This window comes from Juglans microcarpa x Juglans regia, chromosome 7D (assembly GCF_004785595.1).
Source record: "Juglans microcarpa x Juglans regia isolate MS1-56 chromosome 7D, Jm3101_v1.0, whole genome shotgun sequence".
Classification (NCBI taxonomy): Eukaryota; Viridiplantae; Streptophyta; class Magnoliopsida; order Fagales; family Juglandaceae; genus Juglans; species Juglans microcarpa x Juglans regia.
The window spans coordinates 26228531-26372709 of NC_054606.1; the positions used below are offsets into that span (position 1 = coordinate 26228531).

The window sequence follows — 144179 nt, forward strand, 5'->3', positions numbered from 1 at the left end:
ATAGAGGGCAGTTAAATTCCAAAATGTTCAAATCGAAAATGTTGATGAATGTGCTTCACCGATGGCAAATCGGGGCTGAGGATGGGTGCATTAGGTTGCTAGGAGGTCGAGGAAGATGTGGTGAAAAGATGGTGGCCGGTGGTGGCGCGACGGCGGCACTAGAGCGAAGAGAAAGCTACGGCTTCAAACCGTGCATGGAGGCCCACAGCGGTGCGAGAGGAGCTGGAAATTGGGAGGTGAGGTCGCCGGACGGTGGGGAGAAGAATGGGAGGGGCGGTGATGGAGATGGGTGGCGCACGGCGACGCTAGGTGGACGGCTCACGGACAGGGAGAAAGAGAGGGAGAAGTCACGCGCGGGAGGAAGCAGGGAGAAATAAGGAGAAAAAAAAAAAGAGAAGAAAAAGAAAAAGAAGAAAAAGAAAAAGAGAAAAAGAAAAAGTGAGGAAAAGAAATGAGGTACAATCTCCACATCTTGGGTCACACAAAATGATACAACGAAAATTATTTCAAAACAATAAATTTAAATAAAACAATTTAAACACAAAGACTAAGTAAAATAAAATAATTAAATCCAACAACACAATAATTTTAAAACCCACAAACAACTAATTTAAATTAAAGAACAATTTAAATGAGAAACAATATTAAATATTAAGAAAGCACACCAAAATAAATTTCACAACTTAAAAATCATGAAATAAACCAACGAAAAATCCAATGAATTTTAAAACAAGAGAATCAATATTTAAATTAATTAAAATAATCATTTAGTTAAAATATACTAAAATACGGGGTATCACAGGTGACGTGGTCGAGGGGTCTCTCGTTAACACCTTCTCGTCAAAAGGTGATGTGGTCAAGAGATCTCCCACTAGCCTATTATTTAAAGGTTAAAACGGTCGAGGGATCTCCTATTAACACATTCTCGTCAAAAGGTGACGTGGTCGAGGGATCGCCCACTAGCCTAATACTTAAGGGTTAAAACGGGTGAGGGATCTCTTGTTAACAACTTATCGCCAAGAGGTGATGTGGTCGAGGGATCTCCAACTAGCCTATTACTTAAAGGTTAAAACGGTCGAGGGATCTCCCGCTACACTCACATCCAAGTGTCTCCTTCGGGAACGAGTCGACGGGCTCAGCAACTGCCTAAGATGGATCGAGGGGGTCGACGGGCACCCTGACCACTCAAGCGCGGGATACTACAAGCAAATTCTTACATCTACATCAAAACGGAGAAACACCAACAAAAAAAATCACAACATGGGGCAAAATCCACTGAGGCTGCTGAAAACCCAAAACGATCAACGGGCACAAAAATATATGCACTTTACTAACGATAAACATTCACATACAATCACTATGCAAATTTTCTTACAAACAAACTTCACAAAGGCCCATCCTTGAAGGCCCTTACTACAAATTTTACAATTTCATCTTGAGGACCACTTATGGAGATCTCCATTGCATAACAATGAAAAACTATGAACCAACTACCAGAATTTCTTTTTCTACAGGTTGCCTCCACCACAGTTGACTTGAAGATTCTCAAGGCCTTCCAAATAAACAAGTTACCTTAAGAATCAAGGGGATTAAATTGACTGGGTCAAACCCTCTAGAAATCTATCACTAAGGGAAGAGATAAAGTCAAGAGATCATGCAGAAAAGAGATAAGACAAAGAAGTTGGCTCAGACTCTTAAACGGAAAAGATATCACAAGTCAAGTTGGACTCTATCACTCCAAGGAAATAACCTCTATATAAGGAGCCACTCCCCCACAAATTTGGGATGCTCACTCCGTTCACTCTCCACCAATTCTTTAGAGGAACTCTCCTGAGACTAAATTCTTCCATTGTATTGAGCGACATGTGAGGCTACGAGACATTGTAAAATCATCATCTGATATAGTGGATTTTGCCCCCAACAACCCGTGGACGTAAGCTTTTATGCCGAACCACGTAAATTCTTGTGTCTCCCTTTATTTACTTTTATTTGCTTATTTATTATTTATTTCATGGATGAACGCGAAAAATACCGTATCGAAGCCCGAATCACCAACGTCGATAGGGGATGACTCGTTCTTCATTTCCGGTCTATTGATCAATTTTTGGCATTAACAATGGGCTTTTATTTACTTATTTGAATAGTAGATGCAGTGTCTAAAATAAACAAACACACTGATGTAAAGTGTCAATTTGGCCTAATACTCCATTCCAAATTTGAAGAATGATGCCAATATTGGTTCTAAATATTTTCTTACTATTGTTTGATGATCATTCTAGGTCTACCTGGGTTTATTTGATGAAATTAAAGTCTGAAGTTAGGACTACTCATTTCCTTATACAATCATTGACACACAATTCAGAACAAAAGTACAATATGTAAGAAGAGATAATGGCTTAGAATTTAAAATGAAAAATTTTTTCTCCTCAAGAGGAATCATTTATCAAGTCTCATGTGTAGAGACACCTCAACAAAATTCTATAGTTGAAAGAAAACATCAGCACTTACTAAATGTAGCAAGAGCATTAACATTTCAGTCAAATGTACCCTTAACTTTTTTGGGAGAATGTATCCTTACTGCCACTTATCTTATAAATCGTATTCCATCCTCAATCCTAAACAATAAATCTCCACATGAGATCTTTTACAACTCAATTCCATCATACAACCACTTCATGAGGAATTTTCGTTGTTTGGGTTATGCTTCCACTCTTACCCAAAACACAATAAAATTTTCTCCTAGAGCAAGAAAATGTATTTTTGTATAATATCCTTTTGGTACACAAGGATATAAACTTTTTGATATCAAATCTCATACATTTTTTGTTTCCAGAGATGTAATTTTTCTTGAATCTATTTTTCCTTTTCGTTCTCAGTCCATTTCTTCAAATCCTAACTTGCCAATATCTATGGAAAATCATGTTGTTTTTCCTAAATTCATTTCTGATTGTACTGAAAGCTTCACATATTCTAAACCTCTTCAATCTCAAACAAATTTTGTTGATCCAATTACTTCAGACACTATAAATATCTCGTCTGTACATGATGAAATTTATTTTCCACCTCTTAGAAGGTCAAATCGACAGCATAAGACACCTGGATACCTGCAAAGTTATCATTGTAAATTGACTGGTTCTAGCTCTCCTACATTTTTTTAAGATTCTGCTCTATATTCAGGTAACAAATATAACATTTCTGATGTACTATCTTACTCTAAATTGTCTCCATCACATTGAGCCTTTACTATAGCTATATCTTCTGATTTGGAACCTACCTTGTGGCGCCCCCGACCCCCAAGTACGAGAACAAGGGAATCGAGACACCCAGATGATGACAACAAGCCCACGCATCCCAACGATAGTGCCAAGTGTGTGCACATGCAACAGTGTACAATAAACAACGCAGCGGATAATTTAAGTAAGTCAACTAAGTACTAGAATTTTTAATACAAATTTATATAAGTAAAACGTTTAAAAAGAAATTATACAGTAATCCCAAAATAAAATATAATACAAGTCCAACATAAGAACGAGTGATCCTAGATCACTCTTCTAGCGAAGTCGAATCCTCAGGCTCACCCTCAACATCATCTGCATCGAAATCTGCGTTACCATAAATGGTACCGCAGGTAAGTATAAACCAAACAACCCTCGAGAATAAAAATGCATTAATGCCACCAATAATAATGCATGCATATGATGAAATATGCATTATGTCCAAAACATCATTTTTCCTGAAAATGAATATTTTCCACACACGCCAAAATCTCATTTTGGCCCAAAAATAATAAACCGTCATTTTTCCAGAAAATGACCCACACAAAATCATTTTATTCAACACACGCTATTTTCCTAGAAAACAACCCATTAATTCATTATTACCATATGCACCATGATCTCCCCTAGGGACCATCCGCACGTCCTGACTTCGTAGCGATGCCTAGTTCCGTGCCCAGCGCATACGTAGCCAAGCATCCCCTACGCAACGAGCAATGCCCAGTTTCGCGCCCAGCGCGTACGTGGCCAAGTAACCTCTAGCCCCTGCCAGAAGAGGGGCCACAAAGTCAGCACGAGACCATCCCGTTCGATCCCATTGTCTCCCAGCGACAACTCAGGGGACGTCACTCAATATATTCAGCTCCCAAGTGACCAGAGGAGCTCCACCGAGATAATGCCCCATCTCGGTTTGGGGTCGTTATACACACGCACCCAAAATCCATTCTCACATGAAAACTCAATTTTCATAAAATACACATGAACATGAATGCAATTACACGAAAACCCAGTTTTCATTTATAAACATGAACATGCGTGCAAATATGTCATGTACATGAAACAACACAATATCCAACAACCAACAAATCCCAATATACCCAATCACACAAACAACTCCATTCTCCAATCCATCCGACCCCCTTACTCCTCGGACTCAGTCCGGCATAACCAACCAGTTCACAGTAAAAATGAGTTAGTACAAAAATACATTTAAATCATGAAAGTTCTTTGAAAAATTACTTACAGTGCTATATTATAATTTCCGAAGGATCATGAAGGTGCAAAAGGTGGCGGCACAGCAATGTAACAGTGAGAGAATGCACAAGGCCGTGGGTCTCAAAAACCCACTTTTGAACAGGGACAAACCAAGACTCGAAATTGATAGGGTAGGGCTTAGGGATGTCGGTGAAGCAAATGGTGGTGGTCGTTGGCCGTGGGTGGCGGCACAAAGGGTGGTTGAAGACCAAAAAGCCCAAAATGGAAATGTTGATGGTGGAGCTTCACCGGTGACGGATCGAAGCTAAGGATGGGTGCATTGGGTTGCTATAAGGTCAAGGATGAAGTGGTGACGAAATGGTGGCCGGAGGTGGCGCGCGGCGGCGCACGAACACAATAGGTGCCGCGGCTTTGTGTCGTACGTGGGGACAAACGGCGGTGCGAGAGAGGCTGGGATTGAAGGGATGCTGTCGCCAGAGGGTGGGGAAGGTCGTGGGCTGAGTAGTGACGAACACGGGTGGCGCACGGTGGCAGTGGACAAAAAAAAACGCACGGGGAAGAGGGAGAAGGACGTCGCGCGCGGGAAGGAAAAGCAGGGGAAGAAAGGAAAGAAAGAGGAAAGAAAAAGAGAAAAAGAAAAGTGGGGAAAAGAAATGAGGTCCAATCCTCACATCTTGGGTCACAAAAAATAATCCAACGAAAATTATTTCAAAACAGAAAGTTAAATAAAATAATCTAAACGTAATGGTTAAATGAAAATAAAATAATTAAACCCAACAATAAACTAATTTAACATCAAGAGTAATTTAAATGAATAACAATAATTAATATTAAAAAACACACCAAATTAATTTTCACAAATTAATAATCATAAAAATAAACCCACTAAAAATCTGAAAAACTTAAAATAAGAGAACCAATATTTAAATTATTAAAAATATTCCTTCAATTAAAAATATACCAAAATACGGGGTGTTACATACCTTTTATCACCAAGTTGTTAAGCATTCTCATTGGCAAGATGTTATGTCTGCAAAATTATCTGCACTAGAATCTAATAACACTTGGGTTCTTACAACATTCCCTCAAAACAAAATTCTTATAGGTTGCAAGTGAGTCTATAAAATTAAACACAATGTTGATGGTTTTATTGAGGGACATAAGGCAAGACTTGTTGCCAAATGGTATACTCAAAAGGAAGGCTTAGATTTTTTTTTTTTAACTTTCTCACTTGTTGCAAAAATGGTTACAATCATATGTGTGTTGTCTCTTGCTGCCATTCATAATTGGCATTTTTTTTCATTTAGATGTCAATAATGTAATCTTATTAGGGGTGGGCAGCAGGGCCCCGCCCCCACTGCCTCGCCCCGCTTCCACTCCGCCCCCGTTCAACGAGGCGAAGCACCCCGTCCATCAGATTCGAGGGGCGGGTGGCCCCGCCCGTATCTGATCCCCAAAGCGGGGGCGGCATAGGGGTAACCCCCGCCCCACAAATCCCTCGCCCCACCCCGTATTATATATATATATATATATATAAGTATATATATATATATATAATAACCCATAACGAAACGACGCCATTTCATCAATGGCAAAATGGCATCGTTTTATTTTTGTTTAGAATCCCCCCTGGCGAGATTACCCTCCCACTCGATTCTCTCTCTCTCTCTCTCTCTCTTTCTCTCTCTCGCCATCATCGTAGCCGTCGTCGCAGCCTTCCTTGACTTCGTCTTCATCTCCGTCGCCAAAGGTAAGAAACCCTAAATCTACTACAATTTTTTGTGATATTTATTTTATGGAATGGAGATTGGAGGAAAGATGGGGTTTAATCAGAGATGGAAGATGGGATTTGTGAATTGTGTGCTGTGGAGACTTGATTGTGCATGTGGTTCACTGGTTTGAATGGTTGATGAACAATGTGTACAATGTGTTCGTGTGTGAATCTCTCCATGATTGGTTTATTTTTTTCATTTTTTTCGGAATGCCCTAAAATAATTTAGGGGTTTCAAGGGTTTCTATTCACCCTAAATTATTTTAGGGTTTTGGATTAGGGTTCCAATTACTATCAATACTAAATTTTGAGCTATTAAACTGATAGTAATAAACTAATCTTAGGTTAAAAAATATATATATTATACATTCCAATTACTATCAATACTTTCTTAGTTTTTTACCAAAATTATCAATTTACACTTTAAGCTATTAATTAAATTTTGAGGATTTTCATTAATGTGGGATAAGATTTGATCATTAATTGGGTATTTAATTTTTTTTACAACTTTTATAACCCATTTTAATTGGGTATTTAATTTTTTTTACAACTTTTATGGGTATTTCAATTTTTTTACAACTTTTATAACCCATTTTAATTTGGCAATTCATTTTTTTTACAACTTTTATAACTCATTTTAATTGGGTATTTCATTGTTTTTACAACTTTTATGTTTGATCATTGATGTTTGATCTTCCAACTTTCAATATATATGTTAATGCTTGGATGTTAATTGTTTGCTATGTTGCTATGTTTGCTTTAATTTCAAATTTATTGTTTGCTTGAGTTCATGAATATGCCAGCAGTTTCTAGTGCGAGCTCTCATTTTCATGCCCAGGGTACCCCTACCCCTACACCTACCCCTACCCCTGGCCCAACACTTACCCCTACGGCACCTTGCCTAGCCCCCAAGCCCAACAAGAAACCTGATTCTATAGTTTGGGCTCATTTGACCAAATTAGAGGGTGGTGACCCCAATAACCTCCAAACCAAGTGTAACCACTGTGGAAAAATCTATGGATGTCATTATAGTAAACATGGCACCTCACAATTAAAGGTGCACTTAGAAGAGCAATGTAAAAAGAGTCCAATATTAAGATCATTACAAGAGAAGAGCCAATCTAGGCTAGAAATTGGACTTCAAAAAATGGCGGATGGGACTAGTGGGGGTGCAACTTTGAGGGGGTATACTAAGTATGATCCCGATAAGTGTAGAAGACACCTAGCTCGTATGGTCATCATGGACGAGCTACATTTTCAAGTTGTTGATGGGAAAGAGTTCTGAGCGTTTGCTCTCTACTTGGAACCAAGGTTTAATATTCCTTCTCGCCACACGGTTGCAAATGATGTAAAAAAAATATTTTTGGTCTGAAAAAGAGAAGTTGAGGGGTGAATTGGCCGGTCAATTTGTTTGCCTTACCATTGATAATTGGACATCAGTTCAAAATTTTAATTATATGTCTTTAACTATGCATTTTGTTGATTGTAATTGGACATTGCATAAGAAAATTATAAAATTTTATCAAATCACCGATCATAAGGGTAAGACAATTGGGAATGCCTTAGAGGCCGCAATAAAGGAGTGAGGGTTGACCCGAGTTCTTACAATCACAGTTGATAATGCCTCGTCTAATGATGTCGCATTGGGAGACCTAAAGACCTATCTTAAAGAGGCAAATAAGACAATCTTGGGTGGTGAGTGTCTGCATGTGAGATATGTGGCACATATTCTGAATCTTATTGTTACTGATGGTTTGAGGGATCTTCATGACTCGATTGCTCGAGTCAGGACTGCTGTGAGATGGGAGAGATCTTCTCCTTCGAGGTTGGAGAAATTCAAGATTGCTTTAAGATCGGCAAGCCTAACATCCAAGAAGGGTCTTTGTACTGATATGCCTACACAATGGAACTCAACATTTTTTATGTTGGAGGCGGCCCAAGGATATAGGTTGGCATTTGCACTATTTGGTGATAAAGACATCCAATATGTTAAATATTTTGATGATCACGGGGGATTGAAGAAACCCATAGATGATGATTGGAAGATTGTATCTATTTTTGTAGAGTTTTTGAGGCTTTTTTATGATGTCACCACGACGATATCTGAAACTTTGTACCCTACATCCCATCAATTCTGTCAGCAAATATGTAAGATAAAAGAAGAATTAGATGACATGGTCGCGGGTGGTCACTATAGGCTGCGGGAGATGGCATTGGTTATGAGGTCAAAGTACGACAAGTATTGGGGAGATTTTACTAGGGCTAATATTTTGTTATATGTAGCTGTCGTCCTTGACCCGAGGTTTAAGGTGGATGGCATGGTATTTGGATTGGGCTTTGCGTACGGGCAAGCATGGGCGGAGCTTATTGCAGCAGGGGTTCGGGAAACCCTTAGTAGATTATTTGATGAGTTTACCGTCCTGCGGGGTGGTAATATTGAGGCACCTACACCTACCCCCACACCGGTTCAAGAAGTCGATAGTGGAAAAAGACGTAGATTGGACTGAGGTGAGAGGTTTGAGAAGACCCCCTTAATGCGGAGTTATGTAAAGGCTCAGTCAGAGGTAGACAAATACTTAGCAGCGGAGGTAATACCATTTTCACGAGACTTCGATATATTAAGTTGGTTGAAGGTGAATGTCGTGAAGTATCCCATCCTTGGAGAGATAGCCCGCAGTTTTTTGGCTATCCCTGTTAGCACCGTAGCCTCAGAGTCGGCCTTTAGCACTGGAGGGCGTGTATTGGATTCATTTCGGAGTTCATTAGCTCGTACCACTGTGGAGGCTTTGATTTGCACGCAGAATTGGATCAAAGGAACTCCAATTCATATTCCGAATGTTCTTGAGTATGAGGAGGCCGTCGTCGAGGAGGAGAGTGGCGATCAGCCTGGATCTGGTATTTATTTTAAGTTCATTTTCTAATTTCTTATTAATTTATTTATTTTCATTTAATTGATATTCATTAATTTCATTTCAAATTTTATTATTATAGTGATACATGAGACGGCGTCTACGGCTACTTCCGATGCAGTATGATTTTGTATTGGACCCACCATTGCCATGGTTTGCACAATTTGTCCTTTATTTGTTTTTTGTATTTATAATTTTATATCTTATTTTAGTATCTAATTATTTTGCCTGTATGTTTTTTAGCTTTTATATTCTCAATATACATATGCCTAATCCTAATGACCGATCTATGCTCATCTGCCTCATCTTCATCTCAAATTCCAATTGCCCAATCCCAATCTCATCTTGGTTAGTACTTTTAATATTTTGTATTTTAATTTTTTAAATTTTTGTTTCATTTTATAACTTTATAATTCTAATTTGTTTTATTTTTAACTTATTAATATTTCAGTCTTTCAAGTTTTATAACTTATTAACGTTTATGATCTTGATTTTTAGTCTCACAGCAGTCGACACAACTCACCACTCAATGAACTTACCGCCACAGCGCCATCCCAAATTGATCAAATTGAAAAGTTATGAGTTATAATTGTTAATTTACAATTAAGTGTAATGTTGCTACAATAGTTAATAGTACAATTATTAATATTTAATATTTTTAGAGGAGTTTGTAATATTGTAATAGTTTAAGTTTATTAGTTCTCTTAGACTCTTAATTTGTATAATTGTAAATTGTAATTTGTAATAGTTTAGTGTCTTAGTGATGATTATTACTTAATTAGTTAATAGTTGAAATTTAGTATATAGTTAATAGTTCTATCTATATTTATGTATATATTTTTTCAATTTTTAAATATATTTACTTTTTTAGTTAAATTTTGGGCCCAAAGTGGCCCAAAATGGATTATGGGCCCAAAGTGGCCCAAAAATAGATTATGTGTCATTTAGGGCCCAGAAAAATGAGCTGGGCCTAAGGCCCAGTAGGGACACGAGGGGGCAGACAGATGGGGGTCCACCCCCACACCCTGACGAAAGGACGGGGTACCCCGTTCCCACATGGGCAGGGTCAGAGTAAGGGAAAAATTTTGACACCCCCACCCATGCGAGGGCAGGGGGCGGGTAGCACCCATAATTCTTATATGGAAGAGGGCTCGTTTGAAGAGTGAGATGAGATGAGAATTTTGTGAATGGTAGTAAAATAGTTTGTGAATAGTAGTGAGAAGTTTGAGTTGAGTATTTTTTTAAGTTTTGAGAAAGGAAAGAGAAAAAGTTGAATAAAAAATATTATAAAGTTAAAATATTGTAAGAATATAGTCTTATAATATTATTTTTGTTCGGGATTTAAAAAAGTTGGAATTTTTTTATTATTATTTAAAAATTTGAAAAAATTGTAATGATTAATTTGAAAAAGTTTTAATGATTAGTTTGAAAATTTTGTATTTGAATTATATTTGAAAATAAGATGAGATGAGATAAAAAATTTATGTCTCATACCATGCCCCAAACTTGCCCGAAATTTACATGAAAACACCTCCTTGTTATCTTAGTAAGGGGGACACAAGACTATGCAAACTACAAAATTCTTGTATGGATTGAAACAAGCATCTAAGCAATGGAATTAGAAATTTACATATGTTTTGTTTGACATTGGTTTCTCACAATCTAAGGCAGACTACTTATTGTTCACTAAAAGGGAAGGCAACTCATTTGTGGCCTTATTGGTTTATATGGATGGTATTCTTCTTGCTATTAGTGACTTATCTTCTATTGATTTTGTAAAAGCATCCTTAAGTGCTTAATTTAAATTGAAAGACTTGGATCCTGCCAAGGTTTTTCTTGGGATGGAGATTGCACGTTCACAGAAAGGTATTTCTTTGTTTCAAAGAAAATATACTCTTGAGTTGATTTCAATCATGTTTTACTTGCTGCTAAGCCAATCCTTTTTTCTGTGGATACTCATTCCAAATTATCGAAAGATGAATGTGAGTTAGTTTCATATATTTCTGCTTATAGAAGATTAATTGGTAGATTACTTTATCTTTCTCATACTATATCAGATATCACATATCCAGTCCATCATCTAAGTCAATTTCTCCACAATCCTAATGTACCACATCTACAAGTTGCTTTAAGAATTCTTAGATATCTCAGCTTAGCACCTGGTCAGGGTTTGTTTTTCCCAGCTTCTTCTGATGTTCACATCAAGGCTTTTTTAGACTCGGATTGGGCTAGTTGCCCTAATACTCGTCGTTTAATCAGTGGCTATTATATTGTTATTGGTGAATCACTTGTTTCTTGAAAATCCACGAAACAACATACATTTTCTCGATCCTCTGTAAAAGCTGAATATAAGTCAATGGCCTATACAGCTTGTCAAATAACTTGGATTCGTGCCTTGCTTGTTGATCTTCATCAACTTCATCCTCAACCAGCACTTCTCTTTTGTGATAACCAAGTTGCACTTTTCATAGCAACTAATCTAGTTTATCATGAATGTACTAAACACATTGAGTTAAATTGTCATTTAGTGCGTGAAAAACTACAAGAAGGGTCCTTAACTACCTTAATTTACATGTTGCTACAGTTCACCAAGTTGCTAATTTGATGACCAGGCCTTTATGTTCTAAGCTTTTTCAGTCCTTGTTATCCAAAATGAATGTGCATAATATATAGACATCATCTTGAGAGGGACTATTACATATGTAATATATTTATATGTGATGTGTACAGGTGTTAGATGTATGATGTGTAATTTTCTCATTGGTTACCACCCTGTTTCTTTGCATATATAAACAGACTTTCTTGTAAAAGAATAATAAAGAATAAAAGTGAATTCTTCCTCTCCGAGCCAAGATCTTCTTACAACTTTTCTCTTCTCTGTTTTAATACATGATGCATGCAGTTTCCTCGGTTTGTCTATATATATTCATGGTTCAGATCATCGATAATTGTGGTTTCTAGAATTAATCTTGTAGGGGCTTATAAGAAATTAAGGGAGGGACCATGCATGCATACATCCAGCCATGAAAATTACATAGTTTAGGGGAAAAATGAAAAGAAAAAAATGGAGGAAAATTATCTGCCCCTGGTCTTGTGTTGCCTAAAATGATGTTCTAGAATCTCTATGCAATGCATGGTCTACTTTTATGCACAGATCATCCGAGTATTTTTCTTATTACTTCATCCAATATAACATGATCATGTCATATATATGTGTTACGCACGTACCTATCTCTCGGCCTAGCAAGTTGTGATTGAAGTTTATAAATTTTCATTGTGAAAGTTGTTGTTTTTGCCTAATATTGCTGCTCTTAATGAAAGTTCTTGGAAAATCATATCAAAGCTATTAAGTTTTTGAAGCTTGGAGAGAAGAATATCCTATGGTTCTCTTAAGAACCAAGGTTATGCTATGACTAATCCTTTGCTTTCGAAAGATTATTTAAGACGTGAGTACTAGATTTCATCGTGCATGAACAAAAAGCGTCTCCTCCACCCCCAGCCACTCACAGTACCTCTTGTATATATGCACCATATTGTAAAGTATACTTAGGATCATTCTAGTCGATCTCTATTTTATTTATTAACAAAAAAAAGTATATAGTAGTACTACTGATGTCATATTCAGTATTCATCATACTATTACAATCGAGTGCGAGGATGCATGTAAAAAAGACATGAATATTGATATTTAAAAAATCATCGTCAACGTCACGTACGTTATATATATATATATATGTGTGTGTGTGTGTGTCAGAGAAAAGACATAAGATCATTAGTTCATTTTACATAATTTTGTTTATGATAAGGGAATTGATCAACACCATAGTACTGGTTGATCAGGCTCTAACAAATTAAGAAATATCAGAAAAAATTAATTTCACGTTCAACTTTCACGTACGATTGAGCTCTATACGTACGGATCATTAACTTATTTTGCGAGTAATTGCATGCATGCATGACAACAATAACATAAATGATGTTGACAGGAAAAGGGCAAAAAACAGTGACAGTAATCTTGAACATGCATGCAAATTAAGGACAATACTTTCGTTTATTGCAGATCGATAGAGAGTAATATTATATGATTATCTATAAAAGAAACAGGTTTTTTTGATAGTGCACATGTGTATATATTATATAATATATATATACATGATCAAATCAGTGAATTTGATTGAGGACTCCAACGGAGGCCTCAGAGAAACCCCCAAGTGCAACTAGCTGGTCTGCCAGAGACTTGGGGAGATTGAACTTCATCAGTTCACGGCCACAATCATTGATAATGTTGACAGCAGTCCACATCTGTCTGCTAGAGCTCGCATAAAGTGCCTGCTGCCAGCTCTGAAGTGCTCTCTTGATTTGTTTATCCACAGACACCAGCTTGAAAAGGCAATGATTGCATGCGTTCTGTAACCCCGGCACCAGGTTTTTGGGATTAATCATAAGCGAACCTAAAGTGGATCGGAATATGTCAAACTCTGAGTAAGCACACCGAATGGATGTGCGTCCAAGGTATTTCACATTCTCCTGTGAGCTTTGTCTGTAAAATTCATAGCACGTTTTGCAATAGAAAGGCCTTGAAGTTTTGCCGCACACATCTTTTATTAGTGCTGCATCTCCACTCACAGACACAACCATACCCAGCAGGGAGACGCACAAAATTAGTACTGGAAATAAAACTTTCCACCTTGTGCAGGCCGCCATTCGCAAAATTAGATGGATGAATCTGGCCTGCTGCATGCAGGGAATTAAAAATAATATATTTAATATTGCAATTAATTAATTAGCTGTGTATTATATAATATTGTGCATGTATATTTGATCAATCAACGACCGGATCGAAAATCATATTGATCTTAAACATTAAGTAAACCTAGCTAGCTAGCTAGCTTTATACAGACATTTTTTTACCTGTATATATATATCGTTTTTTTAGTCCTATTAGTTTTCATTATTTCAGGACAATTAATTTTGACTTTGAATTTAATCACATACACAAGCTGATCATGGCCGAGAGACAAAATAATTAAAATCGTAATTAAACGTCGTACAGCATGCATGCAGATAACATGAGATCAGAGGAATATGCAGATCACTAGATAAAAATTAAAATAAAATATAATATCAGACTACTAGATCAAGATCGTTAAATATCAAGAAATTAATTAACATCGAATATTTTCCATGCAGTACTACTACGTACATGATATAATAATTAATGAATTAATTAATTAATAGCCTAGCTTTTAGATCGAATGAATGCATGGGTACTTGTTTCATTCTATCTTAGGTGACATGAAAAAAACATCTTTATCAAAGTACGTACTCGAAAAGAGAATTTTATCCAAGGAAGAAGAAAAACAAAAGTCTTATCACAAGAAAGAAAGAAAGAAAGAAAGAGCAAAGGAATGGAACGGTAAAGAGTCTAACCTGAATATTTGATCAACAACTTGAAGGAATTCCGAGCCAAAAGCGAGGCCGTCTAATACCATGCATGCATATATATATATAGGGGTTAATTCTTATCCTTGGGCTCATGGGAAATGTCTTTTTTTCCGTAAAAACAGACATACGAAATTTAAGTACTAGATTTCAGATCGAAATTTTAGAACATTGGAATCTGGCCAAATCATTTATTGTTGTCATTATTACTATAATTTAAATTTGTGCGCTCCGACAATAAATATTACGAGCATGCATGCAGCACAAAGACTCGTTCAACTCGAGCCTGAAATTCAGGAACCCCATATTCTTTATTAGTTGGATCTACTTTTTTTACAAAATATTTATATAAAATTTATCTATTTAAAACTTGTACCTAACATTACTCTATTTAATTAGTTGGCCTAAAACAAGCTGTTGACTTGACAAAAATATATCGGTTGAAGATCTCTTTTAATTAAACTCTTTTGACCTTTCTTCACTCATGTTTCAAATAGTAGAGTATTTTGAAGATTAAAAATAGTATTTTCAAAAGCAATAATAATAATAGCATTGCATTTTGGATACATAAAGAGTATTATATCGTCCACATTCCTGGGTAAAATAAATCACTTTCAGCCATACAGTTTTTGACCTCTCATTATTGCTGATGAAAATGATAAAAATAATAAAAGAAGAAATTGAAAAAAATAATAATAATAATAATAAAATCTAATAAGAAGCCGAAGGTGAGGTACGAGGAGACTCGATAGCAGACATTCCTTGTTAGAAAGGAAAGCAAATGCCATCAAACTTAAGGCTATTCACTTCAAGTGGTGATGTTCAAAGTTCAAACGGTACTAACGACTTCCTCCAACAAAAGTAGCACTACCAGGTTGGTGTATCTTATCTTTTTCTTTTTTTCTTTCCCTTTTTTTTTTTTTTTTTTTTTTTTTTTTTGCAAAAAAACATATTGCATTCATTAATAATAGACATTACAAACTTGACCTGAAACCTACATTACAAACCAACTACAACATTAATAGCTCCCCAGCACACAACCGTGACTGACATGGTCTAGTCCTAGCTACAAACCTCTACAGGCCTAAAGTCTGAGAGACAGCACAACTATATCCAAGACAGAATTAACCAAACCCAATACTCCGTCTAAGAAGGAGTAAAGGACAGCAAACCTCTGGTGTATCTTATCTAAATACCTATGGTGGGCTTTTATTTATTTATTTATTTGAATAATAGATGCAGTGTCTAAAATAAACAAACACACTGATGTAAAGTACCAATTTGGCCTAATACTCCATTCCAAAATTGAAGAACGATGCCCATAGAAAACAGAGGTACACATTATTGCATCAATGCCATTCCATCTCTCCTTCATATTATTATGCCTTTGCCCTGAGGAAAAATGTGGCAGAGAAAAACAACCTTCATTAGCGACACAAACAAAAGAATCGTGACCAAAATCATTTTCTTAAATCCACCCGATTTGCAAATGACCCATTTGCAAGCATATCACCCCTTATTCTTTTAATAAAAATATTTGGAAGGAAAAATAAATCCCGTTTTCACATGCAGTGGATGCATGACATCTATAGGATGCTAAACCATTAGTTACATCAATGAATGACCTTTAAAGGATGCAAAATAAAACCCGAGACAAACTTCAAATTTATCATATAAACATAACATATAAGCTTACCTTTCAAGGTAAGAGTCAGTCTCAGTATCAATAACTACAGCATCACCGGCAATGACGAATACTGGTACCTGGAAAGTAGAATAATTGATAAGACACAAAGTGCTTGTATTCCATGGTAGATGTACCGGAACCTCTTCCCTCCCCTAACACCCTATCAACTACTCACACACTTACCTACATACAAAATACATACATAAATACATTCATACATCTATATATGCCGCAATTTTCTCTGTACTGCTAGACATAGCTGTTGTTCATTACAATAATTGAACAAGATTAACAGTCAGGAACCACGTTTCTTCTTATAGGTAACTAGAGTAAACGCCTAATTTCAAAGAATGTAGGGACATACTAGCGTAGAATTTGTCAGTAACATAACCCTTAATAACATTTTTTAGGACCATATATCACGCCTCATCCTCATGAGGCCATTCATTCAACATCAGGCATACATGAAGGGCTGGTAGAGGAGGAACTAATCGTATTGTCAGCTTTACCAGATACGTATCTCATAAAAATTATCAATGGATGTAAAACGCATAAGTTTCACACTATGTACCCTTTGATGATATACATAGCCATATTTGGCATTAGCCTCTCTTACCTTAGGTACTTTTTTTCTCATTTTTAGTAGCAACTCTATACTAACTAATTATTTTTTTAAATTAGAGTACTTGTATGTTGAAACTGCAAGCATATTCTGTGTCCTATGCACGTATGACAATACGGGTGCTCATCAGCAACAAGCATTCTGTCATAACTGCTACTTAAGAAAATAAATAAATCAACTAACATTCTCATCAGTACTAAAATAGAATTCATCATATATTTTCTGAGAAGCCATGGATTTGCGATGATTGAACGTTGATGGCATGCATACAGATACTACATATTAAGAACAATTTCTACATTGACATTATAGACATTGACTCAAAAATCCAAACCACTGCACGTACAACTACATTTTTGCCATAAATCTTTGCTTACTTTCAACTTTCTCTTTTTGACTACAGTGGCCAATTTGACATCTAAACATATACATGGATAAATAACACATTTAAATCACCTCAACAGTCAGGCCAACACATTTATCTTACCTCAACAATCAGCCCATTGTCCAATACAACTTTTTTACCCCTGTGTACAAATAAAGTATTAGGACAAAAATCAATGGTTAAGAGGAAAATTGGACTAATAATCGAGAAGCTGAACTGCTTTGATTTAGCATACAAACTTAACATTTGCAATTTACCCTCATTGTCAATGGACAGATAGGGAAACAAGCATTCAATGATAGTCATACAAGTCTTGGACTAAAAATCTTTGGTGAACGATTAAACGTACCTAGGTGTGGCTGTAATGCCCATCAAAGGAGGTTGTGCTTCCTTTACAATACATGTCACATGTTTTGGAACTGATGCAGAAAAAGGTATACCATCATAAAGCCTTACTGTAACTCTCATATCACCTGTTCACAAATATCATATTTTAGTTGATAAGAGTTCATGGAAACCATTGCATTAATTGATGATCGAAGTGATGCCAAGAGCTTAGTTAGGGATGAGGGATGATAGGACTCAAAAGAAAACGAAACAAAATTAAAAACGAAAGGCATCTCCAAGAAATGCTGTTGAAACAGAAGATATGGTGAGGACAACTTAGATGTGTGGATTAGAAAGCCTCGTGTAATGGAAGATATCAGCTTCAAAACAAGTGGAAAATAGCATCAATATAAAAAGGAAGTGTCACTTTCATTTAAAGCAGCATTCATTACAAAATAGGAGCAATGTGTTTGCGAAACATAGATAAGGAACATAATCAATGCAGAACCAGAAGTTAGCTACACAGGTTTACACTACTATATAGCGTGAACAGTTCTTATGGATGGTTAAGAACCAGTGGTGAAAGAGTAATACAGCAAGTATTGGTCATGCAGTTAAAGACGCGGTGGTGGAATTGCTACAGACAATGGAATAGGAGTGGTAATTGGCAGGGAATTCAGAACTTGCTGGTTTTCAATAAAGCTTTATTGGATAAATGGTTGTGGAGATACCACAATGAAAGGGGAGTGTTGTGGAAAGTTATCATAGATCTAAAATCTGGTGGATTGTGGGGAGGATGGTGCTCGAATGAGGTGAGTGGACCATATGGGGAGGGGCTTTGGAAAAACATAAGAGGTTGGACCAACTTTCAGCGATATACACATTTTGCAGTTGGGGATGGTTCCAGAATTAAATTCTGGAATGACCTTTGGTGTGGAGACCAAATTCTTAAGAAAGCCTACCCAACTTTATACGACATTGTACAATGCAAGAGGCTACAGTACAGAACTCATGGATCTATCTAGTGGCTCTCCTCAATGGAATATCATTTTCATTAGAGCTACGCAAGACTGGGAAATTGACATATTCGCAGATTTCTTCCATCTTGTGTATAATTATAGAGTGAATGGAGGAGCTGATACGATGATGTAGTCACCGTCCAAGAAGGGAAGGTTTACCGTACGATCGTACTATAAGTCCCTAATGAAACATTCTATAAGAGCGTTCCCATGGAAGAACATTTGGAAGACTAAGGCCCCTCTAAAAGCTTCTTTTTTGTAGGGACAACTTCACTAGAGAAGATTTTCACCCTAGATAATCTAAGGAAACGCCGACTCATTGGGTTGGATTAGTGTTATATGTGCAAGAAACGTGGAGAATCTGTGGATCACCTATTATTGCATTGTGACGTGGCTATGAGTTTGTGGAATGATATCTTTGCTAGAACAGGGCTCCTTTGGGTGATGCCAAGAAGGGTTGTAGAATTTTTGGCCAGCTAGCAAGGCCCTCGGGGTAATTCTCAAATTGCAGCTATGTGGAAGATGATTCCAATCTGTCTGTGGTGGATGATATGGATGGAGAGGAATGGTTGCAGCTTTGAGGATCTTGAACGGACTGTCAAAGTTGGTCTGAATACCTCTTCCATTAGGTTTCTTTCATTATTTATAGAAAGGAGTTTACAACTTGCTAGATATTTCTTCTACCAATTTCTCTGTAACACGTTAAGACTATTTATAGTTAGCCAAATTCTCTGCTATACAATCTAAATATAGAAAGACCTAAATTATATACATAACATCTCCCCTCAAATTGATGCTGGTGGATCAAAAAGCATCAATTTGTCAACCAAGAACTGATGCCGGTGCCGAGAAAGAGCTTTAGTGAATATGTCTGCAGTTTGACGTTCAATGGAAATGTGAGGGAGAGTAATCACGTGTTTGTCAAATGATTCACGTATGGAATGGCAATCGACTTCAATATGTTTCGTACGCTCATGGAAGACATAATTAGCGGCGATCTGAATAGCACTGGTATTATCAGCATGAAGAGGAGTGGGATGCAGTTGAGGAAAACCAAGTTCACCTAATAACCCACGAAGCCATGTGATCTCAGAGCATGCGGAAGACATAGCACGATACTCAGACTCAGTAGAGGACTTGGAAACTCTATCTTGCTTCTTACTCTTCCAAGAAATGAGTGCATTGCCTAAGAACATGCACCAGTCGGTAACGGAGCGACGAGTATCCGCACATCCGGCCCAATCAGCATCACTATACCCCACCAACTATAAGGAAGATTCTTTACACAACCCGCGTGTAGAGGTGCCCTTCAGATATAGGAGAATGTGGCGGGCAGCGGCTAAATAAAAATGTCGGGGAGCCTACATAAATTGACTGACTTGCTGCACAGCAAAAGAAACGTCAAGACAAGTAATCGTCAAGTAGTTCAAACTCCCAACAAGCTGCCGATACAAGGATGGATCTGATAGAAGCTCTCCTTCTTCCTGACGAAGCTTAAGATTTACTTCTAAGGGAGAAAAAACAGAGTTACCCGATTGGAGACCACCCAATGAAATAACGTCCTGTGTGTATTTGTGCTGGTGTAACAACGTACCAGTTGGAGTAAGCTACACCTCAAGGCCAAGAAAGTACTGGAGGGGACCAAGATCTTTCATGTGAAAGGAGGCCTTGAGATGCTGTTGTAATTGCTTAATTAACTCAGTATCTGAGCCAGTAATCACAATGTCATCGACATATACGAGAAGCAATACGATTCCTGCAGAAGTCTTGCGAAGAAAAAGAGAGGAATCAAACTTACTTTGAGTAAAATGAAAAGCAAGCAGGTTAGAGCGAAATTTGTCAAACCATGCACGCGGAGCCTGTTTCAGTCCATACAAGGATCGGCGTAGCTGACAAACCTCTGAGGAAGGTGTAGTAAACATGCCGGGAGGTGGGGACATATAGATTTCTTCCTTCAAATCCTCATGTAGAAAAGCATTCTTCACATCCATCTGCTAGAGAGACCACCCTTGCGACGCAGCAAGTAACAAGATAATCCGCACAGTAGTCATTTTGGCAACAGGTGCAAATGTCTCTTCATAATCAATACCATACTCCTGTCGGTTCCCAATAACCACGAAACGGGCCTTATATCTGTCCAGTGAGCCATCAGCTCGAAACTTGACTGAGCACACCCATTTACAACCAATAGGTTTGACATCAGAGGGACAAATTACAAGGTCCCAAGTGTGATTGTCTTGAAGAGCTTGGATTTCCTCTTGCATAGCCTGCTGCCAACACGCTTGGGTGGATGCCTGGGTATAAGAGTGAGGAACAGAAATAGTGTCGAGAGTGGCACTAAGCAAGATGTGAGGAAAACCATACCTATCCGGTGGATGTGTAACACGGGTGGAGTGCCGAGGTATAGGAACCGCAGAATCAGATGATGGATCAGTGTTTGGAAAGGGCGTTGAAGAAGGGGGAAGACGTCGATGATACACCATACCTGGTTGAAAACGCTTAATAGAAGAAGACACATCATCAAAAGCGGGAAGAAGAGTAATAGGAGGATCAAAAATAACCTGAGACTGAAAGAAATATTGATTTTCAAAGAAAATCACATTCCGTGAGATTCGGGATTTATTTGCATGAGCATCATAACAAACAAATCCTTTCTGAGTAGGACTATATCCCATAAAGGCACATGTGACAGACTGTGCAGCAAGCTTGTGACGCTCAACAAGTGGAAGATGAACAAAACAAACACACCCAAAGGTATGAAATGATTGATACTCAGGAGATATGCCAAATAGTCAAAAATAGGGAGAATCATAATCTAGAGTAGCAGTAGGCAAACGATTGATCAAATAGACAGTAGTAGATAAAGCTTCTACACAGAATTTAGAAGGTACGGAAGAGTCAATCAACAAAATACGGACGACATCTAAGAGATGACGATTCTTAGGCTCAGCGACTCCATTTTGTTAAGGAGTATAAGGACAAGAAAGCTGGGAAATGATCCCCTTTTGCTAAAGAAAAGTTTGAAAAGAATGAGACATGTACTCCCCCCTGAGTCAGAGCTTAAAGTTTTGATACAAGTACTGAACTATGTCTCAACAAGCGCAACAAATTTTTGAAAAACAGAAAACACGTCAGCTTTAGAACGGAGAAAATATATCCAGGTGAATTGACTATAATCATCGATAAACGTCACAAAATAACGATACTGATCATGAGAAATAACAGGACTCACACCCCAAACGTCAGTATGCACGATCTCAAGACAGTTAGAAGCACGACTACCATGCGCAGGAAAAGGTAAAGTTTTACTTTTACCAAGACGACAAGTAGCACAATCAAAAGATACAAGAGGAGAAGAAAATGAATCTTTATTGCCCAAAAAATCATGTTTCATAAGATGAGTCAAGACAACAGAATTAGGATGACCTAATTTCTTATGCCAAACTTCATTAGTATTGGCAGTAGCCGTACAAGCAAGAGAAACAACATTAGGAATAGAAAATTGTAAGGGAAATAAACGTCCTATTTTAGGCCCCTTCGCGATCACTATCCCCGACACCTAATCCTGCACAAGAGAACCACTATGAGAAAAGTGAACATCACAATTATTATCTACCAATTGTCCAACAGAAATCAAATTGGTAGACAATCCAGGAGAGACAAAAACATCGCGAAATGAAGGGCCCAAATTACCAACAGCAATAATAGGAAGAGTACTGCCATCAACGATCTGAATATTTTGCATGCCTATATACTTACGAACACCATGGAGACTCGTCGTATTACCAGCCATATGATTAGAAGCGCCCAAATCAACAATCCAAGAAGTTGAGTTAGTACCCGTACCTTGCAGGCCTAAGGCCGTAAAAGCAGACACAATCATCTGTTGGACCATTGCTGGTGTGAGAACAGATGAATCAGAGCTTACAGTAGGCAACGCAGAAGATGAAGAAGAAGACTATACAGCAGCCTGAAAAGCTTGAGATTGGCCATTTTGAGGCCGTACTCGACAATCTTTGATGAGATGGCCCTCTTTCTTGCAGTAGTTGCAAACTTTCATAGGACAACTGCGAGCAATATGACCAAATTCCTTGCAACTGAAACATTGCAACTTGTTCCTCCCTCTCCCTTGTGCTGCATAGGCTACATTCACAGTCTCAGAAAAGATCTTCTCAGAAGTCATACCTATTTGAGTGGATAACCGTTGTTCTTCACACAATAAATCTCCCAAACAAATATCCAAAGAAGGAACCAGATTACAGTTCAACAAACCAGCTCGAACGGGCTCAAATTCGGGTCGAGGCTTCATTAAAAACCGATCGCATTGACTCTCAGCATGAACTGCTTGAAGAGCCGCGAGTGCTGTAGTAGGAACCTTAGCATGAACAATGGCAGAATACTCGCACCAAAGGTTAATAAAACCATAATAAAATTGTGCGATAGGTAAATTGCCTTGACTATAAGTACTAATTTCCAATTATAATTGGAACTTCCAAGCACTATGATCTTGGTGGTAAATACGGTGAAGATAATCCTACATAGCGTGAGCCGTAGTAAAACAACGAAGATTGGTCACAAGGTGAGACTCAATCGTCCCCAATAGCCAAGAGATTACCTTGGCATCCTTGACCTCCCATTGAACAAATTCCTTTTCATCAGTGGGAACCTTAGCAGAACTATCAATATGATTTGATAATTCTTTCCCTTTCAAAAACATCTTAAACTGAAATTCTCACGTAGGAAAATTCTTTCCAGTAAAGCGAACAATAGTATTTTCAATAGACATGATGAAAGCCTACTAAAAACAAAATCAACCAAGCAGTCAAAAAAAAATAACAGCAAGCCCAAATCAAATCAGTTCCAACTCCAAGTGAAATAGAGGCCCAAACACGCAATACAAAGAAGGGAAGCCCACGGACACAGATTAATTAGGCCCAAGTAATAGAGAGCCCATATAATGATACCCGAGTAATTAGGCCCACGGACACAGAAAAATAATCGATAAAGGGATACCTACGCAGCACCCAGCACAAACGGCAACAGAAGTCGCCGACCACCTCGCAACCACCACAGAACCAGTCGTCTACCACAGAGAGAGCCGACGTGCCCACGACGACCCAGCCACCACAAAGCAATCACCGAGAGAGAGAAAACTGCCCAGAAACAAAGTATCGGCCACCACAGAGAAGGTCGAACACCACGCAACCACCACAGAAAAAGTCGAACACCACCACAAAGGAGGTCGACTACCATAGAACAATAAACCCACAACGTGGTTCACCACATAAACGACCGACACACCAAGAGCAAGATGGAACTTGCAGAAACAGAGAAAAAAAAATTCTTCCCGTCGCACACGAAGGATTAAGACCACAGAAATGAATATCAGAGTAGGGGCTCTGATACCATGTCAAAGTTGGTCTGAATATCTCTTCCATTAGATTTCTTTCATTATTTATAGAAAGGAGTTTACAACTTGCTAGATATTTCTTCTACCAATTTCTCTGTAACACGTTAAGACTATTTATAGTTAGCCTAATTCTCTGCTATACAATCTAAATCTAGAAATACCTAAATTATATACATAACACGGACAATAGAACTTTTTTTCTTCAAACTTTATTCCATAGGTCGATTGTAATAGACTTTAACAGTATGAACATACATGATTTCCTAGTATCTTTAGACACCTATGCATAGGTTTTGCTCTTGTATATGTCCCGTGTACTTGGTTTCACCTTTTTTTAACAAAATTCGTATTTACTGATCAAAAAAATATATATGACATGAAATATACATATAGTTTAGTCCTAAATTTATTACTTATCAAAAAAAAAATATACATATAGTTTAGTCCTCAATATTTATCACCTTTTAAGTACTTGGCATCTTTGCCAAACAACTCCTGGGACACCTCCAACTGATCAAATGTTTCAATGCTGGTAACAATTAAACGAAAACTAAATATCCATTAAATTTGTTCCACAAAAATCTTTGACCTCAAGCACATTTATTGGAAAATATTGTAAAAAGCGAAGGGGGAAAACCAACAAACTCACTCCATCAGCACTACAACGCCACTACGATCTGTGCACATATACATGTAAGTTTTCTGTTGAACATAAACCCCTGCAATTAGACATAAAATTCTAGGACTATTAGTTATCAAAGAAAAATTAAAGTCAAATTACCTTGAAGGACTGATAATGAACATAATTCAAATGGATGGAAAAATTGGATGGTTAACACTTAATAGAAGGCTAAATTTAAAAAGTCCGCCACAAAGCATCAAGATATTTCAGTTAAAAAAATATTATATGATGGTTATCAGATCTAAAATCAAAAGAAAATGATAATTGAGATTAGTACAAGAGTCAACCCACATGTTCTTCATAACGACCAAATGAAAGCCCAAGCGACATCTAGGCCCATACTCCAAAAAAACTAGTCAAGTTTACAATTGATGCTCCTTTTGATTCATTATAAATGGTAAAAAACTCTCATTCTCAAGTAATGTCGGATCTCATACACCACCTTCCTATTCACAAACACACACACAATCATAGATATTACAATCTCTCCCCTTTAAATCCCAACGTCCCTTGTCGGGCTAAGTCCATCATAGGTGCCATAGCTCAAATCTCACATTTTTGGTTGGGATTCGCTCTTATACAACTTGTAATAACCCAAGGAAAGACCAAGCCACATCTCGGCCTATACTCCAAAAAGACTAGTCAAAGTTACAATTGGAGCCCCTTGATATTCATTATAAAGGACAAGAATTTCTCCTTCCCAAGAAAAGTGGGATCCCATTCACCATCTTCCTATACACAAATACACACACAATCCAAGGTTTTACATTCTTGCTTAGGATTTTCCATCTTTAGCATTATTCATTTCAAGACTAGGGTGAATTCATTTTATCATTATTTATTAATGCAAATAGAAAGGAGACTTGGCAAAAACATTTGACAACCAAAACAAGGATAGAAAAAACAAAGAGAAAAAAAAAATCCTCTTTTAGAAGCCGCTACATTTGCAATAGGCTCGAGATAGACTATAGAGGAAGATTTCAGGAAAAGTCTCCTTAAGGCCCATTGGGCTAGTTCATGAGCATTGGTGGATCTTGAGACAGGACTCATCTTTGAATCCTTTACGAGTTAAAAACAGCTCAAAGTCCATGCAAAACAATCATTGAGCTAGTATTCAACTATCCACTCTCTCTTCAAGTGTTAGCATTAATTAATTGACTTAAAGACCCTAAAATCAGGGAAGCAAATTAGATTATCTAACACAAGTAAGGAATCTATATAACCTTCAAGCATCAACCATTAATACTACAAGATTCAACCGTCTATATCAGCCTGAGTTCTCTCTCTCTCTCTCTCTCTCTCTCCAAGATTTTAGGTTCTATTTAAGGGCTAATAGCAAATGGCAATAACTATAAAATAACAGTTAAGAAACAGAAAGTCCCAGTTAAAATGGCCAACTCCCATATTCCCAGGACAAGTTATTGTGGGATACTTGGATCGCTTTGCTCTGTGCACAAGCTGGATGAAACCCACAATACTATAAAGTTCTCATGCTTCAGATCCCTTATTAGATAGACTAAATTAGAAATCATAATCATTTTCACAAAACAAAGGGTTATTCAATAAGCACAGGAACTAACACCATCTTAAACCTTCATATCCAACAATGATAGTTGATCATTTTGAGTTATTTCTCCTTTTGATATATACAATATTTTTACTTATCAAAAAAAAAAATCATTTTGAGTTATCAATTCACAGCACGAAACTAAAAAGTTAAAAGATCCATACTTTCAACACTCTCATAAGTAGCCAGTCGTTGGGATACTTTGTTTCCACTTTCAATGTCACGGAGCTCCACCTATGTAAAAAATCCAACAATGTAATATTCTAGTAAGGACAAAAGCAAAGGCAATTATACATATGAATAAGCAATTACGACCTTTATTGTAGCTTTGCCTCTTCCTTCATGGGAATGATCTGTCTTAAGGACCTGAACCAAGAGATATATGACCGCATAAGAAGCTGGTGATTAGATGATCCCATTACTAAATGAATATTATTTAACAACCAAAATAAAAGCATCATTTCGTTAAGGGCAATTCAATCACCTGGTACATGCGTCCTGAAGTCCAGAATTACCACGAAGATTACAACATGAGAAAAAATTTTCAATTAGTACAATATGCAATGCAATTTCGGGGAAACAGTAATAATCCAAGCTCTTAAAAGACAACAATTCTTGTAATAGCAATTAACAAATCAAAAGCAACCTTTTTTTTCTATCACATTGCCAACTTTGACCTGCAACCATTAATTAGGAAAAATCACATTTCCGCAACAATTACAAGAATTGATTACTTAAAAAAAAATAAAGTAAATCGTTAAGTAAAAAGGTATAAGTAGTTACATCGGAGCCGGAGATTTTGATCCCGCGGTGTTGACTGGCGGACCAAGGAGTGCGAAGGAGGATATTAGTGGTGGTGGGGGGGACAGCCACGTGTAGGTGCGGCGATTGTTATCGGCGTGACAGGAGGCTGACGATAACGGAGACGATGGGAGAGTGGCAAGGGTTCGGCATGAGACGGAGGTAGTGGAAGTGGCAAGGAAGAGAGCACGAGAGAGAATGATCTTGGTTTTCTTGCTTAGCTGCAGAGGTCGCATTGTTTGTGCACGGAGGAAACTCCCCCTGGCTCCCTGTTCCGACCTGAGCGCGATTTTTCTAGTCTCCTGGTACTGTTGGTTGATTTGGGAGACGGATAGCTCTGTGATGGACCGATGGTGTTGTTTCGCTTTCTATTGACATTTTTTTTACTTAGTATCAACGCTGCATTACATGTTCAATTGATTTCAGTTAAATGAAAGTTAAAAATTAAATAAAATATTATTAAAATATTATTTTTTAATATTATTATTATTATTTTAATATTTAAAAAAAATTATATTTTTTATTATATTTTATGTGAAAATTTAAAAAAATTATAATAATAGATAAAATGAGTTTAGAATTCAAACTCACCTGTAAGTATTTTTTAATTAATGATGTTGTGATTTTTTTTAAATATTTAAAAATATAAAAATAATGTATGAAAAAACAAAAAACATTTAACTTTATCGAGAAAATTTATTGCACTATACTATAGTGTTGAACGACTCCATAGTATGCCGCTACCATCATCTCAAGATATTAATTTTTTTTTTAATGATATAGTGATTTAAAACTATCAAACAATTATTCAATCTGGAAGTAAAGATTTGGATGATTTTATTTCAAATAAAACTTTTGTTTTGGACAACATATAAAGATACAAGTCTTCAAAACTTGTTTTCTAAGAGGACAAAAATTAACAAATCACTCAATTTTAACGACTAAAGCATAATAAAAACAATATAAAACAATGATTTAGATGTTTGTGAGGTGAGATGAAATAGTTTTAAAAAAGTATGTGACTCTCATAATTGTTGAGATTTCTGTGAATAATGTTGAGATCGTTTAAATTGAGATTTTTGAGTTGGTTTAAAGTATGTGGGTCTCATGATGAAATATGTTTGGATGTAAAGGTGAGATGAGAGAATTTTAACTTTTTTTAGAAGAAAAATGTGGTAGATCCTACCAATGATTGAAAAGTTTATGTAATGATTGATTTTATTATTTTAATGTATAAGTTAATTTCAAAAATTCAGAAAAATATATTAGAAATTACATTATTAATTCAAAAATGTGTTTAATTTACATAATAATGTATAAATTAATTTCAAAAATCATGGAAAATAATTTGGAAATGACATGATTAATTAGGAAATCTGTTTTTTTTTTTATATTTTAATATATAAATTAATTTCTAAAATTCAGAAAAATATATTAGAAATTACATTATTAATTCAAAAACGTGTTTTATTTACATAATAATGGCATGATCGCACGGCAATGTGCAACTTAGGGCAGAGGTTGGAACGGCTTCAAGCGCAGTGTCATCAAACGATTCCCACTCAAACGAAGTGGTGGGTCGCCGGCAAATTTCAATATCAGTCTCAGATGATTGTGGGTCAGCAGTTTGGGCATGAAGGAATGGACGATTTGGGAGTTTTGTGCATAGGAGGCGGAAAATATGGCTGCCATTGTCCTTCATGGAGATGGACCAAGGCAAATCGCTTGAAGGAACCAACGAACAGAACAACAATTGTTGTCAAACTTCTCGGACGGAGGAGGCCGGTTGTGTTACGGGGGAGGGAAGACATATTCGAGAGAAGGACGATGAGTGTAATGTTGGGAGGAACTACGGCCAAACGTAGGGGATAGAAGACACTGTTCTCTCTATGAATAGTCTTATATGTGAACAGTATCAAAAATTTTAAAAACAATCTAAGATGAGATGTGTTGTTTCCGTTTGGATATTTATCCCATCTCACTCGATGAAATGGTTTGAGATTTCTATGTTTGAAATCATGTCTATGTACCAAATCTTGCTCCTTCTCATTTCAATTTTCATAAGCTTTTTTGAGTTGGTGAACTTGGATATTTGAACTACAAGGAACAAAATCTTTACTTAAATGTAAAAAGTAGCATAGAGCAAAATCTAAAATGCTTGTGAAATGGCACAATTGGTGGAGAGAAAGCAACAGATAAGGTGAAATGATCATAGGTTGACAACAATTGTTTATATGTGAAATTGGATATGATCATGTGGGGTTCATATCACGTGAAAAACATGTGTTTTGCCTAAAGGATATAAACGGTTACAATATTTCTGCAAATATCAAAACTATTTCAGATCAGATGGAACAAATTGAGTTGTAATGATAAACGATTTTTTTTTTTATTTTTTTTATTTTTTTAATTTATGCAAGCTAGTCATGTTAGTGACATCCTCGTGAGCAACATTTTTATTTCAACATTTCTCAAATTGGTGGGATCTCACACCAAATACACACATATATATATATATATATATATATATTTACATTCACTTGAACAACGTAGCATTTAAGTGCAAAAACCATTTAAATTAAAATACAACATATTAAATAGTTTTTTAAAGATAACAAAATATAAGAACATTTTCAATTTTCTTAAAATGCCAATCTCTCTCAGTTTTTTCTCAAGAGTACCAAACTTTTGGGATGCTTTAAAAAATAAAATAAAATGAGAGGCCTTTGGTCACATCCATACATATCATCCAAAGGTTAATGGGTGTAAAAGTTCAAGACCGATTAGGGGAGGGATTTCTTGGCTGGCTGATACATTGGAAGGCTCAATATCCCCTTTTTTTTTTACTCTTTTTTTTTTTATATATATAAATATTTTCACCTTTGGTAAATGCTTTCAACAAGAATATTTTTAGAAAAAACCATATAATATTTTTATATAATATTTTTGTGAGATTTATTTCATTTTAACTACATCTTTATTCTTACTTACTACTACGCATTGTAATTAAACCGCAAATAAACATCATTATCAAATTTATGGGATGTTTTCCCTCCTCCATTTTCTCTCTACTTTTTATTTTATTTTTATGATTTTGTGTGTTTTTCTTACAAAGTAGAGTAAAATGTCGATCTATTATTCTTCAGAGCCCGACAACCACCACGCGCCCCACTGCAAGATTCCAAAGGCGTTGATCCTTCATACGAGCGAAAAATCTCGTCAAACGAAGCAGCACATGAGCCACACGCATGATCCAAAGTACGTGAATGACATCCACACACCACCGCAATGGGAGCTCTACCGCTGCCACGTGCGCCATTTCTGGGACCAGGGCCATCGGTTTATTCAGACTCGACTATCTGTTGTACTTTCAAGGTAGTGCGTGTCCCTCACGCACCATCACAGTCCTTGTGTTTGCTTTCTAAGCTGTATTTCGCTATTTTCCTATGTATCATATCGTTTTCTATTATTTCTTTTGTTTTAGGTTAATAATAAAGAAGAAATAGTCTCTTGGACTTTGTCCATAGAGTGAAAGTTCTCTCCTCCTCTGGAAGGTGGGGTTTGAAATCTCTGTTTCAGGTAGGCGTGAAAACCGACTTAATTGGTTCAGTTTTCTCATGAAACCGAAACCGACCGAGACACATATATTAGGGACAAAAACCGATCGAAACCGACCGGTGTTAAGGGCTGAAACCGGCCGACTTCGGTCAGGCCAATTTCCGGTCGGTTTGATTGGTTTGGGCTTTTTTATTGGGCCCTTTTTTTGGGCCTTTGTTCTATCCCAATTGGGCCAATTCAACAAATATTTTAGGCTTTTTTTTTTCTCATTTCATTATCCAATATCTTTTTGAGCTTTTTTTGAGTTGATTTCATTTTAAATTTTAATAGTAATGTCATTTATAATTTTCTACTATTACTAACTAACTATATTAATTAATAATTATTACTTACTACTTATTACATAATTAAAAAAAAATGACTTCACTAGATGTTTAGTATTACTTAAAAGTTTAATACATATTAAAAGAAAAAAAAACAAATTGTCTTATACATAGCAAAATGCAACTAAAAAATATAACATAATTAAATGACAACAAATTGAATAGTTGCTACTTGCTACTTCAACTTCAAGCCGTCAACCTTCAATCTTCAATACTTGTCACGTTTGATTGTGTGCCTAACTCTATATACAAACATTAATAAATATTAATAATAAGAATAAAACATTAAATGTTAGTGAATTTGATTTATAAAAAATACTAAAATTAAATTACAATGAAAACAAAGAAAATATTACCTGATTCTACTATGAAGCTCTCCACATTATCCATAGCCTCCCGGATATCAATGATTGTTGCCGGATGTTTTAACCAATTTTGAGTACAAATTAATGCCTCAATGGTTCTCGGAGCCAATGAACTCCGAAAATGGTCAAGCACACGACCTCCCGTACTAAATGCTAACTCGGATGCAACCGTGGAAACATGCATGGCCAATAAGTCTCGTGCAATCCTCGTGAGTATAGGATAGTTAGTCTCATTAATTTTCTACAAAGTCAACAAGTCAAACGAAGTGGAAAGTGCCTCACAACCATCTGATAAATATCGATCTACTTCTGTTTTGGTAATTTTAGATCCCATGGCGGAAGATGCTTTATACCACTCGTAGAACCATTTGGTCTCACGCTTGCCATCACCATCATTCTTCGTTTTAGATGTCAGAGGGGGCACATGTTCTTGGGTACTCGTGGTGGAGCCGAATTTCGCACTATATTCCGCATACAAATCTTTCAATACATGTTTCACACTCGACACCAACTCCTCAGCACGAAACTCATCATGAACTTTCCTCAAGTGGAAAGTAAGAAGTCCTAACTTGCTTCGTGGATCAAGCACAACTGCAATTAACATGAACAAGTTCAGCCTGTCTAATGACTCCCAATACTTATCATACTTTGTTCTCATATTTATGGCCATACTCCTCAAGCAACTATTAGGACTCTCGCTCAACTCCATCAACTCATTTTGGAGATCACAAATCTCCAGAAAACTGGTGTTGGCTGTCACATATAAAGACCCAGAAAATCTATTAGTGGCATCATAAAACATCTCCAAAAATTTAACAAAAACCCTCACTGTCTCCCACTCCCTAGCTTTAGGAGGCCCCATGTGCCCAGACCCAAGGCCATCATCAAAGTAAGAGAGGTAATTATAATCCTCACTCTCCATCCGCTTGAAAGCCTTCTCAAACTTCTCAGCCACCTCCAACATCATATAAGTTGAGTTCCATCGTGTCTGTATATCAAGACACAACATTTTCTTACAATCAATTTTTTCTTTTTCTGCACATCTCTTAAACTTGTCTAATCTTGCGGGAGATGAACGCACATATCTAACTGCATTTCTAACCATTGTGATGGCGTCATTACACTCCTTCAAACCCTCATTCACAATAAGATTCAATATATGAGCACAACATATCATGTGCATATACTTACCCCCCAACAAATTTCCACTCAAAAACTGTTTCAAATATGAGATTGCAGTATCATTTGAACTTGCATTATCAACTGTCACAGTAAATATTCTATCAATGCCCCAATCATACAAGCATGACTCAACATATCTCCCAATAGTTTCCCCTCGATGATTAGGGATTAAACAAAAGTTAATGATTTTTTTCTGCAATTTCCAATCTTTATCAATAAAGTGTGCAGTTAGACACATATAATTCAAATTCTGTATTGATGTCCATGTATCGGTCGTCAATGAAATCCTCATGCCACCATTTTTTAACACATTTTTAAGTTTTCCCTTTTCACTTTCATACAATCTCTTGCCACTGTGACACGACATGACACTTTAAACCGAGGTTCAAAAGACCAACACACTTTCTTAAATCCCTGTCCTTCAACAACTCTAAATGGTAACTCATCGACAATAACCATCTCTGCAATCGCCAACCTCACAACATCTTCATTATATTTGTGGGTTACAAGACTCCTTAACATACCATCACTCTCTCCAACCCCTTCCTCAGGCGTTGCCTCACCTGTTAATATTTTTTGATACCTATCCAAAGGCCCACGTTTATGAGGATTTTTAGGACATGAAGGCAAATAGTTTTGCATTGTTGAAGTCTCATTCCTCTTTGAGTGGCAAGCATACGTCTTGCCACAATAATTACATTTAGCCTTTGGTTCATTTATAGCACAACTCTCCACCTTCGTAAAATGGTCTCAAACAATAGATGGATCTTTCCCTTTACGTTTCTTAGGTAATGGACAAGTTGAACTAGTAGGGGCACTATGGGGTTTTGATGACTGGGTCTCCCTCACATCATAACCCAAGTTAATAGTTGGTGTTGATGCATCAACATCAATTGGAGACGACGAAGAATCCATCTAATTATAAAACAAAATATAAATGTTACACGTTAATACTTAATACGTTATCACGTACATTATAAAACATAGCAAACATCACGTACTTAATACGTTATCACGTACATTATCACAACAGCTAGTTTGCAACATAGCAAACATCACAAGTCTAAGACTTTAATCTAAGTTTAGTTCACTCATCACATTTCATGCTTTAAATCCATTGATTCAAATTTCAAAGACTGGTAAGAAAATAAAATTTCTAAACACGACTCACAAGTCTATCACAAACAGGCACACACAAATTATCACACTGTAAGCATTTCGGGCCTTCGGCATAAGCTCCATCACACACGACACAATGTCAATCACAAACCACAATATTTTTACTAAGCAAGGCAAAAACAGAGACTAAAATTCGGTATTTCATCATTTGTTCCCAAAAAATTCCTCAAGAAATTAACAATAACAAGTTAACAACTAAGCAAGAAATTAACAATAACAACTAAGATTCGGTATTTTAAAATTTTTACTTACAGTGGGATGCGGGCCGTGTGGGTCGTCAGCGACGAGAGAGGAGACAGGGCTGTGGGTTGTCGGCGACGAGCGAGGAGAGAGGGATCGACGGGAGAGGGAGAGGGAGTCTGTCTGGGACTGGGAGAGGGAGATGGAGAGGGAGTCTGGCACTCACTGGGTCCGGGGCGAGAGGGAGTCTGGGACTGGGAGTGGGAGGCGCTCACGAAGAAGAAGAACGAAATGAGAAGGAAAAACAGCGCCCGGGGGGGGGGGGGGGTGTTCTAACCCTACCCAAAAACGACGCCGTTTGGTTTAGACCAAACGGCTCATAAGTTTAAGAACAAAACAATGCCGTTTCACATATTTAAAATATAAGAAATATATTTAAAATAAATATATATATATATGACGTTGGTTCTTCGGTTCAGATCGGGTCTGAACTGCAGACCGAACCGGCCGATGTCGGTTTCTTTAATTTTCTATCGCCGACCGACCGGTTCCTGAATCCGGTGGTCGGTCTTCGTCAACGGCAGTCGGTTTGTGTACAGCCCTAGTTTCAGGTAGAGTGTAGTCTTTCAGACATTTTGTCTGTAGAGAGTTCTAGAAGTTAAGATCATACCAGTCACAAAGGAATTTGTGTACTGGTGGAGTCTCAATCGTACGTAGTTGGCTTGTAATTTGAGTTTTTCCCTATATGTATCAGTCACAACTGTAATTTTTCTTTCATGAATGAATGAAGTCTATTTAGAAAAAAACTTTACAGATGTTTAGGAAATGAGATGATATGAGAAATTTGTGAATAGTAGTAAAATTGTTTAAGTTAAGATGTTTTATTGGGATTTAAAAAATGGAAAATGTAAAATTCAATAAAATATTATAAAATTAAAATATTGTTAGAATATAATTTTTTTTAATTTAAAAAAATCATATTATTTTTTGTATTATATCTGGAAGTTAGGAAAATTTGTATTGATTAGGTAATGAGTAGATAAAAAATTGAAAATTTGAAATTGAAAAGTAATTGTATTTGAACAATGTTTGAGAAGGAAATTATAAAAAAATTTGAAATGAGATAAGATAGTTTGTATTAAAAAAACCCTTAATTTTTTAAGAATATTTATATTATTATTTGAGATTTTTAGATAAGTATAATAGGAACAATAATTACCAGGTAATATCGTAAGGTAAAGCTGAATAATAAATTAAAAGAGTAACGTTACATTTGAGCAGTAAGGTGTTTTCAGGTATTCTGTGAATAGTAGTGAAAAAGTAATGAAAATATAATGATAAAATATTGAATAATAGTGAATAGTAATGAAAGTAGGTAAAAAATAATAATAAAATAATAAATAGTAATGAAGTATTCTGAGAATATATGTACCCAAACTAGGCCTAAGTCAATACGGCAGCCTGCTACACCACACACACGGTACAGACTTTACCGTGCAAGTTTGTCGAGCAGAGCAGATCTCAACCAAATCTTGGTCGCGGGCAAAGATCCAGTTTACTAGTCGTTTAGCTTTAGTGTTGGCCTTTGTTTGTATTTCTCTCAATTTTTCTTAGCAACCAAATAAACAAAAATCTGCTTAGAAGTGTTTCTCAAAATCATGTAATTTAATATTTTTCTCAAATTTTCTCAACAACCAAACAAAAGTCTAGAAACAATTTCTCAAATAATCTTGGTTGCCGGTGAAGATCTGAGTTTTCCGGTAGTTTAGCTTCAGCGTTGGCATTTGTTTTTGTTTCGCTTAAGTTTTCTCAGCAACCAAACAAACAAAAGTCTGCTTAGAAGTGTTTTTCAAAACCATGCTCTCAGTTTTTCTCAGCAACCAAACAAAAGTCTATAAACAATTTCTCAAATTTTCTTAGTCGATGGCTAAGATCCGAGTTTTCCGGTAGTTTAGCTTCCGAGAGAGAGAGAGAGAGAGAGAGAGAGATCAATAGAGTGGAGGAGAAATGAGAAATCAAATTTTCGTACATGAGGAAATGCGGGTTTTCGTCTGCTGGTGAGATAAGTGACGTGGAAATCCAGACTGGATTTGCCACGTCTAGTGTGCAGTTTAGGAAAGAAAGCCGGATGCCAAGCAGATTTTTCTAAATTAAAAACCCCAATTGAAGACACTGAGTAAAGTCCTTTTTTTGACTTTTGAAAACTGGACCCTTGGAGTTTGAAGTTGGAACTGCAGCTCACTCTGCAACTACCTCAACTATTTATGTATTTCCCTCCAATTATTACTTATATTACTCTCTCAACTCTTTCCCTCTCTCTCTCTCTCTCTGTTTGTAGATCCCAAGCCTTCTATCCTTTTCCTTTTTTCTACAATTTCTCAGCGCCCAACGGTTAGCAATTAAAGTTTTGAATTCAGATTTGTATTCCTCCTAATTTTGGTTTTCTTTCCTTCTCCTTCTCCTTTTTCTTCTTTTTTTTTTTTTTTTTTTTGGTTCCTTTCTCATTTTCCTTCTAGCTGATAATCTTGTTTGCATGTTAGTCATCTCTTCTCTATTTGCAGGTTAAATGCTCGACCCCTTTTAGCATAAGTGTTGGAGTCTCAGAAGCTTTTATCAATCAGGGAGCTTCGGCATATAGCAGCGATTTAGATCAATGTTTTCAAACTTGTACTATTCTATCGTATTTGGTCCTAGATTTTTATTTTTCATCCACAACATCAGATTTATTTGTGTCTATTACCTTATTTATAAATGGCCTACTTATTTTATTCTGGTTTATGAATTGGTGTCATTTATCATGTTCGTGGTTTCTGCATATTTGCTTGTTGAAAGGATGTTAAGCTTGGTTGCTGGATCTAAATAAAGTTTAATTATGCTAAATTTGAATTTATGCTTGATGGTTGTTTCATAAATTTGTTCTCCATTTTCTGATGTTCTCTTTCAATATGGGCGCCCTTTTGTTGTTTGCCTTTGTATTTAGGCGTCCACTCTCGTGCTTCATAAGATTTTTATTACTTATCCCTTAAAAACAATATAATTATGGTTAAAACATATGTACCATTCTATATCGGCATGCAAAATTGCACACTCGAGCCATTTTCAAGTAATTGAAACTTTTTTTTGTTCATGTTTTTCCTGATCATCACACCACATGTATGACACATTCATTCAATGTCAAAACTTTCTATTATTACTCATTCCTCAAGTTAAAGGTTCACTCCCATTGAAGAGCTTATGGAAGAATAACGCTCCTTTGAAGGTAGTCTGATTTTATTGGACAGCAGCCCTTAAAAAGATTTCTTACCGTTGATTCAATTAAAAAACAGATAATCATAATAGAGTGACGTTATATCTGCATGCTAAGTGGAGAGAGCATTAATCATCCTTGACTTCATTGCAAGGTGGCTAGAGAGTTATGGGCATTGATCTTTCACATTTTGGGTTCTTGCGTGTCATGACCCAATGGGTGGTAGAGATGCTGGTGTGTTGGAAAAACATTTTGGGAATATACAATAACATCCTTAGAGTTTTGACTTTTGAAAACTGGACATTTGGAGTTGCAACTCACTCTGCAACTATTTAAACCAATTTTATATTTCCCCTCGATTATTACTTCTACTACTCTCTCAACTCTTTCCCTCTCTCTTCGTTTGTAGATCTTAAACCTTCCCCTTTCTCTACAATTTTTAGGCGCCCAACTGTTAGCAATTAGGGTTTTGAATTTGGATTTCTATTCCTCCTAATTTCTATTTTTGTTGCTTCTCCTTCTTCTTCTTCTTCTTCTTCTTTTTTTTTTTTTTTTTTTTTTCCTTTTGTTCCTTTTTCATTTTCCTTCTAGCTGAGAATCTTGTTTGCGTATGAGTTCTCTCATCTGTTTGTAGGTTAAATGCTAAACCCCTCTTAGCATAAATGTTGGAGTCTCATAAGCTTTTATCAGTCAGGAAGCTTCGGCATATAACAACGATGTGGACCAATGTTTTCAAACTTGTATGATTCTATCGTATTTGGTCCGAGATTTTTATTTTTCATCTTCAGCATCAGATTTATTTTCGTCTATTACCTTATTTATAAATGACCTACTTGTTTTATTCTAGTTTATGAATTGGTCTCACTTATCATGTTCGTGATTTAGAACTTGACACTATGGTGCTATTGTTAGGGTCGTGCTAGTGATATGTTTATTTCCTGCATATTTGATTGTTGGAAGGATGTTAAGCTTGGTTGTTGAATCTGAATAAAGTTTCATTATGCTAAATATAAATTCCTGCAACATGGTAGTTTCATAAATTTGTTCTCTATTTTCTGACGTTCTCTTTCATTATGGGCGCCCTTTGTTGTCTGCCTCTGTATTTAGGCATCTACTCTCGTGCATCATAAGATCTTTATCATATCCCTTATAAACAACATAGGTATGGTTAAAACATGTGTATCGTTCTATATCGGCATGCAAGACTGCACACCCGAGCTATTTTCAAGTAATTAGAATTTATTTTTTTGTGCGTGTTTTTTGAGGTGCTTAATTTCTATACAAGTTTTGTCATACTTTTACTCTTAATTTTATAATAGTTTGTATTTAATTTTCTTATTTATTAGGGTTTTTATTTATTTTTTTATTTTTATTTGAAAATAAATAAATTGAATGAGTAATGAAAATTGAAGGAGTCATCAAGATAATCGGAAACGTTTATTTCTCAAAATTTTTGAAGTATCCTTCGATATTTGGAGAACAACTTTTGCTAGGCAACTCCAATAAGTGCAATTTTGGTGTCTGAGAAAATTCAAGAAAAAATCCTAGAAGTTTTGTAAAAGCCTTGACAAAAAATGAACATCTAGAAGGTGGAAACGACACATTAAGGCAAAAGTCGCAGAATTGCCGATTTCCTGAAATACCCTTTAGTCTTTGGAGCATAACTTCTTCTAGTGAACTCCTTCCTATAAGGGTAATTTTGGTGTCTATGAAAAGTCAAGAGAAAATACTAGAATTTTTGTGTTAAAACCTTGACCAAAAATGAACATCTAGAAGGAGACAACGACGCAAAAAACTTGTTATAAAATTTTACAAGTGCACGAAATTGTACTAAGTTATAAAATGATAAAAAAGATGCTGAACCCACGAGCACTATTTACCTATTAACTATTGAAATTGTTCTAATTCTAAGTTATTCGAAAATTAAAAAGGAAAAAAAAAGTGGTAGATTTTGAATTTGAAAAACAGTTACAAATTAAATTAAATCAACAAACGAAGAATTGGCAAACACTTGAAAAGAAGAAGATTTCATCTAAGAAGAAAACACTAAAGCATCTGACTCACCTAACCAATTCAATCTCAAATTCTAACCATACAATCAATCAATTATCATCCTATTTGACGGTGAAATATTATAACTTATCTAACACCCTCTCTCGAGTAGAATTAGAATTACTCAATATACGATAACCCATGATATGTCTATGCGAATTTAAAAGCATTTGAGCACATTAAGATTAATAATATTTTACATAAAAGTCACACAAATCACCTTGGCATATTTCTGTCTTTTGTTCAATTCATGGCATGCATCATACGAAGCTAAACTACATGCATCATCTCTCAAATTAACATACATAATAAATCAATCAACTATTGGCCAAATAATTGAAAGCATTAAACTCATTAATGTATACTCAAAAGGAATGATAAAATTATGATTACATAGAAATAAGGTTTGAGATTATCATAGAGAGACTACATCATAGCCTTAGTAATAGAAATTAGTTCATAATAGAATCAAAACAAACCATAATAATCTTGGAATTCATAATAAAAATTATACAAAGAGAAGATGAAAGAGTTAAGAAAGAAACTGTATGTAGATTGAGAATCTTAATCATTGATGAACTCTAATTCTGAAGATTTTTTACCTCCTACTTGATGCATTGTTTCCTCTCTGAAGATGTTCATAATTTGCTAAAGTTTAAACACAAAAGTTCTAGGGTGTTATCTCAGCTTTCCGTAGACACCAAGATTGTTCATATTGGAATTCTCTAGAAGAAGTTATGCTCCAAATACTGAAAGGTATTTCAGGAATTTGACAGTTTTGCGACTTTTTACTTGATGTGCCGTTTCCTCCTTCTAGAGGTTCATTTTCGGCCAAGGCTTTAACATAAAAGTTCTAGTGTTTTCTCTTGGCTTTCTGTAGAAACTAAAATTGCCCTTATTGGAGTTCTTTGGTAGAAGTTATGCTCCAAATACTGAAAGATATTTCAGAAATTTGACAGTTTTGCGACTTTTGTCTTGATGCACTATTTCCTCCATCTAGATATTCATTTTTTACTGCTTTAACACAAAAGTTCTAGAATTTTCTCTTGGCTTTCCGTAGACACCAAAATTGTCCTTGTTGGAATTATCTAACAAAAGATATCCTCCAAATACCGAATGGTACTTCAGGAATTTCGAGAAATGAACGTTTTCTATTCTCTTGATAACTCATTTAATTTCCATGACTCCTTCAATTTATTTATTCCTAAACAAAAATAAACAAAATAAATAAAACTCTAACAAATAAGAAAATTAAACACAAACTAGCATAAGAGTAACAGTATGAAAAAACTTTTATAGAAATTAAGCACATCATTTTTCCTGATTACCACATCACATGTATGATACATTCACTCAAGGTCAAATATATATTCACCAATTGACGTCTTCCTACAAAATTTCTTCGGAAAACTTTTACTACACTTGTTATTAATCATACAACTTATTTTTGGATTTATAAATCCTCATGGACCATGAACCATATACTGTTTCACCGCATCATAAGTGATTTTATCACTATTAACATTTGAGATTTCTGCGGATATTATTCTATCTATTTCTGTTGAAGTTGGATGCTTGTCATCATAATGTAAAAAAACAGTATATATGCATCAAGTAGTCCTCTATTTTGGTACTTAATAGTAATAACTGAAAAGACACAATATAAATTTAGTTAGATTTGTACATATTTGTCTAGTTTAGGATATTAAAGAATATAACAGATGAGTAAAGGAAGTATTTCCAGCAAGCACCTTCCCGAAGTGTTGGCCATATTTTAAGTCATGTAGAAGTTTATGAGTTTAATTTTAAAAACCCTTGTGACTATATTTGGTCGATCATCTGCTTTTTGTCCCAGGTTCTTAGATAGAAACTTTCAATTTCTATTTATTTTGCATTGCATGTAAATGTTATAAATAAATCGGGATAACCTACGCACCTACAAATGGCTATTATATCTTAATAATTCTCAATCATATATCTTAGACTTCCTGTGAAACTTGAAGGTAATACAATTATCTTCCTAGTAGATGCAGGGGTTGTATCTACTCTCAAAACTGCATCTCTCAATCCACTATATAACTCCCTTTAATTTATGTTGGTTCCTTCTCACTCACATTAGTCGGGTCTCTTCAATAAATGTGTATGCATCAACAAAAAATTTTTAGAATAAATGATTGTCATATATTAATGTGTCATTCTCGTTCACATTCTTGCAATCTGTATACATAATATTCACTCATAATAATGAATTCTTTCTTTCTTGATGTACTTCTATGATTAGTCATACGTTAAATATTAAGCCTAAATCCATCTTCTCCGTATGGAAAAAGAAAAGGATATTGTAGCGTCATATATAATGGATGCAACTCATTAATCATTTTCAATCCACCTTCTTTATATTCGACAACAATATCCCGATGAGCATCCTCAATACCAATATCACAAATAATAATTGCAGCAATCTCAGAACAATTGGACAAATTATGTTCTCTTCCACTTGTTATTTTTGAACTAATAAGACATAGTCTCATTTGATGAATATCATCATCTAAGAAACGGTCTCTTACCATATGAAAAACTTTCACCAATTCATTCGTTTCATTAAGCATCTGGATCAATGCGGTAAGAATTGATGACTTAATATTTTTATTGGAGTTGTTGTGATTCAGTATACTCATTCGATTTTTTACCTCATTCTCAGTGTCATAGAAGTATAACTATGCAAATCGAGGATTAGAACCATCTATTGGATGTAGGGTTCCAATTTTATAATATTTTAACCATTAATTCGAAAGATGTATAGACCGCCTCCATCATTGATATTTTTATCTACATTTTCACCCATTGAAGTCATAGCAAAAACGACATTATAATTTCATATTTGTGTCTTAAATATTTTACAATGTTGCCCACCCATAAGACTTAACAATTCTTCTAAAAGAGAATGTAACTTTTGAGGTAAAGGTAGTACAACTTGATCCTCCATACAACAAAGAGAAATTCTTGGTTGAGTGGGCATTCTTATTTTTGAGTTCTCTCTTCATACCATAATATTGCTCCACAATAATCACATTCATAAGATGGATAACCAAAATTTCAAAGCTTTGTATATTTTTCTAGAATGTAGAAAACAAAACTAAAAAACATAATTACTATTAATCCTATTATAAAAAAAAAAAAAAAAAGTGTGTTATTATACATCAATTATGTAATTGAGTCATTTATTTGATGGTTAGGTAGTTGTACTATCTTTGTTTCGTTCACTATCAACACACATAATTGATTCACTTCGTATTTCATCCATTATTATTTGTCTTCTGCGTCGCACAATTATGCCATCATTTATACTGTCACTACTTTGTTCATCATCATAATGCATTCTTGCTCTACTCTTTTTATCATTAATAATCTTTTGTCTTCTACTACATGCAGTCTAGCATTTTCTATTTTTAATTTTTCTAAACAATAAAAATGGCCACAAAGTAAAAAATGAACATAAATGCATCGGATAAAAATCAATAGTTTAACTTAACATATGCAAATTAATTAAATTACAAATAAATGCCTGAGAATGGTTACCATGAAACAAATTATCTGAGATAAAGAACAAAGTCACTAAAGATCATAAGTGAACATAAATGCATCAGATAAAGATCAATTGTTTAACTTAATATAAGCAAATTAATTAAATCATAAATAAATGCATAAGAACAATCACCATGAAATAAATGATTTGAGATAAAGAACAAATTAACTAAAGATTAGAAGAGAACATAAATGCACCAGATAAAGATCATTAGTTTAACTTAATATAAGAAAATTAATCAAATCACAAATAAACTGAATAGAAAAAACTGAGCACATCTCCTAGCAGAAAATAAAACCATTAGCTATTATTACTAATAACATTTTAACATATATAGTAGATAAGAAAATTGTCGATTACCTATAATTACTTTATTATCATTTAATATATTACTTGGTATTCTTTCTTTCTTTTAGTTTTTTTTTTTTATTACTACTTAGAGTTACTTGTGTTAAGATGATATATTATTATGTAGACACCCTGTGTACATAAATCTATTCATTAATATATCGAGGACCAATTGAAGTTGATTATGCTTGTAGTTGACCAAATATATTTTCATGTATAGTTTTGAGTTATGTTATAATTTTAGTTTATATGAAATTTTATATATGATTTGACCCCCAGATATAAGAATCCTAGATTCGTTCTTGATTGCAAAAAGACTGAAGTAGTTTGGATAGCCATGAACCATTAGATAATGTTTAAGTGACTATTTCTTGGAAACTGTTTTCAGCTTACATATATTCTTCTAATTTTTGCTTTCAAGACTTGTACAAAATTTTTGCTCTTTCTAATTAAATGTATGTACTGTATTGACTGTTTTGTAATTGGCCTTGAAATTCTTTGATCAATAAAATTGTTTATTTATCAAATAGAAGAATGTATATAATGTATTAATCCTATGTACTTAGATCTATTCATTAACAAGACTTACTTCCTAATCAAACGGGGTCCATGATCGCATTTGCTCTTTAGCCCACATCTAGCCCATGTCTTTTCCACTTGTAACAGCCCACTTATTATTTATTCCCTTTTGGCCCACTTAAACACATACATTTATTGCTTAGGATTCTTTTCAATCCCCAACTTCCCCAAATCACTTCATCATCTTCCCGAGCCTTTATCTCTTGCCCTTCGCGCCCCCTTATTGCCACTGATCCCCTGAGGCCTTGCCCCTGTCGCGTAACAATTTTGTAACAAGCTTAAGGTAAAGGCTATAAAACTAGGATTTTACTCTCTTCAAGGGGAGCTCCTTCAAAAATGAGAGAGAAAGACAAGAAAATTGTGATTTCATTCAGCATACCCGCAGTAAAAGACATTGTCTTGCTTATAAAATTCCAAGTTAACAGTAAAGATAAAACAAACTAGACAAAATAACAAAAACAACAAGCAACCAGTGGACCATAAAAGACACCCATGAAATAAGGCCAGCAGGCATGTCCAATATAAAAGCAATAAATGACAGCTTAAGGGAACATACTCCCAGCCCACTACTTAACAAGACTAAGTGACAGAAAAAAAAAAAAAAAAAAGGCCTCCAGCGTTGGGGCTGAGCCCAGCCCACTAGCAATCCACAAGCTTTAGATATTCACTTCAGTTCTAAGCCTTTGACCGAGGCCCTCGACAACAACTGCTTATTTCCATGAATGCCCTTCTTCATCTTCTTCAGTTAAACCCTAGATTGGCCTCTGGTAAGCTGTGTAACGAATTTCTGATTCCAAATATTGAAATCGCAGACCTCGTAGGTTTAGGATCTAAAAGGTTCAAACCATGGTGACCGCTCCAAGTATTTGTTCTTTTACAAATGGGCATCACTCTCATCAATATGCATACCAAAAAGGTCAGTTAAGGAGTATAGGTTGTTAAAATGGCTTTTGGTTTCTCTTTGATTGTAATTGCAAGCCTATATAAAATGATTAGTTAAGGGGAGTATGAGTTTTCTGAAACTTGGGGCCTTTTCTAAATTTCCTGAATTTGAAGTTGTATTTATTTATTTTTTTCTTTGCAAAATTGTATATTTTACATCAATCAGTATGAAGGTTTCTCATGATAGGTTGAAATTGGCCGAGCTTATGATTGAGGTGGAGCAGCTTGTCTCAACATTTTGACAGATGAGAAGTATTTTAAGATAAATAAATCAGTTTTAATCTTTCTGTGCATTCTTATGGCTTCAATGTTGCTGGATTTAGTTCAGTTTTCTGTATGTATGAGTTGTTGAAGCTTCGTAATGGAAATATGCCTATCTATTTCTCACATCTAAAATTTTTATATTTTAGTTTCTTACTTGGCATGTTATATGTTCTGTCATTTATTAAGAGGTTATGTTTTGTCTGTTTTAGGATATTATTAGTAAGATATCATCACTATCTCAAAATGGTCCTTTTGGTGATTATGAGGCATGTCATGCATTTAAAACTTTTTTTCAAACAACCAAAACATCATCTATACTTGTTTCTGAGATTTTTTTTTTTTTTTAAGGATTTCCCAGATATTCTTAATAGCCACACATCATTTATCGTTGTTTCCCATAAAAGAATAGCCACACATACATACGCTTATACCTGGCCCAAATAATTAGTTATAAAATCCATGCAAGTCTTAGAGCATGTTTGGGAAACATTAAAATTTTGAAAATTCTTAAAATTTATCATAAACTTATAATTTTCTGTAAATATCATTCAAACACAAATGAACCATTTTCTCACCCAAACTAACATTTCCTTGACCCATAATTTTCAAACAATCAAAACATCATCTATTCTTTTAGATACTGTTCTGATATATTTTGTGTGGGACCTGTGATTATGTGGAAAGCAATCTAAAGGAATAACAAATGAACCTAAAAAAGAAAAATTTATTTGAGTCTGCACATCATATATCTGCAATCATTGGGACTTTAAGTTTTAATTGTAACCCTTAAGTTTTATGAATCTTTAAGTTTTATAATTCATTATGGTATCAGTTACTTCATTTCTTAGGACTATGAACAAACATGTGTAATGCATAGATAGACTATATATACCATAAACACACAAAAGACAGTTAAACTCACATATTTAATTTTTCTTTGAACTTCAGCACGCTCACACCTGAGAAATAGTTGAATGCAGAAATTACAGTGGCCTAGCCTCACTTTATTTGTGAGAGAGAGCAAAGAAGAAAGTGTAAGAAAGAAAAGTAATTTTCTAAAAAAAGAGTGAAAGAAAAACGCGTCTTTGGTTTCTTTTTGAAATGCAGAAAATTGCTTGCCGGTTTATTCGGTTGCCTCTTCGCGTTTGCACCACTTGCCATTTGGTTAACTATTATTTAGTTGTCATTCGATAGTTGCATGCACCTCTTGACACTTTGTAAAGAAAGTGTGTCCAAATGAGATAATAGGATTACAATATGAATAATTAGTGTACTTATTGAAAAGAATGCAAGTATAAAATTAAGATAGAAATAATTTGTAAAATTATATTGGCATTCGAGGTGCCAAGGCCTCCTGTATTTTGATGAACTGAAAAACTGCAGCTGAGAATTGAAGTGATTTTTCATGGCACCACTTGACGTTTGGTTCTTCAATTTCCTTTTGCACCACTTGACATTTTTCACTTTTTCCTGATTTTGTGGTTTTTTTTCAGTGCTATCTCAACTGCAAATAATAAACAGTTACATCTCATCATTTCAACTTATTCTTTATGGTCATGTTAATATTAATTAGCGGTTGCGTGAATAAGTTTGTTTTCATATATATATTTTTTTTAAACAAAAGTTTGTTTTCACAATTTATGATTCAAAGCGTTGGCCCTGTATTATAAAGTTGCAGGAAAAAAGTTACAGCAGAAGTATGGCTCTTTCTACTGGTCCCCATGTACAGCTCATTGCATAAACTTAATGTTGGGAAATTTTTCTGATCCAATATATTTTTCCCTTATTGATGATACTATAAAAAAGGCAAAAAAGATAACAAAGTTCATCTATAACCATGGTTGGGTTTTGGCATTGATGAGAAAAGACTTTACCAAAGGTCATGATTTGTGTCGTCCTGCAATTACAAGATTTGCGACAAATTTTTTAAGTATCCAATGTTTGCTCTTGTTTAAGAAAGAACTCAGACAAATGTTTACTTGTGATAAATGGATTGCATCAAGTCATTCTAAGAGCAACATAGGGAAGGAGATAGCTGTGATCGTTTTAGAAGATAAAGAGTTTTGGGCTCAATGTCAATTTATTGTCAAAGTTAGTGAGCATTTGGTTCGTGTTCTATGACTTGATGACGGGGATGAGAAGTCTGTAATGGGATACTTGTATAATGCAATGGAAATAGCCAAAGAGAACATAAAAGTAAGATGCAATAACAAAGTTAGTTTATTCAGTCCATTCACCAGGATCATTGATTCTAGATGGGATAGGCAGCTTTACAGTCCATTACATGTAGCGGGTTGTTTTCTTGACCCTGAAATTTACTATAACCCCAATTTTAAAAATAAAAATGATATTATAAGAGGCTTCAACAGTTGTGTTATGAATATGGAACTTGATCCCGATAATCAAGACAAGATCATTGCAGAACTTGACTTGTATAAGAATGCAGTAGGTGATTTTGGACATTCTTTAGCAATCCGCCAGCGTGATAAGATTAATCCAGGTATTATCATTTATCAATATCATTTGTTAAATAATGTGACTTTGTACTTTAAATTTTATCTTATTTTATTTTTACTTGTATTTAATTAATAATTAATAATTGTATTATTATTATAGTTGCATGATGGACCCAATTTGGTTGCGAGGTTCCAACGCTTCAAAGGTTTGCTGTTCGAGTACTAAATCAATGTTGTAGTGCAACTGGATGTGAGAGAAATTGGAGCACATTTGATTTTATTCATTCGAAGAAGAGAAATAGATTAGTGCATAAACGTTTGAATGACTTAGTATTTGTTCGTTATAACTTGAAGATGTGAGAGAGGTAAATTTTTTAATTCTAATGTTTTCACTGTTGAAAAATATATAACATTTTCACTTATGTTTGATTTTATTTTGACAGGAGCATAAAAAAAGAAGAGATGTTTTAGATCCAATCAATATTGAAAATATTGATTTGATGGAAGAATGGGTGGGTGAAGAATCTGAACTTCTTGATGGAGAAGATTTGGATTGGACAAGTATTAAGGAGCCATTAGTCTCACTAAATGAGGAAGATAATGATAATGTTGGTGTTGATGTTGATGACAGTGATGACGTTGATGAAAATATTTTGATTAACATGTCGAATCCTGATCCTTATTGTCTTTTTTATGAGGATTAGTATTTTTAAGAGGAAGTGGTGACGTTAATGATTTTATCATGATAATGTTGGTACTTATAACTTTATGTTAGTTGTAACTTAAAATTTAAGACTTGTATTGAGAAGTATTGAGTTTATGACTTATTTTGTTGTTATTTTGGAATACAGTTAATACTTGCATATATATAATTTATCCAGGTATAAATTATTTCGAAACGGTACACAAAACGGTACCGATACCGAAACGGTATCGTGACCGAAATATTATCCCAAAACGGTACACGAAACGGTACCGGTACCGAAATATTTCGTTCCAGTGCCTTGACCAGTACGACTTCCGGTACGGTATTCAAAACATTGCTTCTACTACTCTCTCAATTCTTTCCCTCTCTCTCCGTTTGTAGATCCCAAGACTTCCATCTTTTTCCCTTTCTTTACAATTCCTCCGGCTTAACAGTTAGCAATTAGGGTTTTGAATTCGGATTTCTATTCCTTCTAATTTTTGTTTTCTTTATGGGTGTAAATTTGAACCCAAAAACTGAAAAACTGGTCCATACTTGTTGGCCCAGTTTTGAATTGGTCGTTCTTGTAACTGTAAAATCGGCTGGATCCGATATGGTCCTGGTTCCATGGTTTCCAGGACTGGACTGGCCCAGTTGGGAAAAAAAAATATAAAAATTAACATTATATATATATAAGTTTTATACAAAATTAATATTATACAAAATATTTTTTATATATAAATTTTATATATAATATATAATTATATATGAAATTTTTATATATAATATATAATTATATTTCATATATGAAATAATTTCATATTATAATTTATAAATTATAAAATAAAATGCTAATCTTAAAGATGAAAATTTAATTGATGATATGCTTTAAACATAAAATATATATTTAAATTATTAATAACATTTTATTTATAGTTATACTAATATATAACTAATACTAATATATTATATATAGCTAAATAATCACTATACTAACTAACCACTATAACAAATTACTATACTAATACTATCACTATAATACTATCAATAATATAGTTATAATAAATTAAACTCACTATAACAAATAACAAATACTAATATAACAATTAATAAACTCATTATAGCTATAGTTATACTTATAGTCTAATATAGATTATAGTTATACTTATATTATATAGCTATACTAATATATAACTAATACTAATATATAGCTGTACTAATAGTCTAGTATTAATATTATTATATAGTCTAACTAATACTAATTGTCTAATATTGACTATAGTTATATATTATTATAGTCTAATATATTATACTGCTATAATAATATATAACTAATTCTAATAGTTTAATATAGACTATAATTATACTAAATCACTATAACTAATACTAATATATAGATATACTAATAATCTAATATCAATATTATTATATAATCTAATATATTATATAGCTATACCAATATATAAGTTTATAACTAATACTAATAGTTTAATATACACTATAGTTATACTTATATTAATATATAACTAATACTAATCACTATAACTAAATCACTATAGTCTATTAAATATATTACAAATAATTATCAATTATAATTATCAATTTTCCAAACCATCAAAATTTTTTTTAATTATCATTTAAAATAAAAAAAAGAACCACATTGAAAATTTGAAACCAATTGGAAACGGCGCCGTTTCCTCTCCAGTCTCCGTTCTACCGTTTCTTTCGATTCTCGAATAAACTCGTCTTCTCTCGTCTCTCTGCCTCAGTCACTCGTCTCTCTGCCTCACTCTCTCGTCTCTGTCTCTCTGCCCCCTCACCGGCCGTCGCACATAACTTAGCCGCAGGCCCGCAGCCTACCACGCACAGACCCTCGGCCTCACCTCATTCTCTCTGTCTTCGATTCCTCACGGACCCACGGTAATTTGTTTTTGTCTTTTAAATTACTTTGAAATCTGGTAGAACCGTAGACGGTATTTGTTTTATTAGGGTTTTTGAATCCGAAATTTAGGATTTTTGTGATTGTGTTTGTGATTGTGTCTGTGCTATTAGGGTTTTGTGATTGGGTTTGCATTATTAGGGTTTTATGATTGGGCTTATAACTTTAAGAAAATGGGATAATTGCATCTGGTTTATATATATATTGTCAATATGTAGTAAATTACAATTAAATGGCATCTAATTGACAAATATTTCAAACATGGTACATGGTCACTTCTTGATTATTCGGCAGTGCCCAGGAAATTATTGTATTGATTGAACTACATTGTAGCATTTTTCATCATAATCACTATCTGTATAAACAGAATCATCTCTAAGTTTGAATAGGTAATGAGAACTGAAATATCTTTAAATGTGGCTCAAAACTACCAAAACCATTTAAGAATCATATATTAATTTGCATGCACCGACAGATGACAAACTGTCAAACTTACATTTTTAAAAAACTGAAAAACTGGACCGGAAACCAGTAAAACCGGAAGTACCTGTTTAGGAGGGTAACCGGTGCGTAATCGGTTTTGGAAAATGCAAAACTGGTACATACCAGTTCAGTCCTAAATTTTGTCCAAAACAGAACCGGACCGAACCGGACCGCTTACACCCCTAGTTTTCTTTGCTTCTCTTTTTTCTTCTATTTATTTTTGTTCCTTTTTCATTTTCCTTCTAGTTGAGAATCTTGTTTGCGTATGAGTTATCTCTTTTCTGTTTGCAGGTTAAATGCTCGACCCCTCTTAGCGTAAGTGTTGGAGTCTCAGAAGCTTTTATTAGTCAGGGAGCTTCGTCATATAGCAGCAATGTGGACTAATGTTTTCAAACTTGTACGATTCTATCATATTTGGTCCTATATTTTTAGTTTTCATCTGCAGCATCAGATTTATTTGTGTCTATTACCTTATTTATAAACGGCCTACTTGTTTTATTCTTGTTTTTGAATTGGTCTCACTTATCATGTTCGTAATTCAGACCTTAACACTATGGTGCTGTTGTTAGGGCCGTGCTAGTGATATGTTTGTTTTCTGCATATTTGCTTGTTGTAAGGATGTTAAGCTTGGTTGCTGGATCTGAATAAAGTTTAATTATGCTAAATCTGAATTCCTGCCTGATGGTCATTTCATAAATCTGTTCTCCATTTTTTGATGTTCTCTTTCATTATGGGCGCCCTTTTGTTGTCTGCCTCTGTATTTGTGCGTCCACTCTCGTGCTTCATAAGATCTTTATTTCATATCCCTTAGAAACAATATAGTTATGGTTTAAACATAGGTACCATTCTATATCGGCATGCAAGATTACACACCCGAGCCATTTTCAAGTAATTGGAACTTTTTTTGGTGCCTGTTTTCCCTGATCACCACACCACATGTATGACACCTTCACTCAAGGTTGAGATTTTCTATTATTGCTCATCCCTCATGCTAGAGGTTCATTCCCTTTGAGGAGCTTATGGAGGAATAACGCTCCTTTGAAGGTAGCATGCTTTTATTGGACAACAGCCCTTAAAAAGATTCTTATAGTGGATTTGATTAAAAGATGGATAATCATAATGGAGTAGTGTTGTATTTGCAAGTTGTGTCGAGAGAGCATTAATCATCCCTGACTTCATTGCAAGGTGGCTAGAGAGTTATGGGCATCGATCTTTCACCTTTTGGGTTCTTGTGGGTTGTGCCCCAATGGGCAGTGGAGATGCTAGTGTGTGGGAAAAACATTTTGGGAAGGTACAATAACATCGATGTTTGATGGATGGCTCCTTTGTGCTTAATGTGGAGCATTTGGTGGGATTGTAATGCTAGAACCTTTGAGGATGGTGAGAGGACGGTGGTAGAGTTGAAGCCATTGTGCTCAGATCTCTTCGTAGTTGGACGGCTACCCACAATAGTTTTATATTTGCTAGTTTTCTAGGTTTTGTGCACTTTTGTTCTTTTTCATCCTCTAGTTAGTAGGGCGTGTTTCTCTTGTATACATCTAGTGTACGTGGGTTGCGGCCCTTTGTGCTATTAATAAGATTGATTTTACCTATATAGAAAATGAGGCCTTCTCTTGAATACCCGTTGCTCAGTTCATGTGCCAGAACTAGTATTGCCACTTGCCATGGCCCTTTTTTTCACATGTTGGACCTCCACTAGCATGACTAGTTCCATTTTTACCACCAACTACTCTCCCTTTACCACTATTCATTACATAATGGCCAACATTGTTGCTAACCTGCCAGTGTGAAACATACAATGTGGCATCTGGCTTGTATTCTTTTATATATTTGTTATAAATGTCAATTCTTGGTTCTCACAATATATCTGGTCCTTGCATTTCTTATATTTTTTTATCTTCCATTTCTATAGGGAGGCCTTCATCAGATATCATGGTTCCAGTTTCTTCCCCACGAAGCCGATTTGAGCTCTCTACCTGACAAAAGGTTTGGATTTTTGGATGTTTTTCTTCTATCTCGTGTAGTCCAAGTTGATTGAGCTAGTTAGTAAGGCAGTTTTGTTGGAGATTATAAGCAGTTGCATAGTAAGATTTCATTCATATCGAACAGTGTGAAAGTAGAGCAGAAAGATACTGCTATGCTGTCGGTGCTTTCATCGCATCTACAGTTGCAAAAGGAAGGATTTCTCAGCACATGGACCAATTCCTTTGTTGGGCCCTGGGATCCATCTCAAGGTCTGCACAATCCTGGTAAGAGATGCCGCCGTAGTAATTTTTCACTATCCTATTACGATGTACTATTTATACTGAAACCGACTATCTTTGGTTATCTAACTACTGTGCACCCATACAATTTGCATAGATGAGAAAATCAAGCTTTGGCTTTTTCTTCCTGGGCGTCATTCATCAGTTGTTGATACTGCTCAAAGTGCAGTCTCTAGATTAAGAGGTATCGTGTTCTAGAGTGTATTTTTTTTTTCTTGATACGGTTGTTTTATGGAGCATTATGTATGGTATTTTCGTTTTTTGCTATTTTGTAACTTCTATTTTCTTTGGTTTGCTCTATTTTCACATACAATTTTTTTCAAATGCGATTTTAGTACTACTATCTTATTTTGATTTTTTAATGTGAAAGTAATTGCATCTGGAATATGGTTGGCTCCCGGAGACTCAGAAGAGGTTGCATCTGCCCTTTCACAGGCTTTAAGGAATTGTATAGAGAGGTCCCTAATCTTCCATTTCCAAAACTAAAGCGGTGAAGTTTTTCTTGTTCTTAACTTGACATATATCTTGTTGGAATGGGCAGAACACTTGCCGGACTTTCCTACGTGAGATTTGGAGATGTGTTTTCAAAGTATTGTCCATCACAAAGTGAGGAAATGTTCAGGTTTGTTCACAATCATATGTTGATAGTAGTAGAAGCTTCATCTATTGAAAAAGAAGGAAGAAAATATATTATACTAGTTTTAATATTGATGGCAATGAGGATTATCATGATAACAAAAATTGTATAACTATGATACAGGATTATTTTAGCATTACTATAATGTATAGGATAAAAGCGTAAAATGTGGTCATATTGGAAATGTTCCAACTCTTACTTAATCACAACTTTAAAACCAGCGTGTAATGGAGTGGAGACTATACACCCTCCTAGTTATTTGTGAATGTGGGTAGGGGCATGGTACAGTCAAAAGTGCTAGAGGCAAGAAATGAATAAGAACAATTCTTTCTCTCTCTCTCTCTCCCTCCCTCCCTATAAAACTTCCACATGACACCGAAGATGTCCTCAAAGTTTTCTTAGAGTGATCACTCCAAGCTTATAATAATAAGATGGGGTTATCCTCGGAAGTTAGCCATTTCTTTTCTCTAATCTAAATGTCTAGATAGTTAACATACGTTTTCTTGAAATATAGAAATTTCATAATATTTGCCTTAGATGATTGCAAGTGAACTTTTTTGCTCCCTTTGGTTTTAGTTTATATGTCATTGGTACTAATATATATAAAAAAATTATATGCCACTGGTAATTATTCAAAGAAAGATACATATGGATTTTCCATTTTGTTTATGGTGGTGTTTTTGGAGGGAGAGGAATGCAAGAAGTTTCGAGGGTTGTAAACGGTCAATGGAAGAGCTTAGAACTCTTTTTTTTAGTACTTTATTCCATTGGTTGATTGTAATAGATCAATGGCGTGAATAGCCATGATTTTCTTGTATCACTGGACACATGCTTAAGTCGCTCTTGTATATGTCCCGTGTACTTGAGCCATGCCTATTTATATCATCAATAAAATCCTTGTTTACTGAAAAAAACACATCTGGATTTTTTTTCCCTTTGTTTTTTATTGTGATATAGAACTTGGTTTATTTGTGGAAGACAATGAATCACTGGTGTATCCGTGTTTTCTCTCATATCTGTGAACATTTGGTTACCTTGAGCACTGACGAGGCATTGAACTTCCTAGCCTGATTTAAGGGGGAAATTGTGTGCATGACCACTTTGTGCATGGGTTAAGTGTTAAATTAAGTGTTCACCGCGTCGGTTGCTCTGCATTTATGCAGGGCATTTCCTTTATATGCACACTCTATTTTTTGTATACATTATTTTTTGTTAGTGAAAATGATACTTAAGAAGAAATTAGTTATTTTGATGGATGGACTTTCTTCCTTTCTTCTGGTTCTCCTTGGAGCTGTATGCATGTGTAAGAAATAGCTTTGCTTGTGCTCAATACTTGTGGCCGGATTGGATAACTTTGGTAGAATCAGGTTTAGCATGTTGCTTTTTCGTTGATGCATTATTGGTGTATCTGCAGGAGAGGGCAACCTACTGTTGAGTTTGTCTTTGCTGCCACTGAAGAGGCAGTCTTTGTACATGCCATAATTTCGGCAAAGTATGTTTTAAGTTCTCACCCTATTTTGCTTATTAATCGTAGTGTCATAGTATTTCTTCTATGGTGCTGAGTTTTTACTTCCATGCAGATTGAAGTGATATTCCTTTCCCTATCTGTTTTTAGGCATACCCGAACACTTTCAGGCGGAGATGTTGAAGGAGCATTGCAGCGTTCTTCCAATAATTCGGGTTATAGACTTCCAGGTTGCTGTATTTTCTATGCTTGGCCTCTATTGACTTATTTGACTTTAGATACAGTGTCTGCTACAAGTTTTTCTTGGGCCCCCTGTTGATGTACTTATATCTAGATGGCAAGACTAATGTGCATGCGTGTGCGCATGTGGTTAAGATAGAAAGAAAAAAATTCAAAAACTGTGCAAAGTCGCTGAGTGGGAAAAATGGGACCTATTCAGCCTGGTTTAAGTAGCCAGGGGTATTGTGGGTCAACCATTTTCGTGCTTCATGACTTAAAACTCACACCCTTCAAAATTGGAACCTTTGTGTAAGTGCCATTTGGGTCGTATCCCATTGGCTATTTCAGGTTAACTTTGTGCAACGCTTCATTTGGTTTTCCATCTTCTCATGGAATGCGCTGATCCTATATATGACTGTAGGTTTACATCAAGGCTGGACATTAGGCTTGCATCAATTAATGACTTAAAGGTTGGTAGGTCTAGCCTGAGTAGGATAAGGAGGAGGAGGGATGTTGTTGATACCCCATGAAGCCAAATAATTTATCTTGGAATGTTAAGGTCTTAGTAAGGAGGAAAATTACTTTGAGTGCAGAATTAATCAAGGGAATGGAAGAGTGATGCCATTTATCATCAGGAAACAAAATTAAACCATGTTTCCAGCACTGTTGTTAGAAGTTTGTGGGGATGCTAACATAAAGATTGGTGCTATTTGGCTTCATTGGGTGCATTTTGTTGTGGGGGGGGGGGGGGGGGGTGGAGATTTTGATTGTGTGGGATCTTAGTGTGGTAACTTTTTTTGAAAAGAAGTGCGATCATTGGGTAATAGAAAAACTCAAAATGTCACTTATAAAAAAAAAAAAAACTCAAAATGTGCTTGCTGGAATTCATAGTTGCTTGCTCATTCAAGGGGTCTTTGTGGGGGTTTCTATTGCCTTAACTCTGACCAGGTTAGAGGTCATTTATAGGATGAGTCAGGACAATCAGCTGGTGGGAGATGCCATGCTGCAATAGAAGGACTTTAACTCACCAGATTCTTTAGTGAAAGGTTAGGAGTAGCTCACTCTAGTCTAACCATGGTGAAATTTTCATATTTTATATTTTAGCAAAATTTTATTGATCTTCCAATGGTAGGGGGTACATTTACATGGTCTAATAATAGGGGTATGCACTCTTGGTATATGAGTGACATATATCCGGGTGGGTGGCAGGTCAGCTGGGCCTGGCTCACCCATCCAAACTACCCGTCTCACTAAGATAATGGGTGGGCAACTCGGCTATTGCCACGGTCGAATAGGTGGGCGAAGGCTTAAAACTATATATAGCAGGTGGGGAAAAGTAATGGCACCCACCTAACTGCCCTCTATATATTAAGATGGTGTCAAGCAACACCGTTTGGAATTCTAACATATGTCTTTGAGATCCTTCCTCCTCCCCATTTCATAGATTGTCTCCCACTCTTAGAACTCTCTAGAACTTGTTTCATAGTTCAACTCCTTCCCTTCCGGTCACTGCCTTCCAGCAGCCATCGTGGTCTGAGTCTTTGTAAGTTTCTCTCTTGTCTCCCTCTCCCTCTCCCTCTCCGTGGTATCCATCCTTTTGTCTCTTTCCCTCCATTTCTCTGTTTGTCTCTCTGTCTCCCTCTCGCCTAACCTAACTCTTTATTTGCGTCTATGAAAAACAATCTCCTTTTCATTGTAGATTACAGACTCACACAACGAACACAAGCTCACGAAGTCACAACCCTAATCCCTGTTATCTACATTATGAGTGTGTCATTGTGGATTGTGGAGGAGATTGGATTTGGAATTAGATTTGTAATTTTGTATGTCGGTTTGGAGTTGGAATTGAAATCTCGTAGACTGTATTTTTTGTGGGTGGGTGGCCACTGCGAATGGGCTAGGCAACTTGCCCTCTTGTTCAAAGGATATGGGTGTCGGTAGGGTTTGGGCGGAATGGCAAATGGTCACCTGCTTAGGTGGAGGTGGGGAGGCCAACTATCTACTTGTATAGGGTGGGTAGTAGGTGTATGGACAGATTCCTCAATTCCCCTGCTTGGTAAGCTATATTTCTTGAAGGGCCCCTACATAGACTTCCAAGACTAGGCGCAAATCACTTTCTCATTTTTGGATTATAGATATGGCTGAAAAAGAATAGATCCATGTGAGCTGGCCTTGTTAGTCTACCTTGATTGTACCTATATCCCTTTTACTGATCATTAATAAAAATAATCTTATTAAAAAATTTTAAATGAGGTTACAGACTTTCAGTCTGACAACTTGACCTCACTTATATTTAGATTTATGGAGTTTTGATAATCTAATTATAGTGCGATTGTCCATTACCTTTTGCACCTTTGTGATATGATAGTATCGGGAATGATGTCTTCCATTTACTTAAGAATATAATAATACCAATGAATTCTCTTAAAAAAAGGATATAATAAGACCAATGTGGCAAGAAATTCCCACTTCCTAGGGTTGTGCCTCTTTCTTCCTCATTTTGATAAATTTTACTTGTTGGAAGGGAGACCATGGAAAGAAGTTTGACATGGAATTACTGGTAAAGGATATCCGTAAGTGTGCATCTTTGTTTGATGAGCCTTATCCAGACATTGCTCTTTGAACCAACTAACTAGTTTTCATCTTTGATGATGGCTCATCAATAATTGTGGGTGAAAACTCTTGCCATTGAATTAGCTCCAATTTGAGAATATTGAGTAATTGTGTTATAATAGTCATATTAGAGGACACATCATGGTGTGACTGTGGCCATAGGGCTAATCATGGATTGGGGTAGAATATGTGAATAGTCGGGAAATTTAGGAAATAAACTGAGAATAGGTCTCTAGGCAACAAGGGACGTTAATGATTGGGAAGTGGATGAAGTTAAGGCTCTGCTGGTTAAACTCTACAGTTCAAGGTTGGTGCTTGAAAGAGAGGATAGCATGGTGTGGATTCCTGCTGGAAATGCTAAGTTTTCAATCTCTACTTAGTATAGAATTTCGTCAAGCCTTAGTAGCTATGTTTTTCCTTGGAAAAGTATTTGGAAAGTGAAAGTTCCCTCTAAGGTTGCTTTTTTCTGTTGGGTGGCTTCTTTGGGTAAAGTATTGACTACTGATAATCTTAGAAGGAGGTCTGTTTATTGTTGATTGGTGTGTTATGTGTAAAAGGGACGTAGAATCAGTAAATCACATTTTTCTTCACTGCGAAGTGACAAGATTCTTGTGGAATGAGGTTTTGAGTTGGACAGGATTACATTGGGTAATGCCTAGAGATGTGGTGGATTTGTTGGTAGGGTGGAAGGGTTTGAAGGGCTATAAGAAGGCAGCGAGAGTTTGGAAGATGATTCCTCCTTGTCTTATGTGGTGCATTTGGCTTGAAAGAAATGAGAGATGCTTCGAAGATAAAGAATGCTCATTGGGAGAGCTTAGGGATTTGTTCTTGAGTACTTTGAGTTCTTGGGTTAAAGCTTTGTAATGGAGGATAATTTTCTGCATTTGTTTTAGTTTTCTGGTGTTAGTTCTTTTCATTTTTGGAAGTTGTAGGTGTTTTCTTTGTATACGTCCTGTGTACTTGGACTTATGCCTATTTCTTTGAATAAAATTATTACCTATCAAAAAAAAGGATAGAACCATAAATGATTATATTTGCATTAAGTATGAGTGATTGAGGATGAGGAATGAGAGGAAGATTTTTTGGATATTTAGCCACTTGTAACTAACCAACACATGCTGGTAGTGAGAATTTAAGGTGCTAAATAGACAAGGGTAAAGCAAAATTCCTGTTGAAAGAAAGCAAGCGAAAGATAGCATCTTATTCTAATATATGATCTGTTTTCTCTCTCTGTTTTCTCTCCATACACTTTCTCATTGACGATGATCTTTGGTGCTTAACTATGAGATTATCATGGTTTTCTCGAAATAGATTCTTATAGAATCTAAAGTTTTTGAACTATTTGAGAAAGGTAATCGATGGATTCGCATAACAGAGAGCAGTTGGAAGGTTAAGAAAGTATTGGTCCTGGAGATGTCCACGGTGAAATGGTTCATTAGAGTCCTTGAGGAATGTTCAATCAGCGATAAGGAGTTCTTTGCAATCTCTTAGGAGGATAATAGAAGTTACATTGCTCAAAGATGCTCTGATGCTCAAGGTTGATATAAGGCGTCAGTGGAATATGGTAAAGATGGCTGACGAAATTTTGTTTTCATACCGGAAGAAATTGTGGGGAAAGGGTGGAACAAAATGGCGGTTGCACTACGGGAAGCTTACGGCAACTGGGGGAAGGGGAGAAAGGTTGGGCTATCAAGGTCTCAAAACTCAACCTAGCAAGTATCGACAAACACTCAGCCCAAGTCTTACGCATAGGTGGTTCGGTCATTGGGGCTTGTTGCTTGCAATCACGAAGCTCGAGGAGATGCAGTAACAACGGTACCCAGGGTGGAGGGAAATTCTGGGATTTTGAAAGCAAAGGAGTTAGTCGTTGAGGGAGAAGGACAGAGACATGCATCGCTTGCTCAAGTCTGCAGAAACAACACTAAGGCCTCGTTTGTTTTCAGGAAACTTCTCAGCTCATCTCATTTCATCTAATCATTACAACTTTTCCAAATTTCAATACAAAATAAAATAAACAATTCAATTTTTTCAAATCCCAAAACAAAAATAATATTAAAAAAATATATTCTAACAATATTTTATTCAACTTTTTAACTTTAATCTCAACTCACCTCATTTGTGAAAACAGACGAGGCCTAAAATGGCAAGAATCTTGTCGATTGAGAGAGGACGCACGGTGAGGGATGAAGATCTTTACCTTCTTAAAAAAGATTTACTTCAGTTAAAAAGTTTAGTCAACTTTATGATTCAGTAGGTCGATAATAGACTGGGCTTGGGCTTGAGCCCGTCATACTCAAGCTTGGGCAAAAGTGGGTCAAGTAAAAATAGGATGGGCTAGGAGAGGCGTTACCCTTGGGCCGAGAAAGGGAAAGCCCTAGCCCAGCCCAACCCAAAAGCTGACAGGCTAAACACTCGAGGCCTCTCGAAATAGGCCTTGTGCCTGTTATCGGCAATGATATGCCGTTATCACCCAAGCACCAGCCAACCAACGACCACACAGAACCCACCAACAGTAGACGGTGAACTGGTGGGTGAAGCCCTGGATGATGGGTCGCTAGAGTTGAGGACCCTGATGGAGTTTGTACCCGAGATTGTTTGTTTCGGATGTACGAGGGGCTTTCGGGTAACAAAAAAGGGCAATAAGGAGTTGATGACAACCCATAACCTATCGCCATCGTTGGGAGCAGACGATCTGGTGGGTGGGCCCATGGTCGACGACTTATTAGAGGTGACGTTGCCGGTGGAGATAGAAGCCAAGAATGTCCATTTCGAACGTAAAATGGGTTCTTGAATAGAGGAAGAGGGCTAGAATGAGCCAGCGACCTCTCTGTCACAGTTGGAAGTCTTGTAGCTATTGTGCTTGCGCGAGAGCCTCAAATGGACATTGAGATGTCGATGGAGAATAGTTCTGAGAGATTGGGAGTTGAGGACTCCCAAACCGATGCTGGCACCTTGGTTTTTTTCAAGCCCGAAGTCTCTTTGAAAATGAAGGGGAGTCTCTAAACACAATAATAAGTAGGGACATTGGTATTGATTGTCATTGGGATGAGCCTACCTACTCCTTTGAATTCAATGCCCCCGTTGAAGGAACATATACTAGCATCAGACTGGGTTCTACTTAAGCCAAGGAGATTCAATTGTGTTGGACTTCCATGTATTGGTTATGAAGACTAGTTCTTGGTTGTACTTGCTGCCATCGAAGAGCTAGGCAGCCCAATTCAGCCACGAAGAGCCATTCAACCAAGAACAGGGAAAGAGAATTAAAGTGTGACTTGCTTGTTCAGTAAATTATGAAGGAAGTGTGAGTCCTGGTAGAACGAAGTGTAGGGCAAAATCGGTGGTTTTATGAAGCTCAAAATAGTCTCGTGGAACGTTAGGAGGTTGAACGATTTAGAGAAGCGCACCAAAGTACGAAATCAACTTCGTGGCTGGAAAGTCGATGTTGTTTGTTTCCAAGAGACAAAACTGGAATTCATCTCCCATAGCACCATGCGGAGTTTGTGGAATTGTTGTCATGTGGGGTGTTTGATTTGCCATCTAAGAGCACTCTCATTGGATTAGCTAAAAGCTAAATCCATCGAGTATTTAGTTATTAGAAAGCAAAATATGCTCACAATGGATTAGCTAAATTTCAAATATTTGGAATTTAGCTACAGTGACGTTCAAAAATTTTTCCAAATTTGAAGGTTATTGTACATACATCAAATACATATTTTATTAATTATTTCTCACTTTCTTTCTATCACATATTTTATCACAATTGGTATATTAATTTGAGTTAATGATATATTAATTTAATAAGAATATGATTATTAATTAATATATAATAGGTAGAATAGTAAAATATGATAAAATTAAATAAATTAATAATTAAAAAAATTAAATATTTTTGAAATTATTAGTTATTCATTACTATATAATGAATAAATGTATAATCTCTTGTGGAGATTTGATGTGAATAACTAAAATCAAATTCATCTTATATTATTTTATTGTTATATAATGAAAAAATAGCTATTCCAATGTGGAGATTTATGTGAATGGAATAGCCAAAAGTCAAATTTCTCTTGCATTCATAAAAAATATCCTTTAACTTTGGCTAATCCAATGAGAGTGCTCTAAGGGGGCTTCGAGAGGCATCTTGGTAATGTGGGATAAAGGGTGGTGGAAAAGATGGATGAGTGTGTGGGGGAATATACAGTGGCTACTTGTTTCAAGAATGTGGAAGATAGTTATCATTGGTCCTTTGTCGGTGTTTATGGTCCCATCTCTAATACTGCGAGAATAGGCTTGTGGGATGAATTGACTGGTCTTTGTAGCTTATGGAGCCTTCCTTGGTGTATTGAGGGAGATTTTAACGACACTCACTTTCCAAGAGAACAATTAGGAGGTCCTAGCTCTAGCTCAACAATGATGGATTTTCTGAATTTATTTGTGAGCAAGATCTTCTAGACATTTCTCTAGTGGGTGGTCCATTCACATGGTCCAGTAATAGAGAACATGCAGCTTGGTCAAGACTTGATAGATTCCTTATTTCGCCTGATTGGGAAGCACATTTTCTGGACCTAATCCAGAAACAGCTTCCAAGGTTATGTTTGGATCACTGTCCCATTCTCATTGATTGTGGAGGCATCCAGGGAGGTAAAAAGTTTGACAACATGTGGCTGAAATCAGAAGGCTTCGTTGAGAGAGTTGGACAATGCTGTATCCCTCCCAGCGACCCTACTTGTGTTGAACAACTAAGTCAGGATGAGAAGGGTTGAATGGGAAAAACGGGTTGTGGAGCTTTAGTTCGGCTTGGCTGGTCTTCATGGCATGAAGAACTCGGATTCGATAAAAGAATAAAAACCATAGCTGTAAGGCTTAACAAACAAAGAAAACGGGATCCCACTGATCGCCCTCCAAACAAAACAACCTGATCTGTATAGGCCAGAAGCCAGAAAAAGCATGATAGCTCGACTTGTTGATAGAATGAATAGGGGATAATCTAAAGTGGCTCTCTGAAGCAATATCTTGCAACTGGCGCTAAAGTAAAGGAACCCACAGCCGAGTAGAGTCACAGGATTTGTAAGAGAGAGCTTAAAGCGAGCTTCATCAATCCAATCAGTTCGTAGGAAATTGTAGCGAAGGCAAAGCTACCGAGTGGTCTTACTATCTCATATTGAGCAACTCGAGTTATGTGCTGGCTTGTAAGCTAAAGGCTCTCAAGGTGGACTTGAAGAAGTGGAATGAGCAGATTTTTGGGAATGTGGAACACTGGAAAAAGTCCCTTTTTGACAAATTACAGGGTTTTGAGGATGTGGAGGATGTGGAGGAGGAGAGGGGGCTTTTAGAAGAAGAAAAGGCTCACAAAAGCATCTCATCTTGGATATTGAAAAGTTGGCTTTAATGGAAGAGATTTAATGGAGACAAAAATCAAGGGCTTTTTGGTTAAAAGAAGGGGATAAATGCACCAAGTTCTTCCATCACATGGCTAATTCGCTTAGAAGACACAATGTCAATGAGTCCTTATTGGTAGATGGGAGGATTACATCGAATCCGTCTGAGATCACAGATCACATTACCAATTACTATGCACAACTACTTTCAGAGCAATTTTCTTGGAGACCATGTCTGGATAGCCTTGGTTTTTAGTTGATTGAGCAGCAAAAAACAAGTTGGCTAGAGAGGCTATTTGAGGAGGTGGAGATTCGCAAGGTGGTGAGAAGTATGGCAGCCGACAAAGCTCCGGGTCCGGACGGGTTCACTATGGCCTTCTTTAAGTCATGTTGGGAGGTAGTTAAAGATGACATAATGAGCTTCTTCCATGAGTTTCATGAACGAGGTAATTTTGAAAAAAGCCCAAGTGCTACTCTCATTGCTCTTATCCCAAAGAAGCTAGGGGTGGTGGAGATTAAGGGCTTTCGTCCTATTAGCTTGGTGAGCTGAATGTACAAAATCATTTCAAAGGAATATTGGCTAATAGATTGAGTACGGTATTGGAGAAGATTATATGCAAGCCCAAAAAGCATTCATACGAGGTCGGCAAATTCTTGACTTGGTTCTCATTGCTAATGAATGTTTGGAGAGTCACATCAAGTCGGGTGAGTCAGGGTTATTACGGAAACTTGACATGGAGAAGGCATATGATTGAGTAAACTGGAATTTATTGTTACACATGCTTGAGAGGTGTGGACTTGGAGCAAGATGGTGTTCTTGGATCAAATTTTGCAACTCTGCTATACATTTCTCTATTTTGGTGAATGGTACCCCCAATGGGTTTTTACAGAAGTTCGAGGGGTTTGAGGCAAGGTGATCCCCTTATCTCCATTACTCTGTTTTCATAATGAAAGCTTTTAGTAAAATGATTGTAGGTCTCCATTACTCTTTGTTGTAGGGGATGCACGAATCGGCACTTTTTGGATGACCCACCTCTTATTTGCAGATGACAGTTTTGTATTCTGTGGGGCTAGTCATAATCACATTCAAGCTTTGTGGGCTCTTTTACTTTGCTTTGAAGCGACATTGGGATTGGAAGTGAATCTTACCAAGTTAGAATTAGTTTTGGTTGGAAATGTTCCAAGTGTTTTGAGCTTGTCCAATATCTTGGGGGTTCAAAGTCTCCACTCTGCCAATGATGTATCTCGGTCTTCCATTGGGTGCCTCCTTTAAGTCGTAGTCTATTTGGGATGGGGTGTTGGAAAAAATGGAGCGCAAGTTGGCGATTTGGAAGAGGCTTTATTTGTCCAAAGGTGGTAGAGTTACGTTGATCAAAAGTACTTTATCCAACCTGCCTGCTTACTTCTTATCTTCATTTTCAATACCATGCAAGGTGGCTCACTGGTTAGAGAAATTTTAAAGAGATTTTCTATGGGGGGAGTAGATGAAGAATTCAAGTTTCATTTGGTGAATTGGGCTACGGTTTGTACCCCTATACATGAAGGCGGGCTGGGAATTCGGAATTTGTTGGTTTTCAACAAGGCTTTATTGGGTAAATGGTTATGGAGATATCACTAAGAGAGGGGAGCTTTATGGAGGGTGATTGTAGATTTAAAATATGGTGGATTGTGGGGAGGATGGTGCTTGAATGAGGTGCGTGGACCACATGGGGTGGGGCTTTGGAAACACATAAGAAGAGGCTGGACCAATCTCCATCAATCAACACATTTTGTAGTTGGGGATGGTACTATAATTAAATTCTAGAATGACCTATGGTGTGGAGATTGAATCCTCAAAATAGCCGACCCAATACTATACAACACTGCACAAAGAAAGGCGGCTTCAGTAGCAGAGCTCATGGATCTCTCTAGTGGCTCTCCCCAATGGAATATCATTTTCCTTAGAGTTGCTCAAGATTGAGTAATTGACATATTTATAAATTTCTTCAATCTTGTGTACAATTGTAGAGTGACTGGAGGAACGAATGATTATGTGGTGACCATCCAAGAAGGGGAGCTTTACTGTACAGTCGTACTAAGTCCCTTATGACACACTATAAGAACATTCCCATGGAAGAACATATGGAAGACTAGCCGCCACCCCCCCCCCCCCCCCCCAAAAAAAAAAAAAGAAGCTTCTTTTTTTGTGTGGACAGCTTCGTTAGGGAAGGTTCTCATCTTAAATAATCTAAGGAAACGCTGACTCATTGTATTGGATTTCTATTACATGTGTAAGAAAAGTGGTGAGTCTCTGGATTACCTATTATTGCATTGTGATGCAACCATGAGCTTATGGAACGATTTATTTGCGAGAGTGGCTTATTTGGGTAATGCCAAGATGGGTTGTTGACTTTTTGGCCAATTGGCAAGGCATCTGGGCTAACTCTCAAATTGCAGCCATGCGGAAGATTATACCGACCTGTCTATGGTGGTGCATATGGATGGAGAGGAACGGTCAGAGGTTTGAGGATCGTGAATAGACAATGGACGAGTTTAAAACTTTTTTTCTTCACGCTTTATTCCATTGGTCGATTGTAATAGACTTTATTGGCATGAACGTAGATGATTTTCTTGTATCTTTAGACAATCATGCATAGGTGTGGCTCTTGTATATGTCCCGTGTACTTGGCTTTGCCTATTCTCAATAAAATTCATATTTACTGATAAAAAAAAAAGCACAAGAGGCTTTATTATATACTAGAATATGGCCATAAGAGGAATTCTGAAGTTGCCTCAAGTGGTGTAGGATCTTGATGTTACTGATAGTAAATGATGCTCAGAGCTAGCGGAGATGAATCAAGCTGCGCATTAGCGGGTTCTGATTTTTATAGATTTTGTCCTACTTGTAGGCTCATTCCATCCGCAAAATTATTATGGAGGGAGGTTTTTGATATCTCCGTGTCCCATATTTCATGGGGTACAGTTCACATGCATTAGTAGATGGAATTTTAACCGTAGCATCCTACTACTATTGGAGTCTACGAGGTAGACTTCTACTCCTCCCTCCCCCCTCTTTCTCTATTTCTTTCCAATGTTTCTTTGCAAGTAATTGCCTTACATGGTGTATTGTCATGATACCAAAGTGTCAGCTATGCTGATTTCATCTCATCTTTATGATATGGCAGTGATTGTTTCTCCTCATGGGATTCGTGGTAGGCTCACTGGTTGTTGTCCCGGGGATCTTGTCAAACAAGTGTATTTATGGTATTATTTATTTATTCTTTTTTGTTTTTAAATGCATAGTTATCTTCTGCGGACATATAATAAATTACTAGGATTTGATATCTCACTTTCTTCTTTTCAAAACAGTTCTGGCAAGTTTAAGACTCCAAATGGATTTATAGGTCTACCATATCATGTTTCTCAAGATGCTGGTTGCCAGATGAGGGGGCAAAGTTGCTATGTAGAAGTTACCCTGGGCTGCCCTAAATCTGTGAGTGACAATCCTTTGCAATCAAACTCAGATGCCATGAGGAATTTTCCCACAAATAATGTTCCCGAATCTGCTGATGTGGGAAGAGGTGATAAGAAAGGATCGCCAGATCAATTACCAGTTCATGAGAAAACATTCATATATCCAGCTGAGGCAGTGCTTGTTCCAGTCCTGCATACATCATTTGCCAGATCTTCTCTGAAAAGGTATATACTCCAGAGGGTTATGCAATTTTTTGTTGTTGTCTAATATGCTTTGGGGTTTGTCCCATGTTGGGGTAGTCAACCAGTCGGGCAAATCTGGTTAATAAGGTGGTTCCTGTCAGAATAATTTTGTGGTGTATATGTTTTCATAGGTAGGTAAAGGAAAAACTTGGTGTGGTCACGTATATTTACGTTAGATTTTTTATGCTTAATATGGTATGACACTGACATCTTTTTAACTATCTAATTAAGTGATTACCTCACTTGAATATCCCCTTCATCTGTCTCCACATCTTCTTGGTGTGTGTGCATGTTTATACTGCCTCTTTGATTTCAGGTCCTTTAATATTGCCTTGTAATACTTAAATCTAACAATGATGTTATTAATTTGCAGATTTTGGCTACAGAATTGGATAGGACCATCATTACCTGGTTCATGTTTCTTTATGCATTGGTTAGTTCTGTTTCATGAGTTAACGATGTTCATGCAGTGCTCTAATAAAAAAATGTTGCTTTTACGTCCTGTCTTTGGTGGTCCAAGTTAATTTCCAGCTACTTAGACCGAAAAAATTATTCTGTTTCATGACTTAACAATGTTCATGCAGTGCTCTTATCAAGAAATGTTGCTTTTACATTCTGTCCTTGGTGGTCCAAGTAAATTTCCAGCTACTTAGACTGAAAAAAATTGTAGACTGAAAAAACATTTTTCAGATGACACTTTTTATCACACCATATTTGATTCTATGACCTAGATTCAGTTAGTGGTTTTATTTACTGAATCCCATTCTTATGTAATTAGTTTTCTTTAATATGATCATTACCGTGCTAATTGTTGTCACTAAATGAATATATAATTTAATGTTTTAAATCATCATGACTTCTGTCTATCTTTAGACATCACGCATGGGTGTTGCTCTTGTATATATCCTGTGTGCTTGGGCTATGCCTACTTTTCTCATTAATAAAGTTCTTATTTACTGATAAAAAGTTGTATTAAATCACATAGTTGACCTTAGCATTTTATAACATTGATTACCAATTTACTTTGATTTTTGGATTGCATATGATGATATTAAATAGGTAATTTTATTGATTGGTAATGATGATGTTAGGTAATGAGTGAATTGGTTCCTTAATTTTCAATTCTTTCTCTTACTATCGTTCTGGTTTTGCAGTGGTAGCAATATGGACTTCGTTGAAGGATCATGGACTGAAATCAATGGAATACATGCCAAGCATGGCTATAATAGTAGTAGTAATAGTAACAGTAGCAGTATCAGCACCATAAGCAGCAGCTCTAGCGATAGCGATCACAAGATGACTACAGGAGCCAGTGAACTTGAGGGAGATGCTGACTCTTTAACGTGTAGACAATCTGGTTTATCTTCTAATCATCAGTTGGAGAATGGCCCCATATTGGTACTTCATTATCTACAAAGCAAGTAGTTTTCAATAACTATTAGTATGGTAGAAAAACTTCCACATCCTGTTGTTATATTCTTTCATAATCCACCCCATGAGGACCTTGGACCTCATTAGAACACCACCCACCCCACTGAATATCCATCTTTAAAAAATCTACTATTGTTCTCTACAAGATCTCTCTCTTATTCTAAAAGCATCAAAGCCACTTCCGTAAGAGTGCCTAATTAAACACGAGCAGGTTTCACACTCACAAACCATATCTTGGCCCAAATACCAAGTGAAATTTGGCCTCATTAGCTAGAGAAATTAGGCCTCTTCATATAACTCACCCCAAAAGAAGTCATGTTGCAGCTTCTCTAGGCAGTTAGCCACAATAGAAGGGAGTGGAAAAAGAGACAGCTTATCAAGAGAAATTTTACCTCTTCTCCTAACTCTCTCCAAAGGAAGTACCATTGTAGCTTCTCTCGGCAGTTAACCACACTAGAAGGGAGTGGAAAAAGAGACATGAATTATGTAGACAAATTAGAAAGAGTGCTCTTGATCAAAGTAATTCTACCACCTTTGGTGTGATATCCCATATGATAAAGATAATGGTAGATAGTGTATTGGATCACATTGCTTGGAAATGAGAAGTTCTTGCTCTTTATAAGATTCCAATGGGGCTCCAATTGTATCATTCACTAGTCTTTTTGGAGTATAGACCATGTGGTTTGGGTCTTCCATTGGGGAGTTATAAATAGTATTAGAGTCTATCATAACCAGAAATGTGGGACTTGAGCCGTACCACCTACAACGGATAGGAGGACGTCGAGAAATGAAGGGGGGAGATTGTGATACCTCATATGATAAGGATAAGAGTAGGTGTGAATGAGATCCCACATTGCTTGGGAAGGAAAAATTCTTGCTCTTTATAAGGTTCCAATGGGATTTCAATTGTATCGTTGACTAGCTCTTTTGGAGTATAAGCCATGTAGTTTGGGTCTTCCATTGGGGCGTTACATTTAGATAAATAGATCTACTTCTAGCTAGCCAACTCACATTCAATCTTCTCAATAACCCCATCCCAAATGGCATTGTATGTGGCACTTACTAGATATATGCGAGATCTTATGCATGTGGATGTAAGACTTTACTTTCAGTAATATGTGCTATAGTTTTCCTTGCATTTGCGTATATGATATAGTTCTTCAAATGTGGGCTATGCTCTAGTTGCCGAAACTAGTGTCAGTTGGTACCCAACAATTAACTGTTATCAAGTAGAGGTTTTGTACACATCATAGGTTACTTTTACATGTAGTTACTGACAGGAGATATATTGTTTGTTCTTTTACATTTCATGGTGATTTTATAATTATTTACTATTTACTTCTATTTGATGATAAGATTTACTACACCATACATTTCATGGCATTCATGTATGGTGTAGTAAACGTGAAGATGGGGTTTCCGAAACAATTAGTAATAGAATCAAAAGCTTTTGTGCTAACAAGGTGTGTATGGTATGTTGCTGAACATGAAAAAGCAAATAATGGCTTTGCAGGAGAGGATGGACAGCCTTATACGGTGCATTGAAGGAAAACAGGAGGTGGGCCTAGGCTTGGGCTGTTTGGAATGTGGTCTTGGTAAAGGGAAACTTAATGTTGGTGCGGGCCTAAATGAGGTAGACAGGTTGTTAAGTCAACGGGACGTGGGCTGCTACAATGGGCCTTAGTTTGTGGTCCAAGACAAAGGGGAGGCTCAAATGGGTCCGGGTCGATTCAATGGACCTCAACCTGTGGGCCAAGACAAAGGAAAAAGAAAATTGGGCCCCGTAAGTCTTGTATGGAAGATCCAGGAAGGTTGCAATGCAAGGCCCTCGTCTGGCTGGAGTCTGCCAGCATCGCCGGCGATGGTCCAGATGGACTCGCGTTAGGCCGAGGAATCACTTACGGTGGCTGAGGCGAAGGATCTAGTAGAGGGAGCTGACGGCAACTGTACCAGACATGGATCATCATCTTTCCTCACCAGCAGGTGCCTGTTTTTAGGCACAACATGGACAGAAAAGGACGATGGGCAGCATAGATGATGGGGTTGGGGGAGTCTCAGGTGGTATCTTCTCCGACGAAGGATCTTCAGTCTATGGCTGTCGATGGTGAGTTGTTTACTGAGGAGGGGGGTGATGTAGACATCAGTGAAGGATTTTCACGGATGCTAATCCCCATGAGTGATGTTCCTGAGTGGGAGTGCAGGTCTCCCTTTGCCAAGAAGGAGACAAAGGTGCTGATGGAATCTTAGTGGGCAACTAGGGAAGGGATTGAGATGGATGGGGAGCCTATACCCCTGAAATCTTTGTTGCCTTGTCACTCTACGGCCTCTGACTGGGTTATTCATAAGGTAAAGGAGATACAACACTGTGTGGGGATTGAGTGTGAGGGTTTTAAAGAATAGTTCATGGCTTTGCTTACGGCCATTGAAGTAGGAAATGCACAGCTAAAGAAATCTAGTTCTAAAAAACAGAAGGAGCTTAAGAGACTTATGTGATCTATCAACTATGAGAGCAGCTCAAACAGAGAAAGATCCAAGGGAGGGTGTCTACTTTTTCTATATGAAGCCCAAAATTATGTCTTGGAATGTCCAAGGGCTTATTGAGGTTAACAAGCACCCGTGGATAAAAAATTTGCTTCAGAAGTGGAAGGTGGATATCATTTGGTTGTAGGAAACTAAGATGGAAATCATTTCTGGAAGCACCGTTAGAAGTTTGTGGAGCTGTTCATCTGTTGATGTTTGCTTGCATCGGTTGGGGCATCAAGTGGAGTACTAGTAATGTGGGACAAAAGGGTGGTGGATAAAATGGAGGAGTATACCGGGGAGTACACAATGGCTTGTTCTTTCCAAAATGTGGAGGATAATTTTATGTGGGCTTCTGCTGGAATTTAAGGGCCGACCTTGGACAGCAACAGAAACATTCTATAGGAGTTAGCTGGGTTACATAGCTGGTGGGACCTACCTTGGTGTATAGGAGGGGACTTTAATGTTACAAGATTCCCAAGTGAAAGATCGGGAGAAAGCAGGTTACAACTAGTAATGTTGAGTTTCTCGGATTGTATTTTTGATTTGGGGTTGGTGGACATTCTGCTCATGGGTGGTGCATTCACATGGTCCAATAACCAAATGTGGTCTAGATTGGACAGATTTTTAGTTTCCCTGGAATGGAAAATTCATTAACCGGAGTTATGTCGAAAAAGATTACATCACCTATGTTTCGATCATTTTCCCATCTTGTTGGACTGTGGGGGTATTCAAGGAGGATGAAGATACTTACATTCTAGAATATGTGGCTAAAAACTGAAGGTTTTGTGGAATGAGTTAGGCAATGGTGGTCCTCCTATCAAATCCAAGGTACCCTTAGTTTCATTCTTGCAGGTAAATTGAAAGCTTTAAAGAAAGATTTAAAGTTTTGGAATGCGCAGTCTTTTGGAGATATAGGCAACCGCAAGAAGTCACTATTGGAGGAGCTTCATGAGGTAGAAAGGGCATGGGAGGGACGGGCCCTTTCTTTGGAGGACCTCTCTCGGAGGACAAAACTAGTTTCAAATCTAGATAGGGCTATCCTATTGGAGTTGATCTCTTTGTGGCAAAAATCTCGAGCTTTGTGGTTGAAAGAAGGTGATCGAAGCACGAAGTTTTTTCAGAGTGGCAAATTCCCATAGGAGAACTAATGCCTTTGAGATGATGAATATTAACGGAGCTATTTGCACAGAGATCCCTGTGATTCAAGAACATGTCACCGGTTATTTTGAATAGTTGCTTACCGAGTCAGCAGGGTGGAGGCTGAAGATTGATGGGCTAACGTTTGAGTCCATTGAGCAGCATGTCACTTGGCAGAGAGGTCGTTTGAGGGGACCAGGTTCATGGAGTGGTGAGGAAGATGATCAAAGACAAAGCACTTGGTCTAGATGGATTTTCTATGGGTGTCTTCCAATCTTGCTGGGAAGTGGTGAAGGAGGAGGACTTAGGGGAGGTTTAAATAGTGAGTTGAGGTGAGATGAGAGTTGAAAGTTGAATAAAATATTGTTAGAATATAGTTTTTAATATTATTTTTGTTTTGGGATTTGAAAAAATTAAATTTTTTATTATATTTTGTTTGAAAGTTTGGGAAAGTTGTAATGATTAGATGAGATGAGATGAGTTGAGATCAAGTCATTATCCAAACTAGGCCTTAATGAAGGTATTTTGTGAATTTTTTCCATTTTGGAAATTTGAGAAAAGTCTCAACACCACTTTTATTGCACTTATTCCCAAGAAGACTGGGGCATCGGAGGTTAAGGATTACCGGCTCATTAGCCTTGTAAATTGGGTTTATAAGATTATTTCCAAGGTGCTTGCAAATAGACGAAGTTTTGGGCAAATCGTTACGAGACCCCAAAATGCATTCGTACGAGGAAGACATATATTGGACTCAGTAGATTAAAATCAGGCAATCTGGGTCTCTTGTGTTAGTTGGATTTCTTGTTGTATTTGCTTGGGAGTTGGTGCTCATGGATTAGGTGGTGCATATTGACGGTTAGATTCTCAGTTTTGGTGAATGGTAGCCCAGTTGTTTTTTTTTTTTTTTTACAACTCCCGTGAATCCTTTGTCCCCACTCCTCTTTGTCATAGTCATTGAGGCATGTAGCAGAATGATTTTAGCTATGGTTAATAGTGGGTTTCTGGCTGGTTTTCGGTTGGTGAAATAAATCAAGGTACTCTTAACATTTTGTTGTTCATAGATGACACCTTAATTTTTTGCGAGGCAGACCAAAATTAGATTCAGGCACTTAAGGCACTTCTACTTTGCTTGGAGGTTGTATCTGGGTTGAAGGTGAACTTATCCAAGTCAGAGTTGATCCCAATTGGCAACGTTTGTAACATTCGGCCGTTGGTTAACACTCTTAAAAGTAAGGTCTCCTCTTTCTCTATGAATTACCTTGGCCTTCTTTTGGGGGCCGTCTCCAGGGCTAAACCCATTTGGGATGAATGTAATTGAGAAGATTAAATGAAGATTGACAAGTTGGAAGAGATTGTATCTATCGAAAGGTGGTAGGATTACTCTAATCAAAAGCACTCTATCTAATCTACCAACTTAGTTTTTATCCTTGTTCCCAATTCCAGCGAGTGGCGACACGAATTGAGAAATTGCATCATGAATTCCTTTGGAGTGGACTTGGGGATGAATTCAAATTTCATTTGGCCAAGAGGGACAAGATATGCTCCCCAATTTCCTCTGGGGATTTGTGAATTAAAAATCTGAGGGTGTTCGACCGGGCTTTACTTGAGAAATAGTTCTGGCGTTATAATACTGAACAAAAAACTTTATGGAAGTCGGTGATTGATTTCAAGTATGGAGGCTTGTGGGGGGGATGTTGCTCTAGGAAGGTACGTGGAGTTTATGGGGTGGGAATATGGAAGCACATTAGATGAGCATGGGACATGTTTGCTCGTCATGCTACAATCATGATGGGAGGCGGCTCAAGAACTAAATTCTGGCATGATATATGGTGTGGAGATAGAGCCCTCAAGGACTCATTCCCTACAATGTTCATGCTTGCACGTGAGAAAGAGGCTTCATTGGTGGACCTAATGGATATGGCAGGTGATCTAGTACAATGGAATGTGAGCTTCACTAGGACGGCCCAAGACTGGGAAGTCAGCAGCTTTGCAGATTTTTCCCGACTCTTATACTTCATGAGACCGAGCACTCAAGGAGTTCATACTTTTGTGGTGGGTACTTGCCAGAAAAGGTATTTTTCAGTTCGTTCTTTCTATAAGGCCCTCACATAACCGCAGAATAATCACTTTCCATGGAGAAATAAGGCATCTCCTAGGGCAGCATTTTTTGCTTGGACAGCATCTGGGAAAGATATTGACGATGGATAATTTACGGAAACACGGGGTGATAGTAGTGGACTAGTGTTGTATGTGCAAACAATGTGGTGAGATTGTGGACCATCCTCTACTACATTGCGAGATTGCTAGAGTGCTATGGGTCAATGTATTTAGACAGGTAGAGCTAGCCTGGGTTATGCCTGCAACAGTTGTTGAACTTCTGGCATGTTGAATGAATCTAGGTTGTATTCCACAAATCTCAGTTGTGTGGAAGATGATTCCTCTATGTGTTCTTTGGTGCATATGGCAGGATAGAAATGACCGGACGTTTGAAGACAGGAAACGTTCATTGGAGGAGATTAGATTACTTTTTATTAGAACCTTGTATTTTGGGCCAAAGCTGTAGATTTCAACGACCCAGATTTTCATGAATTTTTTATTTCTTCTTCCTAAATAGATGTTATCTCTTGTATACTCCCTTGTGTACTGGGGCTATGCTTATTCGTATTAATATAATATAAATGTTTACTTACAAAAAAAAAAAAAAAAGATTTGATTATTGGCCATTGAGCCTTAGCTCAAATGACACCTTCCCCTATAACATCATGATGAAGGGTTAGGTCATGGTTTCGAGATCATCCAACTTACAATAAAATCAATTTGTTGAATCTTCTAACTACTAATAACTTTGTTTAGAACTTCTATTGATAATATAACCAAGAATTGTTTCACTAACTATGAGAGGTGGTTACCCTACTATAGTTATGAGGGCAGGGATAATTGATGTGGGGGCTAAATTCAATTATGGGGAAGCTTAGATCTATCCAAATGTTTAGGAATGGTGTGTTTAAATGCTTCTTCCTGTCTAAATTAGTTTTGGTATTGGTTGTTAGCTTGTAGTGGCAGATGCAATAGGAAGAAAGGAGTTTTTCTTTTTTTCAGTTTTCTTTCGTCATACTTGATGCAGATAACTATTAGGTTTTTAGATCTTACTGTGTGAAGGTCTTGTGATCAGTTTCTCTCCATCCTATGCGTGGAAGATGGCTCCTATCTGTCTACAATGATGTTTATTTTTTGGGCCAAGGGGTGTGGTGTTTTTGGAGGGAAAGAAATGATAGAAAGTTTTAGGACCATGAGTGGATGATAGAAGAGTTTAAAACCTTGCTCAATACTATACTTTGGGCGACTGCAATAGATTTTAAGTTTTCATGATTTCCTTGTATTTTCTTCTGTTCCTAATTAGGAGTCTCTTGTATACTTCCTATATACTTGGGCTAAGCCTTTTGTGTTCTCCAACGAAATACTTAACTACTTATATGTAACAACTCCTCCCGTAGGGATGCCACGTAACATATGTAACTCACACCAGGCAAGGGACCCACATAATTAATAAATACTTCATTAATCATAACAAATCCTTAAATTAAAGCATGCCATTAAACATAAAAACATAATCAGAGTCTTGTTTGCAGTAGGGAGGGAAGGATTATGAGTGGAGTGCCAAGAATCTCAAGATTGGAGAGTTCGATCCTGGCTTTCAGTGGCTGGCCTTCAAGGGTTGTTCAGAGACGGTTTTGAAAGGATGGGAAGTTTTATCCAGTGTGAATTGGACAGGGTTTTCGCAGATGCACAAGTGAATGTTGTGCAGAAGATGTGTGTGTGAGTTTTGGTGATTGCTTGTGAATAAGTCAGCCTCTATTTCCACCATTTAATTAGTTAACGATGGGCAAGTATTTAGAAGTTAAAATCTGGTTATACAACGAATGCTAATCAGATTCACAATGGGTTTAAGGGCTTGCACAATCTTTTTTTTTATAAGTAAGGTGAAAATTTTATTGATACAAATGAAGTGGGCGAAGCCCATCTACACAGAAAGTATTAAAAAAAAATACCTAAATACATTCTAGGAACCAGAAAGTAAGAACAGAAAATCATGAAGACTAGTTCCATTAAGCACAATGGCTGAAAACCAGAGCAATAAAGTGTGTACAAAAAAGTTCTAAAGTTCAAGCACCAAGCATTCCTTTCCATCCAAATACACCACTTAATGCACAAAGGAATCATCCTCCACACTGCCGCCACTTGGGGACAGCCTTGAATCTCCTTCGAACAAGCTATTAAATCCATCACCCTCAAAGGCATAACCCAAGCCACGCCAACTCTTCTAAAGATCTCATCCCACAATACTCTTGTCACCTCACAATGCAGTAATAAGTGATATTATGGGCCTTCAAGTTAATATGGCCCATTTATTAAACATGGTATCTTTAAACTAAGTCAAAAATCTTGGCCCATCTTTTAAGGCCCATATGTTACATTATAAAAAAGAAATAAGGTCCCCTCTTCCACTTGACAGGTTAGGAATGTTTGACCTCTAATGAGTTAGGAATGCCCTTTGGTGCTGTTGCTTGTCATAAATTAGTGGTTTTGTTATTGATTCAAATTGTGAACTCTAAATGCTGAATTGGCTTTTTGCTTGAATTAACTGAAGTGGCGAAATTCTATGTTAATACTATATTTAAGTACTTTCATCTTATCATTTGTGATATTGGATTTTTCCTTCTAAATTGATTGCTCTAACATCACAATTGTATTGAAGCAACACAATCTATTGTCCTTATGTACCCTTGAGTTTCAGAACTCTGTTTATTCATCTGCCTACTTTCTTATTTTCAATACTCTTTTAATTTAACTTGTTAAATGAGGACATCTCATTCTTAGTGGGAATTGATGAAATACTTGTTCAAATAAGGGCATGTCAGGACTTCCTTTTATGGGGTTGGATGTGAATCTCACTTCACATCTTATTGCTAAATTGAGAAATGATTTCCAATTTTTTTTCCTCACCAATCTGCGTTAAATTTGTGGATGCCAGCAAACTGAGTGAACTTAATGTCAATGCAGGGCTCTAAGCGTCCTCGAACTGGGATGACAGATTCATTTGGTCAAGTTGGTACAGAGACAAATGCTCTTGTGCAAGAAGCATACAAGTCTGATTTTATTTCCATGGAAGTTGACAATTCAGCCATAACAGGAGTTGCAAGTGAGCAGATTGGATCCGATTGGGATTGGGATGATGATGACAGAGGTATGGTCATGGATATCCAAGCTCTCCTCTCCGAGTTTGGAGATTTTGGGGACTTCTTCGAAAATGATGCCTTGCCTTTTGGGGAGGTATTTTCTTGTCCTTCACAATGATTTCAATCTGCATGTTTGATATATGCTGATAACGCTACTGATATGAGATTGGAGGGAGCTCCTCATCTGATCTGTTGTTTTGACGGAACATTGGAACTTTGGGATATATGGTTTATTTATCAATTAAATAGAATAATGATTTTTTTCAGATTTTTTTCCTCAGGTGTCCTCTTTCTTTCTTGTATCCTTATCCAGCTCCTAACTTGTAACTAAGTGTTCTCTTTTGCGTACTCTATGTACTTGGGCTACATCTATTTACCTCATTCAATAGAACTTTATTTTAGTTATCAAAACATTTTTATATTGGGGAATGCAAACTGTATATGAATTTAGTAGCACTAAGGTTTTAATTAAATCAAGTTCTAGATTGTTTTTCTTGGTAGGCCACTCAGTGATTAATAGGGCGAGAAGTATGGTATCTCTTTCCTCAAGGCAATAGGCAAATACAGATAAAAAAGAACAGGAGGAAGTACCTTGATCCAAGGAGGAGTCTTTGTGATGGATTTTGGACTTGACATATTGTACCTTTTTCCTTGTGACATACGTCTTTCATTGTGAAGTAAGCATTTGAGCAGATGGCATTAGTATTATTATTCGTGAATGTATTGTGCAATATAATAGAGAGGTAAACTTTGTAAATATGGTGCCGGAACATATTGTGCAATATAATAGAGAGGTAAACTTTTTTAAATATGGTGCCGTACATCAAGTAGGCAACGACATTGCCCATATTTGTGGGTTTGATGAATTATTGGCAGGTTAATTACTAGAATTTGAAGAGGGTACAGTAGGCATAAGCACTAACAACTAATAAGGAACAACCCTCAAAAGTAAAAAAGAGGAAATAAAAAATAACTTCTTCCTCTCTCTCTTTCTCTCTCTGTGTCTCTTAAAGATGTTTCATACAATGTGTTTAGAATTGTTTTTCTACTCCAAGGCAGTGATTACATGGTAGAGGCACATTGTTATGTTTTTCTTATTAATGTTTGCATGCATATTTCACCAGTTAAGTTGCAAATATGTCACTAAAGCTAGACATAAAACGACCTTTCTACTTACAATTTTCTCCCTCAAGTGGTTCTGGTTCCCTTCCCGCCCACCCCTGGCTCTCCCCTCCCCCATGTTTTGCTTTAAAATGCTTTGAGGTGATATTACAAACTTTACATTGAATCTCACGATGACCCCTTGTTCTCCAAAGCCCCCAGGAACTGCAGAATCACAGGCGCTTATGTTTTCTGCACCAGATTGTGGAGATGTGGGTCCCAGTCCAGTTGGGATGATGGATGTTTCTGATCAGGTGCTATTGCCTGTAGGTTTTCAATCCTTTGAGAGTTTTGATCCGCCCCTCCATTAGCCCAAGAGGAGCATCTCAGCAAAAGTCAAGAAGTCACAAATAACAGTTTGTCATCAGGTCTGGTAAACCACACTCCAGCATCCTCTACTGGTGAGTTCGATCATATAATAAAAGCTGAAGCACTGATGACTTTTGCTCCTGAATATGGAGCCGTGGAGACCCCCACAAGCGAATTTTCGTCATCCATTTTCAGAAGCCCATATTTTCCAAAATCTCGAAGAGAGGAGAGTTCCAATTCAAGCTCAAATAATTACATCTATGGTGCAACACCACCCTCTTCTCCTTGCTTTGATGGATCAGATGACAAGACTAGCCTGCCCATGAACTCAAAACCATTGTCTGGCAGGAATGATGTGAATGCTGTTGTTCACTCAAAAAAATATTACACTCATGTGGAAAGGGGGAAAGAGAGACATGATAAAAGATTTCTTGCAGGTAATAATAGTGTTGCTATGTCTGAGGGGGTGGCACCAACTCCATTCTCTAGTTTAAACTCTACAAATGCTGTTAAATCTTCCCTGAGAAAAGTGTCTGAAGGCACCCTTGAATTGGCACCTTTCCTTCAGTCTATGAAGACCGTGTTTGCAACTGAAGTTGAATGTCTGATGTTCCAGGCCTCCATGTGCAGGATAAGGCACACACTATTACCTTCCAGTACCTCTATGCCTATTAATTTGAGTAGGTTAACCGGAAGTAATGTTTTTAATCAGCTGCCTGGTGACCAAAGTACATTGACGGACAATACATCTAGCAAGTATGAGGTGAAAAAGAAAGAGACCATACCAATTAGAATAGCTGGTGATACTGATGGAATTCTAGATGGGCACCTTAATGCGCCTGTTGGTGTTTGGCGCTCTGTTGGAGTTCCTAAAGTTCCGAAGCTCTCAAACTCACCAAGTATGGAAATTAGTCCATCCTTACCTCATAATTCGTTCAATGAGGAAGCTATCCTTTCTTTTGGACAAATGCAACCTCTTCAGGAGCTTCTTGATGGAATGGCATTACTTGTCCAACAAGCTACATCCTCCGTTGATCTGACCCTTGATGGGGATTGTGGTGATGGTGCTTATGGTTGGCTTGCGTTACAAGAGCAGTGGAAGCGGGGATTTTCTTGTGGACCTTTTATGATGCATGCTGGTTGTGGGGGGACTTTGGCTTCTTGTCATGCACTTGACATTGCTGGTGTGGAGTTAGTGGATCCACTTTCTGCTGATGTAAGTTTCAATTTTATACCAATGATTTTTTTTAATTGCTAATAGCCGCACCAATGTTTTTGTTTTTTTTTTTTTTTTGGTTTTGTACTAGACATTGATATTTAGTGCTTGTGCTGAGTTTTTTTTAAATCTAAGTTGTATGTCACTGTCAGATCATATGTACTAGTAATGGAATCATGCAAAACTGAAGAATGCGGGAAATGGATTTTGTAGTAGTCTTTCTAAAGAATGTATAATGATGCCATATATAATAAATAACATTAGTAGAAATAAAGGTGTAAACAATTTGAGTTCAAGCAAGTAGTGGGTTGCTAAGCTCTGTTCGGGTAATTCTTATTTTAAGAGTTGAGTTTGAGCTTATCATTGAGTAACTTTTATGTTCCTGAGCAGTTCATTTATTTTTCGAACGAACTCCAAGGGGTTGGCCCAAGTGGTGAAGGCCTTGGTCTTGGGGTATCACTCCCTTCAAGGTCCAAAATTCAACACCTCATGGGTGCAAACAATCCTTTGGGGCCACATCCCCTGGTGAAAAGCTAGCTATTTAACTAGTTCCGTGTAGGGAAACTTCCGAGGGTGCTGTGCACGAGACCGGAGTATACTCTATAGGGGTGGGTCCGAAGGGCCTTGCCTTGGAGAGGTTCCCCGATATAAAAAAAAAAATTAAAATTTAAAATTTAAAAAAATTAAAAATTGAACGAGTTAAAGCTTGTTCATGAATTTTTATAAACAAAATTTTGTGTTTTTTGTGAATATTTTTATTTAGTTTATACAAACACATGTTGATGATCATGTTAAAAAAGATTCAAACAACACCATCGTATTAGGATTATGATTTCTTCTTATCCTTTTAAATACTTGGGATATTCTCATTATAGAATTAAGAATGATACAATACCAGTTGTTTAAATACAATACACAAAATAATAAATACAATACCAGTTGCGGCGAGCTTTATAGGAGTTGTGTCGTTTAAGAATTGATTTTGTGTTCATGAATAGCTTATTATGAATTAAGCCAAAGTTGAGTATAGCGGAGTTAATTCCAAGCAACTTTTCGAGTAGTCTTGTTTATTTATAACATTAAGTAAATAATCTTATCTCCAAAATTAGGAACTTTGCCATCTGAGATGCTATTTGTCATTAAAAAATCAACTTGAATATATAGTTCTGTAAATATATCCTTGGAAGGAATAAACCCTGAGGGGTAGCTCAGCTGGTCCGGCCTTGAGTTTTCTCCCCAATGGTCATTAGTTCGAGTCCCCTTAGGGCTAGTGGAGGTTTACCTGGTCATTAACTTCAGGGCCCCGTAGGATTAGTCGAGGTGCGCACAAGCTGGCCCGGACACCCTCGGTTATAAAATATATATATATATATATATATATCCTTGAAGGAATATACAGTTTATTTGGCTATGCATGTGTAACAATTCTTTACGAAATGGACACATACTTTGGGTAGGAAAGCTTCATGGAAAAGTACCTTTTAAAAGTTTAGGTAATATTATAGATACTGTTTCCTTGTTTATTCTTGTTCCTCCAGAAAGCAACCTTCTGCTTGGGCTTGGGGATCTTTAGAATTGAGATTAAGATGCCATTTCTTTCAGTTCAATCATTTAGTTAAATTTTAATTAGTCAAATGTATAGTCTATTAGTAGTTATCTTTCTGTTTGTGGACAATATGGGCTTAAGATGTGAGAGCATAATATACTTGTGTATTGGTCATTTAATGATCTTATGAATTGGATATATCCTTTTTTCAGGTTCACGCTTCGTCTGTGATTAATTTGTTGCAGTCTGACATAAAGACAGCCTTAAAATCTGCTTTCAGTATTTTGGATGGTCCATTGTCTGTCAATGATTGGTGCAAAGGCCGCAATCCATCAGTTGATGCTGGAAGCACGGGTGATGGATTTTCTGCTGAGTCTTCTATAAGTGAATGCAGAGATTCTTCCAGTACTGTTGGAGAACCAATGAGCCCATCTCAGTCTTCTGCTGGTGGATCATCTTCTCTTAAAGGTATAATTATCCTTGTATACACATTGGCTTTCAGTTATAGGCAGTTTGACCATTGATGCAGTCTCTAGAGAAACAGATAGAGCAAAAGTGGATGAGACATGCCAAAGGAGATCTAACCAAGAAATCTGTGCCTCAGAGTCAGAGCAGCAACAAAGCACCCGGCTAAGACCAACACTTCTTGTTCTTCCTTTGCCTGCTATACTTGTTGGGTATGATACCTTGTTAAACAAATTTTACATTGACATCTGAAAAATCAAATTACGTACCAATAGCATTTTGTTTATATGGAGGAGAAAGCCTATTCGCAAGGACCAAAGGGAGACATTCATAACAATGAGAGGCTTATTACATCTTGTTAAAGATAGAAACATGAATATTATCATAATAAAACTACGGAAATTCACTCATTTTTCTCATCCCAGTTAGACGTCAAGAACACTTCACAGAGATCTCAAAGACTAGGTTGAGGCCAACCTCCTGGTTTTGAAGACTATATTCATCCCTTAGAGTGGCTATTGTTACCATCTATTAGAGATTTGAATGTAACCATAGCAATCAAATAATCTAATATTTTTGCATTATGAGATGTCAAATGACATTTGTGCCATCTTTAATTTGGCAGAAGGGTTGCGATCTAATTCTATTAGGTGCAGTGGAAGAAAACCCTAAATAGGAAAAAAAAAAAAAAAAAGGAGCAACGAACAAAGGGAAAAATAAATATGGGAATGACATTTTTTCTCTTCTTACAATAGGAACATAAACATACTTTTGATGCCTCAACAAGCCAGTGGATCAACCATAGGGCCATCGAAAATATCAGTCTTATACTAATTATATTGAATTGTATGATATATGAGTTACATCTTCTGATATGAAATTGCTCATCAAAAGAAAACGAAAAGTCTCTGACTTGGGATAAATATATAGGCATTTCAAAACATAAGTAAAACATGAATTGGTATTATGGAAATTGGTTGTATCGACATGTCATTAGAGTCTTAGACTTCATGAGCAACCTCTGGCATGTATTAGAATATTAATTGGGATTTCTATAGTGTTAAACACTCAGGTTTCTAGCCCACAATTCAGTGGGTTTTAACAGAATGTCTTGCTGGTTAAAAATAAACCAATGAGATTATTGCCTGTCCATGTTCGTGCAGTTGAGATTTAGGAAGAGTTCCTGGCTTCTGCTGCCGCTATAATTTAAACTTACAGCCCATGTATTGACAGAGACAAATAAGCACCATTACAGTTGATGTGTTTCCTTAAAATAATGCCCTAACTTCTTTTTGTTATTAGATCCTTTGCAAAATGCTTTTGAAATATCACTGGTTATTTCTTATATTTGATTTTCTTTAAAAGAGTTCCATAATAGGGCCAACCACCTTGACCAAATGCCTCGTGACATCCATACATACAACTGTGAATTCAAGTCATTTTGTTTTATACTAGTCTACTAGACCACCCTTCTTATTTCGTAGGAGAGATAATGTTTTGTAAGTTATAAGGGGTTCTTTACAGCAACTACAAGGTTGGAACCAAAAAGGGTTATAGATGATATTTTTCCAAATTAGCAATTTTGAACCTTTTCAGTAATCCATATAATCAATTCTTTCCTTGAAGATGTCTGGGATTGGTTGGGACTTTGTTCCAAACACCCGGTGACAATCAAAAAATAAAAAATAAAATTCTTTCCTTGACCATGTCTCTTAAACTCCTGCACAGTCAGAAGAAAGAAAGTGGTTGAAAGAAATATATTACTAGATGGTTCTAGTCATCTGCTCGCATAAGATGTTAGTGGAGGATTTGGGATGCTTCAAATAATGAGGTTTTCCTTTGTTCTATGGATGTTTTTTGGCGATGATGGACTAAGACAGGCTGCTTCTCATAGATTAAGTTAATGGTCCATATGTGGAGATACTTACAAATTATGCTTTTTGTTATAGGTACCAGGATGATTGGCTTAAGACGTCTGCAAGCTCCTTGCAACTTTGGGAGAAGGCTCCTCTTGAACCATACGCATTACAGAAACCTGTAAGTCCAATACCCAAACAGTTGCCACACATATTGGTGAATGCAACATTTTTCATTTTCTGCATTTCTGTAGTTTTCATTTTGAGGACTTGTACAATTTGCTTTCCTTTTTTCAGTGATTTTGCAACTTTGTTCATTAATTGTTGCAGATTACTTACAATGTTATATGTCCAGACATTGATCCACTAACTTCTGCTGCTGCTGATTTTTTCCAGCAACTTGGAACTGGTGAGTGGGTGGTGTTTTTATGCTTAATCGAGATGAATCGGTTGTTACTTAGCTTGTACAGGCATAGACGTTTGAAAGTTTTACATTGTTGTTTTTACTGAAAGAAGTTTTTATTTTATCCTAGTAGTGATGAGCCAACTTGATGTGGATTATCGGTGCTTATCTCTACTATGTGTTTTCCTGTCCCAATTCTATTGAAAACACCATTCTCCACGATGATACATAATGAGAGTGGTTCTTAAACAGAAGGCCTTTCCTATCCACACTATCCAGAATTTGGGTTACAGTAAAATATCTAGCATTTCTAGACCGAGTTACATCACTTGAAATTGAAGTTGTACTGCATGTCATTCTAATGCCCCAAATGTTCGTGCTTTATTTCATTTAGAATACTTGTATGTTTTCATCTAACTGATATGTTTTTAAGCTTGTTTTTTGTTCTTTTAAAAGAAAAGAATGTAATGGAGTATTTTTTTTCTCTTTCTATATTGTTTTGTTCTCTACAGTCTATGAGACGTGTAAACTGGGTAGTCATTCACCACAAAGTTTGGGCAACCAAATGGAAATCGATTCAGCAAAATGGTCATCTTCTGGTTTTGTTCTACTTGATTGTCCTCAGTCAATGAAGATAGAAAGCAGTAACGCATCTCTTGTGGGCTCAATAAGCGATTATTTTCTTTCTCTTTCCAATGGTTGGGACTTGACAAGCTATCTTAAGTCCCTTTCAAAGGCACTAAAAGGCTTGAAACTTGGTCCATGCTCGTCCACAAACCCAAAAGAAGGAAGCAGTGGTCCTTGTATGGTGGGTGGCAAGTACTATTTTTCATCACTTTGTAGATTGAGATGTGCTTTCTTCTTTTTCATTTTTCCTAACTATGGCGGCTAACTTATAGGTTCCAATGATGTAGTAGGATGCTGTCTTAAACATTTTTCTCACAATATTTGGTGGATTTTAGCCTTCATGGGAATTGCGCTATGGCATGTTACTAGGCCTTCAATGTACTCTGATAACAATTATATTTGGGGAAGAACATTTTTGCTAAAATTTTTCATTTTTTTTTTAATTGATTTTTCTGGATCCGGAGCATCTTCATGTTCTTTAATTGCTCGTAATACATCAAGCCTTAAAGCTGAAGTTCCATTATCAGAGCTGATGGAAGTTGTTCAACTCATACTTAATGATCTTGTGTTTGATCTAGTTCTTATTTATTGATTTAGTATCATGGCTTTGCTTTTCAAAAAAAAATTTACTTATAAAAAAAAATATTAGTATCATTGCTTTGCTTTTCTGAAAGAAGTATCACATTGTTGGTATTTTCTGTTGTCAACAAATGATCTTGGATGCATTTTAGGCTCTCTCATGGAAGTGATTTATACTCTTAGATCAATAGAAGCAAAATGCATTTTCTTAGAATTGGTCAAATTGGTTCTAAAGTTAATTGCATGTGATAGCTCTGGAAATGATTCTGGGGTGAGGCGCTGGAAATGATAGCTCTGATTTAAAACTTCCACTAGGCAATTGATCACCGCCTATATATATGTTGAAATTTGTTTTTAACATTATGCATGCTGCTCAGGACTAGTTTATCTTGGCTAAACAGATATGAATTTCCCTGTGCTTTCTATCCAGGTAATATACGTGGTGTGCCCCTTCCCTGAGCCTACTGCAGTTCTACAAACCGTTGTTGAGTCTTCTGTTGCTGTTGGATCAGTCATTCTCCAGTCAGATAGGGAGAGAAGATCTATATTGCACAGTCAGGTTGGGAAGGCTTTAAGCTGCTCAGCAGCAGTGGATGAAGCAACCATATCAAACATTTTAGTACTTTCAGGGTTTAGTATTCCTAAATTGGTACTGCAGATTGTGACAGTTGATGCCATTTTTAGAGTTACAAGTCCATCACTTAATGAGCTTGTCATCCTTAAGGAGACTGCCTTCACTGTTTATAACAAGGCTCGTCGAATTTCTCGAGGATCCTCTAATGACATGGTCCAGTCATCATCAATATCTAGCAGATCTCCCTCGGTCCTGACACAAATGTCTTCTCCTATGTCAGGGATGTGGAAGGACTGTGTGGGTCCTCGAATTACTGGGCATTCCCTTCCTAGAGAGGGTGAAATCGATGCTAGCCTGAGGAATAATTCTTGGGATAATTCTTGGCAGACTAGGACTGGAGGTTTAAGTTGTGATCCAATTAGAACAGGGGATTGTACAGTTCAAGATGAAATTCGTTACATGTTTGAACCTCTTTTTATTCTTGCAGAACCTGGTTCCATAGAGAATGGAGTTTCACCAGTGTTTTCTGGTAATATAGTGTCAGAATCTACAAAGACATTGTCTGATGATAGTAGTGGAGGATTCATGCAGGGTGCAGGCTCAGCAGGAAGTGCAGACGCTGGATCATGCTCTCATCTTGATGGATCTGAAACTGATGGCTTTGGATCTAGCCATCAAAAGACTCCTCCAAGCCTACATTGTTGTTATGGGTGGACAGAGGATTGGCGTTGGCTTGTAAGCATCTGGACAGATTCAAGGGGAGAATTGCTCGACAGCCATGTATTCCCCTTTGGTGGAATCAGCAGTAGGCAGGACACGAAGGGTCTGCAATGTCTTTTTGTTCAAGTTCTGCAGCAGGGCTGTCAGATACTTCAGGCATGCTCTTCTCCTGATATCGGAGTTGCCAAACCTAGAGATTTTGTGATTGCGCGCATTGGGAGCTTCTTTGAACTTGAATACCTAGGTATATGAGTTTCTTCCACGATGTTATGTTTCTAGTCTTTTAGGTCTAGTGTTGTGAAATTACTACCATTTGCATTGTTGATGATTTGTTCCATTTTATCTGCTTTGTAGTTGAATAGTAAGTAGTAGCTGGCTTACAGCTGTGCACTGTCGACCAGATCAACAATGTTGCAGCTTTTAATTGCTAAAATAATGAAATCCTCTCCCTCTGAACTCTTCTCACTGGCATGTAGTCTGGTGGGAAAAAATAAGTTTGCTTATTTTGGGATCTAGTTGACATTACCATGGGAAGAACCGACATAGCATGTAGCAATTTTTATTTTATATCCTCTTCATACTTTGATTGTTGATTTTACGAATTTCTAATTAAATCTATTTGGTTCATATGTGGAAAGCATTTTCAACTGGGTTGTAAATTGTAGTTTATATATTATTTCTGATTTTTGAATTGAAGTTTTTTTGTGCATTTGGATTATAAACAGAGTGGCAGAAAGCCATCAATTCAGTTGGAGGCTCTGAGGTAAAAAAATGGCCCTTGCAACTTCGACGATCTATGCGCGATGGAATTCCTGCAAGCAGTAATAGTACATCCTTACAGCAACAGGAGATGAGCTTGATTCAAGAGAGAACCCTACCTACCTCACCTAGTCCTTTGTATAACCCTCATGCTAAAGCAACTGGCTTTATAAAAGGTGGTTTAGGACAACCTGCTGCAAGGAAGCAGCTTATGGGTGGGCAGACACTAGTTGACAACTCAAGGGGCTTGCTTCAGTGGGTGCAGAGCATCAGTTTTGTCGCAATTTCAGTTGACCATTCTTTACATCTAGTTTTTCAAGCAGATTCACCATCTCCTGGTAGACTGTCATACTCTCCTTTATTTCTATTTCTGCTTCCCTTAAATGTGTTCATCCATCAATAAAGCAAGGTAATATGCATCATTCATGTGGGCCACTGAAAGCTTAGAACTTGGGCATGTGCATGACAATTTCCTCAAACTTAGAGCTTGGGCATGTGCGTGACAATTTCCTCTGCTTGCTTTTAGAACCTTAATTGATTTATATATCGGTGATACCGACTGTATTTCCGTTTTGCCATTTCTCTGCATTGCGAAGGATTGCATATATACATGAGCCATGTATGGAAAATGCATTGATTGTGGAAATGATTTGATTAAAAGTATTTTTGAGAGATTTTTTTGTGTAAAAAATGTGTGGAATGAAGGTCAGATTTAAAAAAATATATATTTTTGAGAAATTTCTTGTTGCCAAACAAGGCCTGAAGTTGGCGTTTCATAAAATCTCAAGTTTTCAAGAAAATCTTACATCTAAGCAAGATCTCAGTTGCTTGTATTTGAAAGTATGGAACCTGTCTATGTTGATACACCTCCATTAGATGTTCTGAATTCCTATGTTCTTATGTGTATCTTTTGCTTAGATTTTTGTGGACGTATGAAATATTGTTAGTGCAATAAAAGCCTCTGCTTTCAAAATGTTTCAAGAAAATAATAGAAAATGTAGAAATGGAAAAACCCAAAAGCATTGTCACCTTCTGCCCAATGAGGGAAGTAATTTTTTTAGTGTCCTGTGTACTTGGATTGCAACATTTATGCTACTACTCATCAAGAGGATTCAGCTCTATAAGAGGTGGTCAGTGGTATCTTCACCCCCCCTTCTTTGGTAGCCCAAAGAGCCTTTGGTGTCTGGGAGTATTATGGTACTATCGTTAACCACAGTGCAATGTATCTATGGACTTGCCCTCCGTACTGGAAATTATAAACAATTGTGGGTATAAATATGTGATGGCTCGTACACATAAATTGTTAGGTACTCTGGCCACTATTATTAAATAGTTTGCACAGCATGATTTGCAATTGACTGCTGTATATATAATTTTTAGATTGTGGTATTGATAGTGAACATTGTGCAGGAGGGGCTCAAGGGGGTAGTGGTATGGGACCATCTGGCTATCTTGAAGGGTTCACCCCTGTAAAGTCTCTTGGTTCTACGTCTGCTTCCTACATTTTGATCCCATCACCTAGCATGCACTTTCTCCCTGCAACACCTCTTCAGCTCCCAATGTGCCTCACTGCAGAATCACCACCCCTGGCTCATCTTCTCCATAGCAAGGGCTCTGCAATTCCTCTTTCCACTGGTTTTGTAGTTTCAAAAGCCATACCTTCCATGAGGAAAGACTATAGAAGCAACTTGAAAGAAGAATGGCCTTCGGTTCTTTGTATAAATCTTATTGATTATTATGGAGGCACTAGCATTATCCAAGACAAAAGTGTTCGAGGTATTAATAAACAGGGAGGTAGAAGTTTAAGCTCTGAAGCTAAAGATTTCGAAATTGAGACCCATTTAGTTCTTGAGTCTGTTGCAGCAGAGCTTCATGCACTATCATGGATGACTGTTAGTCCAGCATACTTGGAGCGACGGACTGCATTGCCTTTCCACTGCGACATGGTTTTAAGACTGAGAAGGCTACTTCATTTTGCTGATAAAGAGCTCTCTCGACAGCCAGGGAAATTGCACGTGTAGGAGGACATTGACACAATAGGAAATGAGTCGGGACGGTGGAGTTCTTATGGAACGATGAGCGATGAATAGGCTGTGCTATGATGCATCTGGTTGTACAATAATCAATGTAGTATGTTATCTGTATATGTGATTTTGATCCATTGATCCATCCGCAGTCTTGAATTTCCAAGAAAGAAATTGAACAGTCTGGGTAGAAATAGTGAAGCTATTTGTAAAAAAAAAAAAAAAAAAAAAAAGAAATACTTAGGAGTAACGGATATAGCTTTGCTTGCAGATTTGTAGAATGTATATGAATGTTGTAGACAGCAGACATTTTTTTTTTAAGGAAAAAAAAAAGGCTAACGTGATCGGTCGGTCAGTACATTTCAATTTGTAGTAATATTTTAATCGGAAAAGTTTAAAATATTCAATAACCCTAGAGTCCAATTTACCCCACCCTGACCCCCCTTCCAACAATAACTTGTGTATCAAGTTATTGAAGCAGCTATCGGTGCATCCTAGCTATTGGTTCTGCTTTCTCTTTTTCTTTACTACATCACATGCTCAGTACAACATGTAATACATTCATTAAGCAGGAGGAGAAAATTGCGTCACCATCCAAATGGTGTATATATTCAGCGTTCGTTCCTTTTCTCGAGAGCGAGCAATGGAATTGAGGTGGGACTGGCTACCTCTCTGGTCAGAACAGGCATGAGTTCCAAAACATCTCAGGTCAGTCTTTTTTTTTCCTTTTAAAAGTTCAATCTCATAAAAATAAAACCTTCTTGATGCAACTCCTGGTGGTGAAAGTGACTTGAATTATTTTGTCATCAACTCTGCCTTTTCAACCCTTTTGTACTTATTTATTTCCCAAGTAAAGTACAAAAACCAACGAGAATGTAGGTTTTGGTCAGTTGGCCCGTCCCGTCCCGTCCAACCTATACATTTTAGGAGGGATTGTAAAAACTAATCGAAGGTTGTGTCGTCAAAACTACAACTTCTTCCCCACCTGTTAAATTATTGTAAGTCTACGATGATGACAACTAGCGGAAAGGAAAATGCAGTAATGAGATTAGTAGATTCTAAGAAAAGATGGAACCTCTTTTTAATTTTTATGAAAGCAAGAAAGAAGAAAGGAAATTATGAAGAGAAGTAACATGGTCGTCACTAATTGCTGGGGCCCATTTGCCTACACAAACCCAATTCAATCCCAATCAAACCACTCCTGCGGGTAATTATTATGCATGTGTATGCATATTATATATATATATATATATATATATATATATATACACGTTATTTCCATAAGAACCCATGTGCAAACATATTCCTTGTTTCATATTTAACATCTTTCCCATATTCCCTCCTTTAGTTCGTTCGATTTTATCTAAAATAATTTTATTAATGTGAAGATACACCGAGCATGCAATAGATCATATACCTGAAAACTGTGAGGTTTGGAATCAGTGAGTTGAGAAGAAATTAATTGAGATGAAATGAGTTTAGATGAAAGTGAAAAGTTGAATAAATTATTGTTAGAATATTACTTTTTAATATAATTATTGTTTTGGAATTTGAAAATGTTGAATTGTTTATTATATTTTGTATGAGAACTTGAAAAAATTGTAATGATTAGATGAGATGGTTATAAAAGTAACTTTATAATCTGACGAATTACATCAAGTCATATCAGTTTGTGAGATTGTTTTTGTATAATCTTTTTGTAACTAGAGTATTTTCCCAAGTTCTCTAATATTATAACCATCCCATACAGCTAGCTACCTTTTCAACGTTATGATGCAAGGGTCAGAATCTCTCTTCTTTGTAGAAGTTTGATACCACAAGCCAAACTTTAAATGGCAATTCCTTTGCATTGAAGTGATTACACAAAGTAAGGTTCGTATAATAAGTAAAGCTTACCCGAAAGTTCTAAAATATATCTAATCTATACATATGCAGAAATAAAGTGATTTTTTATTAATATTTTCCCCTTCGATATTCTATGTTTGATGACTTTCAAAATTAAAAAAACTTTCACAGACAACAGTTGGAGCTTTGTGACAATACAACACTCAGAAGTTAACTCACCTAAATTATAATCAATTCTCTCAATGTCCATTTCACAAAGGAATATCTTCCCTTCTGGTAATGATTCATCCCAACCACAATTTCAAGTTATTATTAATTCCTCAAAACAAACAGAAAATTGACACATATAGACCTGGCCCATTCAGAAACATCATCTGGAAGATCCAATGAAGCTACCCATGGCTGCTTTAAAGTTATCCTAGAACTCAAAAAATCTCTAGGGGTTGGCTCAAGTGGTAAAAGGCCGTGGTCTTGGTGGTATGCTCCCTCCTAATTTAAGGTTTAAATCCTCTTTGGGTGCAAATAATTTTTAAGGGCTATCGAACTGTGAAATTTTTCTTTAAATTATCTGAGTTGCCCTTGCGGAAAACACTTTACCAAAGGCCTATGCACTCTAGGATTAGTCAGGACTTTGTTTTCAAACAGCCGGTGCCTCAATAAAATTATTAAAAAAAAAAGTTATCCTAGAACTCAAAAACTAGACTTGAACACGTTATAGGAATTGCTCTAGTTGGTACGGGTTAAATTCATCCAGTTTCAAGTTCTTACAAGGGGAGCAAAGGCTCTCAAACTCAATAATGGCCCAGCAGAATGATTTTACCAGCGTAGTTTCCAATCTCTTTGCACAAATTCTCATGGAAGTTCTGAAATGAGACCATAGTATAGCGACAAATGAAATACTACGCTGATAAGAACCCTCTTTTCCTTACTCTTTGCTCACATGCTCACAGAATCAATGCCAACAAAACATAGGCCCCACAGTTAATGTCCTTCACCGCCGCAGCCACACATAATCCATGTGAATGAGAATCCGTCAAGCTACAGCTCATCACCAACTCTTCCCACCCACCTTCCCGACAATGAAAAATGAAGTAACAGGCAATGGCTGATTCAAATCATTGAACAAGGCAAGCTAATAATGTAACTACTCATAATAACAAACTGCTGTTCTTCAGCAATGTAATGTAGAAGAATAGAATTTATTACGGCAAATGGATCACAAATACAAATGAGTAGAAACCAAACTCCAGCATCCACCACCAGTCATAACATTTCTCCCCATGATCTCATTATTAGCCTAAATCTAACCCTTTCTTTAGGAAAACAAAAACAAAATTAAGTAAAATATATATATTACAATACCACAGAAAACACATCAATCACAACCAAACAAACCCCACCATCAAATGAACATAATCAACAATAACTAAGTTAACCTGGAAGTCCCGAAAATTAAAAATAATCCCAATCAAATCTCCCCTACCTCTCTCACAGTAATGAAAGATCGATACTCGTCAATTTACACATAGAGGGGGGAAAGGTTCAAAACAGAAATGAAGCATCATGCTGCTTTATCTATGTTGGTCATTGGAGTTGACCATACAGCTCAGAAGAACAACCCGAAAGCGAGAGCTGCAAGAGACGCGAAGAAAGTGGGGATAAAGATAGTAGCTTCAGATGTTGGGCTTGGTGCTGGAGCCTCGGCTGCGGCGGCATTTTGCACAAAAGAGACAGCCACCAACACCATCAACATTGTCACAAAGAGCTTCAACTTCATTGCCTCCATTTCTCTAAATGCTAGGTGAAAGAAGCTCTGCAATTCCTTCCTCGGAGATGGGTTCTCTTTTAGCAACAGGGGAAGGAATGCTAGGATGCAGTGAAAGGCAATGGCAGAGGGATGTGGGTATTTATAAAACAGAGAGAGAGAGAGATGTGAACGTTGGGGGGGAGAGACAGTACAGGGTGGCTTTGCCATTGTTGTCATACAGCTGTCAAAAAAATGACTTTGTGGGTCGCCACCTTTTGCTGTCTTCTTAACTACTGTTTTGGCATTATTTATGGAGAATTTGATATTTCCTACATTTTTATTTATATTATTGTTACTCTGTTTTGTTATATTATAATTTGTGAGGTGGAAATGATTTCTTTGTTTTGGTAGGAAATGAGAGGCCAGAGGGTGGTGAGTTAGTTGTTTGGAGTTTCTTTTTTAGGAGGGTGTGAATGTATATGTATGTTGAGCTTTAACACGTTGGTTCAACTGCTTGTGCTGGAAATGAACATGGGGGGGGGGGGGGGGGGGGGGCATGATTTCTTCATCTCATCAAAGATCATACCCTTAAAAGAAATAATAATATATCAATATTAGTTTTTCAATGAATAAATTGAAATTTATTCCCCTTCATTTGATTTGTTAAAAGTTGCAAATTTCTAAATTCAAGCAAATATGGTTTTTATATTTATTTTTTGATTTTTTGAAAAAAGGAGAGGGCCGGGTAGGATCCCTGCAAACAACTCAAAATAGATAAAAACAGCACTTAGACAAAAATAAAAAAAAAATAAAAAAAAAATAAGACGAGGACTAAAATCTCTTTTAACTCCCAAGAGGAAGAGGAAGAGGAAGAGCAAGGCCTCAAAGTTGCAGATCACACGTTGTGCCCATGTTTCGTGCCGAAACATCTAATACTTTGGACTAAAGTTAAACTGAACAACATTACGTAGTGTAGCACAAAAATCTTAATGACATGTTTGTTAAGCACACGTACAGCCTATAATTCTTCTGGCTTCATACAAAGGAATATTGATTTTGTTTTCAGGCATTGATCTAAGGCTTGCAGATTTCATTGTCCATCTAATTTTCAAGGGCACTGTGTCTGTTAATCCGGACAATAACAGGAGCTCTTCTTATTCGGTTGATGCGAGTCTAAGTTGATATCAACCATATGAAATCAAGAAACGATGTGCTGGATTTTCGTTCAAATATCAGATGAAAAGGAAATGGTAACTAAGTTGTTTTGATGAGGGCACTTGCGTTAGGGAATGGATAGAAGGGTACCTAAACTTTTGACAGAAACTAGTTGGTGCTGAGTCTACATCTAGTTGAATTTAGAACACATTCACAATTCTTCAAAGCTTTCCCTTTTATTCATGATGCTTAGAAAGCCTATGAAAATGATCTATCAAGAGATTATGAGATTTCAAATCATGCCAACTCAAGATCTTGATTGCACTCCAAGCTCTGAAACTACAGAGGCTTCGTACTGACACGTGAAAGTAGGATTCTTCATGGAAGAGTGTGAAGTTTTTGAAATAAAGCATGGCTCCTTCTATGTAACTTGACATGATTAAAATCTCATCTTTTTTCATTAGCTACTTATATTTCCATCTTTTCCTTTATGGGTAAACCTTTTTCTTTTGCTTACTGTCTGGTGGTTAGGGGTTTTCTTTTTCGTTTCTTTGGTTTTACTTTTCTTGCCTGGCCGTTTGATGTGAAGATCATTAGATCGTCCAATGGAAAGCTGTAGTGTGTTCTGTACACATGGAATCCAAAACCCAATTCGAATGACCTGAAAACCCAACAATGTATTTATGTATATTGGTATGAAATAATCTGGGGAGAAGCCACTGTTTGAGAGCAACCAAGACACACCCTACGTGGCATGATCCAAACCACTCACGAAATCCCTCCGAATTCGAAATACCACCGGTTATTGTTGGGTTTATGCTCCTTTGGAGTCCCACATCGGTGGGAGAAAAATAAGGAGGAGGCCCATGGACTATAAAAGGGAGGTTTAGCCTCCTAGTTAAATACACCAAGTCATAAGCTTAATTAGTAACTTGTGACTCTAAGAAAAGTCCTCTATTAGCTTTTTCTTGTAAAAAGAAAAGAGGTGAGAGTTAAAGTTTTACTAGTGGGAAAGTTTTGTGGGTGTCATTTGGGGTGAGGAGAAAAATTGTGTGATTGTAATAATTTTTCACATAGTGTATTTTCTTCTCTGGGTCTGGTGGTTTTTCTCCTGTTTTTGGGAGTTTCCACGTAAAATTCTTGTGTTGTTATTATTTCTCTGGTTTTCTTTATATTTCACCAAAAAGTAGATCCTGGGGTGAATTTGGTAGGTTCAAATTCCTAACAAGTGGTATCAGAGTCACTAGGTTCTTTTTGGTGGGTGGAGCTTTGGTGTGGTAGTGTGGATACGTACAGTCTAAGGAGGTTCTGTCTAGGAGATTGGTATTTAAGTGGTCCAGTGTGACCCTCCAATCTTTCTTGGGAACCTTGAAGTTCTGTCTAGGAAAGAATAATCTTTCCTGGGAACTTACTTAGTGAGTACCATTCATTTCTACAGTAAAATTCATCGAGGCAATGTCAGGAAGTAAGGCTTCAAATTCTATCAGATATGAGGTGGAGAAATTTGATGGGAGAATCAATTTTGGCTTGTGGCAAGTTCAAGTCAAGGATATTTTGATTCAATCAGGATTACACAAGGCGTTGAAGGGCAGACCAATCCCTGAAGTCAGCAGTGATACTAGCGTGACTGATGAAACAAAGAGCAGATCTGTAATGAGCGATGAAGATTGGGAGGATCTGGATTTGAGAGCAGCAAGTGTGATACGTCTGTGCTTGGCCAAGAATGTTCTTGCAAATATTCATGGAATATCTACGGCAAAAGAACTCTGGGAAAAGCTCGAAGAGTTGTATCAAACAAAGGGCGTCTCAAATCGGGTGTACCTGAAAGAGCAGTTTCATACACTGCAGATGAGTGAAGGTACGACTATTTCAGATCATTTAAGTGTTCTCAATGGCATTGTCTCTGAGCTAGAATCTATTGGAGTTAAAATTGATGATGAGGATCAAGCCTTGAGGCTCATCTGGTCTCTTCCATCTTCTTATGAGCATATGAAGCCTATTTTGATACATGGGAAGGAGAAAATAATTTTTTCAGAAGTTACCAGTAAACTCTTTTCTGAAGAGAGAAGACTAGGTGGTGGAAGAAATGGTTCACCTGGAAACTTAGCATTGGTAGTAGCTGGTAATGGGAAGAGGAAGAACTCCATGAAGATGAAAGTAGTCTGCTGGGGGTGTGGACAATCTGGGCACGTCAAGAAAAATTGTCCAAGAGCAGGAGCAGGTTCGGCAAGTGGCTCCAAGTCAGTAAATGGAGATACTGGTAATGAAACTAACGTTGTGTCTCTCTCCATGGAAGACGATGTCTGTTAAAGGGACATGTACATCCTCATGGCATGCTGCTAATTCCCAAAGTTGCCATGATAGAGGATGTGTTAATGTTAGTGGGTCCACAAGTTTGCACACATGCATTGGTTTGGCATTAATGTAGGGTGTGGTGGAAATTTATGTCGATGGCTGATGAACTTCCAGGAAAGCCAAACGTGGAAGTTGCACCATAATTTTTTAGCAAGGTTATTTTCGACATGGGCCGAAATTGAAATGCTTGGAATTGGTTTATTCTGAGTGGTTATGCTTTTATGGTGGAGCATGATAGCAGAAGTTATGAAGATCTTCATTGCGGTGGAGCGTGGCTGTGGGATCGACCAAAGTCGCAAGGTGGAGATTGTTGGGTTTATGCTCATTTGGAGTCCCACATCGGTGGGAGAAAAATAAGGAGGAGGCCCCATGGCCTATAAAAGGGAGGTTTAGCCTCCTAGTTAAATACACCAAGTCATAAGCTTAATTAGTAACTTGTGACTCTAAGAAAAGTCCTCTATTAGCTTTTTCTTGTAAAAAGAAAAGAGGTGAGAGTTAAAGTTTTACTAGTGGGAAAGTTTTGTGGGTGTCATTTGGGGTGAGGAGAAAAATTGTGTGATTGTAATAATTTTTTACATAGTATATTTTCTTCTCTGGGTCTGGTGGTTTTTCTCCTGTTTTTGGGAGTTTCCACGTAAAATTCTTGTATTGTTATTATTTCTCTGGTTTTCTTCATATTTCACCAAAAAGTAGATCCTGGGGTGAATTTGGTAGGTTCAAATTCCTAACAGTTATGAGAGAGAGAGCTGATGAGAGAGAGAAGTGATGAGAGAGAGAACCGAGATCAGAGAAAGTTGAGATGAGAGAGAGAGAGTCGAGGAGAGAGAAACCCGGCGAGAGAGAAAGAGACGATGAGGGATGAGAGAGAGTCTAGGAGAGAGAAAGAGAGCTGATGAGAGAGAGACGCTGGAGAGAGAGAGGAAGAGAGAGAGAGCTGATGAGAGAGAGGGGTAGAAGGTCTGTGCGTTTTGAAAAAAAAATAGGAGCAAACACGTAGTGTATGCAATGTGTGCACTGCTACAGTGGCTGCTCTATAGCATATCTCTATTGGTATACAACCTTGAATTCTGTTCACAAGCAGCACAAGTATACAACCTTGAATTCTGTTCACAAGTAGCACAAGTACTGTTGACCAAAAGAAGATAGAAATGGGACTCAAAAGCTCCTGATTTTAATTTAAAACGTGTGATCATGACTCATCCTTTTCAATTCAAATACCTTACCTACTCTATGGGCAGGCATATGAGCCTCAATTTGAGCCAATATTGGTGTCCACAGCTTTTCTAATCCATGCCAACGGTTGTGAATTTGAATGATTGGAGAAACCACTAAAATATTGTACTATAACCGTAAGATTGGAAACACTCTTTTGGGCTTTAAAACAAAGTTAGAATAGAGAAATGATATGTAAAAGCTCCAAATAGATAAGCCTCATATAAGTCCTTCTAAAAAAGTGGATCTTATATAAAAAAGTGCAAAAAAAAAAACTATTATTTATTAATAGGACCCACTTTTTTACAAATGGCTTATTTATTTGAGATTTTTACCTAGCATTGTTTTTTTTTTTATATATATATATATAGAAGATGATGGTACCCCAATTTTATTGATAGCCCTCACTTATGGCGAAGGAATACCGTGGTTACAAGTAGATGCCTAGGGGTTACATACAATCATAGAATCCAAACTCAGGCATCAAAAAAAGGTATAGACTAACTCAAACCCTATACAGTTATTCAATATAAACAAACATAACTCAAATCTTAATGAATCAATTTAAACCAACTAAATCTGCATAAAATCAAATAGTGTACTAAATAACCTGCATAAAACCTACACAAAAAACTGCATAATCCAAATTGGTCTTGCCGAATAGCTTCAACAAAGAATAATAAAACGTGGAAGTGAAAAATCACAGCACCAAACCCCTACAACCTGCACTAAGCAAACTTCAATCTCAGAAAATGTAAATAGCATTTATCAAGGCACAACAAACCTTTAAGTCTTCTAGGAATAAGACTATGAGCACGAAGATCCATACAAGAATTACGAGCTCCTTCTTTAGCAAAAAAATCAACCACCATATTGCATTCACGAAAGACTTGACGAATGCAACAATTAAGATACCGAATAAGCTCAATCACCTCTTCCCAAAAATCCCATAAGTACCAGTGGGAACATTCACCACGATGAATCCATGAAAGCACCATCATAGAATCTGTCTCAATTATTATATCCGATAATCCTAGATCTTTACAAAGTTTAAGGCCATCTCTCAAAGTCCAAAATTCAGCTACAATATTGGTCTGAGTTTGGAAGTGGCGAGAAAAACCTGCAAATAAATCTCTTTTATGATCACGAATCACACCATCACCACCAGATAAGCCAGGGTTACCAAGCGAACAATCATCTATATTTAATTTCCAATAACCACAATCAGGAGGTTGCAAAGCAAAAGTTTTAGCTATAGTAACCCGCAGCACAATGATAGGACATCTAATGCTCCGCAATATCTTTTGGTCTAGAGTAGAACAAGACATGAACTTCAAAGACACCACAAACACATTTTGAATCCGCAATAGAATAGCCGACACAATATGCTCCCAAGCGAATTTACCATTTTCCATACAAATCTTACAATGGAAAAACCAAAGTCCCTAAATAATCATAGTTAAAATAAGACCACGCATTATCCCCAGCTGAGAAGGGCATTTGGCTTTCGACCACCAAAGAAAAACTTGATCAAAAATACTTTGACCTCTCCTATATCTCACTTCTAACCTCTTGGAGAAGAATTTCCAGATTTTTTCAGCTAGAAAACCATTCCCAAACAAATGTTCTTCCGTTTCAATAGCACCTTTATCCACACAACAATGGCAGCGGGATAGTAAATAAATACCAAGATTTTTAACATTTGCATCGACAGCAGCGCATGATTCCAGAATTTCCAAGCAATATAAGAGTTTTTACTTGGAATACCTCTAAACCAGGACCATTTTACCCAATAGGGAGGGTCCGAATGAAGTCTGAAAATATTCCATGCCCCCTTAGTCGAAAATTTACCATCTGGTGAAGGAACCCATATGAAAATATCTGAACCTTGTTTCAACCAAATATTAGGTTGTAGGATTTCATTACATAAATCAGCCCTAACCAAAGTAGAAAGACGAGAAATATCCCAACCAACTGGAGATAATAATTCACAAATATGTAACAAAGGGGACTCAATCACTTGAACCTGACCAACTACGACACCAGATGGAAGCCAAGGTTCAAACCAGAAATTGACCTTGCCCTCCCGAACTTTCCAAAGACCATGATTAAAGAGTAAAGGGACTCTATGAATTACACTTTTCCAGAAGCTAGATCCACGAGGAAGTTGAGCAGCTTCTAAAGGAGACATATTTCTCAAATACCAGCGCTTAAAAAAAGTAGCCCAAAGGGAATCACTCACAATCAATTTCCAGGCAAACTTGAATAAAAGCAAATCTTGTACTTCCTTAAGATATCTCACCCCCAAACCACCTTCTTGAATTGGTCGGCAAACTTTTCTCCACAAAACCCATGCTTTTTTCTTTCTTCCCTCTTTGGAACCCTACAAAAATTCTGATAAAATATGCTGAATCTTTGTAAACACTATCAGAGGAATTTTAAGCATAGACAGAACATGAATCAGCACACTTTTGAGGACATGTTTCAAAAGTACCAATTTACCTAGCTTTGCTTGTTAGAATAATGGATCACGGATCTGAAAAAAGGACGAAACTTGTCAGCAAAGGCCAGGCCTAGCTGATCCCTTCCCTCCTATATATAAATTATTCAATCAATTCCATCTCTCCAATTTAGTTAACTTTTTATGCACCAAAAGGAATTAGTGGTTAGCTGGTTAGCCTGGTTTGTTTCTCGGTATAATTAGGGCTTAAGTTGACAATAATTGAGATGGGTCACTCACTCGTGCTAAAAGGGATGCATTTTATTACTAAATGGCCTCTATGCATGTACGCGAGTCTTAAATTTATTCACTTTATATAAAAAGAATATACAAGATTTGTACACTTCAGAACTACAAATAACATTTCTCTATATTGATATTTTGAACAGGACTATCTCTCCTCTCTCTGTGAGTCTATTGGCAATTCTAACCGGTAAGTTTTGGTTGGTATTCATCCAAGATTAAGATAATCAGAGTGAGAGCCAACCAAGAAAGCCAACTATTTGAGCAAAGTCAGAGGCCAACACTTGGTTCAGAATGGCCCTAACAAAGCCCCAACTTTAAATCCATAGAACTCAATAAATTCCCAATGAAATGGTTGGAATGCTTTCAGCATTGGCAAGATGGGCTCCTTTTAAGTCTAATTGAAAATTAACTGCCCCTTTGACAGGCCATCTGACCGATGACAATCTTCAATAATTTTATTTCTCTCCCCATCAAATTATCAACGCACTAAAGTTAAACAGTAAACACACACAAAGAGAGAAGAGAGACTGTAGGCAGAGAGTCCTTCGAAACTTACAATACGCCCCCACCGTTGGAGGCAAACTCATCCACTGGTCCATTCAACGTCCCTCCCTCCCTCCCACGCTCACCATCATGTATTTGCTTGCAAGCTTCTAACCAAGAAACCCGACCCAATTCGAGCATCACTGGAGAAGAAACCAAACAGAGCTGAGCAGAGCAGAGCAGAGAAACACACAGATTAAATTACTTTCGGTTTTGGGTGAAGATTCAAGATAAACATCTATGCCCCCATAATTCTTTTTCTTTCTTTTCTCAAAATTTCGATATTGTTAGCCTCAAAGATTAAAAAATCCGGAGTTCTCTCTCAATTTTTTTTTCTATCGAGTATTCTCTGACGACTTACAACTCCTTCCTTCCAAGTTCCAAGTCTTGCTGCCACCATAACCAAATGCAAACGAAGTCTCTTCCTTGTACTCTCTCTCTCTCTCTCTCTCTCTCTCTCTCCCCATTCTATTAGCGGCTTGTTTGGTTGCAGAGAACAAATCGTAGGCCGTAAAACGAGTCATTTTAAATGTGGTAGTTCTCGTTGGATTTTTTTTTTCGCAGATTTCTCAGCAACCAGACAGCGTCGCGTACTCTGTTAGTCCGCTTTCTTGGGTTTCCTTTATATGGAGTCTTTAGGAGTTCACTGATGGGTATTACTTTATGTTTGAAAATGCAGACTGATTTTGACATCAATTGCATCGAACCCATCGTGTTCTTCTTAGATCTTGAGGTCCGAAAACGCTTCTCCTACACAGGCTGCCTCCATTTTCTAGCACTTTTTCTCAACTTATCTGCATTTCCATTAGTTCGAGAGAAAACTCAAATGGATACTAACTAATTTGCTGGAATTTGTGAAGTTTTGCTGCAGAGAGATGGAAAAAGAAGCCAAGAGTCAAAGAGGGCTTACCAACAATAGAGCTGCAGAGGACTTGGGGTTGCAATGGGGGAACAGAAAGAGGCTTAGATGTGTAAAAGTCAGAGACCAAAGCTTAACCAACAAATCGGACTGTTTAGGGAAGAAGAAAATCACTTCTCGTGTCGACCGCCGCGTGGTTGGCACTGCAGAGAAAGATTCGGTTTCTTCGCAGGCCCATCGACTCAACAAGTAAGATATACAAAAACCCATATGATAAGAGAAGGAAGATCTTAAATCTTTCCTAGGAATATGAACATTTGAATGTGAAGTTGAAGTCTTTTACTGTGGTTCTTTGGAACCAGACAGATTAGTTGTTGGTAAAATTTCAAGCTTTGGAAGGCTTTTAAAACGAATTTAATCTGTGTTTGGTTTGCTATAAAACGGACCATTGGCGGCATTGGAGTGGGTGCCGTGTTTATTAGGTTGCATGCATGAAGAGCACTTGATATACTACCTTTCTTGCGTTGGCTATTATTAGTATACTGGATTATTGTTGCTTTGTTAAATTAATTTGGTCATATGTCTTTGGGCGAATGTTCTTGTTCTGAATGGGGATAATTTTCATGATTTTCTTTTAGCTTCCACTAGTTCCTAGCTTGTATTTAGGTGTTTTCTCTTGTATACTTCTTGTGTAGTTGGGTGGTGCCTATTTACTTGATTCAATAAAACTTCTTATTGCTTATCAAAAAAAAAAATTGATCTAATGATGTATCACTCACTCAATGGATTATAACCAGAGAAAAGGGGGGGACGCTTGATTTGATTTGTACTGTGTTTGTGAAGAAAAGGTAGGGAATTTAGGAATCGTATTGCAGTTGTTGTTGGAGGGGCTTATTATGGGATCATATGAAAGTACTCTTCATTGTAATGTTAAGGGACTCTTTCACAAAACCAAATTTGACCATTTGGAGAAGGAAAGTGCTAAACTTCCTTTTCATATTGGTCCTTAGGAACTCCTACTCGCTAATGAATCACCGAAAGGCAATGGTTTCATCACCAGAGAAGGAAGATCGATATTATACAACACGAGGTTCCTTGGGTTTGGATGAAAATGGGAAGGTTCTGATGGATCATGTAAAGGAGGACAGAGGGTATGTTTGGCCAAAGCTGTTTATCACGTTGTCTAGCAAGGAAAAGGAGGATGATTTTTTGGCTATGAAAGGCTGCAAGCTTCCTCAGAGACCCAAAAAGAGGGCAAAGTTGATACAAAAAAGCATACTTGTAAGTATCTTTCATACACACGAGGAACTTCCAGTATTTATGTTAAAAATAGGTCGAATACAATGTTGTGGCTTGGACGTATTGATACCTTTTTTTTCAACCTCTATTCGGTGTACAGTTGGTCAGTCCAGGTGCATGGTTATCGGATCTGTGCCAAGAGAGATATGAGGTGAGGGAGAAAAAGGCTTCAAAGAAGGTACTGATTGATCTCTCTTCTCTCTCTCATCCCCACTGTTGTGGTTGATTAATGATTCTCTTATTTCTGTTTTGATTGCTTAGAAAATGTGGGAAAAGAGAAGAAAATTGAGTAGTAGATATGTTTACAAGTGTTTTCTAGGCAATCGAATTTAATATTTTGATGGATTTGCTAAAATGTGATGCAGAAACCCAGAGGGTTGAAGGCTATGGGAAGCATGGAAAGTGATTCAGAATGAGAAATTTAAACTGAGTGCAGAGGCTGGCAAAAAGATTTGATTTTTTGTGGTTGGGGGCAGTGTAGAGGGAGAGAAGAAAAACAAAAGCAAAACAAGAAACAAAAAGGGAAGAAAGGGGTGTTTCTCATATAATTGTTTGTTTTTCGTAAAAATTGCCTCTACAATTTAACTTCAGGAGATATCATTCTTCCTCCTTCCTTAGCGTTGGCTTTTATTTCGTTTCAATGCTACTCCTCCCAGAAGATGCATCGCAGTGCATAGGTGTGGACGGCTTGCTTAGAGTCTATTATCTAGGTGAGTTATTGTTAGACCACCCCAAGATTCCTTGCTGCTCTAATGACCAAATATGAAGGTCTTAACATTTATTTTTATTTTTTATTTTTATTTTAAAAAATGGTCTGGGTACTAATCTATATTTTTCCATCTTTCTGCAAGGTATTTGGTAAACAAGATTTTAGCCGATGCTATTAATTTTGATGCAAGAAAATAACTGATTTTTTAGGACAAGTTTGAAAAATACTAGAATGTGGTGTACCATATTAAGGATAAAATCATAGGATAGGTCTGTAAAAAAATCAACTCGTCGGAGAAACACTGATAAAAGAATATTACAAGCAAAATGGAAAGGGGAGATTATATTGCAACTAAACAAAATAAAAAATAAAAATAAATATTTGTACAGTTTTTTTGAGATTACAAAGCCTTTTTTTTTTTTTTTTTTTTTTTTTTGGTTTTTTTCAAAACTGCAGCTGAAATAATAAAAACTATTAGACAGCCACAATGCTTTGGTGTATTCCCCTTGAACAAGGCATTACTAATTATTTCTCTATTTCTTTTCAACTCCTCATTTACATGATCACACCTCCTATATACCATTACAATACTCGCTGCTCTTATGTACACAAGAAAATCCCCCGAGAACCCTCTCCAAATGCCATTGCAGCAGAGACGCTAGGGGGGATCCATCAGCTATCGTCGACACCATTTCCTTCTCTCTCTCTCTCTCTCTTTTTAATTTTTTTTTTTATATCATTCATCCCCTCGTCTTATTAGATAGATAAAGCGCATTGCAGTTTGAATTGAGATTTTTCAAAAGCTGTGAGCTTGCAGAAAGAATGAAGCTTAGTGTTGCACTTCTCCAATGGATTTTTATATAGCTCCTCAGGCCATCCTCACAGCAGAGAATCACGTCATATAACCTGCAAAAGACCTAAAATAAAAGTCCAGTTTTGGTAATAACATTCCGGTAAGAATGGGGTTAATGCTACATAATGTAAATGACCCAGAAGACGACAAACGAAAAATATGAGACAGAAACTTACCTAGTGATTCTGCATGCTGTGGCCCAAACAAAACCTGCCGGCAAGGGTTTAAGATCCACGGGCAACCCAAGCAATACAAAAATTCTGCAGACACGCTCTCAGCCCAATGGGAAAAACCAATTGAAGAGCCATACTGCATACTATAAAGCTTCCAGGGTTATTGATGCTTTCGTGAAAACAGAGAGAACAAAAGGTGCTTCTTCCCCAGGGTGTATAGTTGTAGGCACTATCGTGTAACCCTTTGGATCTGGGTCCAAAACCATTTCGCATGATATTTCTCTAGAATTGACATAGTCCGTCCCACCAACTGATTCATGTAGGTATATATTGTAAGCAGCACGACGTCCACGGGTTTTGAGTATCCTCATCCCAATGTAGAACATCATTGAATCATGACTGGATTGATAATTTCTAAAACCAGCAGCAGTTCTTGAGAAACCCACACCCTAAACACAAAAATTGTCAGAGAAATTGAAAAATACCAAGTGAAAACATGTTGTCCTAGAGAGAAAATGTTCACTTAAGGTTCATTACTAAGCTTACTTGAGTTAAGGTTATGAACACATGGATTGGAAATGATGCATCTGATCCAGTAGCTCTCAACCGGAACTGTGGATTTTGATGCCATGTTTCATAATCTTGGCAGCCACCAGCACTGTAACCACGCCATTGGCCATGAACGGAACAGCGCATCTCCGGCGGGTAGACACGACAAATATATATTGATCGGAAATGAATCTGAAAGTCTTGCCAAGACATCCAGAATATACCATCTTTTGACTGATAAAAAAATTGCATATTCGGAGAATTAGCAATAAGATCTCACCGAGGAGAACAAGATTTAAGATAGTTCAGAATTTCTGATCATGGTTCCCATACCATAGCATAAGAATGTCCACTATTAAATATATAAATAATTAAAAAAAAAACCCTAATTTAGGAAAGAGAACGAAAAACAAAACAAAAACTAGAGCAAAAACACAGTAGAATCCTCATATATAACAAACACGGCAGCAGACCGTACCTGGGGAATGTGCTTCAGCTTGTGCTTCATTCTATCAGTCCATTCAGGTGATGTGTCAGACCAAGGTCCATTCCACTCAACTTCATTAGCCCATGGATTTCTAATCTGAACAAGCTTGTGGCCGTCAACTTCTCTCACCTAAATGATTTTCAATAAGAGAAAAGGATCGCCTTCATCAAAATCTTTGTAAGTCATAATGTAATAAAAAAATATCAGATAAATATCTCTGAAAATACCTGCAATAAAGAGTAAGCATGCCCTTGCACAATGCCACTGGAAGAAATGTGCACGTCTGAACCCGAAGGACTCCCTGCACCAAGTAGGAACCCCTCTTGTTTGAAGCGCAACAATTGAGACCAAAGTCTGCCACTCGCAAGATCAATCTGGGCCTGGGAACTCCTCATGTCAATTTCCTCACCGGCACCTCCAGTAAGGTCCACAAGAGCATCCTGAACAAGCCCACCTTCTAGTGCCTCAAAAGAGCCATGCAGTTTCGCATAGGCCTTCTCCAATATAGAGACCCAGAGCTCATTACCCTTCCTACTCGTAGCAAATGCTGGTTTACCCGGTGCTTCACAGGGAATCCAATCGTCGACAACAACTGGGACCCACTCCCCCTAAAAGCAAAGGGAAAAGGAAGAAAATACACAGTAACTAACATGCTAATCAAAAACCAACAGGAAATTTATCATGGCAAGACATACTGCAACAATGAATATCACAACTAACAACAGGCTGCATGAGTCACGGAACTTTGCTTTTGCTTTTTGTAAAATCACATCTATTGCAATATATAAGTTTTCACTAGATACACTCATCTCGAGGTGAGTGATGGGTCCATAATCATACTTTGGAAAGACTTATGATGGTGAGATATGGTCCTTAAGGAAGCTTTCCTAGCAGTAATTAGGATTGCGCAGGTCCGATAAAAAAAATTAGGATTGTGCAGGAGCAGGAAGCTTCAGTAACTGATCTTTTGGATTTTTCCAGTAGTTTTCCCCAATGGAGGTCAGCGTTTATAGAGCAGTAAAGACTGGGAAGTTAAAGCTCTTTTTTATAGGTAAGGCTGGGAAGTTAATGCCTTCACAGTTTTTTAATCGACTATACTTTACAAGATTGAGAGTCGGAAATATGGATTAGGTATGTTGGTGCCCTTCTAAAAGAGTTCCATTCACTGTTCGTTTGTTTTACCAGGTCCTCACTATCCAAGTTGTTAACCTATTTCCTCGGAGGAGCATTTGGAAGACTAAGGCGCCACTAAGAGCAGCTCCATTTTTCCAGACAAGTCACAACTTCCTTAGGGAAGATTCTTATCTTAGACAACCTAAGGAAACATCGGATCATTGCAGGGGACTGGTGTTGTAAGTGCAAAAAAGACGGTGATACCGTAGATTACTTACTACTACACTGAGTAGCCAGGACCCCATCAAATGACTTCTTTGATAGAGTGGGTCTAGCATGGATGATGCCTAGAAGGTTGTTTAGTTTTCTAGCAAACTGGAGGGGCTTACATGGGAATCCACAAATTGATGCAATTTAGAAGATGTTTGCCATATGCCTATTGTGATGCCTTTGGAGGGAAAGGAACGGTGAAAGCTTTGAAAATCACGAGCAGACAATGTATGAGCTTAAATTCTTTTTCTTCAACACTGTTCCTTTGGGCAATTGCGATAGACTTTAACGGACTAAGCATTCATGATTTTCATGTATCGATTGTTAATCCTACTTAGATCTCTCTCTTGTATATGTCCCATGTACAGGGGTTATGTTATGCCTAATGTTTTCGTCAACATTATTCCTATTTACTTATCAAATAATTTTGGTTCAAATAATTTTGGTTTTCGTTATATAATTTTAACCATTTCCATGAATCGCACAAATCAACCACTAGTTTGAATAGTGTGATCCAACCCAAAACATATTTGAAAAACATTTTATCCACCTCCTTGCTTTATTAAAATTATAAAAATGAATTTATAGGCGAAGTCCATGTACAAAGGAAGTATACAAAAGAGAACACCTAGATACATTCGAAAATAAATAAATAAAAACATTTTAAGTGCTATTACCTGAATACAGAAGCGGACAGTGTAGATTCCTTCCTCATTATATTCTGGAGTAATAATCACTTCAGATATTTGTGAGACCTCTGTTAAAACAGCTACAGCACTCAAAAACCAACAATCGCCCAATCGACCCTGTTCGTTACAAAATTAACTCATTAAAACGGGCAACACATTAAACTCTCTTCAGGAGATGTAACTCTAACAAAATGCACATGATACAGACTAAAGCTTTACATTAGATATTACAAAAAATTCCAAACCTGACAAACATCTGAGGGATTTGCTACACCAGAAAACAAGCATGGATCAGAATCCAGACGGCTCTCTCTTACAATTTCAGCTGGCCTCATCCACTTAGAAACAACCTATGTCGGAAAACCCATTAGGCTACAGTAATCAAGATAACATACACATATAATAGCAAGATACGAAATACATCTGGCAGCAACCAAGTCAGGAAAACAAACCTGCAACTTGGCAGGGGGATTTTTGGGATCCACAAACAACGACTGATCACTTGGAGGAAACTCTTGATCAGTGAAGTATTTTTCTCCCCTTGCACAGAGGGCTTCTTTGACAGCCAGTTCCACTGAAAGCATCCGTTGATTGATTTCTTCTTGAGTTTCCATCCTAGGTTTTCTAAACCTCCTGGCAAAAGAATCCACGTCGATCACAACCCCATCCCGTTCTGACCTCCTTTTTCTTCCACTTGAATACTGTCCATCCCAATCTACATCATCCCTATCATATAGATCTACATCCGCAGGATCACTATCCCACCCATCAATCTATAAATAGCAAATGGGCAGTAATTAGTGACCAAGGTTCAGCAAAATATTTAATTATTTTTTTCTGCCTTTTCATAATTTTCTCAAAATATAGTACGTGAGATATTAAAGTATTGCAAAGTACGTACTCTAGAAGGTGAATCCGCCCATTGCCAATTATCTTCAACAAAATCGATGGCACTGAACTCAGCTGATCCAATAGCAACATGAAGAGCAGCAATCTCATCTTCCGTTAAACACCTTCCCCAGAGGAAAACATCCATAATATGCATCTTGGACTCAACTCCTTCACTGTCTGATCTCCCAAATGCATCCATATCTATAGGTGGTCTGACTCCTACCCAAACATCTGTTCCCTGCTCCAAAATGCTATTACCAAGACATAATGGTAACCCAGTCTGGTAGCCATCAAAACCACCATCCAGAAAGCAAGTCGCCTCTCCTAAATCAGCATCAATTGTCATTGTCACAATATGCCACCTGCAAAGCATTTATGCAATGCAGTCAAATGGGGATTTAGTCAAAGTATTAATGGTTAAAGCATAATAAAACAATGACTGAGGCACAACACACATTTTTTTATCAGTAAATAATAACTTATTGATGATAATAGGCATAGCCCAAGTACATGGGACATATACAAAAGCATGGTAAACAACACAATGGGAAACAAAGAAATATAATATACATTCTAGGAGAGAGAACCAAGCAAACTGTGCTAAAACAACTAAGAGGAAGCACAAACCTTCCATCTGCAATACTTGTAGCACTAATACTCCACTCCCTTGCAACAGTTGTTTGTCTATCACCTTTAGTTATCACCCTAATCCCAACTTGTCCAGCCTCAATACCTTGCTCAGAACCAGCCACCAGAATTTCCCAACAAACTTTTTTCTGAAATTCAGTGCCTAAAAGACAAACAGGTCCAGACTCGGGTTGGATCATCACTGCAATGGAAAAACTCACCTTTTGACTTTGACAAACACTGGGATCAATCTGGCCACAGTTTCTGCCACTTGTAGTTGGTTCATCGTCAAGAACGCATACAGCACCCGCAACCCCTGTCTGCCAATGACATGGCACACACTAGGCTTAGGGTCAGACTAACTCAGAATACCAAAAGGCATGTATCTACATTGACTAAGAGAAATCAACATGAACAGATAAGCAGAAAATTCGTGTAATGGAGCAGATACAATGTTAAATTTCAATACCCTTCCCAGCAAATTTAATGTTAGATCCAGGAAAAAATATACTGCATAGAAGATGGGGAAAACGCGTAGATATGAATAGAGCACAGATAACAAGGGTGCTACATAGCCTTCCCATGGCAAGAAATGTCAATATGTCCTGGACAAAACTTTTGGAAAGACAGTGTAGAAAACCTCAAGAGCAGTGGACTACAGAGTGGTAATCCAAACAATGACTATATTTAATTTGTTATCACTTAAAACAAGAATTCCATGTGATCAGAGACAAGGGCATCATCACTCTTACTTTTTTTACTTAAAAACACATAATGTTTGACAAGCAAACCAAAAACCAAATTACAACTAAAAGAAGTCAACCTGAAGTGCTCGGCGTGCTAACTGAGCTGAGCGTATCCTACGTGCAATGTTTGAAACCCTCTCCCGTGCAAAAGAATCATCAAGAACAGCATCACCTCCAACTGCACGCACTGCAGCTGCCATGGCTGCTGCCTCTCTGCTGCCGGCATTAGGAATAGAGGAAATAAGTGTAGCTTCTATCTCCTTCCATTTACGTTCTTCCTTCTCCAGGAGAGCCTTCCTTCTTTCTTTACCCCTTCCCTCTTCTTCACGTCTCTGCATTAAAATTTCTTCTTCTATCTCCTTTTCTCTTATATAACTGCAAAATTCATATAGTTGGAGGTTCAGAAACACTATAAATCTAAGAGCCTTTGGTAAAATAGAAAACCCAATATGCATAAGAGGCAAAATCTTCTTTTTTTAATAACTACCTACCTCTCCTGAATAATTTCAAACTGCCTACGGTCCTCTGGCATCCATTTTTTAATTTTCTTGGCACTAAGGTCTGAAAACCCAATGCTATCGAGAAAGAGTCTCAAGCGGACCTCATCCTACAACAGCAAAAAAGCAATAGCTTATCAAGAAAGTTTCTCAAGCAAACATCATTATCAACAATCAAACATGTTGTGCATAGCAGTAAAACTCTCTTTTTTTTTCACCTGCACTCGCTCTGCCTTAGCAGTCAACCCAAGCAAAAGAAGCAAATAACCACCAAATTTATCCCACATGTACACCCATTCGGTATCGATTGCCTCTTCTAAAGCCAAAATACGCGCATGAGCACACATTTCTCTTCTGTGATCTACATCATTGGCAGGTTCACGGTGAAACATTCTTTTATATCTGAGTCTACAGAGGAATGATCCAACAACTAATTCTTCATTTCTTAAACGGTCCCTCAGTTTCACGACATCAGCACGGGGAAGCACAAAATTTCCTGCCCGGTCACGCATAATGGTAGGATCCCCAACCAAAAGAGCTGCTGAACTTGCAGATCTCTGTGGAGCCGAATAAGTTCCTGATAATGCATTTCTGGTCTGCAAGGCAAATAAATTTAACTCCACTGAACTTCACCTTGAACATAAATGCCATATTACTCAATTTTATTTGTAAACCCTCGCTTGTAGTAGAGAAGATAAATGCCATATTTCTCAAACAAATAGCAAAACATTCATTTAATGAATTTCTTTTATACAAAGATTTAATTAAGGAAACACAATATCCATTGCCTAAGTACACAGGAGGTATACAAGAGGAACACCCAACTTAAAATAGATAGACAAAAAAATCATGAAACCAAACTCGAAGCTGCCCAAAGGAACATGGTATTGTGCAAAAAAAGTTTTAAGCTCTTACATCGTCCACTCACAGTCCCCAAAATTTCTATAATTTCTTTCCCACAAAATTTACAGCACTAGACAAATAGAACCACCTAAGTAAAAATAAATAAATAAGAAGTTACCAGAGGCACCTCAGACCACCAAATAACCCTTCAAGGGAAGGATTTACCATCTTGAGGTATAAGGACCTCATGCAAAGATTGAACCGTGAACTAACTTTTCTTGGAAAGGGCCCAACGAATCTTTTTTTTTCAGTACACAACTTTATTGATCATAAGAATAGGCAGAAACCCAAGTATACGGGACATACAAGAGCATCGCTTGGGCGTGCTAGTTCAATGATACAAGGAATTCATGGAAACTCATTCCACTAAAAGCAATTAAAATTGACCAGTGGAATAAAGTATTGAAAAAAAGGTCCTAAGCTCTTCCATTGATCGCTCTCAATCTTCGAAGCTTCTGTCGTTCTTTTCCCTCCAAAAGCACCACCATAAGCATATTGGGACCATCTTTCATATTGCTGCCATATGAGAGTTACCCCGAAGGCCTCTCCAAGAAGCTAATAGATTGATCACCCTAGTGAAGAAGTCATTCCACAAGATCGTGGCAATTTCACAGTGAAGTAATAAATGATCCATCGACTCCCCACTCTTTTTGCACATGCAACACCACTCGATGACAATGAATCGACGTTTCCTAAGAGCCCAAATAATCTTATATGCTCCTCCAATACATTCTCTAGTAAGGTACAAGAGATTGGCAAACTCCGTGATCAACTTTATATGTTACCAGGTGCACAATGGACATTCTATATGCACGAGAGAAAATTTAGAAATTCGACCTCTCCGAGGTCATGCATTCCACAAAGGTGAGCCACAAGAGAACTATTATAAATAAGCCATTGAATTCTTAGACACACGCAATACTATAGTCTATACACCATAGGAAAGGTTCCTTGATAGACCTGCCAACAGACCATAAGTCATGCCAGAATCTAGTCCTAGATCCATCACCCACCTCAAGTCTAGTATGTCTAGGGGTGTACAGCTTTTGGTCCGGACCGGAAAAACCGACCGGACCAAAATTTTGTCCAGTCCGGTTTCGGTCCCACAAATTGTGGACCGAAGAAATTCAGTCCAGTCCTGGGGTCTATAAATTTTGGACTGGACTGGACCGGACCGAACTATATATACATACTTAAAATATTTTCATAATTTAATATATTATTTTTATATAGTAATTATATAAGTTAATGATGTAATTTTCATCTAATTTATTATTATTGACCATATAAAATATAAAATAATATATGCTATCAATTAATAATAAATCACAAATCATGTGATAATTTATCTCATTATCTGTAAATAGTTAATACATCATATATTCATACATAATCTACTATTTACACTTAATTAAAGTAATTAGGTAATTGTTTTTTTAACACCTAAGTTGCAAGCAAGCATGAATAATCTATGTACAATGAAATTATTTGATATTCATTAACCATATATAAAATGTATGACATTATTAATAATTAAGCATACTAAAGAGCAAAGTCTAAGTTAGGAAGTGGTAACTATCAACATCATAAATATAATTATAGTTAAATATTTTTTTAACAAGTTAGCTACATAATCCACATTAATAATTCACTTAATTTTAATTTTAATAATTTTCTTTTCTTAATTTATTTGCAAAAAAGATGAAAGAAAATAACAAAATAAGTGGGCCGGACCTATAACTACTGGTCCGGCCCGAGAAAACCCCCAACTGACCGCCCTGACTGGACCAGACCGATTTACACTCCTATGTATGTCTATAAAAATCCTCCATCCTCTTCTAATAGTTTCCCCTAACCCACCCCATTATGCCCATATACCTCATTTGAACTTTACCCATCCTAAGCACGACCAAATTTAGAATCAACTACAGCTTCCTACATCATCTCCTTGCAGTTTTCTCATATTGGTAACACCAAACCAACTTCCCTAAAAAGAGCACGATTAAATAGGATCAAGTTATGAACTTCTAAAGCACTCCTAGAAATCGGAGAGCGCACCTTGGCCCAGTTTATTCAGTGAAATTGAACTCTTCAGCTATCTCGCTCCATAAAAGAAGTCTCGTTGTAGCTTATCTACTTGATTGGCTATGGTGGTGGGAAGGAAACAAGGACAAGAAATATGTACACAATAGAGGATATTCTTGATCAAGGTGATCTACCACCTTTAGACAAATACACATCTTTTTTCAACTAACCAATTGGTGCTCAAACTTCTCAATCACACCATTCCAAATAAGCTTGGCCTCAAAAGAGGCTCCCAAAGGGAGAATTTTATCCGCTGCCCCAGCTTTTTAAGGAACATAGGCTATGAAAGTTGAATGAAGGTTTTTTTTCAACTGCTGTTCGTATGAAAATCATGGAATACCCTCATAATTTCTTCTTTCATCACGTCATCCAAGGTTGAAAGAAAGTAATGGTAACACCATCCGAACATGATGCTTCATTAATGATCATACTTTTTACCAGTTTGAGAAGAACACTCTTCAAATGACCTCTCAAGCCACGTGGCCATCTCTTGCTCTACCGACTGAAGTACTAATCCAAGCTTGGGCCTCCAAGCAAACTGCTCAAATGCTTCATTATTGATCATGCTTCATTACCCAAGCATGTTGTGTCACCCCTTACTTATATAGGTCATGTTAGGGTTTAAAGAACTAACCCATTTAATTAAATGGGTTGCGTTCAGGTTAACCCATAAAGTTGAACACTCATGACACGAACACGACCCATGAACACAAATTGCAACCCCAAATTTTCGCACAGATCTGACAATATGTTTCTCATTCTAGGGATACAAGGAATCTAACATGTAATAGTATCCAACAAGGGGAATATCCATGAGGAGATACTGCTCAAAGACGAATTCTAAGAAATCCAAATAGTTGACCAAAAATGAGATTCGCCCCATGTCACTTGGAAGCTGAGTGACATTGAAATCCCCACCAATGGACCATGGTAGTTCCCACCAAGTACAACAACCAATCAGCCCTTCCTGGAAATATCTTCTATCACTATCGAAGTTATGCAACCAAGCATTTACAAACCCCCAAGAGAAATCATCTTCTACATTTCTAAAAGAACAAGCCTCCATGTACTCACACTGCCAATTTATCCACCACCATCCCACAATAGCAAAACTCCATAGGACACCCCTTGAAGGCTAATAAATCCTTCCCACATGATGGCACCCACACAAGCTTTCAAACAATGCTTCTAGTGACAAATTCCATTTGTTTCCAGCAAACAAACATGTGATACCCCATATGATAAGGATAAGGGTAGGTGGTGTATGGGATCTCACATTGTTTGGGAAGGAGAAATTCTTGCTCTTTATAATGTTTCAATGGAGCTCCAATTGTATCATTGACTAGCCCATTTGGAATATAGGCCATGTGGTTTGGATCTTCCATTGGGGCATTACAAAACAACATCTACCTTCCATTGATGAGGTAACTTCTTAATTCTAAGGCGCTTCTTGACCTCACTCAACTCCCAAACACTCCAAGTTACCAGCTTCGGCTTCATAAAGAACCCAACAACGCCCTCCCTATCGCTTGGCCACGGCTCGAACTTGGGCCCCGTGAGTCATAATTCATAGACCAAGCTAGCTGTGTTAGTTCTCTATGTGCTAACCTCCTATGAAAATGCCCACTCTTATGGAAATGTGTAAAGCCTCGAACTGCTCTTCAAAACCCCCACATGATAACTTCACACAAGGTTGAATTTCCTTCACCTTTTGTAGCACCCGGTCCAATGATTTCAAACCTGTACAAACCACATTATCATTCTGAGGGCAATAAATCAAGGGAATCGAATCACCAGACCTACTCATGCCAATGCCGCCAACCTCAACCACTTCAAAAGTTATCACCTCCTCACCCTTATCCCATTTGGTTTTATCCTCCACTAACTTCTCACATGATGGTGGTAAGGGAGAAGGGAAGCCTTCTGGCAAGGGGATTCGTCCTCCTCCCTTGCCAATAGGCCAATCAGGGTTCATTCTCAGCACCAAGAACCACCCAAGGGAACAAGCCTAGAAAAGGGGATCATAACTGACAAAACGGTGCTGCTTTCTTTGCCGCCAAGCACCATAAAGGTAGCATCAATGGTAGTGGGCACCAACAGATCAGAGCTAGACCATTCTACCACCATATTGACAGATTTTAATTCCAACAGTAGTTTAAATTACACGGATCCAGAAGCAAAACCCATGGAAGAAGTCACATCGCACAGCAAGGACAAAGACTTCTTATCTATGACTACCTTTTGTAATAGTCCACAGCCAATTAAAGTTGCATCAAACAATTAATCATACATAAATGCTAAATTAGACACCACTCCCACCATCTTCTGAATATAGCTACCAACACCAAGCAGAACACATTAATGAAACAAATAGAATTAAGGAAAAGAACAAAGACCGAGTAAAACACCATTGTCACAAATTTGATTATATAATCTATAAAAGACTAACGAAAAGACTTGACCTTGAAATAAACAGATAAAATTGTTTACGTAAGTATGAATGTGTTCTGTAGTTCAAACAAACATACACACACAGTGCCAAATAGGAACAGTAGTGTGGATCACCAAATCCAGCAACAACAAAATACTTTTTTTGACAAGTTAGTAATAATACAATACTTACCATATAAAAAAACAAAAAGTTTGTGGAAATCAAGCTCGCTAAAGTTGAATTGAAAAGTTCATCTAGGGATAATGTTCAAATGTCAATCTGTAACAAAATAAAACTTACCTTTGTTGCAGATCGAGCAATTGCTTGAACAACAGTATCCTTGCTGAGAAAGTGCACGCCATCTTCCATCATCTAGAGATCAAAATAAATAACATCTTAGAAGGAAGCAAAACTACGAAGAAAGATGCAAGACAGTTCACGCAATGTTTTTTCCTTTATATAACAATCTCAAAAACATCTTTGATGCTATCATAGTATGAATAAACTACAAGTTGAAGCAATGACAAACTTCAACAAATTGGTTGTTAATGCAAAAACCTTGAGAGTAAGGCATGGACGAGAGACAGCAAATCCAAAGGCTACAACAAGAGTAATCGCTGACACAGCAGCACCAGCAAACGGTGGATAGATTTTCAAACTGGCAACAACTCCCCAGCCCTCAGTTGCCAAAGCAATTGCATAAAGTACGAGAAATGCAGCACTGTCAAGAAATTGATTTGACATATACAGATGTGAATAATTAGCATTACTCTATCCAGAAACATGGTACATGACATGTTAAAAGAAAAAGTAGAGCAAAGTTACAAGTTGGAAATATGCTAACAGAAATAAAAGAATAAATAGGACATTTGACAAACCTGACATTCTTTCCGCAATCTGCGTGAGCATCGTAGACGTATACAGGCAGTACTCTTGGAGAATAAACTACAATTGGGGGTGAAAGAAGAACCTGCAGAAAAAGGGTTATAATCTTATGCAAATGAAGATGAGGAGGATAACTAGAAATAAGACAAGATCACATACAAACAAAAATATTTGCAACATTGAATAGGGATAGACCGATATAACTTACAGTCAATGCTCTTCCAGCAAGAAGAAACAGAAACGAAAAATAACCAACAGATGCTCCAACAAATGGTTTATCTGAACGGCAAAGGTGAAAAAAGTTAATGTCATAAGAAGCATTATGATGCCTTTTTCTTAAGAACTATGAAGATATGAGGCTAGGAAAATCGTATAGGGTGGTTGTGAATTCCATTTTTCACCTTCAAACCATCCAACAAGAAATGCTGCCAACGCCAAAAGAAAAGCAAGGAAGCAAACAAAGAACGTCTGTGTCCTGGTCAAATAAAAATTGTTTGAAGCCCAGTGGTGGATGGCACCAATAGCTAGTACAATCATGAGAAGAACCAAAAGAAATGCCACACCGATCTGTTTTGCATTAAGAAAAAGAACCAAGTTAGACAGGCTCACTACAACTTAAAGCTAAAATGAACTGCAAACACCAAAGGATCCTCACAGTCCAAGGTTTAACAACAACAATAACAGCTGATATTGCACCAAGCAGGAGGAGAAGACCAAAGCTAACAAATACATATACACCACGAGAAAGACTCCAATCATCATCTTTCCTGCAAATATATTCCATATCACATCAGAACATGAACAAGCAGCTACTACCCTAATGAGCACAAATTATTGAAAATGCCCGAACACTGCTTGTTAAAGTCGAACAGTAGAGCTAAGTTACTAAACTATTATCATATGAGTTACTCACCATTTATGCAAACCAGAGCAAAGTGATAGTATAGCTGGAATACAGACTAGAGGAAGGAAAGCAGCCAGGAAATCAGTCTTTGTTGGAACCTGGTCATCCCTAGATTTAACCACTTCTAAATAGGATGCACCGCAAAATGCCACGAGAACAACTGGAAAGAAATTGCAGAGGCAAAGAATATGATGAATTAACACGTCATTCCAACTCAATGGAGTTCACATGGAATCAAAACCAAAGCAAATTTAGATAAACTACCTGAGAATATCCCAACACAGATGGCAGAAGAAAGAGAAAACCGATATGTTGCAAACCATGAAATAATTGGTAGTACACCAGTAACTACCAAGGCAATTGCAGATGCCATTGCCCAGCCAAGGTACACCGATGATGCATAAGGAGAGCCTAAGCTTTTATGCTCATCAGTCCATCCCTTATATTTTAAATCATCTAACGGCTTTGCAGATACTATTGCACCAAGAGCTAATACCGATCCAGCAAATACTGATATGCAAATGACAAGAACAACACCCTGAAAGAGAAAAATTTTTAATGATGGATCCCTCTGGCAATATACTTCCAACTTACAAGCACCTTATCTTGTATACTCCCTAAGAACATGGATAACACTCTTTGATTATTCATAAAGTATTGACTTATTTATCAAGAAGAAAAACTACAACCACCTTAAAAGTTACGAAAACCATGATTTGCTTCTTTGGATAATTTTTTTTTTGATAGGTAATAAGCAATTATATTGATAAAGATAGGCATATTCCAAGTACACCGGAGGTATACATATGAGTATACCAAATTAAGAGCTAGAAATTGTTACAAGGATCTTTGGATAATTACAGCTAATCCAATCTGAACAAAGATTCTACGACAGCACTCGCATAAGATAACGGAGAAAGAAAAATGAAGCAAGGAGAAATCTCAAAAACCATAAAGAGAGGAAGAAAAGTTAAAACAAAATAGTGAAATAGAAAACACATACCAAACTAATCAAATCTACATCAGCCACACATTTTAAAGCTATAAAATTTCGTTAAAAATCTCAAAAGGCCCACTCCAAGTAAACAGAAGATACATAAGAGAGACTCATCTGGAAAAAGAAAATGATACAAAATCATGTAAATTGAGCCCATTAAAGTCTACAGAAGCTGTCCAAAGAAGGAAAGCATTGAAAAAGAAAGTCTAGAGCTCCTCAATCGTCCATTCACGGCACTCACAGTTTCTACAATCTGTTGTATTCTATAAAACAATTTGCACATTTGCTCTGTGCCTAAGTTAATATTAAATGGCAGAATCAAAGGTAGTTCTAATAATACAAGTATAGCCAACACCAAACTCTCCAACTGATGAATAACCCAACATAGTAAGATGCAACCAGTAAGCCACAATCCACATCTGTGTGCACGATATTTTATCCTAAATCAAAAACCAACATCTAGTGTAAATCACTGTATGTTTTAAATATAGTTGTTTGGTTACACTAATGCAGGGAGGGTAAGAGACAAAGATCAAACCTCCTTTGTCCCAGGCATATGATGATTTCCAGTGTTACCAGCACATTGTACTCGAGGAACCCAGAACTGGTAGCCATTACGGATCCATATGGGATAGGCAACAGAAAGGCAAGCAATCATAAGTGGAACAGTCAAAGACAATCCAAGAAGTACTGATGATTTGCTGCAAAACAAACACACATATTAAGGGATAACAGAGTGTTCAGCTAATGCAACAGCCACATCAAAAAATTAAGAGGAACCAAAGTTATTTGAGCTGATGGTAAAAGATCAAATTACTTGTCAATTTGATACATGTATATAAGGAGGACATAAAAGAGATCAATTAAAAAGACTTCCTTAATAAACATGTGCTATCGCTTTCTATCTGATTTCTAAGATCTGAGTGAAACCAACATATCATTATAATTTACTGGTTAAGTTCCACAACATTGAAATCCAGCTTCAAATGACTCAGTGCTCTCAACCTGAACAAAGAAATGATCTTCACAGTAACCAGTATAAATTGGCCATCAACTAACAACACTACTATGTGGCTAGGACTATGGGGGTGATTAGGCAGTCAGAACTCTCATCTGGTTCAAGAAGCAGTAGGAAAGCAGGTATTAGAATCACAAACGGAAATTGATCAGGAGTTCCTTTTATTCATTTATGGACAAATTCAGAGGCTTTCCAGTTTCCACATCTTTGTTTTACTATTATCTGTAGTAGTTTTTTTTCTTTTTCCCCGGGGCCCCACCACACGTCTACACGCTCATGGCTGTTACTTGACCCATGAACAAAAAGACGGATCAATAGAACATTTAATCAAACAGAACCAAGGCAACATTTTTCCCTAACATCTACTTGGGAGGGAAAAGGTAGCATAAGAGTTACTTTCAGAGCGGTACCTTGGAATGGCACAACACGAACTAAAAAAGTGTTAGATACAAAACTAAGGTGTAGTACGCCTGTTCCAGACACATATATTAACTAAATGATACCTTTTACACATCCTGCTCAACCTAAAGCCACAAAAAGAAAATTACAGACTTGTCTTTCCTCACTAACCTAACCTATCTTTTAACCTTGCTCCACCGGTATAGTGCCTTTGACTTGATCTTAATCAAACCTAACCAATGAAATTTTTTGATTCACCATATTGTTCCATGGAAATACGAATCTACTTTGCTAAAATCATATGCTACAAGTTAAAGCCTACACCTGTAGCCCCCAAGCAACTCCTTCCATTTAGTATTGTTTTGATCCACAGTACACACTGATCCAAATGCACTTCTCTAACTTAGTTTGACTTCACGAGCAACATCACTTTTTTTTATAGGTAGAAGAAATGTTATTAATAGAAATGAAAATAGGCGTAGCCCAAGTATACAGAACATATACAAGAGAAAACGCCTTAGAAATAGATACAACAAAATCATGAAAGCTGAATCCGTTGAAATCTATAGCAATTGCCGATGACATTAGTGAATCAGAGAAGAAACATCTGAAATCATCCAATGAGCATTCTTTGTATTCAAAGCTCCGATCATTCCTTTCCCTCCAAATGCACCACAGTAGACATGGGGACCATCTTCCATAATGCAGCAATTTGCGGGATGCCGTCTGGACCTTTCCCGCTGGCAAGGAGATCAACCACTTTGCCAGGCATAACCCATGCTAGCCCCACTACTAATTATATCATCCATAGAGCCCTAGCCACCTCACAATGAGTCGATGACAAAGCAAATGATCCATTGTCTCTCCACTTCTCAAACACATGCAAAACCGGTCAATTACTAGGATTTATCTATTTCTTAAGTTATCCATGGTCAGAATCTTCCGTAAAGAAGCTATCCAAACAAAGAAAGAGGCCTAAAGAGGTGCCTTATTCCTCCAAACACTCCTCCAAGGAAAAGGATTATGGTATCCATCATATCCACCACCAAAGCCTCCTTATCTTGAGCAATCCGAAAGAGTGAGGAATGCAAACATAGAGCCCTATCGCCACATCAAACATCATGCCAAAAACTAACTCTAGAGCCCTCACCAACCTCAAATCTAAAAATTTTGGAAAACCCTCCCCATCCATTTCTAATATTTTCCACAAGCCCACTCCATGCACACCCCTAACTTCAATAGAACACCAAACCCCCAACTGCTCCCATACTTAAGAGTCAATAACCACTCTCCACAATGCCTCTCCTCCTCCTGGTGATACGGCCACAACCACTTCCCAAGCAAAGCCTTATTAAAGATCCTTAGCTTCCAAACCCCCAAACCTCCACAAGATATTGGGGAACGAACCTTGTCCCAACTAACAAGATGGAACTTGGCTTATTCCTCCCTATATGAAAGCGCAACACGAACTTTTCAATACGATCAGCAACACCTACAGGTATTATTAAATATCATAGTGTTTACCACACTAGTTTCCTTTTATTAAATATGCTGCATCTAAGTCAGACATACAGCACGAAATGAACTCCACTGCAATACGTGCAGTCTTCCAATGACGCAATGCAAAGTAACATCCTAACAACTGAAGAGGTCACTCCACAGGCACGTTAAGCAAGCAACTTTAAACTTATCATTGGTATGGTTTCATCAATGCTGAAGAGTGTGTAAGATAACCAATTAAGCTGACTGAAGAAAAATAGACCCATAAATGCTGCAGAAAAGTTATAGTTTGGAATACAACTAAGAAAATGGAGGATTCATTTTGAAACATTTATAACCATGTCTACAGTGGGGGTGGCAATATATGACACGACCCGTGAACCCAACACGAACACGGCACAAAATAAGCGAGTTTGGGTTTGATATAAATGGGTTTGAGTCAAGATGGGCTGACCCGGTAAGGCATGACTAATAAAAGGGTCGATTGTGGGTCAACCCGCGAAACCCACAATCAACCTGCATAACAAACTATTTAAAATGTTTAGATTTATATGCCTTTTTTATTGTTGAGATGTAATAGTAATATTGGTATTTGACTATACTTGATATATTAAACTATTACATTTTTTTTGTTAATATGTAATTTTATTTTATAAAAGATATTAATTTTCTTATGTATTATCGGTTCGGATATTGATAATAAAATATTTTGTCATGAATCCAATTGTAATTGTAAATTATTTATATAATTGTCCTTGTATTATATATGAAATTATATTTAATTGGGTTAAAAAAAATATACGGGCCAATTCAACCAATTTATATAAAACGGTTGAAATGGGTTAAGCGGGTTGAAACGGGTTAAATGTGTTGTCCAGATTAACCCAATAAAAGTGAATTATTAAACAGGTTAAGCGGGTCGTGTCGTCGTTATTTATATGGGTCATGTTAGGGTTTTAGGGTCAGATCTATTTAATTAAACGGGTCCTATTCGAGTTGACCCATATAGTCTAATACTCATGACCTGACACAACACAAGCACAACCCATGAAAACGAATTGAACCCACTAGTCTACAATAAGTCAATATTTTAATAAAAAGTATATATCTATAACAAAATTAATATGCTACTTTAAACAAGAGTGGTCAATTTTTGGATGCCAGGTATACTAACATGCGATCAACCATTCAAATTGAACTAAAACAGTTGTATACATCACGATATCATTTTGGTTATGCATAAGTGAAAATAAAAATAGGAAGAACACCAAAACGATAAGAATGATCTATCGAAACACAAGGACCATACCTTAAAAAGGAAAGCAACAGCCCAACACAAGTGCTGAGTAGCCAAGCTATAAAGCCATACTGTGGAAACATGGCACAATTGACAGAGTTAAAACACTTGATAATGCCATTAGAATAGTTCATGAAAAGGGAAGTAGTACTCAGGATAATTCCGGCAGTTAAATCCATGCATATTACTACATATGGCTTTTTATATATTAGGTAGAAGTAATAATTGCTTTTATGATGGTGATGGACCATTTAATAAAGGAGATTGCAACTGAACTTCCATATTTACAAACTCAATTCAGCTTGTAGATAGAATAAACTCCAACCTTTCTTAAGATGCTTTTATCTCATAGGAAAGAATGGTTTGAAGGAAAAAATTTTTAAAAAAAATGTAAAATTTGCAGGCTCATGGCAGCCTTCTCTCCTTGTGTATTCCTTCATCCAGACAGGCATTTTCAAACAACAGATACTAAACTGTTCTTCCTGAGAGACATGCAAGTAAGCATCCTTGCAACAACAGTTTGTTTTTTACAATCTCATTACAATAATAGATATCCATCTACTTATCAGGAAAAAAAAAACATATATATACATATAATAATCTCACCTTCAAATACTGCCAACACTGCATAAAATTAAAATCAGAGGACCATTACAAAAATCTTAATTACATCTCCAAGCAAATCATTTTAGCAAATAATCAGCCCAAAGAGAAACCGGAAAGTAATAGTACTATCAGCCACTGAACTAATTCAGATATCTCATACTAAATATATGCAGTTCTACCTTGCGGGGTTTTGATGTCATGGCCATTTCTTCTGCTTGAAGTGAACGCAGGAAAGCCATGATTGAACAGACAACTGGAGAAAGCAGCAACACCGCGAGGCCGAATTCAAACTACAAACACAAAAATTTACGAAATACCAAAATGAGTAGGGACAAGGCCGCACCAAACAACCTTGAACATACATAAATCCATTTAGTTCCCAGCATTAAACAGGAGTGATTTATGTATCAATCAAGATGCCACCAAAAAGAACAATTTTTCTCTCTTTTACCTGTTGGTGTGATGCATTAATGATTTTAATTGTCTTTGGACGAAAAATTGCCACAATGATCGTTTCAAGGATGAAGACAAAACTAAAGAGAACCCATGCTCGCTCTGGAGTACCAGCTACGTGATGCAATACAAGCCTCACCAATTGAAGCCACTTTTCAAGGCCATGAAGCCTCAATTCTTCTGACAACGAAATTTGATTGGGCATAGCATTGTCAACACTGTTCGAGTCAATGATGGTGATATCAGTGTTGTCACGGTGATCTCTATCTGCATCTAAACTACTCCTTTGTAGCAATGCCAGAATAGTTGGATCCAAGCTCTTCTCCTTCAACATCATGGCAAAATTGGGATCCAATCCTTTATCTTGCAATAAACTTGTAAGTTCTAGGTCACCTTGTCTTGCCCTTTTTTTCAACAGAGATGTGATCCTAGGGTCATTCAACCTTTCTTGGAATGCAAGAGCTAAATTCAAATCTAGCATTTGTTGATTCGCAGAATTTGAAGCACTGGACTCACAGCCTTGGCTTTCAAGACCACTACTAGAACAAACCATCAAGGAGCTAGTGGGCTCAACATGTTTATCAACAAAGGATGTCCCTACTTCAGGATCTTGAACAACAGAGCGACAAGAGCTACTATGTAATGCTAAACTTGGCCTTCCACTATCTATGCTCTTATCACTGTTTATTCCCTCTTGTGAACTAGCAGTTCGACACAGGACAGCATTATTCCAGTTAGCACCATCAACTGTGCATTGAGCCCTACTTGCTTCAATTACATTACCAAGGTGACCCACTTCAACACTACTGCTACGTTTCATGCTTGAGCCACAACCTTCAGAAGAGCTAGATGAGCTGTTATGTTCCTTTCTACGAAATCCCTCTCTTAGACGAATCACTGTGCTCTGTAAGGCATCCCTCCTTGCAGCTAACGGGTTTGTAACTGATAAATGACGAGAAACAGCAGCCCCTAAAAGCACAGATGCTACAACTGCATAACTAACACAATGCCCCAAGTACCTGAAAAGAAATATGTCGGTGACAACAGTGACCAAAACCAGTTGTATTGCCAATGCTTGCAATCAGAGAGTCTAAAACAAACCAGTAATGCACCCCAAAGCAAATGAGAAAAACCCGAGATGTGCCAGCTACAAATAGTGCCACAACACGACTGCTAAGAAGCTTAAACCCATACAGGCATGCACCCATATTCCAATCTACAAGACAACAATTGAAAATGAATAAACTAGCATATAATAATACTAAGTTATTGGCAAAGAGGGGCATACAAATTGCCAGAGTGAATAAAAACAGACCAAGAATGATAACTGCCGCTGATGTAATGGCTCCCAACCAATGAGCGTCCTTTGCTGTCACACCATATAAAATGGAATACACAAGAAGCACGATAAGTGAGCCAAGGTAGAGAACTCCAAGATGTGAAGCCCTATAAAAAAAAACAATGCAAAAACATGAACATATTGAAAACAAAATTATATACATATCAATGCACCACAATTTTCGACCAAGAATTAAAACAACTAAAATCTAAAATACAATCTGATCTAGAATCCGCCAAAACCTTCCTCCCTAGAAGGCGAAGAAAAGGCACAACAGGACAATTAACTACCTACTCTCTACCATACGAATCCTATTTGGACCCTTTTTAACCCTTTTTATCTAACTTCACACTTTCTGTGTGTCATATCATGAAGCCGGTTGCGAACCAAAAGGTATACTTATCTAAACTATAAAAATTCAATAAACCACGCCAGCCTACTAATAACCAAAAGCCAGCAGAAATTTGAAGAACCCTTGATTGCTAATTTAATAAATATAGTAAAAATACAAGCGACTTGCCTACTCGATTGCCGAGGATACAATTCATTGGGGTCTGGGGGTTCGGGTAAACAAGCCACAGGACCCACTTCTATACAATCAGAATAAGCAAATTTGTATGCCCTCCGAACATACTCATCCACATCTAAGCCATTTCCTGCACATTGATAGAGCAAATAGTTCCAACAAAAAAATAGACAGCAGGCCAGTAACAACTAAAGTTGATGCATCAGTAAGATTCATGCCTTAAGCATTGTGAAATACCTCCATACAATTACATATGATAATTAGAGGAATGGAAAACAAGCATCATGATGAGAAAATTGCAAGATTTACCATTAAATACCATCCTGCAAATAAAGAGCATGTTGATTGCTAAGGCAATTGCCGATACACCAAAGAAGAAACCAGAAGGTGAATATCGCTCAGATGCCCTTGAACCGGTGGTAACATACACGGCACAAAGCTCGTATGCACAGAGTAGGGCAACAGCCAGAAGAAGTAGAATGGCAACAGCCTCTGTTGAAGTAAAGAGGAAGAAACTTTTTCAAGTACACGGATAAAATATATTTCGAATATGTTCTGTGTGCAAGTAGCAGGAGTGTGGGCACGAGTGTGTGTGAGCGTGTGCAGACAGATAAGACATACTACAGTAAAAAATCCCCCACCCACATTTTCCTTTCTACATGGCATCCACAAAACAATTTCAGCAATGGAAACATGCGATGGAAACAAGATAGAAACAAATCCATTCAATAAGATAAATAAAATCTCCCATTGACGACAAACAGAATATACTTTTATTCTTTTTGCTAGATCGATGATAAACAGAATAAAATCTTCAACAGACCACAAAATAATCTTTTTGCTAGTTTAAATAACTCTTTCGTTCTCTTTTTCCCAATAGTTTGCTCCACCTGCATTCCCTATATCAATTTCCCAATCATCCTTTTTCTCACTAAACTAGCACATTGCTCTTGTATATGTCCCGTATACTTGGGCTCTTGCCTACTCTTTTGAACAATATAAATTTGTTTACCGATCAAAAAAAAAAAAATTCCCAATCATCCTTTTCCTCCTGAGCCTTCCTTTTCAAACCTATCTTTCTCAGCCTTTCTACTATCCATCTTTATCTCCTTTCTCTACCTCTCCTTGAGACCTTGAACCAAATCCTGAACACTTCAAGAAAAAAAAGTCCATAAACTATTAGCTAAAGATGCTTCTTTTTAAATACCTTAAGCCAGATGGTTCACCTTCTCTAACCCACTGTGAATCTGTAAAACTCAAAAATGTCATCTGAGGCTGGCTGATTTCATACCACACATTATTGGAAAACCTAAGGATTAAATTCCAATGAATCCAATCATATTTAAAAAGCTTTGAGAAGGATGATTCCACAATGGCTTTTCTCATTATCATGTACTCAAAACATTTGTCCTTTTATAAAGGAAGAGAACATACTAGAGTCAGGCAAACTAGAATATGAACATTAAATGCTCAAGATACCTACTAACACTATCATTTCTTCAGAAGTTATTCAAACAAAGCCAAAAATAAAAATCATATCAAAAGCAACATCTATATCTCATACAAGTGCAAGCAACTAGAAACGTCACTTTGGGAAATAGGAATCGCATACAAAATGGCATTTCTCTGGTGAAACAAGCATTCATCTTTGTAATCATCAGAAGAAAAATATTCATTTTTGTAACCACATTTAATAACTCAGGACAAGCTCCAACATGGGACATTTGTTTTCCGACTAAAAAGAATTAGTATACCATGAAAAAAGAAGGATTAGTAGATTGGAGAAACTTTTTCCAAAAAAAAAAAGTCAAAGCAAGACATACTTGAGCTTTGCCATTGTGTTCTCCACCAAAGCATGATCGAGTAGAATGCCAATAAAAGAGCAGTACCAGCCATTATCACTGCCAGCCCAATTATATCTCGACCCAGTATTACAATCAACCAGCATCCCCATGCAACAAGCACCACAACTGGAGAAACAACAACGATCCATGCAGAAAGATTCAAGAAACCACAAAGTAAATGGAGGTGCAGCCCTCTCAAGATATCTGGCCATTTTCTTGCAAAAATCCAACTGGAAAGAGAAACCAGGAAAAAACAGTCAGAGTATCCCACATTTTGGGTTAATTACAGGATAAGCAAGGAAGGATCAACAGCATACAATACACTTCCTGTAAACAGCAAGGAACATACCACTTACTAGCAATAATCATACAGAAAATTTACAGGCCATCAAGATAAATAGAGTAATTATTGACTTCACCAAACAAGAACGTGTTACATGATACCTAATTGTACAAAAGAATTTCCAGAAAGCTTCCTCAACATTCTAGAGTATCTTTCACATCTGCAGGAACATTCTGTAACAAAGACTAACAGGATGTAGCAGCAAACACCCCACTAATCATCTTTTGGTGAGTTCTCTGCTTTCTAAATATTTCATCTCCCATTGGTCAATGAGTAGCCTTTTGCTATAGCTCCTGTTTTAAATATTGTCTCAAATTTTAATAATATAGCGTTTCTCTCGATATATAAAAGTCGAAATGATCAAATATTTGTGAATTTTTTTCATTTTTCATTTTCTAAACAACTCATGTCAGGTCAACCCGACATGACCTGACACGATCGGCACAAAGGTAAGGAATATCAATAACCATAACTCCTAGCCACTTCACAGTGAATAAACAAAGGATCCACACTCTCTCCACAATACTCACATAAATACAAGTCCTTCACTAGATTATTTCTTTTCCTCTAGTAGTCAAGTTATCCACCGTTAAGATGTTCCTTGAAGTTCTATCTAGACAAAGAATGCACCATTGGTGGTGCCTTACCTCCAAAGTCTCTCCCAAGCGAACAAGGCTCGACTCAAGGGAAGAGCACACAGTTTGACTTGATGGTCCGTCTTCTAGAACAAATTGAACATATTTTATCTTTCCCACTCCTATCTACCTGATGGAGTACAAATAATTAGTGTTCATTGAAGAAAGGTAACTTCCACGGGAGCCACTCCTAAAAAATCTGAAAATTTTCTATTACCAAATCCTCCTTACGGTAAAAGATTCCAAGAAAGCTGTCTTCAGACGTCTAGCCCTCACAACACATATCATACCAAAATCTAAGTTGACATCCCACCAACATTAAAGGGATGTTTAGGGAATGAGGTGGGATTAGAATTCTGTGAACAGTAGTGAAATGGTTTGTGAATAGTTGTGAAATAATTTGAGTTAAGATATTTTATTAGGTTTTGGGAAATGAGAGAGAAAAAGTTGAATAAAAATATTATAAAATTAAAATATTGCTAAAATATTGTTTTTTAATATTATTTTTGTTTTGAGATTTGAAAATTTTGTATTTTTTTGTGTGTTTTGTTTGGAAGTTTGGGAAAATTGAAATGATTAGGTAATGATTAGATGAAAAAATTGAAGGTTTAATATTGAAAAGTGTTTATATTTGAGTAGTGTTTGGGAAAGAAATTTTGAGATAAGATGGTTTGTGTTCCCAAACAAGCCCTAAATCTAACACTACGGGACAAATCCCATATCCCCTCTTCATGTTCTTCCACACCCCAACCTCAAAAGGCTGCTGATATCATTTAAACACCATCCTCCCGAGATACTACCACATTTGACTTCTACCACTAATCTCCATAAAGCCTCACTCTCCGTAGCACAATGCCATAAATATTTACCCAAGAAAGCTTTGTTAAGCAATAACAAGTTTAGGGCCCCATGCCAGCTGAAGAAAGCAGGGTGCAAATTCTAAACCACTTGATTGGGTGGTACATGAACTCATCATTGGCTCTGCCCTACAAGAATAACATTGATGTTACTCAAGACAAAAGGCTACAGGAAAAGGTATGGAGGAAGCAAACAGACCATACGTGGACAAATTAGAGAGTATTCATAATCAGCGTGATCCACCTGCCCACCCTTGAATAAGTTAAGTCACTTTCCAACCAGCCAATCAATGTTCTATCTTCTCGATATTGTCATCCCAAATGGGTTTTTTTTAAAGGCACCCCAAAGTGTAGACCCATAGATAGATATGGGCCAATCCTCCAATATCAACCACAACTCCAGTTGAGATAGACACTTTACCTAGATTATTTTCAGCCTAGAAGCAACTTCAAACAAGATGGTGGACAGCACAAATGGCAAAGATGTTCCGACTTAGCCTTATTAACAATTTGGGTATCATCCACAAATGAAACTTGACAAACTCCTCATTATTCCCTTTTTCTAGAAAGTCACTTCATTACTCCTAAACCCCATTGAAAAGCCTAATAAGAGCCTCCTCCTTGAAGCAATTGAATTATTATGCTCAAAAAGAAGAGATTAAGGCCTTGTTTGGATAGTGAGACAAGATGAGATAATATGTGAATAATAGTGAAACTGTTTAGTTGAAATGTTTTATGGAGTTTTGGGAAATAAGAGAGAAAAAGCTAAATAAAAATATTATAAAGTTAAATATTATCATAATATTATTTTTTACTATTATTTTTGTTTTGGAATTTGAAAAAAGTTGAATTATTATTTTTTTTTTTTTTTGTTTGGAAGTTTGGTAAAGTTGTAATGATTAGGTAATGATTAGCTGAAAAAGTTAAAAATTTGAAATTGAAAAGTGTTTGTGCTTGTGGTGTTTGGATGTTGAGATAAGATGGAATGGGATGAGATGAGAGGCTTTTGCTATCCAAAACAAGAAAGGATCTCTTTGTCTCAACACCTAAGAGTTGTTAAAGAAGCAAGAGAGGTGCGATCTATCAATATAGAGAATCGCACCTTATAGATATAGTATGCAATCCACACACACCATTTCTCCTTGAAAAGACACCTACTCAACGTATACAGTAATGACCTAAAGAAAATGCTAACCACCTATACACTATAACTCCAAAAGTATTAGTCAATTTGAAACTTCCCTAGAATTACTTATAAGGCCCAGATTCATCTAACACAGCCAATGTGAGATTTAACACCCATGGCCACTTTTATAACTTACCCACTCTGAGTTATTCCATTTCCCAATATAGAACTAAGATGTTACAAACTCCTCTTAAACTCCTAACTCTTTGTTAGGGCCATATTATCAGTGCTCTAGTATTCCATGGCTGGATTTACTAGGTGGTTTTGATACCATATATAACAACTTAGAGAAAGTGCTAGTCAAATATGTTCCATAACCCTAAAAAGAAAGTCAATTTGAAGCTTGCTTGAAATCACTCATGAAAAACCCAGTTTCCCCTAGCAAGTAGCAAATGTGAGATTTAGCACCTGTAATCACCTCTACAATTTACTACTCTAGGTGAATCACTCCTCTCAATGTCAGGACTAGGGTATTTTTTCTAGGCAGTGGGGCTAGGGTGTTACATATATATAAGAAGACCTAGTTAACATAATCACACCATCGCAAATCTACTTTGCAAATCACTCCCAAGCAATGTTTTGAATACCGTACCGGACGTCGTACCGGTCAAGGCACTGGAACGAAATATTTCGGTACCGGTACCGTTTCGGGATAACGTTTCGAGATAATATTTCGGGATAGTCGATATATGAATAAATTATATATATAAATATATATAAAAATTATATTCCAAAATGATAGTCTATATATAAATAAATTATATATAAATACATATATATATAAATTATAAATAATCTAGTCTGAATTGGGGTTAAAAAATAAACTTATAGTTTGAACAAATGAAAAAAAAAAAAAACACACAGGCCGAAATATCGGCCGGTACCGGCTGAAATATAGGCCGGTACAGGCCGAAATTTAGGCCGAAACGACCGGTATCGGCCGGTATTTTGGCCGGTACGGAACATATATATTACCTATACCGGCCGGACGGCCGAAACGAAAAATTTCGGCCGTACCGGCCGGTACGATACGAAATTTAAAACTATGCTCCCAAGACCCTTGATCAAACTCTGATGTCGATGCATTCACTGACAATAAGAACTTAATCTAAAATCAGACACCCCCTAATGAAGGAACTTTATGTCCTAGAGATAACCATCTCCAACTCCAATTTCAACCTATTAGCGAGAACTTTGGAGGTGATTTTATAAACACAACCCACTATATTTATGGGATGTAAATCCTTAAGGGTGATAAAAGTAGTATTAAGGCTCTTCTCAAACTTGCCTCAAGCATGAACTCTTTAAGTGCATTCCTAACATCTACGTTCTTGTCAAAATTTAAGTAGTTTCCGACTGTCTATTCCCAGTTTTCTTTTCCTTTGGGCTGCAATTTCCCTCCCCTGTTACCCATGCCCTTGCTACTATATTCTCTGGTTATGGTCACAGACTCACAGATATGACTATTTGACTATTGAAACAGGAAAACGAGTTTGTAAGAAATCAAGTTAATCACAGCTTAGGCATCATCAAATTCATATTTCAAAAACAGCTTTAAGGAAACCAATTGCAGTCCCATGTAAGTAATAAACAATAATAAATGCTACAAACTCTCCACATTCAGGTCATTTTGATATTTAAAATATCATAATTTGTTTTTAAACTTTTATTTCTCGGTAAATTTTTCAAGAAACGGGACTCAAAGAATGATCTTCCATTTCTTACGAGTAAAGACTACTCTGCCAATTATATTAAGAATTTTTTAAGATAATAAAAGCGTAAGGGAGGGTGGGAGGCAGATAGTGGACCAAATTGCGCATTTTAGCGTCTCGGCAACTAAGCATTTGAACCCCATTAAAGCTAAAGACAAATTTGCATAAAACTATGCCTACCTATACTTAATCGAAAACCAAACCATATAGAACAGTCTAATAATGCAACCTTAAATTATAATCCAATCCTCACTTGGAAACATACAGAAAAGGTTCCAAAACTTGAAACATCAAATTACCTATAAATCCTCCAAGGCCTCCAATTCACAGCCCAGAGTATGGAAAATGAAGCCGAACCCAAAACCGTGAATAGTGTCCCCGAAATTACACACGCCACGAGAACCCGATGCTCGTCCCCTTCCATTGCTTAACTCTCTCGGCTATACCAACATGCACCAAATCAGAACCCAACAAGAGAAAATAGAAAATTAAGCATCAAAATTGAAGCCTTTATAGAGTACCCAGAAATGTGGGTGGAGTTTACCTAGCCTGAAATGGCAATGAATGATGGAGAAGTGATGGCAAATGTGTCATGTTGAAGATGGGTTTTTTGAGGCCTGAGACTAGGGTTCGGTACAGAGATTTGAGATGGGCATGGAGTGTACAAAGTGAGAGTTAGCTAAGAAGAGAAAAGGCTAGGGTTTTGAACAACCCCAAATGGAGGAGGAAGTGGGAATTTAGGGTTTGGGTCGGGGTATTTCTTATTTGGGTTTTACTGTCCTCTCTGTGTGTGGACGTCTCTGCGTGTGTGAACTGTGGAGTGAAAAGTTGGGATTTTTAGAGAGAGCGAGAGAGAGGAGGGGGGAGTCGGGACAGTATGCGTAGAGAGAGAGAGAGAGAGAGAGAGAGAGGACAAATAAGAAAACGAGAAAATATAGGAGAGTGACTATAAAATACTCTTTTGTGACTGTGAGGAAATTAAAGTCACTCACTCTTGAACTTGGCGCGTTTCAAGACACGCAGCAATTGGAAACGAGATGGGCTTGTTGGGAAGTCTGGTCTTGGTTAGAAACAATTGGACAGTGGAGTGAGTGAGTTTTGAGTGGAGGGTGGGGGTTGAATTGTATAATATGTGGGGAAATCTTTGGAGCTATTTTCAGACAAAGAATAAATAATTTTTAGACAAAATTTATCATAAAGTGGTCTTCAATCAGTAATACTTTCTAATAATTTAAGGTTGATTTTGGCTTATTTTATTAAATTAGTAGGTGAAGAATTTTTTGCATCATTTGTTTAATTAGGTAAAGAATTTGGAATGGTTGGTTTCCATTTACAAATTGACTTGCTGCCAACTCGTTTCTTTCTACTCTTCTACTTCCAACTTTCTCCTACGGTCTCTTTTGATCATCCATGGATGCATTACTTCGAGTTCAGATCTATGATAATATAATACAAGTCGATCTGGCACGTCCCAACAACTTCTTTCTTGCAAAATATAAATCGAATCACACAATGGACCAAATAAATGGTCAGATCCATGCCCACAACCCAAACCGATTGACTCGAGCCGTAGTTCAAAGACGATTCGGAGTTGTATGTTATAGCGACTTTGATATAGTTCTGGGTTTTTAGCTGAGAAAAACGATAACATATTTAAATAGATAGATACGTGAGACGCACGTGTACCAATGCATAGGGCTAAAGTATCAGGGTGGAGAGAGTGAGAATGAGTAGATCTATCCGCATTGAGACTAGAGAGTAAGATGTTTTATACGATGATAGTATAAAATGTGGAGTTTTGGTGGAGCATGGAACTCACTCATAGCTTGAGCAGTGCATGAGATATGCGCAAGATAGCTAATAGAGTTGTCGAGTGATGGTGGTGCCAGGTTGCCGGCCCACACACCCGCCAACAAGTAAAGGAAGGCAGGGGGGATGGGCAAGAGCAAAGGACAACATATCAACATTGCCCAAGTGTGAACAAGGTGAGGAAGGGTGGCTACCCGCCCACGTATTTGTAGCCTATCTTCACTTGGGTAAGGTGGATATGTAGCCCTCCACTCTCGTCCATACTCCCAACCTGCTCATACCCGTTGACGAGAGTTGAGCTAGTACCATCACCACTCAGCCACCCCGGGCACCTTGCTCAATGACAAAAAAAAATGTAAAAAATGATCTATCTAACTTGAAAATTTCACCTTCAATCATTCACAATCAACCTAAAGATTCTTAAATCCCATCCACAACCGGTCTTGAAGTCTCAAATGCGATTAAAGTAAGAGAGAGAATGAATGGAAACAGTAAGAAAAGGAAAGGAGATTGAAAGAGACGAAAGAGGGAGAAGAATAGGATAATGTGATTTTATTATTATTTGTAACAATAATAATAATAATAAGAAAAAGAAAGGAGGGTGGGGGTGAAAATCCCACCCCCCGCCCCATGCGGGGCAAGATGCGGGGAAGGGGTGTCCCCGCCCCCTATGGGGCGGGTAGCACCCCTACTCTTATTTTTAGAAAGTTCTCATTCTCTCTAATCAATATTTCCACTAGAGAGGAGAATGATTCTCCTATCCGTTCCTTTTTCAGTTGTATATAAGTTTTCCAACTAGTGCTTTTAGTCCCTCATTTCCACCGGCTCGATTTTGGCCAAATCTACTACACTCCGGTGACTGATGGCTTGCATGCGCCCCACCAGGCAACTCCTCATCTACTGATCTATCGGGATGAAGCAAAATCACGACGAAAATCCCTACACTTAAGGCTCATGCACAGCTTGTTCCATGCTTGGCTGCCACGCACTGTCTTGACAAAATGAGTTTGATGGTTACGCGCGCCACAACGGTAGATTCTTCACCTCAAGGTCTTTCAGATCTGACCCACCCCACCTCACAATCACTAGCGTGTGGGAACCATTGCCACTAGCGAACGTGAAGAAACACGGTCTGCTGCAGTCTAGCGCATTTGATGCCGGTCTCTCTACTATATTTTCGTTTTTCCTAACTGATGGTCTTAAGGAAGGGAATACGGGTCTCTTCAAGAAATATTTCAAAACAATAAACTGCAGTGCACCTTCAGCATCCACCGCCTTTAACGATATCATCATAGTTCATACAGTTATGCGAATTGTAAAAAAATATCATTTAAGACGGTGCGCTCTTTTACAGGGCATGGGTGGGCACCAAGTTTTTTATCTTGAAATCCGATTTCTTTTTCACTTGAGCGTCGTGGTTGTTGTAGTGAGGTGTTTGATGGAAACCTCACCCCTTCTTTATGTTTCTCGCCTTCTATTTCTTAAGAAAATATTTGCTTGCTTAGAGAGAGAAAAAAATAACTCATAATTGTCTTGTTGTGGAATTAATTTCACTTGTAAAAATATTCATGCAAGTACAAGCATTACCACAAAAAACTCATTAGCAAGAAACAATAAATTTTACCGTTGCAACATGTTATCTCTATGTACAGTGCTACTATACCCCTTATTTATATAATTTATTTCGTCCCCAAACACAAATTTAAAAGAATAAATGGAATATATGATTTTAGTTTTCATCTTTTTGTATTCTGGAACGTCATTTTATTTTGAATATATATTTTTTAAATTTTTTTAATAAGTCACGTGACACCTTATTATAGTGTCACATCAAAGAATAAAATGAGTGGTATAAATTAAGAGACATAATAGCATTTTCCTAGAATTTTCAAACCCAAAATCTATTGCAACAACCTAGAAAGACTAAGGCATTGTTTGCTTTCGTAGTTTATCTCAACTTATCTCATCTAATTATTACAACTTTTTAAAATTTCTATACAAAATAAAATAAACAATTTAACTTTTTTAAATCTCAAAACAAAAATAATATTAAAAAATATATTTTAACAATATTTTATTCAATTTTTTAACTTTAATTTCAGCTTATCTCATCTAATTTACGAAAACAAACTATACCTAATATAATAAACAAGAGTTTTGCTATATACAAGCAAGTTTGCGTACTAATATGCTTATTAATGTTGTTGCCTTTATATTCTAAATTCAAATTAATACTGTTTTCAATAAAATCTACTTTCTGACCAATCATATTAGATGGGTGCGCACAATCGCTTATAATTAAAATTTTCCAATAAACAATCTACTGCAACAACAATAAATGAAATGAATAAAAGGGATCATTTGAACCCAAATTCATTCGATCAAAACACAAAGTACAGAGTGATATGGGTTTTGACAAGTCGTCTCCGTTAGAAGCTGGTCCTAAAGAGAGACATCCGCAGTGTCATATTTTGGGGGAGAGAAGCTTCAAAATAATGCATGCCTGCCCTCAACATAAAACCTCAAATGATATATGCCCAAAAACACTCACGGTTCTGGTTTAAGCATTCCCAACTAATTATTTTCTATTCAAAGCCTTATTTTGCCTTTGGCCCAATTGGCACCTCACCAGTATCTCTATGGTGATGACATCTGAGTTTTGAGGAAGGGAATACAGATCTTTTTAAGAAATATCTTAAAACAACAAACTACAGTGCACCTTCAGCATCCACTACCTTTAGCGGTGTCATCATAGTTCGTACAATTATGCAAACTGTAAAAAAAAAAAAAAAAAACCGTCATTTAAGACAGTACCCTCTTTTACAAGGTATGGGTAGAGACCAAATTTTTGGTCTTGAAATCCGTTTTCTTTCTCACTTGAGAGTCGTGGTTGTTGTAATGAGATATTTATTCAGAAACCTCACCCCTTTTTTATATATCTCGCTTTTCATTTCTTAATAAAATATTTGCTTGCTTAGAGGGGAAAAAAAAAAACCCATAATTGTCTTGTTGTGGAATTAATTACACTTGCAAAAATATTCATGCAAGTACGAGAGAATGCATTACCACAAAAAACTCGTTAGCAAGAAACAATAAATTCTACCGTTGGCAACATGTTATCTCTATGTACAGTGCTACTATACCCTGATTTATATAATTTATTTTATCCCCAAACACAAAATAAAAGGATAGAGGGAATATATGATTTTATATTTTTGTATTTTGGAATGTCATTTTATTTTGAATATATACTTTTTAAATTTTTTTTAATAAGTCACGTGACACTTTATTATAGTGTCATATCAAAGAATAAAGTGAGTGGTATAAATTAAGAGATATAATAGCGTTTTCCTAGAATTTTCAAACCCAAAATCTATTGCAACAGCCTAGAAAGACTAAGGCATTGTTTACTTTCACAGTTTATCTCAACTTATCCCATCTAATTATTACAATTTTTTAAAATTTCTATACAAAATAAAATAAACAATTCAATTTTTTTAAATCTTAAAACAAAAATAATATTAAAAAATATATTTTAATAATATTTTATTCAACTTTTTAATTTTAATTTCAACTTATATCATCTCATTTATGAAAACAAACTATACCTAATATAATAAACAATCTATTGCATCAACAATAAATGAAATGAATAAAAGGGATAGTTTGAACCCAAACTCATTCTATCAAAACACAAAGTACAGAGTGATATGGGCTTTGACAAGTCGTCTCTGTTAGAAGGTGGTCCTAAAGAGAGACATCCGCAGTGTCATATTTCGGGGGAGAGAAGCTTCAAAATAATGCATGCCTGCCCTCAACATAAAACCTCAAATGATATATGCCCAAAAACACTCAGGGTTCTGGTTTAAGCATCCCCAACTAATTATTTTCTATTCAAAGCCTTATTTTGCCTTTGGCCCAATTGGCACCTCACCAGTATCTCAACGGTGATGACATCTGAGTTTTGAGTCCCTCCCTCCCTCCCTCCTTCCAACAAATGCTTAGTAACAAAACTTCTATTCCAGAAAAAATGGGGACGAAACTTGTACAATTTGCTCAAGTTTTTAGCATAATTCCTTCTGCAACACAAGTGTTTTTGCTTGATAACATTTCACTCGAAACTGCGTCTTTATCGGGTACTGGTGGAGGAGAGGGCTGTACCAAAATGCCATCTTAATCAAAGATTCAAGTATAGTTTCATGCTGCAACCAACAACAATGGTGGATAACAACTGGAAGTTAGCTTCTCCTAACATTTGTTGTTGGATACCGACATATGTCCCCCAACATATTCTAGGTAGTTGGATGAAAATGACGACAATATGATCAAACGTCTAAAAGTCTTTCTACCATATAATGCACCGAACTTTTTAAGCTATTTTGGTCACGGAATCTAACACTTTCTGAAAGTCTTGAATTAAAGGAATGAAAAGAAAAATCCAAGTAAAATTAAGAAGAATAGAAAGCTACATGAGTTTTAGTGACAAAGCTTTTTTTATTATAAAAAAAATAAAAATAAAATTTTTTTAAGAGAGAATAAAATTTTCTATCCATTTTCGTCTTTAATTTACATTATTATTTTTTTAAATGAATGTTTTACATTTAATATTAATATGGAATTTGGTAAGTAAAATCCGTTGCCAAGACTTTTCCTAATAATAATAATAAGAAAAATCTTGAGCTATTTCTGGCACCAATCCGCTTGTAAGTTGTACCTCATAATAATATAGTACAATTATATTCCCAGCATAGACTAGAAAAAGTATACACAATTTGTTTATTCCAAAGAACTGTGCCGGGGCTGTGGTGGCAGGGGAAGTGGGGGCTCTTTACAAAAGTAGATGCGACAGAGATGTAAAGTGCTGCCATCCACTCACATGCAACACCGATCCAAACATCTTTTCAGAACGGTTCAATCAAAAACAAATTTGAAAATGTTGCAAGAAGCGTTTTTAGCTCAAACACCAAGATCAGAACTTCATTTCGTTCATTCATTACCAAACCGCTCCCAAGAGAGGAGTAAACAAACAAATAGAATACACAGAATTCTTAGGACGCTTTTGAGAAACATTGGCCACTTCCCCACAACTTGCGTGGAGAATCTTTCAAGTAAAAGAAACAAAAAGCGAGACAAAACTTCCCACTGAACAGAAAAAGGTTACTTGTTACTAGCTCCCCACCTAAGAAAGAAAAAAAAGGTATACAAAGGAAGAGGCATTACACTAGATTGAATTATACATAGGAAGATAGGAGGTGGGGTGAAATTCATGCGCAGTTTGGATTTCTACCGGGGCCTCCATAATAGAAGTAATGGCCCCAATCCCCATTGCTCCCAGTTTGGACATCATAACAGTTAGATTGCTCTGTGAAGGTGCCAATCCCTCTGGGAGCCTTGAGGTTGTTGGAGCTATCAACAACTTGGATGTTCCTAAAATAACTTGACTTTCCAAATCCCTCCTCTGGGAAATGACCACTGCCCATTTGAGTTGAGGTGTGCTGACCGCCATCCTCTGAGTTCACCACTTCACCACCCCACTCAATCATGGAAGCACTGTCAGCCAAGTATGAGAATAGGAATGAAGGCCAGTAGCCCAATACATAGTCATTTCCAAACTGCATCCACCAATGCCCTTCTCGCGGATCCTACAATAATGCGAACAAGACATTCAAAAAAAGTCATCGAACTTTGAGATTATTAGTAGTGGTATACATACTGCCGAGAAATGAAAAAGCTAGAATAGAAAGTGTTCTGCCAGAGTCTGGTGTGCAATGAGAGATAAAATTGTTTAACTTTTTCAACGTCTCTTTAGTGTCCCTTCATCAATTGCAGCGAGTGTCAAAATCAATTACCCAAAGAAGACGGCAAAGATTCTTAGTATCAGAACTAAAACGATGTCTCGGACAACCTTCTGATCCTCTCCAAACACCACTCTTTACATGGAGGACAGTATATTATCTCAAGGCTGAGGCTTTTACCTTCCAGACAAGTATACTGATATCGTATTGGGAATTACGATAGGCAGAGACAGGAGAGATGCTTGCGCCCATTGCAATTTCACTGTTGATTTGAATAAAGCCTGAGCAGAGGAGGTTGTAGCAACCCGTGGCTTGGTATGCATCACTCTGAAGTACATTCACAGAGAGGAAGTGTGAGGAAATCCCCTAAACACAAAAATCATCAATCACCAGAGAGTCGAGGAGAAGTATAATTGTGTAAGCTTACAGTCCAGTAGGTGAAGAGCCTTGTGTTATTGTCACCATATAGGTCAGGGCTAACCTGTTTCATGCACATTCAAGACTTTCAAGTACTAAATATTAATGGTCTCGATTCAACTATTAAAGGCCAATCCCAGGTTAAGAGTAATTGCAGCGGTACCTGCCAACCAGCTTCAATGCTGTTGAGATCTTCACCGAAAGAACCTCCTAATATCCAAAGCTGAGACAAGCTGAACTCGTTAGGCTGCTGTATTTTGGGTTCCCACACATTAATGGTTGCTTTTGCTCCATAGTACTTATCTCCTTCAACATAGGCTATTGCATGCTAAACAACCCAAGAGAAAATCCAAACAAAAGCAGCAAACAGGGGATCAGGAGAAAAGAAACAGGAAAGACGCTTCAATACTCCAATGAACAGAAGCAAAAAAAAAAAAAAAAAAAAAAAAACTCCAAATTATTGGTACCTGATGACCACTCTGATTGATGAGATCAGGCTGAGCTGACCTTGGCTGAGGGGCGGTTCTGTGCCTCTTCCTTCCGTATCTTTTGACAGAGCTAGCTCTCAGAACGTCATCCTCCTTTGTTCTCCTTATGGGTATGGTGCCTTCAGGACACCTACCATTTTGGTGCCACAGCTGGGTGATCGGGTTCGATCTCTCTTTGGGTTTTGCAGAAACCTTGTTCTCGTCAAAGAGTCCTTCTGGGTGGTAATTAGGCCTCGTCTAGAAATTTACAGACCAAGAAGTTTAGAAGCAATTTCCATAACAGAAGAGCTGAAACAGATTGCAATTCCAGAGATACATAGGTGAGGTATATGGACCTGAATTTTGTGGTCTTTAAGGAAAGGGTGATCAAAAGCTGGCTGATGAGAAATATCAACACAGTCTATCGTGTCTCCATCTGGACTCTGCTCAACCATAAAAAATCATTAATCAAAGAAGTTAAATTTCTGTTTGGTAACAGGTTTCGGAGACATAATAAAGTATTATTGCATTATCAAAGAAAATATTTTGAACATTACTTCATTTTTTGCTCTCTTGATTTTGTTACCGTTCCAAGTTCAACAACTTCGTAAAATGGGAAATCATCTCAAGATGATCATTGTTGCCTCCAGAACCAAAATTTGCACTAAAATGGTACATGTTTTTGGAGCAAATCATAAAACAACTGAAACTGGAGAAATACCCATTTGCATTTACGCACCATATGTTTAACGAGAAGTGGATGGAACGCAGATTCACTATTTGTGACCAAAAAAAAAAAAAAGAGAGAAACGGCGACACAACTTTCAATCAGAAAAGGGTACTTTGATCTTCACTTTCTCGAAATTTCTTTCACTTTCTCAGGTGCCAAACGGAGAACCAAAACTTTGGAAATAAAGAAACAAGGGAAATTTGAAAGAAAGAAAAAGTAAAGTGAAAAGGAAATGGTAGAGCCGTAGAGTACCTTAATGCTTTTCACGGCGGGCTTGTTCAAGCGGTTCAAGTGCCTCTGGACCTCAAGTTTCTGCCTGGAGACATTCAACCTAGCGGCGTAAGATAGGGAGATCAGCCCCCACAAGCAGAAAACCACCTCCAAGACACTACTTCTCTTCACTCTACTGCTAAGCTGCGCACCACCCATCTCCTACAAACCCTTACAAAACCACAAGTGTTAGTAGCTCTCTCTCTCTCTCTCTCTCTCACGCCCACTACACTACTACTCTTACCCAATGTAGGTTAGAACTTAGAAGAGCTTATACACCATGGACCTGCTTATGCAAAGCAACCCACCCACCACCCCTTCAAAGCTCACAACTTTGACAGTGGGACGCTTCTTGTTCTCACAAAACAACAATAAAACCCAGTGCCCACCTCTCTCTCTCTCTCTCTCTCTAAAATGTCATTTTCTCTCACACCACTTTTCCATTAAAAACTTTGCCCCATTTTTCTATTCTAAATTCACTACTCTCCACTACCGTACACATACACAGACTCTCTCTCTTCCTCTTGTCATTTTCCTTCTACTTTTTCTGTCACTTATAACGCCCACTGCCCACCTTTATCTCTCTCTCTCTCTCTCTAAAACCAGAAGGAGTTAATTAATTATCTTTCTAGTTTCTTTATAGCACGAGGGGTAAAAAGGGTAGATAAAAGAAAGGTATAAAAGTGGAAGGTGGTGCACTTTGTACAAAATAAATAAAGAGAAAATAGTGGGGGAAAATCAGAAACAAAAATGTCAAATGGGACTGTAGCTTGTGGCTTCGCTTCACGGGTAGCGACTATCGTGGTAAATTAATAGTAATGGAGGTTCGTTTGTCGTTTCTGTCTTTTTCTTTTTCTTTTTTATTTCCCCATCCTGCCCTTTCCCATCTGAAATTAGACCGTCGTAACCCCTCCATTTGTTTGCCAACTCGCACACTCTCTACTCTGCTGAGTCGCAATCTCGTTTGTTAAAGAAAATTCTCGAATCTCGCATTTCATCGGTTAAACTATAAAATAAGATCTAATTTAAACGATAATTTAATAGAATACGTTAAATTTATTTTATAATCAAAATAATTATATATATATTAAATTAAATCACAATTATAAATAATAAAAATATTTTTAAAAAAGATAAGATTACATTATTGCATGTGGGTTTCCACCATCATAGCCTCAATCGTTAACCGAACTGCCTATATTCGAAGAAGAGAAAAGTCAACAACATTGAACTGTCAATAATGAATAAACCACGTAATCATATATACTCACCGTCATCCACTAACAGTAACCCATGACTTTATAACACCTCCTCTTGTGTATCTTTAGCAAAATAAAAATTCTACTCATTCATACACAATTTTATTTTTTTATTTTTATCTCTTACTAAATATATAGTATATGAATTATGAGTTGAATAAATCAATTAATTTAAGAAAAATAAAACAAAAAAGATAAAAATAAAATAAAAATAAGCGTGGCTTGTGGGGATTTGAGATGAAAAAAATCGGTGAACCGAACCGAACCGAACTTGTGAATTCAATCCAGTACAGGTTTTATTTTTTTCAAAACCAATCGAAATCGGTTATGTTCTAGTTTTCTTTTTTCTAATACCAGATCAGTACATATAAATATATATTTTAATTTTTATATAATTTTTTTATTATATATAATTTGTATATTTAATATATATAATTATATATAAAATGATATTGTATTATATGCTAAATTACTAATTAAAATAACATTCAATTTTAAAATCCTATATAAATAACTATATATTATCACTATAGTCTATAGTATTAGTAGTTATACTAATACAATATCACTATATATTATAATATATTATAATATATCAATATATTATATATTATAATATACTACAATATGTTACCATTATATTATTATATACTATAATATATATATAGAATATTATATATTCTATATATATAATATATCGAAAAATCGAATCGAACCTAAACGGAACCGGTAAAATCAGAAGTATCGGTGCAGTATCGGTTTTTCAAA

At 37.0% G+C, this 144179-nt stretch overlaps 7 protein-coding genes across 14 annotated transcripts; 2 read left to right on the forward strand and 5 right to left on the reverse strand.

Annotated features, from left to right (window-relative positions):
- Nucleotides 1-13063: 13063 nt before the first annotated feature.
- On the reverse strand, nucleotides 13064-14675 carry LOC121240088. 2 transcript variants are annotated; one of them, XM_041137555.1, is made up of 2 exons: nucleotides 14601-14675; nucleotides 13064-13901 (listed from the first exon to the last, which is right to left on the reverse strand). In XM_041137555.1, exon 2 carries the CDS (start codon nucleotides 13872-13874, stop codon nucleotides 13332-13334), a length of 543 nt encoding a protein of 180 aa, XP_040993489.1. In that variant the 5' UTR covers nucleotides 13875-13901; nucleotides 14601-14675; the 3' UTR covers nucleotides 13064-13331. The 2 variants fall into 2 exon arrangements, with proteins under 2 accessions (XP_040993489.1, XP_040993488.1); XM_041137554.1 differs by having other exon boundaries at nucleotides 13064-13905; nucleotides 14600-14675.
- Nucleotides 14676-15955: 1280 nt separating this feature from the next.
- Nucleotides 15956-31602, reverse strand: LOC121238258 (elongation factor P). Its single transcript, XM_041135086.1, has 12 exons — nucleotides 31410-31602; nucleotides 27095-27201; nucleotides 26958-26988; nucleotides 26796-26809; nucleotides 26627-26677; nucleotides 26476-26545; nucleotides 24712-24781; nucleotides 24524-24591; nucleotides 17656-17779; nucleotides 17409-17448; nucleotides 16309-16376; nucleotides 15956-16004 (listed from the first exon to the last, which is right to left on the reverse strand). The coding sequence occupies exons 1-12, from the start codon at nucleotides 31600-31602 to the stop codon at nucleotides 15992-15994; spliced, it is 849 nt and encodes a 282-aa protein (XP_040991020.1). The 3' UTR covers nucleotides 15956-15991.
- Nucleotides 31603-37871: 6269 nt separating this feature from the next.
- On the forward strand, nucleotides 37872-89739 carry LOC121239996 (mediator of RNA polymerase II transcription subunit 13-like). Its single transcript, XM_041137419.1, is given in 23 exon segments — nucleotides 37872-37946; nucleotides 52453-52526; nucleotides 52650-52789; nucleotides 52902-52988; nucleotides 53175-53262; nucleotides 53346-53426; nucleotides 54856-54933; nucleotides 55057-55136; nucleotides 66281-66359; nucleotides 66465-66794; nucleotides 67186-67245; nucleotides 67967-68210; nucleotides 76965-77234; nucleotides 78457-78598; nucleotides 78601-79826; nucleotides 81585-81840; nucleotides 81902-82049; nucleotides 83787-83874; nucleotides 84024-84102; nucleotides 84609-84904; nucleotides 85733-86840; nucleotides 87322-87693; nucleotides 88766-89739. Coding segments are annotated over 23 exon segments (5961 nt in total). The 5' UTR covers nucleotides 37872-37922; the 3' UTR covers nucleotides 89377-89739.
- Nucleotides 89740-92409: 2670 nt separating this feature from the next.
- On the reverse strand, nucleotides 92410-93128 carry LOC121239799 (arabinogalactan protein 13-like). The gene has a single exon (XM_041137124.1). The coding sequence runs from the start codon at nucleotides 93008-93010 to the stop codon at nucleotides 92831-92833; it is 180 nt and encodes a 59-aa protein (XP_040993058.1). The 5' UTR covers nucleotides 93011-93128; the 3' UTR covers nucleotides 92410-92830.
- A 7687-nt stretch (nucleotides 93129-100815) lies between these two features.
- LOC121239901 lies at nucleotides 100816-103749 on the forward strand. Of its 6 annotated transcripts, none has more exons than XM_041137268.1 (6): nucleotides 100816-101410; nucleotides 101662-101715; nucleotides 101854-102090; nucleotides 102852-103122; nucleotides 103241-103318; nucleotides 103506-103749. In XM_041137268.1, exons 3-6 carry the CDS (start codon nucleotides 101858-101860, stop codon nucleotides 103554-103556), a joined length of 633 nt encoding a protein of 210 aa, XP_040993202.1. In that variant the 5' UTR covers nucleotides 100816-101410; nucleotides 101662-101715; nucleotides 101854-101857; the 3' UTR covers nucleotides 103557-103749. The 6 variants fall into 6 exon arrangements, with proteins under 6 accessions (XP_040993202.1, XP_040993204.1, XP_040993203.1 ...); XM_041137270.1 differs by having other exon boundaries at nucleotides 100816-101399; XM_041137266.1 differs by having other exon boundaries at nucleotides 100817-101410; nucleotides 101843-102090.
- Nucleotides 103750-104173: 424 nt separating this feature from the next.
- LOC121239900 (calpain-type cysteine protease DEK1-like) lies at nucleotides 104174-133528 on the reverse strand. Of its 2 annotated transcripts, none has more exons than XM_041137264.1 (32): nucleotides 133209-133528; nucleotides 132964-133104; nucleotides 127911-128161; nucleotides 126397-126579; nucleotides 126082-126217; nucleotides 125538-125668; nucleotides 125324-125438; nucleotides 124221-125241; nucleotides 123949-124059; nucleotides 123176-123234; nucleotides 119488-119650; nucleotides 118217-118490; nucleotides 117962-118112; nucleotides 117704-117815; nucleotides 117450-117615; nucleotides 117257-117327; nucleotides 117042-117133; nucleotides 116722-116884; nucleotides 116464-116535; nucleotides 110963-111340; nucleotides 110739-110854; nucleotides 110325-110622; nucleotides 109502-109821; nucleotides 108885-109236; nucleotides 108436-108756; nucleotides 108229-108333; nucleotides 107972-108100; nucleotides 106139-106519; nucleotides 105903-106040; nucleotides 105422-105658; nucleotides 104879-105324; nucleotides 104174-104755 (listed from the first exon to the last, which is right to left on the reverse strand). In XM_041137264.1, exons 2-31 carry the CDS (start codon nucleotides 133086-133088, stop codon nucleotides 105019-105021), a joined length of 6477 nt encoding a protein of 2158 aa, XP_040993198.1. In that variant the 5' UTR covers nucleotides 133089-133104; nucleotides 133209-133528; the 3' UTR covers nucleotides 104174-104755; nucleotides 104879-105018. The 2 variants fall into 2 exon arrangements, with proteins under 2 accessions (XP_040993198.1, XP_040993199.1); XM_041137265.1 differs by having other exon boundaries at nucleotides 104174-104766.
- Nucleotides 133529-139439: 5911 nt separating this feature from the next.
- LOC121239186 lies at nucleotides 139440-142613 on the reverse strand. Its single transcript, XM_041136341.1, has 8 exons — nucleotides 142542-142613; nucleotides 142135-142368; nucleotides 141509-141595; nucleotides 141153-141410; nucleotides 140849-141013; nucleotides 140696-140749; nucleotides 140449-140595; nucleotides 139440-140115 (listed from the first exon to the last, which is right to left on the reverse strand). Exons 2-8 carry the CDS (start codon nucleotides 142309-142311, stop codon nucleotides 139738-139740), a joined length of 1266 nt encoding a protein of 421 aa, XP_040992275.1. The 5' UTR covers nucleotides 142312-142368; nucleotides 142542-142613; the 3' UTR covers nucleotides 139440-139737.
- Nucleotides 142614-144179: the final 1566 nt, after the last annotated feature.

Coding starts and splice junctions, on each gene's coding strand:
- LOC121240088 (XM_041137555.1), bottom strand. CDS start 13,874: ATGGCGGCCTGCACAAGGTGGAAAGTTTTATTTCCAGTACTAATTTTG.
- LOC121238258 (XM_041135086.1), bottom strand. CDS start 31,602: ATGCATGTTTCCACGGTTGCATCCGAGTTAGCATTTAGTACGGGAGGT. Junction 27,202..31,409: donor GAGCTTCATAGTAGAATCAG/GTAATATTTTCT, acceptor CACGCCGATAAC/AATCGCCGCACCTACACGTG. Junction 26,546..26,626: donor GAGGCAAAGCTACAATAAAG/GTCGTAATTGCT, acceptor TTTTTTACATAG/GTGGAGCTCCGTGACATTGA.
- LOC121239799 (XM_041137124.1), bottom strand. CDS start 93,010: ATGGAGGCAATGAAGTTGAAGCTCTTTGTGACAATGTTGATGGTGTTG.
- LOC121239901 (XM_041137268.1), top strand. CDS start 101,858: ATGGAAAAAGAAGCCAAGAGTCAAAGAGGGCTTACCAACAATAGAGCT. Junction 102,091..102,851: donor CAGGCCCATCGACTCAACAA/GTAAGATATACA, acceptor ATTGGTCCTTAG/GAACTCCTACTCGCTAATGA. Junction 103,319..103,505: donor AGAAAAAGGCTTCAAAGAAG/GTACTGATTGAT, acceptor AATGTGATGCAG/AAACCCAGAGGGTTGAAGGC.
- LOC121239900 (XM_041137264.1), bottom strand. CDS start 133,088: ATGGAAGGGGACGAGCATCGGGTTCTCGTGGCGTGTGTAATTTCGGGG. Junction 124,060..124,220: donor TTAATGCATCACACCAACAG/GTAAAAGAGAGA, acceptor TTGTGTTTGTAG/TTTGAATTCGGCCTCGCGGT. Junction 116,885..117,041: donor GATTGCGGAAAGAATGTCAG/GTTTGTCAAATG, acceptor ATTTCTTGACAG/TGCTGCATTTCTCGTACTTT.
- LOC121239186 (XM_041136341.1), bottom strand. CDS start 142,311: ATGGGTGGTGCGCAGCTTAGCAGTAGAGTGAAGAGAAGTAGTGTCTTG. Junction 141,596..142,134: donor CCGCCGTGAAAAGCATTAAG/GTACTCTACGGC, acceptor ATGGTTGAGCAG/AGTCCAGATGGAGACACGAT. Junction 140,596..140,695: donor GGCTCTTCACCTACTGGACT/GTAAGCTTACAC, acceptor AATGTACTTCAG/AGTGATGCATACCAAGCCAC.